The sequence below is a fragment of the Homo sapiens genome, chromosome 3, assembly GCF_000001405.40.
Source record: "Homo sapiens chromosome 3, GRCh38.p14 Primary Assembly".
Lineage (NCBI taxonomy): Eukaryota > Metazoa > Chordata > Mammalia > Primates > Hominidae > Homo > Homo sapiens.
In genome coordinates this window covers 101,921,021-102,065,199 of record NC_000003.12, presented here as the reverse complement: position 1 = coordinate 102,065,199, position 144,179 = coordinate 101,921,021, and the positions used below count along the sequence as shown (strand labels likewise).

Genomic DNA, 144,179 nt, shown 5'->3' with positions numbered 1-144,179 from the left:
CTAATTATAAATTTTTTTCACAAACAGAAGTTGTGAGAGATTACAATTATAAATGTGAAACACGTTTTTTATTGTTCCATTACAGAAATGTATAATAAAGATTTTTTTAATCACCTATAGTCCCATCATTCATTGTGTTGTGTAAAAAGGGTAGATACTTTTATCTATCAAAATTTCTCTAAAGTATTATACATGAGGAAGTAAAATATTTGATAAATCTTAAGGTAAAAGATAAAACACTGAGAGATCCTGAACCGAGCAGACTTATTCTGTGTGGGGCAGTGAAAATAAATTTTCTGTTGCCCAGAGTAATGAGTGAAGTTTTTAAGAATAGGATGGGTGTGAAGCCAGTAACGGTGGTAGAGGGGGTGTGTTTGAAAATGGGACCTTTTCCCCATGAGTCTCTCGGGTCACTTTAATAAAATTACTAAATTCATGAAATGTTTGGGTACAAGAATTGATGCGCATTTTGAATTTCTTGGCATTGAACATGAGTGAGGTAGCACATCAAAAGGTAGAAATATGAAGGCAGGGAGGAGCAAAAGGAAATTAATCCCAAGAGTTAGCAAATGTTTTGAGAAAGCATCTGACTCTTTCAAGGCCAAGATATTTGATTTCAGATTAGGTTTAATCACACTATTGCGGAGCAGGAGATCTGCAGTGTCACAGCCTTCCAAAGCGGGTGTGTAGGTATGTATATAAAACATGTATGTTAGGCAGCACCTGGATGCAGTTCCAACTACTGAGAAGGCTGAGACAGGGGGATTGCTTGAGCCCAAGAGTTTGAATCCAGCCTGGGCATCATAGAAAGATCCCTGTCTCAAAACAAAAGTATGCATATACATCCACTTTTTACGAAAGAGGAATAATTCTACATATGTTGCTTTGTTGTCTCCTTTGCCATTTTTTGTGTCAGAAAGCACAGGTCTCTGTATGAATAAATAGTGCATGGTATGCTCAAACAATGAAGTATTTACAGGTATCCATATCAATAAGGATGAATCTTTAAAACATGGATGGGTGTCTCCATGCCCAGGGCAGTTGGATGCAGAGGAGGAACATCCAGGCTGGAGGCAACTCAGAACCACTGGTGGTGTGTTTGGTGAGGGTAGGAGGGTGGGGCAGGCAAGCAGTGTGGCCAGAAATAAGGACAAGGCAGGGTAGAGGACATGGTGCAAAAAGGGAGGCATCTCTGAGGAGGTGCCATTTCAGCTGAAACCTGAGTGGAAGAGTGCCATGCAGAGAGAACAGCAGGGACCAAGGCACATAGGCACACTGGAAGGGACAGGTGGCAAGTGAGGTGAGCAAGGCTGCTTGTAGGCCGGGGCTAGGAAGGTGGGGGACATGGAGGATGGGCGGTCTATGGTGCCCAGGCTTCATCCCAGCGGCCGTGAAAGGTCCAGGCAGGGAGGCACTGTCAGAGCCTTCTGGCAAAGGCAGGGAGACGGTGGTGTGGGCGTAGAGGCCCCAGTCCAGGCAGGAGGCTGCTGCAGTAAAATCCAGCACTGAGAGGGAGAAGGCCTGCCGGGTTTGCTCACCTCTGTGTTTCAGGTGTCCCCACTGTGCAGTCGTGGCCCCATGGTTATATGTGGAAGAAACAAAGGTATTCTCAGCCTGAGATGGTATCTGAATGAGATGATGGAGGCAAGGAAGAGGGAAGGGAATAGTTCCAAGCCAATATTGAAGGAAGAACAAACATGACTTGGAGATAGATTAGACGTCAGGGCTTGGAAAGACAGGAAAGCATCCAGGACGAAGCTTGGTGATCCGGGATGGACAGTGCAGACCTGGTCTGCAAGTCATTGCTGTTTTATCTTTGTACATGATTTTTCTAGCCAGTGGATGATGATACCCTTCACTTGCTCAGTCCCTCTGGCTCCATCCAGCGGAGTCAAGTGTGCCCTATTTGACACCCCTGGACAGGGCCAGAGGTACTGATACTCTGGGATAAGGGGTATCTGAGGGGTGGAGGGAAAAAAGACAGCCCAGGAGGAGGGCCTGCCTTCTGAGTCCCCTCCAATGAGGCACCCACATGTTCCTGCAGATGGAGACTGACCACTCAATCAGTCTGGGTTGGGGTACTCGTTTTTGGATTTAGATTTGACGTGATAGGAATTTAGAAGTGAAATTCCCTGCGCTATTGTCACATCTCCTGCTGTGGCCAAACATGAAGGAGTTAAGTGGAACAGGAGGGAAGCCCCAGTGTCCCTGCTGCAGGGAAGAGAACCCAGAGTTTGGGGTTAAGGAGGGATGGGTGGCCTTGGTGGCAGGCAAGCAGCATTATGGGGGTCTCTGAAGAGACAGTAGCAGTACCTCATAGCCCGATCATCAGAAAGGATGCCACTCATCCCAGGACCAATCACCAACATGCTTCTGAAGGGCTCGCAGCACAGGGCCTGTGCCCTCACCTTAGCCCAGTGACCCTACCATGGCAAAAGCAGTATAGGGGACAGAAAACCAGCTGGGCTGACAGCGCCCCCACAAACACCCTTTTTCTTAATGCTCTAAAATAATTTAATATGGCATGCATATTAAACTTTAGCACATTATACTAAATCTAAAAGTATAAACTATTTAGACAAAAACATGGATGAATCTCAAAAAGTCTCAGAATACATTACAGCCTGATTTCTTTTTACAAGTTTAATACCAGTAAAAACTAAGCAAAATCCAATGTAGAGATATCATTGCTAACAATATAAAGAAAAACAAGACATAAAAGCAAAATTAAAGGGAGTGATTACCTCTTAAGAGAAACAAATCAAATATAATTGTAGTAAGACACAAAAGTTTGGTTAATGTTCTATTTGTCAAGGTGAGTAGTAGTAACATGACTGGAATTTCTTTTATTATTTTTTAAACATTATATATATATGTTATTTTCACCCTTCTGTGCCCATTTTTGCACACATTTTAGAAGTAAAAATATATGAGAAGATAGATATACACCAAGGATTGAAAAAGTTGGCCAAAATCTAGATACTGTGGTGGTCTAGATGGTATTTTAAAAGTTTAGACTAAAGGGCCCACATTTTTAAATGTGGAAAGATTATGTAAAAGGCCTTATCTTGAAAACTGAAGGGTGTAGGGCAATACACTGAGCTGAGATAGCACAGCCTGTGGGCTTCAAGTTCTCATAATGCCCCACCACTTTCTAGTCTTCCTTAAATCTGGACCCCAGAGGCATTCAATTTTCTAACTCCCAATGCCATGTTCAATGGCCATGTAACAAAGCAATTCTACCATAAGCCATCTAATCATAAAACCTGTGTAAAATTTTACAGTTACATTGTTGGAAATACCTTAGAAGTACAATATGAGGGTCAAAGGATATTCCCATTTAAAACTTAAATAGATATTTCCTTTAAATAAGTTGCACCAATTGAAATTCTCACAAACATGTATGAGAACGCCTATAGTCTTTATAGCCAACAATGACTAAGAGTAATTAATATTTCCCACTCTAAAAGATAAAAACTAGTAGCTAATTGCTTTTAATTTGCATTTATGTAACCACAAATAAGTTTTGCTTTTTTTCATGTCTATGGCCAATTCAAATTTTTGTGTCTATTAATATCTCTGGACCTTTTTTCATTATATTCTTTGTGATTTATAAATTATTTTATGTATTTTAAATAATAATTGATAGTCCCAGTTTGTCATCAATCTTTAAACATTGTTTATTGGGTTGGGGAAGGTTGTCACAGAGATTTTTAATTTTATGTGATCTGATCTATTAATATTTATAAGGGTCAATTTAGGAAAAATAAAAATATTGACTCGGTGCATTTTTTTCAAACAGGACAAATTTACCTTTCATTGTAAAAATAATGCACTCATTTTTAAAAAATCAAACAGTACAGTAATATTTAAAGGAGAAAGTAAAATTCTACCAGCTGTGATGGTCTATATTTTAAATATTATCCCCTGCCCCCCAAAAAACTTACTTTACACATTCATTGAGCCCCTTGGAGGAAAAAAAGTATATTCTTATATGTCACTATCTTTACTAAACAGAGGAATTTAACTCATTAAACTTGGCACCACTTTTCCACAATGTAAATATATAAGTTTGCTTACAAAGAAGGCACACAAAGGTGGCTTTCTAATCTTTCATTCTGAAATCCAGTGGTAGGGCTGTTCATAGAGCTGACAGAGCTGCACATGGCCTTTGGGACAGAGATGAGTCATCAGTGACCAAGTACACAGCAACCTGGGAATATTCCCTCCTATTCTGGTGGGCTTTCAAGGCTAATAATCAAGGGCTCTCGCCTTATCTGCTTCTTCCTTAGTCTTCTCAGCACATAGTGAATAGGCCATATTAATGAGGAAGATGAGGCATAGGTGCCTTTTTTCTGATATTTAAAATATGAATCACCATAGATGGTAAGATTCATGGTTAGTTGTACTTTCTCTTTTAAGTGTTCCTGTACTCTTTGAATTAAAATAATAATAATACATTATTTTCATAATAAAAGGTAAACTTGTTCTATTTGAAAAGTAATAAAGATAAATACACTTTACTGAAGAGTACTAACAGTCTAAGTAGTGTATAAGGACGGAGAGTCAGCAGCCTTATTCTGCACTGAAGCTGCCTACCTCCCCCATCTCCTCTGAAGACTTTATTTTTTATATTTATGTTTACAATCTAATCACTTTACATAAAACAACCCGTGAGTTTAAGCTCAATTTTTATTTCTCCAAATTCATTTATAAACTCTATTTCTCTAAATCCATCTGCCAGTGAGTACACATATTTGAGATAATAGGTATAATTATACAAACATTCAATTTTTTGTTTTACATTATTCACCTAAATAATCTCATGTACTTTTTTTTTTTTTTTTTTGAGATGAAGTCTGGCTCTGTTACCAGGGTGGAGTGCAGTGGCGTGATCTCCGCTCACTGCAACCTACACCTCCCAGTTCAAGCGATTCTCCTGCCTCAGCCTCCTGAGTAGCTGGGACTACAGGCATGTGCCACCACGTCCAGCTAATTTTTGTATTTTTAGTAGAGACGGGTTTCACCGTGTTGGCCAGGATGGTCTCGATCTCTTGACCTCATGATCCACTCGCCTCGGCCTCCCAAAGTGCTGGGATTACAGGCGTGAGTCACCGTGCCCGGCCCTCTTAGGTACTTTTCATTTCACCAAAAGAACCCCCAGAGATTTTATTTCTAATGTCTCTGTGGCATTCCATCTTCTTATTTTATATATATATTTTTTTGTGATTTGTTTAGCTATTACTTTCTTCTTGAACACTTGGATCATTTTAGGTTATAAATTCTCAGTGTTAAATTTGAAACATGTCTGTGCAATTACTTCTTTGGTTGTTTATTTGGGGCTTATTTTATTGAAGCCTCAGCTCCAGGTTAAAGGTTATGAACAGCTTTACAGCTCAAGTTAGTGGCACTTTCGGTGAAACAGCTGTGGTCTCGTCATGTGATTTCCTTTCACAGAGTGAGTTTCATTAGTACTAATGAAGGAATAAAGTAGAATTTCTCTAGTGGGAACCACCCAGCTGTGGTCTGCTGCCCATGACATTTTGCTCAAATTCCCTCAGACATGAGCACCACAGAAATTTTTTAAAAACGAGTCTGACCCATTCACTCAGGAAGAAAGAACTCCTCCGTGGGCAGTTGTCCCCTTTACTAGCTAGCCTCAACAAGTTGCTCCAATCACAGGGGGGTCTTAGTCCATTTGTTTTGCTATAGAGGAATACCTGAGGCTGGATAATTTATAAAGAAAACCGGTTTACTTGGCTCACAATTCTGTAAACTGTACAAGAAGCATGGAGCCAGCGTCTGCACCTGGTGAGGGCCTCAAGCTGCCTCTACTCATGGCAGAAAGGGAAAGGGAGCTGGCACAGGCAGAATACATGGTAAGAGGAAGCAAGAGAGAGAGAAGAGGAGGTGCCAGACTCTTTTTAATAATCAGCTCTCCAGAGAACTACTAGAGTGAGAAGGGAACTCACTCATTACGGAGAGGACAGCACCAAACCATTCGTAAGGGATCCACCTCCATGACCCAAACATGTCTCATTAGGCCCCACTTCCAACACTGGGGATCAGATTTCAACCTGCAGCTTGGAGGGCCAAATATCCGAACTGTAGCACAGGACCTCTGAGGGACTGACTGCCTCAACCCCAAAGCAGACAGCAGGTACCGCCCCACAGGTCCCAAGCCCATACCAGACATCATGTTGTACTCTTTCTAGAGCATGGCCTTATTACCAGAGTTACCCATGAACAGCTTGCCCATGGGCATGGCATCTTTGGAATCTGTGTAGTCCATATTGTGCAGGCTGTCAACCCTGCCCACCCTTCATACAACTCTCAACTCCAAACATCATGAACTCCACTCCCATTAACAAATAAATATCTTTTTAGGATTTCCTTCAGAACTTTGCCCCCAAACTCTATGCTCAACACAGTGGCCAGAGTGACCCATATAAATGTAGGCCAGATCCTGCCTTTCTTTTGTTCTACCCTCTCCCCTCCCTAAAGGCTTCCCAAACCAAAGGTCTTTCAATGGCTGAAAGACCCTGTGCAGTCTGACTCCCTGTTAGGTACCTGACCTTTTCTCCTCCCTCCCATCCACTCTATACTGAACACACTTGTCTTCTTTCTGTTCTCCAATGCATCAGACACACTCCCACCTCAGGATTTTGGCACTGCTGTTCTCTCAACCAAGAACACTTTTGCCCTAGAAGCCATCAGTGTGCCTCACTCCCTTGCTTCCTTTGGGTCTTTGGCCAAATGCCACAACTCAGTGAGCCTTCCTTAAATCTTTTTGAAATTGCAACCATCCCTCTCCTGCCACTTACTACTCTTCTTTTCTGCTTTTTTTCATAGTATTCATCAGCTATTTCATATACACCTTGTATTTATAATAGGTCTCTACCACTATACTCTAAGGTCCTTAAGAACAGAGATTTTTGTTTATTTTGTTCACTGCCATATCCCCAGTGACTCCCAGGATGAGTGACTTGTACATAGCAGGCACCAAACATGTATTTATTGAATGTGTTTCTCTGAACCCTGCACAATGCCAGGAGAGATTTACAGGAACAACCCCTGTCCTCCAGAAACTCTTAGTGTAGTTGGGGAGTTTGACAATTGCTAATACTTTATAAAGTCAGATCTCTAAGGTTAACACCCTAACACCTTCTTAGTTCCTCTTAGATACTGTGACTGCACCTAAGGGAAGGTGCCTTTAGGAGGAAGGTAGTTCATAGGTTGTGGTTTTGTGGTGGAACCTCCTGGTTTCAAGTAAGCATTGCTGACTTGGACAAAGATCTGAGCTTATTTTTTCTAATCAACTGTGCTTTCTCTATGAACATTGATGTTTTTATTAAAATAGCAAAGGATAATAAATGCCTCTCTTGTATTATATTTAACCCTTGAGGCAGAGAGGTCCAAAACACAAAAAAACCTATCTGATATTTTAGGCAGAGTTTCTCTTGACTCAAAACCACTTCTAGCACATTCATTAGGAAGGTTACTATCAAAAATAAATAAATAAATAAATAAATAAAACAAGTGTTGGAAAGGATGTAGAGGAAATGGAACCTTTGTGTACTGTTGGTACTAATGTAAAAATGGTGCTGCCACTGTGGAAAACATTAAGATAATTTCTCAAAAATTAAAAATAAGGCCAGGCACAGTGGCTCATCCCTGTAATCCCAGCACTTTGGAAGGCTAAGGCAAGTGGATCACCTGAGGTCACAAGTTCAAGACAAGCTTGGCCAACATGATGAAACCCCATCTCAACTAAAAATACAAAAATTAACTGGGCATGGTGGTGGGCCCCTGTAATCCCAGCTACTTGGGAGGCTGAGACAGGAGACTCGCTTGAACCAGGGAGGCAGAGGTTGCAGTGAGCCAAGATTGAGCCATTGCACTCCAGCCTGGGTGACAAGAGCAAAACTCCATCTCAAAAAAATAATTAAAAATAGAATTACCATATGATCCAGCCATTCCACTTCTGGGTATATATCTGTTATGGTTTGGATCTGTGTCCCTCCCAAATCTCATGTCAAATTGTAACCTCCAGCGTTGGAGGAGAGGCCTAGTGGGAGGTGACAGGATCATGGGGGTGGAGTTCTCATGAATAGTTTAGAACCCTCCCTTTGGTGCTATTCTCATGATAGAGTTCTTATGAGATCTGGTTGTTTAAAAGTGTGTGGCACCTTCCCCATTCTCCCTTTCTCCTGCTCTGGCCATTTGAAGATGCCTGCTCCAGCTTTGCCTTCTATCACAACTGTAAGTTTCCTGAGGTCTTCCCAGAAGCAGATGCTGCCATGCTTCCTGAACAGCCTACGGAACCATGAATCAGTTAAACCCCTTTTCTTTATAAATTATCCAGTATCAGGTATTTCTTCATAGCAATGTGAGAAGAGATGAATACAATATTCAAAAGAATTGAAAGCATAGACATGAAAAGATATTGGTACACTCATGTTCATAGCAACATTGTTCACAAGAGCTAAAAGGAAGAAACAACCCAAGTGTCTATTGGGATGAATGGATAAACAAAATGTGGTACACACACACACACACACACAAATATTATTCAGCCTTGAAAAGGAAGGAAATGCTACAACATGAATACATGTTGAGAATGTTGAAGTATGATTCTGTTTGTATAATGTATCTAGAATCATCAGACTCATAGAACTAGAAAGAAGAATGATGGTTGGCAGGGCCTAGGGGGAGGAAAGAATGGAGAGTTGTTTAGTGGGTATAGTGGGTTGTTGTTTAGTGGGTATATTCAGTTTTGCAAGATGAAAAAGTTCTGGAAATTAGTTGCACAACAATGTGAATATATTTAACACCACTGAACTGCACACTTAAAATTCAGATAAGTTTTATGTGTATTTTACCACAATAAACACTTTCAATTAAAAAATACAATACACCTATAATATAAGAGAAATCTCTCTATTGGACATTTGAATATGTGGGCACTAACTCCTTTTGTGTAAGCACATTGGTCTCAATATATCAAAAAGATTTTTTAATAAAAAAGGAAGGAAAAATCAATGGGCATTAGATCGTCTATAATGGGAATACTACAGTAACTTAAAATTCCTCTATATTCTATTCTTCCTCAATTTCTTGAAAAGTTTTTTGGTGATATCAGCAGTCCCTGGGTGATGAGTGAGGGCAGGACACTTTTCATACCTGGGATTCACCCTCTAGTGATTTGACATATCCACCCAGGGTTACTGGCTCACAAGGGTGGGTGCGTCTAACCATCTCTCCAGGAGACAAAATGGTTAAACAAGAGTAAAGGGCAGGTTTCTGGACCTTGAAGCTTTCTTTAAGATTGACCAGTGAACAAGATTTCTTCTCACTCCAGGCAGCAGATCCAGCATAAGGAAAGTTAGAGAGGCATGAGGAAAATACAGTTCAATCCCGACATCGATGAAGACTTCAGTGCTTTAGGTGCATGTGGCTGCTTAGGAGAGATCAGTGGCAGATAAGAATATGCTATTCATTATTTGGGGGGAAATTATTTAATCTCTCTAAGCTCAGCTTTTTTATTGTAAAAAATGGAGATAAAACTACTGACTTCACAGGATTCTTGTGAAGGTTAAATGGGGTTCATTGAAATGTCCTATCATATTGACTCACACATAAAGAGACACATAGTAATAGTTCATTACCAGTCTTAGCTGTAAATCATGAAAGATCTCATGATCTAAAGCAAAGAGTTTGAATTAGTCCTATAAAATATATTTTTTAATCTTTAAAGTTTTTTAAGAGTGATATGATCACATGTATATTTTAGAAAAGAACATTCAGTAATAACATGTTAGAAGTAGACAAGATTGGAGAGCAATAAAGGAAGGAAGAGTAGTTTCAAGGTTAGTGCAAGATTACAGATGACAAAAGAGGAGTGTGTAAGTAGTTACATTGCAATTAGCCAAAACAACCAAATAGTCCCTGTTTATTCTTAGTCAACAGAAATGGAAATGTTCATGTAAGCATGGAAAAGCCTTTTTATTTTCATTCTCTCTGTGTCTCCGAAAAGGAAAGAGGTAACAGTGAAAATAATAAATAAAGCTTTTTTACCCTGGGCCCTACAAACAACCAAAGATTTTTAATGTTATGGGGAGAGCAAGCATTATAAGGAAGAGAGGAAGTTTTCTGCCAGGCCTTTTGATATTATACTCCCCAGAGCTGGAACATACTGGTATCGTAAATGAGTACGATACCAGGTTCTCGAATCATGTTTTTATTCAACACACTTTTGTTATAATATTTATGAGAAAAAGCAAAATCAATTCCTGGCAGGGATCACTGTCTGTGTGGAGTTTGCATGTTCTCGCCAGGCCTGCTTGGGTTTTCTCCAGGTTCTCCGGCTTCCTCCTACATCCCAAAGATGTTAGGTTTATCGGTATATCTAAATTGTCCTAGACTGAGTGAGTGTGGGTGTGGGTATGAGTGTGCCCCGTGATGGGATGGCGTGCGGTCCAGGGCTGGTTCCCACCTTGCCTCCTGAGCTGCCCCATGATAGTCTCCCAGGCCACCTACGACTCTGAACTGGAATAAGTGGGTTGCAAAATAAATAAATGAACACAAGTTATTGCCAAATACAAATTTGTAATGAAATAAAACAATTTTTAAAATTCATAAAATCTATGATAATCATCCAAATGCATGACAATAAATGATGTGGTATGAATATTTGTAATTGTGTTTGAACTGCGTGGTGGGAGGAGGTGCTCTCTACCATTTTTACTTTGCAGACACTTATTCTTTGATTTAACCCACCACCACGAAGACTGCCATCACTCACTGATTCACCAAAAACTGGGTAAATAATTATCTGACTCGTTCTTATTAATCTTTCTTAAATATATGTATATAGCTCACACTTATTTCAATGTTTGATATTAGAAGTGTTTTGGGTCAGAAGTTTGGTAATGTTTTTGTTACCAGAAACATACCATAGGAACTTAACTCTTGTTTAAATCAATTAGCCTCTGATAAAATTTGTTTCATGATGTGTTGTTTCATTTAAAGTCACAATTTTCAAGAACCTATCAACAAGGTCAAGTGAGGACTTACTGTACTTGAAGGATTTCATCAAAAGTTAGAAAATTCTGGATGAATTGTTTACTCATAGCTAAAAGTAGGAGCTGATTGCAGTTAAGTAGTGATAGCATACAAGTGAAACCAATTCCCAAATGGATCTGGGTGTTTGAAAAATCATTTGTGTAATCCTATTTAGATACAACAAATTTTCAAAGTATTTTTCTTAGCAATATTCTTTATTTAAATTAGATTATATACAGCTCCACAATATATTTAAAAAACATAAAAGGCTGAGCTGTTTTGACTAAATATGCGCATGATGAATATATGAATCTGGCATGAGTAAGATGAGTGAGAAGGAGAGAAATCCTGGCCTAACAGCATCCTCTATGCTCCTTCTGGAAGCCAGTTCAAAAAGCACTTACACAAGGACAAATACAACTTCTCCCTTTGCATAGGAGGCAGTTTGGGGTTTGAATGATGCCAAATGAGAGTACACATGTAGTAGAATGAAATTCGCATATATTAACTAGGTACTTCCCACCTATTCTTTGTCTTCTGGCCTTTACCGATGAGTCAGATAACATTCATGCCTCAGGGTCAGCGCCAAAACATTACACAGCCAGAGAACAAAGAATTTTAGTTGCATAAGTTTTAAGGCTCAAACATATACTAAGGCTCAAAGTAGACTTTCATAAATCCATGTCTAGATCTGTGAAGAATGTAATTGGTGGTTTGATAGAAACAGCATTGAATCTGTAAATTGCTTTGGGCAGTGTGGCCATTTTAATTACATTAATTCTTTCTACCCATGAGCATGGGATGTTTTTTCATTTGTTTGTGTCATCTCTGATTTCTCTGAGCAGTTATTTTGTAATTCTCATTGTAGAGATCTTTCACCTCCCTTGTTAGCTGTGTTCCTAGGTGTTTTATTTTATTTTATTTTATTTTACTTTATTTTGTTTTATCTTTTGTGACAGTTGTGAATGGGATTGCATTCCTCATTTGGCCTTTGGCTTGGCTGTTGTCGGTGTATAAAATGTTAGTGTTTTTGTACATTGATTTTATATCCTGAAATTTGGCTGAAATTGTTTATCAACTGAAGGAGCTTTTGGGCCAAGACTATGGGGTTTTCTAGATAAAGAATCATATCACCTGCAAACAGGGATAGTTTGAATTCCTCTCTTCCTATTTAGATGTCCTTTATTTCCTTCTCTTGCCTGATTGCTCTGGCCAGGACTTCCAGTACTGTGTTGAATAGGAGTGATGAAAGACAGCATACTTGTCTTGTCATGGTTTTCAAGGGGAATACTTCCAGCTTTTGCCCATTCAGTATGATGTTGGCTGTGGGTTTGTGTATTAGTCTGTTTTCACACTGCTGATAAAGACATACCTGAGATTGGGAAGAAAATGAGGTTTAATGGACTTACAGTTCCACATGTCTGGGGAGGCCTCACAATCATGGTGGAAGGCAAGGCGGAGCAAGTCACATCTTTACATGGATAGCGGCACTCAAAGAGAGTTTACCCAGGGAAACTCCCCTTGTCGAAACCATCAGATCTCATAAGACTTATTCACTATCATGAGAACAGCATGAGAAAGACCTGCCCCAATGATTCAATTACCTCCTAACAGGTCCCTCCCACAACATGTGGGAATTCAAGATGATATTTGGGTGGGGACACAGCCAAACCATATCATTCTGCCCCTGGCCCCTCCCAAATCTCATGTCCTCACATTTCAAAACCAATCATGACTTCTCAACAGTCCCCCAAAGTCTTAACTTATTTCAGCATTAACTTAAAAGTCCACAGTCCAAAGTCTCATCTGAGACAAGGCAAGTCCCTTCTGCATAGAAGCCTATATAATCAAAATCAAGTTAAATATTTCCTAGATACAATGGGGGTACAGGCATTGGGTAAATACAGCCATTCCAAATGGGAGAAAGTGGCCAAAATGAAGGGGCTACAGGACCCATGCAAGTCCAAAATCCAGCTGGGCAGTCAAATCTTAAAGCTCCAAAATGATCTCCTTTTAATCCATGTCTCACATCTGGGTCATGCTGATACAAGAGGTGGGTTCCCATGGTCTTTGGCAGCTCCGCCCCTGCGGCTCTGCAGGGTATAGCCTCCCTGCCAGCTGCTTTAATGGGCTGGTGTTGAGTGTCTGTGGCTTTTCCAGGTACACGGTGCAAGCTGTCAGTGGATCTACCATTCTGGGGTCTGGAGGAAGGTGGCCCTGTTCTCACAGCTCCACTAGGCCATGCCCCAGACTCTGTGTGGGGGTTTCAACCTCACATTTCCCTTCCACGCTGCCCTAGCAAAGGTTCTCCATGAAAGCACTACCCCTGCAGCAAACTTCTTCCTGGACATTCAGGCATTTCCATACATCCTCTGAAATCTAGGCAGAGGTTCCCAAACCCCAATTTTTGGCTGCTGTGCACTGGCAGGCTCAACACCACGTAGAAGCTGCCAAGGCTTGAGGCTTGCACCCTCTGAAGCCACGGCCTGAGCTCTATGTTGGCCCCTTTCAGCCACTGCTGGAGCAGCTGGGATGCACGGTACCAAGTCCCTAGGGAGTACACAGCACGCAGACCCTGGGCCCAGCCCACAAAACAACTTTTTCCTCCTAGGCCTCTGGACCTGTGATGGGAGGGGCTGCCATGAAGACTTCTGACATTCCCTAGAGACATTTTCCCCATTGTCTTGGGGATTAACATTTGGCTCCTCATTACTTATGCAAATTTCTGCATCCAGCTTGAATTTCTCCTCAGAAAATAGGATTTTCTTTTCTATCTCATTGTCAGGCTGCAAATTTTCCAAACTTGTATGCTCTGTTTCCCTTTTAAAACTGGATGCCTTTAACAACACCCAAGTCACCTCTTAAGTGCTTTGCTGCTTAAAAATGTCTTCCACCAGATACCCTAAATCATCTCTCTCAAGTTCAAAGTTCCACAAGTCTCTAGGGCAGGGGCAAAATATCACCAGTCTCTTTGCTAAAACATAGTAAGAGTCAGCTTTTCTCCAGTTCCCAACAAGTTCCTCATCTCCATCTGAGACCACCTCAGCGTGGATTTCATTGTCTATATTATTATCAGCATTTTGGTCAAAGACATACAACAAGTCTCTAAGAAGTTCCAAATTTTCCCACATTTTTCTGTCTTCTTCTGAGCCCTTCAAATTTTTCAAATCTCTGCCTGTTACTCAGTTCCAAAGTCACTTCCACATTTTCGGGTATCTTTTCAGCTGCGCCCCACTCCACTGGTACTCATTTACTGCATTAGTCTGTTTTCATGCTGCTGATAAAGACGTACCTGAGACTGGGCAATTTACAAAAGAAAGAGGCTTAATGGACTTACAGTTCCATGTGGCTAGGGAGGCCTCACAATCATGGTGAAAGGGGAAAGGCACTTCTTACATGGCAGCAGCAAGAGAGAGAATGAGAGCCAAGTGAAAGGGGTTTCACCTTATAAAACCATCAGATCTCGTGAGGCTTATTCACTACCATGAGAACAGTATGGGAGAAACCGCCCCCACGATTCAATTATCTCCCACCAGGTCCTTCCCACAACACATGGGAATTATGGGAATATAATTCAAGATGAGATTTGGGTGGGGACACAGGGCCAAACCATATTAGTTTGTATTCATATGGAACAAAAAAAAAGCCCAAATAGCCCAGGCAATCCTAAGCAAAAAGAACAAAGTTAGAGGCATCACGTTACCCGACTTCAACCTATACTACAGGGCAACAGTAACCAAAACAGCATGGTACTGGTACAAAAACACACAGGTTAATGGAGCAGAATAGACAGTGCAGAAATAAGGCCACATACCTATGACCATCTCATCTTCAGCAAAGCTGACAAAAACAAACAATGGGGAAATGACTCCCTATTCAATAAATGGTGCTGGGATAACTGGCTAACCATATGCAGAAGATTAAAACTGGACCCCTTGTTCACACCATATACAAAAATTAACTCAAGATGGATTAAAGACTTAAATGTAAAACCCAAAGCTATAAAGACCCTGGAAGACAACCTAGCCAATACCATCCTGGAATAGGAATGGGCAAAGATTTAATGACAAAGACACCAAAAGCAATTGCAACAAAAGCAAAAATTGACAAATGAGATCTAATTAAACTAAAGAGCTTCTGCACAGTAAAAGAAACTGTCATCAGAATAAACAGACAACTTACAGAATGGGAGAAAATATTTGCAAACTATGCATCTGACAAGGGTCTAATTAATATCCAGCATCTATAAAGAACTTAAACAAATTTACAAGAGAAAAACAAACATTATAAAGTGGGCAAAGGATATGAACAGACACTTTTCAAAAAAAGACTGCATTAGACAATTCTCACACTGCCAATAAAGACATACCTGAGACTCAGTAATTTATAAAGGAAAAAGATTTAGTTCACTCACAGTTCACGTGGCTGGGGAGGCCTCAGGAAACTTACAATCCTGGTGAAAGGGGAAGCAAACATGTCCTTCTTCACATGGCAGCAGAAGGAGAAGTGCTAAGCAGAAGGGGAAAATATACCCTTATAAAACCATCAGATCTCGTGAGAACTTACTATCACAAGAACAGCATGAAAGTAACTGCCCCCATTATTCAATTACCTCCCACTGGGTCCCTCCTATGACATGTGCAGATTATGGGAACTACAATTCAAGATGAGATTTGGGTGGGGAAACAGCCAAACCATATCAAAGACATGCATGCAGCCAACAAGCATATGAAAAAAAGCTCAGTATCACTGATCATTAGAGAAATGCAAATCAAAAACCACATTGAGATACCATCTCATACCAGTCAGAGTGGCGATTATTAAAAAGTCAAAAAATAGATGCCAGAAAGGTTGCAGAGAAAAGGGAACACTTACACAATGTTGGTGGGAATGTAAATTATTAATAGTTCAACCATCGTGGAAGCAGTACAGCAATTTCTCAAAGAGCTAAAAGTTGAACTACCATTCAACTCAGCAATCCCATTACTGAGTATATACCCAGAGGAATAAAAATTATTCTACCATAAAGACACATGCACTTGAACGTTCATTGCAGCACTATTCACAATAGCAAAGACAGGAATCAACCTAAATGCCCATCAGTGACAGAGTGAATAAAGCAAATGTGGTATATATACACCATGGAATACTATGCAGCCATAAAAAAGAACAAGATCACATCTTTTGCAGAAACATGCATGGAGCTGGAGGCTATTATCCTCAGCAAACTGATTCAGGAACAGAAAGCCAAATACCGTATGTTCTCACTTATAAGTGAGGGCTAAATGATGAGAACTCATGAACACAAAGTAGGAAACAACAAACACTGGGGTCCACTTGAGGGTGAAGGGCGTCAGAGAAGGGAGAGGAAAAGAGAAGATAACTATTGGGTACTGGGCTTAATTCCTAGGTGATAAAATAATCTGTACAACAAACCCCAGTAACATGAGTTTACTTAGGTAACAAACCTTCACATGTACCTCTGAACCTAAAATAAAAGTTTTTTTAAAAAAGAAAATGTGGTATATACACACCATGGAATACTATTCAGCCATACAAAAGAATGAGATCATGTCTTTTGAAGAAATGTGGAAGGACCTGGAGGCTATTAACCTTAGTAAACTAACGCAGGAACAGAAAACCAAATACCACATGTTCTTACTTATAAGTGGGAGCTAAATGATGAGAACTCATGAACAAAAAGAAGCGAACAACAGACACTAGGGCCTATGTGAGGGTGAAGAGTGGGAGGAGGCAGAGGAGCAGGAAAAATAACTAATGGGTACTAGGCTTAATACCTGGGTGATGAAATAATCTGTACCACAGACCCCCATGACACAAGTGTACCTATGTAACAAACCTGCACATGTATTCCTGAACCTAAAACAAAAGTTAAAAAATAAATAAATAAATAAATCTATGCTATATACAGAATGACATGTGAAATGTGACTTTTAAAATATCAAAAAAAACAAAGTTATCAGCATTAAAAAAAGTTTAGAAGAACCCTTGCCTAGTCACTTGAAGAGGAGAATAAAAGCTAGTTGATTAATTAAGGATTTTTCTGGAATCAGAGAGAAATGGGCATTCCAAGCCCTTGGCTCCACTCCTACCCCTTGGGTGTGGGTAGGGAAGAATGATCACGGTTTCAGCTCTGGGAGATTCTGAAAGTTGGGCCTCATTTCCTGAGGCACAGATCAAGGAGACAAAGAGCCAAGTGTAGGTTTGACACCTTACCCTACAACAGTATGGTCTAACAACAGTAGAGTTAAAACTGTGTAGGCAGAAAAAAAAAATGGCAGGACTTTGGGTCCCAAAGCACTGTAGAGAAGCATCTGAAAGCTTCTGTTTCTCCAACAGAAGAGGCAGAACAAGGGCCATAAAATTGGAGCAGGAACTTCAAGCTTATTTCCCTGAACTGACTTAGTTAAAACATTAAATGACTGAGTAATCACTAATGTAGCTGATTTTACCTGAACTTTTCTGCCATCAGATGAAGATGGGGTTTGAGGTAAAAGCTAAGTTCAGTTAAAGACAAATAAAGCATTTTTGTGCATGTGAGTTTATGACTTGTAAAAACTTATACCCAAATCACTGATAAGAAATATTTTCATCATCAAAAAATTCAATCTAATGCCAGAAGTCAGTTTATTAAAGCAGATTCAAGTAGATCATAACATTTCTTTTTTTTAATTATACTTTAAGTTCTAGGGTACATGTGCACATCAAAACAGAGATATACTGTGATTTCTCCATAAGGACAGTAACAAAGCACCAATCTCATTACCAAAATCCCTGAAGGTAGATGAGTTTCTAAAATCCCTGGGAGTAGATGAGCTTCTGAACTCAGAATGTTTCAGATTTTAGACAGATAAAACTGTATGTTATAGCCCGGAAGGGTCTAGGGTATCACCCACAATCAAATATAACATGAATATACACACTACATGGGATAAAAATCACAGACAAAAATGATAAATAAAGCCAAATCAGTTCAGGTTTTTTCTCCAAATTTGTTCAAGTCAGACCAGGTTTTTCTAATGAATAATAAAAGCTTTCCATTTTCAGAACTTTCTGGGTTTCAGAAATGAAGATAAGGATTGTGAATCTTTCAGAAGCTTAACATGGTTCAGAGAAGGTACCAAAAAATGTGAAACTTGAGTTGCACCTTGAAGTCGGGGTAGGACTTGAATGGCAGGGAAGAAAGACATTTAGACGGAAGCCATGATATGACTAAAAGATGTCCAAAAATATAGGTCTAGGAAGTGGCAAGTAAATCAATTTGGGAGGATTGTGGTAAGACCCAAGATTTAAAAGGTAGGATGGGATAAGATTTTGGAAGGTCAAGCTAAAATTTCACAACTTCTGTTGAAAGTACCCAGAGATTGCAGGTGACTTTAATAAAAAGAATAAGTGTCAGCTCTCAGTACTCAATCATGTACACCAACAATTGATGATCGAATGCCAAACGCACCCCATTTTTCATGATCATTGGTGTACATGATTGAGTAGCCAAGAGTTGGCACTTATTCAGGACAAGAAAGGGAGGCAAGGGGAAGAACAGGACACCAGCACTGGTCCTGCCATTTGGAACAGTACCCACTAAGATTCTGACAGACAGGACAGGTACAGTATTAAAGAGTTTGGTCATCTCCAGCCTCAGTTCAGACACACACTCAGGGTCAGGACTTCAAGATAAAATAGCAGGATATCTCCACTGCCATTTAACAAGGAACCAGGTGTCCTCTCCAACACAAAATACCACTGGAGGAGGAGAAGGAAATTCAGATTTGATTAGTTTAATACATTTACAAGTTACCTAACCCTTGGTATGTGTTGTTTAACTGCTATATTAGTTAAGAGAAGGTGGGTTGGGTGGAGAACACATTAATTCTCAAATCTTGAAAAGTTCGTTTCTTACTCAAGTTCCTCATCCAGCCCTGGTCAGTAGAACACTATCTTGCACATAGTGTCCCAGGAACCCAGGCTGACAGAGTCCCACCATCTTGTGCTTGCGCCATCTAGAATATGTCCCCTCCCAGTTTGCCTTGGCCCAAAAGAAACAAACATTTCTTCCACTTATTTTTTTTTATTATACTTTAAGTTTTAGGGTACATGTGCACAATGTGCAGCTTTGTTACATATGTATACATGTGCCATGTTGGTGTGCTGCACCCATTAACTCGTCATTTACATTAGGTATATCTCCTAATGCTATCCTTCCCCCTCCTCCCACACCACAACAGGCCCCAGTGTGTGATGTTCCCCTTCCTGTGTCCAAGTGTTCTCATTGTTCAATTCCCACCTATGAGTGAGAACATGTGGTATTTGGTTTTTTGTCCTTGCGATAGTTTGCAGAGAATGATGGTTTCCAGCTTCATCCATGTCCCTACAAAGGACATGAACTCGTCATTTTTTATGGCTGCGTAGTATTCCATGGTGTATATGTGCCACATTTGCTTAATCCAGTCTATCATTGTTGGACATTTGGGTTGGTTCCAAGTCTTTGCTATTGTGAATAGTGCCACAATAAACATACCTGTGCATGTGTCTTTATAGCAGCATGATTTATAATATTTTGGGCATATACCCAGTAATAGGATGGCTAGGTCAAATGGTATTTCTAGTTCTAGATACTTGAGGAATCGCCACACTGACTTCCACAATGGTTGAACTAGTTTACAGTCCCACCAACAATGTAAAAGTGTTCCTGTTTCTCCACATCCTCTCCAGCACCTGTTGTTTCCTGACTTTTTAATGATTGCCATTCTAACTGGTGTGAGATGGTATCTCATTGTGGTTTTGATTTACATTTCTCTGATGGCCAGTGATGATGAGCATTTTTTCATGTGTCCTTTGGCTGCATAAATGTCTTCTTTTGAGAAGTGTCTGTTCATATCCTTCACCCACTTATTGATGGGGTTGTTTGTTTTTTTCTTGTAAATTTGTTTGAGTTCTTTGTAGATTCTGGATATTAGCCCTTTGTCAGATGAGTAGATTGCAAAAATTTTCTCCCACTCTGTAGGTTGCCTGTTCATTCTGACGGTAGTTTCTTTTGCTGTGCAGAAGTTCTTTAATTAGATCCCATTTGTCAATTTTGTCTTTTGTTGTCATTGCTTTTGGTGTTTTAGACATGAAGTCCTTGCCCATGCCTATGTCCTGAATGGTATTGCCTAGGTTTTCTTCTAGGGTTTTTATGGATTTAGGTCTAACATTTAATTCTTTAATCCATCTTGAATTAATTTTTGTATAAGGTGTAAGGAAGGGATCCAATTTCAGCTTTCTACTTTGGCTAGGCAGTTTTCCCAGCACCATTTATTAAATAGGGAATCCTTTCCCCATTGCTTGTTTTTCTCAGGTTTGTCAAAGATCAGATAATTGTAGATGTGTGGCACTATTTCTGAGGGCTCTATTCTGCTCCATTGGTCTATGTCTCTGTTTTGGTACAAGTACCATGCTGTTTTGCTTACTGTAGCGTTGTAGTATAGTTTAAAGTCAGGTAGCATGATGCCTCCAGCTTTGTTCTTTTGGCTAAGAATTGACTTGGCAATGTGGGCTCTTTTTTGATTCCATATGAACTTTAAAGTAGTTTTTTCCAATTCTGTGAAGAAAGTCATTGGTAGCTTGATGGTGATGGCATTGAATCTATAAATTACCTTGGGCAGTATGGCCATTTTCACGATATTGATTCTTCCTACCCACGAGCATGGAATATTCTTCATTTGTTTGTATCCTCTTTTATTTCATTGAGCAGTGGTTTGTAGTTCTCCTTGAACTACACATCCCTTGTAAGTTGGATTCCTAGGTATTTTATTCTCTTTGAAGCAACTGTGAATGGGAGTTCACTCATGATTTGGCTCTCTGTCTGTTATTGGTGTATAAGAATGCTTGTGATTTTTGCACATTGATTTTGTATCCTGAGACTTTGCTGAAGTTGCTTATCAGCTTAAGGAGATTTTGGGCTGAGACAATAGGGTTTTCTAGATATACAATCATGTCATCTGCAAACAGGGACAATTTGACTTCCTCTTTTCCTAACTGAATACACTTTATTTCTTTCTCCTGCCTGATTGCTCTGGCCAGAACTTCCAACACTATGTTGAATAGGAGTGGTGAGAGAGGGCATCCCTGTCTTGTGCCAGTTTTCAAAGGGAATGCTTCCGGTTTTTGCCCGTTCAGTATGATATTGGCTGTGGGTTTGTCATAAATAGCTCTTATTATTTTGAGATACATCCCATCAATACCTAATTTTTTGAGAGTTTTTAGCATGAAGGGCTGTTGAATTTTGTCAAAGGCCTTTTCGGCAACTATTGAGATAATCATGTGGTTTTGGTCTTTGGTTCATTTATATGCTGGATTACATTTATTGATTTGCGTATGTTGAACCAGCCTTGCATCCCAGGGATGAAGCCCACTTGATCATGGTGGATAAGCTTTTTGATGTGTTGCTGGATTCGGTTTGCCAGTATTTTATTGAGGATTTTTGCATCAATGTTCATCAGGGATATTGGTCTACAATTCTCTTTTTTTGTTGTGTCTCTGCCAGGCTTTGTTATCAGGATGATGCTGGCCTCATAAAATGAGTTAGGGAGGATTCCCTCTTTTTCTATTGATTGGAATAGTTTCAGAAGGAATGGTACCAGCTCCTTCTTGTACCTCTGGTAGAATTTGACTGTGAATCCGTCTGGTCCTGGACTTTTTTTGGTTGGTAAGCTATTAATTATTGCCTCAATTTCAGAGCCTCTTATTGGTCTATTCAGAGATTCAACTTCTTCCTGGTTTAGTCTTGGGAGGTTGTATGTGTCGAGGAATTTATCCATTTCTTCTAGATTTTCTAGTTTATTTGCATAGAGGGGTTTATAGTATTCTCTGATGGTAGTTTGTATTTCTGTGGGATCGGTGGTGATACACCCTTTATCGTTTTTTATTGCATCTATTTGATTCTTCTCCCTTTTCTTCTTTATTAGTCTTGCTAGCGGTCTATCAATTTTGCTCATCTTTTCAAAAAACCAGCTCCTGGATTCATTGATTTTTTGAAGGGTTTTTTGTGTCTCTGTGTCCTTCAGTTCTGCTCTGATCTTGGTAATTTCTTGCCTTCTGCTAGCTTTTGAATGTGTTTGCTCTTGCTTCTCTAGTTCTTTTAATTGTGATGTTAGGGTGTCAATTTTAGATCTTTCCTGCTTTCTCTTGTGGGCATTTAGTGCTATAAATTTCCCTCTACACACTGCTTTGAATGCGTCCCAGAGATTCTGGTATGTTGTGTCTTTGTTCTCATTGGTTTCAAAGAACATCTTTATTTCTGCCTTCATTTCATTATGTACCCAGTGGTCATTCCGGAGCAGGTTGTTCAGTTTCCATGTAGTCGAGTGGTTTTGAGTGAGATTCTTAATCCTGAGTTCTAGTTTGATTGCACTGTGGTCTGAGAGATAGTTTGTTATAATTTCTGTTCTTTTACATTTGCTGAGGAGAGCTTTACTTCCAACTATGTGGTCAATTTTGGAATAAGTGCGGTGTGGTGCTGAGAAGAATGTGTATTCTTTTGATTTGGGGTAGAGAGTTCTGTAGATGTCTATTAGGTCCGCTTGGTGCAGAGCTGAGTTCAATTCCTGGATATCCTTGTTAACTTTCTGTCTCTTTGATCTGTCTAATGTTGACAGCGGGGTGTTAAAGTCTCCCATTATTATTGTGTGGGAGTCTAAGTCTCTTTGTAGGTCACTAAGGACTTGCTTTATGAATCTGGGTGCTCCTATATTGGGTGCATACATATTTAGGATAGTTAGCTCTTCTTGTTGAATTGATCCCTTTTCCATTATGTAATGGCCTTCTTTGTCTCTTTTGATCTTTGTTGGTTTAAAGTCTGTTTTATCAGAGACTAGGATTGCAACACCTGCCTTTTTTTGTTTTCCATTTGCTTGGTAGATCTTCCTCCATCCCTTTATTTTGAGCCTACGTGGGTCTCTGCATGTGAGATGGGTTTCCTGGATACAGCGCACTGATGGGTCTTGACTTTTTAACCAATTTGCCAGTCTGTGTCTTTTAATTGGAGCATTTAGCCCATTTACATTTAAGGTTAATATTGTTATGTGTGAATTTGATCCTGTCATTATGATGTTAGCTGGTTATTTTGCTCATTAGTTGATGCAGTTTCTTCCTAGCCTTGATGGTCTTTACAATTTGGCATGTTTTTGCAGTGGCTTTTGCTGGTTGTTCCTTTCCATGTTTAGTGCTTCCTTCAGGAGCTCTTTTAGGGCAAGCCTGGTGGTGACAAAATCTCTCAGCATTTGCTTGTCTGTAAAGGATTTTATTTCTCCTTCACTTATGAAGCTTAGTTTGGCTGGATATGAAATTCTGGCTTCAAAATTCTTTCCTTTAAGAATGTTGAATATTGGCCCCCACTCTCTTCTGGCTTGTAGAGTTTCTGCTAAGAGATCAGCTGTTAGTCTGATGGGCTTCCCTTTGTGGGTAACCTGACCTTTCTCTCTGGCTGCACTTAACATTTTTTCCTTCATTTCAACCTTGGTGAATCTGACAATTATGTGTCTTGGAGTTGCTCTTCTCAAGGAGTATCTTTGTGGCATTCTCTGTATTTCCTAAATTTGAATGTTGGCCTGCCTTGCTAGATTGGGGAAGTTCTCCTGGATAATATCCTGCAGACTGTTTTCCAACTTTGTTCCATTCTCCCTGTCACTTTCACGTACACCAATCTGACGTAGATTTGCTCTTTTCACATAGTCCCATATTTCTTGGAGGCTTTGTTGATTTCTTTTTATTCTTTTTTCTCTAAACTTCTCTTCTTGCTTCATTTCATTCATTTCATCTTCCATCACTGATATCCTTTCTTCCAGTTGATCGAATCGGCTACTGAGGCTTGTGCATTCATCATGTATTTCTCGTGCCATGGTTTTCAGCTCCATCAGGACCTTTAAGGAATTATCTGCATTGGTTATTCTAGTTAGCCATTCGTCTAATTTTTTTTCAAGGTTTTTAACTTCTTTGCAATGAGTTCGAACTTCCTCCTTTAGCTCAGAGTAGTTTGATCATCTAAAGCCTTCTTCTCTCAACTCGTCAAAGTCACTCTCCATCCAGCTTTGTTCCATTGCTGGTGAGGAGCTGCGTTCCTTTGGAGGAGGAGAGGTGCTCTGATTTTTACAATTTTCAGTTTTTCTGCTCTGTTTTTTCCCCATCTTTGTGGTTTTATCTACCTTTGGTCTTTGATGATGGTGATGTACAGATGGGGTTTTGGTGTGGATGTCCTCTCTGTTGGTTAGTTTTCCTTCTAACAGTCAGAAACCTCAGTTGCAGGTCCATTGGAGTTTGCTAGAGGTCCACTCCAGACCCTGTTTGCCTGGGTATCAGCAGTGGAGGCTGCAGATCAGTGAATATTGGTGAACAGCAAATGTTGCTGGCTGATCGTTCCTCTGGAAGTTTTGTCTCAGAGAGGTACCCAGCCATGTGAGGTGTCAGTCTGCCCCTACTGGGGAGTGCCTCCCAGTTAGGCTACTCAGGAGTCAGGGACCCACTTGAGGAGGCAGTCTGTCCATTCTCAGATCTCAAGCTGCATGCTGGGAGAACCACTACTGTCTTCCAAGCTGTCAGACAGGGACATTTAAGTCTGCAGAGGTTTCTGCTGCCTTTTGTTTGGCTATGCCCTGCCCCCAGAGGTGGAGTCTGCAGAGGCAAGCAGGCCTCCTTGAGCTGCGGTGGGCTCCACCCAGTTCAAGCTTCCTGGCCACTTTGTTTACCTGCTCAAGCCTCAGCAATGGCGTGTTCCCCTCCCCCAGCCTCACTGCCGCCTTGTAGTTTGATCTCAGACTGCTGTGCTAGCAACAAGCGAGGCTTCGTGGCCATAGGACCCTCCAAGCTAGGTGCGGGATATAATCTCCTGGTGTGCCATTTGCTAAGACCATCGGAAAAGTGCAGTATATGGGTGGGAGTGACCTGATTTTCCAGGTGCCGTCTGTCACCCCTTTTCTTGGCTAGGAAAGGGAATTCCCTGACCCCTTGTGCTTCCCGGGTGAGGCAATGCCTCACACTGCTTCGGCTCACACTTGGTGCACTGCACCCACTGTCCTGCACCCACTGTCTGACAATCCCCAGTGAGATGAACCTGGTACCTCAGTTGGAAATGCAGAAATCATCTGTCTTCTGCATTGCTCGTGCTGGGAGCTGTAGACTGGAACTGTTCCTACTTGGCCATCTTGGAACCGCCCCCTCTTCCACTTATTATTCACTGGCCAGAACTAGGCATGTGGCCCCAACTGAAAGGCAAAAGAGGCTAGAAAATAAATGGAAACACATACAATGTTTGGTGAGCACTAGCTCTTTATGTCACAAGTGAATAGACTACATACTATAATAATTTTAATTTTTAAAAAATGGTTATCTCAGGATAACTTTATGGAATGTTGAAAATACAAGTTTACCTAACATCTGTTGTTCAGTTGTACATATAATCTACATTGTGTTTATACTGTGATTCCTCTGTGCCAGACTGAAAACATGAAGTAGACAATAGTAAAATAATTTCAACAAATGTCAACTGAACAAAATTTGAGATTACCTGGTAAATTGAGTATTAGTTTGGATATCCCTCTCCCGAAGATGTATTATAATGGCAATTGCTTTCTTTGCCAAGGAGTAATATTTATCTGTAAGGCTTTTTCCAATTAAGAAAATATTCAATGATGATAAAGTAGAAATATGATTTTTTTTCCTTCACTCTTCCAGATAGAAAGCAAATTCTGCCTGGTGTGGTGGCTCAAGACTATAATCTCAGCACTTTGAGAGGCCAAGGCAGACAGATCACTTGAAGTCAAGAGTTCAGGACCAATCTAGCCAACATGGTGAAACCCCCATCTCTATTAAAAATACAAAAATTAGCCAGGCATGGTGGCATGCACCTGTAGTCCCAGCTACTTGAGAGGCTGAGGTGGGAGAATCACTTGAACCTGGCAGGCAGAGGTTGCAGTGAGCTGAGATCACACCACTGCACTCCAGCCTAGGCAAAGAAGCAAGACTCCAAGAAAGAAAGAAAAGACAGGGAGGAAGGGAGGAAGGAAGGAAGGAAGGAAGGAAGGAAAGAAGGAAAGAAGGAAGGAAGGAAGGAAATTCTATCTTGGGCAGGAGTTGTAGATACATCATTATCCTGACAATCAGAACCATGATTTGGAAAGATTAATCTGATGGAAATATGCAAATAGGTTAAAAACTATTGTCAAAGAAAGCAGTTAAGCAGCTCATACCAAAGTTCAGCTGTGAAGTAAATGATGACTGTGTGCCGTTTCACACAAGAAGTACTTCATGAATAGGAACCTTCTTTCAGACTGAAACCAGAAACAATCTTAGTTGCTAAACTTCATTAGGAGAGAAGTTACCATGCATAAATGATATGTCTTATGACCACCGGATCTTCCAGATTCCCCTTCCAGTATGTTGGTGCCTTCAAGTGAGAGAGATAAAGTTCTCTCAGCTTCTTCTCTTGTGGCTGAGTTTGCCACAACCAGCAGCCCTGACACACACTATTGGTAAACAAAGCAGAAGTAATGTCACAAGGCATGGGCTTGCCGAGAAGGGTGCCCAAAATAGCAAACCTCATAGCTTAATTTAGAAGAATCTTTACAATGTCAAGCTTACAAAGGTTAAAAAAAAAAAAAAAAAAAGAAACAAAGAAAGAAAAAAGAAATGTGGGGCTAAGCATGGTGGTTCATGCCTGTAATCCCAACACTTTGGGAGGCTGAGGGCTGAGGTGAGGATATCTTGGGGCCAAGAGTTTAAGACCAGTCTGGGCACCATAGTGAGACACTCTCTCTAGAAAAAAAAAAAACTTAAAAATTAGCCCAGTGTGCTAGTTTGGGCCTGTAGTCCTAGCTACTCTGGAGGCCGATGAAGAAATCTCATGAGCCTAGGAGTTCAAGGCTGCAGTGAGCTATGGTCATACCACTGCACTCCAGTCTGGGCCACAGAGCAGGACCTTGTCCAAAAAAAAAGGGAATGTGGTAGCATTTTCAACAAGTATAAACTATGTGGTCTTGTCTATTCACAGATCATTTAAAGATGAAAGCTTTAATTGGGGGGAAAGCCATATCAGCCAATGGCACTGTGAATTTTTGGCAGAGGCATCATCAATTCTAATAACTTTTATCAAAACCAATGGTTTTAAGCATTCAAGCTTTTATTTACCCCTCTGTGGTCTGAAATAACCATTGGCGTTTGGAGCTGTTTTTGTTTATTTAATTTGGTTTTGTTTTAATTGGTCTTGAAGTCAACATACTCAGGATTTGCAATGTAGAAATGAGTTCTATGAAGGCAGCAGATTCTTGATTTCTTTCGGTCTATAAGTCTTCCCCATTAAAAGCCTATACTCTGGCCAATAAGAACTAGAAGTAGAAAATAAAGTTAAAAGCAAGCTCAACATAGTGAGGTTCTAACTCCATATGTTGCGTTTATGGAGGCTTGTTTCTCTAACTCTTTCCTGGTCCTCAGACACCATGGGAGAATAAAAGTAAGCCACTGGTACCTTCTTCTGCCGTAAACTTTTCTCCAACATAAACACATATTTATGTTGACATGAACATAAACACACAGTCACACACACTCATTGCTTTGGAAATGGTAATTCCCATTAGAAACATGCAAGTTTAAATTTAATGTTCTTTGTACTTAGTGGTAATTCACTTATACTTATTTTCTTTGAGAGAGTGAGACAGGAAAGAATCTCAAGAATCTTTAAAGAAATGCAGAGAAGGCTAGCTGTGCCAGGTAACTGACGAAAAGCAAATTAAGGTCTCCGTTTTCAAAAGAAGAATGAAGTTAGATTTCACAAACTCAAATAATGAAAATATTATCAAAGGCAGGCTGAGCACAATGTCTCATGCCTGTAATCCCACCACTTTGAGAGGCCATGGTGGGCAGATCAGTTGAGTCCAGGAGTTCAAGACCAGCCTGAACAACACAGTGAGACCTTGTGTCTAGAAAAAAAGAAAAAGAAATAAAATATTATCCACGACATTAATAAACAGATAGCTTGTGAACTTAAGAAGGGGAAATGATAGGTCACTAGAAGACATCGTGGATGCACTAAGAACACATTATATGAGGCTGAGTTCATTTCCATTTTTGAGAATTCAACTAAGTATAAGAGCAGAACTCCATAACTATTGTGTATTTAGAGTTTATAATACATTTCATCTTTCATAATCTCCATGAATACCAGTGAAGAAGTAGAGGCTAAATGCTAGTGGCGTTCAGTGGTTTAACGTAGAGTTGAATGACTAAACTCCCCAGGCTCAGAATCTGTGCCCACCTGAGTTAGTTGCCCAGTGGCTTGACACAGGGCTCATTCTTATCTCTTTGCTACTTAACCCATTTATCAAGAACTTCCATAGCTTCCATAGGGACCTAGATATCATGGATATCAAATGTGATAACCTAAAATTATAAGACTTGTTGATAATTAGCTCCAAAAATATCTCAGCAAGATGAAGTAATGGTCTTGATTTTCAGTTCACTAACCACGTTTCAGGTACAGTTTACTGAGATGGAAATAAGTGTGCTTCCTTATCTGGTACAATAAAACAGAGCTCTATTTTAAAATAAATGCTTAATTATTATACAGAACACATATTTCAAAGGTGATTTCTGGCTAGCAATTTAAAAGAAAAAAAGAATATTAAAATGCAATACTTGGTAACTTTTTCATTAATACTTAACTTATAGTGTCAACACCAAATCTTAATAACTTCTCAAATTCAACACATTTAAGTCCTTTCTTTGGAATTATGACCAAATCAAGGATCTAGAGATTCAGGCTCTCTTAGCATCTTTTTGATACTTGCTCTTCTCATCAATTTCTAGTTTCCCTTCTCTAGTTAACTGAAGGATAGGGTTTAACTTCCCTTTTTCCCCCACTCTTTCTTCTACAGTCACAGAAGCACAACTCCCCACATCCGTGCACTAGGTACAGCTTAGTGACCAACACCTTCGGTACTGCTAAGGATCCCTACAGAAGTTCTGCCTCTACTGTCAACTAGCAGAGCTATGAGGCCTTGGCCCAGACCCATCACCTCTCTGGGATTCAATGCCCTCATCTCTAGAACTATGTGGCCTCCAGAGTCTGTTTGCTCTCAGAATCTTTGACGTCATGATTCCTTACCATAACAAGTATCATTTATAAATGAAGGTAAAAATGGTCAACTTTAAAATTAATAATAATAATAGTATGAGAAAATAAATTCAGTAAAACTAGGCCTCTTAGACAGACAATCAAAATGCAACAGAAATCCCTGAAAGATTCAATTGCTTCAGTTTCTTAGAACCCAGTGAGTAAATAGATCATCTTGTAGGGGGTCTTTAATGAATCACTTTTCCTCTCTCAAGTCAATGTTTGATTGGTGTGTGTGTCTGTGTGCACTGTCCCTCTAGTTAGAGTTCCTCTAGAAACAAGAATAGATTCTTTTCCATCTCAATGTCTATCACATAATAATCCATCACAAACACTTGAAGACTGATAACTGGCTTAAATCTTTTATTGACAAAATTATATAAATCCTATTTGTCTGCACTGTAAAAAATATATATGAAATGCATTAATCAGTTAGAATTTTATTTGCTATATGGAGGGATAGTGTTCATTGTTTACTATTTCATTGGAAAAGCTATCAAATAACTTTATCTTTTTATAGCACCTATGCCAAATCACATGTACCTGTGAATTCCACAGTTTGTTTGTGCATCATACACCACATAATCTTTTAATGGTTCCATGTTTCAAGACATTGTTATCTGGTGACATAAAGTAGACTTTACAACCTAATAAAAATGTATGGAGTTTAAAATGTCATACTTTAAAAATTACTCAAACCATAAATCTAAGCCTCTTTTAAATAGAAAGGGGTAGTGCCTTTACTAATCCTCAAGACTTATTACATTTCTGCATCTAATTTCTCCATCCTTGTTCCTAGGCTGCATAGAGTTGCTGGAAAAAAAATTATAGAATGTGCTCAAAGCACCCTGGAATAAGAGAACAAAGGACATACATATATAAAGAGTGACAGCCTACAATTCAAACATTGATGGGTAACATATGTGCTTAAAGGTAAAGCCAACATCAACATTAATATCTATTCAAAAATTTCATTCTCCTTACTTTGGTATGTCTGGGTTTCAGTTGCTATTACTAAAAGTTCTGATTTCTCATGAACATCAAAGACAGTAGCCACACTCCACAAAGCGCTTAAGAAAACCTTGTTTTCAGTTTGACTCTTGTCTATACTGCACAGATACTTTAAAGGGAGAAGCAAAGACAAAATATGAGAGTGCTGGACTCATCTATGCTCTTCACCAACCAGACACTTGTTTTGAGTTCCTCATTGTTATTGCTGTTGTCGCTTGTTACTATCTTTTCCTCTTCTGGATTCAACAGTGACTTACTCTGTTATTCTTGCCAACCCATTTAACACGTCTGGCAGTCTCTGTAGAATCTTTCCTGTCACTCCTCAAACTAACAGGTATGCTGTAAAAAATGGGAGACTTTGAAGACTTGAGGAATATTAATTGAAGAGGGTATTTAATGGTGACATAGTAGGGGTGCTGTAAACCAGAGGTCAGAGATAGATATGAGTACATGGACTCCCAGTAGACACCAGATGTGTAGGCCAAAACCCAACATTGTGGCCTGTAGAATCCAACTGACTGTGAACAAGCTTACCTACATCCTCAAGCTCCTCTTGGATTATTCTTCCCCTCACATTGACTTGACAGTAGGTCAAAACTCCCCAGTGTTGTCTACTCCTGCCACTCCTAAGAATTATTATTACTTAGGAGGCAATATACTCTTATCTCTTCCCAGCCACTTCCATACCACCATTCTACCATGAGCTCTCAGCAATGCCTGGCCTTTTGAAACATACTTCCCTAGGCCCTTGCTCCCTCCTTGTTGCTGTTTTCAATCCATGTCTGGGCCCTTCAGTGTCTTCTTTGATAGTTTTGCCTTTGGCTTAAAATCTCCCAACTCATTCCATGGCAACATCTTGTTAATCTCAATATCCATACAGATGGCCCCTTCATGCTCCAACTCAACTTTCTTACACCACCTCTGCACCCCTCACTTATGTACCCATCCAAAATTTGCCCTTGCATCTGACACTGCAGAATTACTTCCTTATGAGATTTTTAACTCTAAATTTTCCTTCTTTGACCATAACGTATCCTTCTTCTCTCACATCTACTGGAATTGCTGCTAAGTCATAGCCTTCAACCTGTTCATCCCTCGATTTCCTTAATTACCTCACTTCCTCCTTGACATGCTTCCTTACCCACTCTTGGTTCTAACAGTGAACAACTTGAAGATTATTCCCATTAGTACCCAGAATATGCTGCTGAATATTACCAAAGAAAATCTTGAACCTGGGTCACTTATTTTCATTCCAAAATCATCCTTCTCTAGCCTCAGGAGGGCTCTCACTGCTGTTCACAATTTTAGAACTTATCTCTGGATGAGCCTCTATCACTTTTGCCATAGCAAAGTGTTATCAGTAACCTCAAAGTCTACCCTCTCCGTTGTCTTCCAGTTTCCTAATAATGTTCTACATGATGCAAATTTAATTATCTTTTCTTTTCTGTACTTTTAGCACATGCAGTCCATTCTTTACTTTACTACTTTTCAGAAGAGGGCATTTCTGTCCTGCTACTACATTGTCCACTGTCGTCCCAACTCTTCCAAGAATGTGTTCCATCAGTCATCACATTCATCTCTTCCTCTCTGGAATTATTTCTCAGCCTGCAATTACATTCAGATTTCCTACACTCATACCAAGTTTCCTTAACCATTCTACTTCCATGAGGTACCACCTTTCCTGTATCTTTTGCAACCATCAAACTTCTTGAAAGTGTCTATACTTGATGCCTCCACTTCAACTTTCATTTATTCCTCACTTATGTGGCATTTGACTAACAAAGTCAGCCTCTCCAAAGTCACCAATGACCAATTAGTCATCTAGCTTTTTTAATTAACAATCATTTTCACCAAGAACATTTAAGGACATGGGGAAATCCCTATGATGCACTGTTAAATTTTAAAAAGTAACAAAAAGTATAGAGTACAGTGCCAATTAAAATGTTGATATGCCGGTGTGTGTCTGTTCAGGAAGTGAGTGGGGGAAAAAATCACAAAAACAGTAAAGGTTAGACAGTAAAGATTAAGGGTTATTAAGAGTATAAAATTACAGATATTTTAATACATTTTTATATTTTCTACATTTTCTATAATGAATATTACATCCATAATCAGAGGAGCAAAAAGGATTTAAGTGTTTACATTTTTTTCCTTCTTCTTTTTTCTCAATCCCTCTGACATATTTCACCCCATTGATTGCTGCTTCCCAAAATTCTTCCCAGGACCAGCTTCACAGATGTGCAATCTATGCAATAACCCAGGGCCCCAGGCTTAGAAAAACTTTGTGTTTGGTTTAAGCCTCTCCTGTTTCCATTTTGAAATTCCTAATAAATTTTTAACAAGCCCCACAATGTTATTTTGCTCGAGGCCCTGCACATTATATAGTTTGTCCTAACTCTGCCCTCAGCCTCTGACACCACAATGTCTTTTTCCTACCTAACCTCTCCTTTTCTATTTCATCATTCCACTCACTAAACTCAGAAGTTCATTAGAGTGGTTACCATCACCCACCTTACCTCTATCTCCTTTGCCATCTCACTCATGGCTTCAGTTCTCACTTCATTAAATACTGCCCATATCTATTACCTGAATCTTGAGCTTCAGATCCGCATTTCCACCCATAACCTGGATATTTCCACAAAGATGTTCAGTAAGCACTTCACATTTAACATGTTCGAAATGGAATTTAGCATCTGCTTATGTATTCTTCCATGTCCTCCTTCTTTCTCTCAACTTTATATTTTGGAGATTTATTCATGTTGATGCATGTAGCTGTAATTCATGTATTTTTGCTGCTCTGTAGTATTTCCTTATATGAATATACTTCAATCGACTTATCCATGTATGGGTTTTTGTAATTTTTTATGTCTGAGTACACACATGCAAGAAGAGTTTCCAGTGAAATTGCTATATCAAAGAGCACACACAAGTTCAGTTTTACCAGGCATACCAAACTGTTTTCAAAGTGACTGTGTCAGTTCATACTCCCACTTGCAGTATATTAAAGTTGTTTTTACTCCATATCCTCACCAACACTTGAGTAAAATCTTTGTCAACTTCGTCATGTCTCATTATGATTTTGATCCACATTCCCTTGATTATTAAGGAGAATGAGCATCTTTCATATGTTAATTATATATAAAAAGTGTCTTCTTCATGTAGTGCCTTTATAATGAGAAAACATTTTTTTAATTAAGATCTATACCACAGATTAAGATCTATGTTGTGATGGGCAAGTTTTTCAGTCAATCCTGAAGAACACTAAAGATTTACAGTCCTACCCTCACTGAGATGGTAAACTTGACCAGTTACAAACAATTATACTTTGGGATTTTATTGATTAAGTAATATGCTCTCAAAGTGATAATGTTGTGTGATAAAACTAGCTGTGGAGGAGAAACCAAGTGTGGCTGTTAAACCTTTCTATGGCCTATCATGCAACCAGCATGGAGTTACTTAGTGCCATGTGAGAGACAAATTTCAGAGTAGGCACAATGTGGAAGAAATAATTTTCATTCCACACAGCAGTACCCAACTCCTACCCCCAGCAAGAACGAAAACTAGAGAAGAAGATACAAATATCTATTGGCTGATGAAGAGTCTACTCCACTCAGGAAAGAACATGTGGAAACCATGAGAAATGAAAGTACCCCGCCAAACCCAGCCAAATCCAACCTCACCTCTCCTAGACACTTCCCCCTACAGTTTCTGGAGTTTCCCAGGTATGTTCTTTGCATAAGTCACTGTTTCATGTCTATCATTACCTAAATATTTTACATCAGGGAAGAATAAGTGTCTTGAGGCAAGGAATCTCCAAAATTGTTTTGAGGTTAATTAACTGCATAGCACATGTGGCCATGAATTTCAGGTTCCTGGATTAGAAAGACAGAGATGACTATTAATTCTGTTCAATCTGACCGATATTTGCTAAGCAGCTACTGTGTCCAAGAAGAATATGATAGAACCCTTGCCACTCAGTAAGCAAACTTTATATACCAAGAACAAGAAAGAATTTCACAGCTCCTACCCTAAAATAGAAAGAGTATTATCAAGCCACACTCTTATTGCAACATATTTTTGTGCAATATATTTAATAAAATTCTAAATTTGATATCTGTTCCTCATTTTTTTCCCATATCTACTGTGAGGAAATTCGACTTGACATTTCTTTCAAAAGACTATTGGTAATTCACAATTACTGCTCTAGCACTTCCCCCTCTGAACTAAAAAATAATAACAGCTGGACTTTATTTAATGCTTACTCTGTGTCAGGAATTTTAGCAAGTGTTATATGCATAATAGCTCATTTAAGCTTCATAACAACCTTTGTTGTAAAGGTATGTATGCTTTGTCATTGTTTTTGTTTTAGGTATAATTCACATAAAATAAATTCACATATTTTAAGTATACAATTTGATAAGTTTTGATGATGTATATTCCTATAAAACCATCACACAATCAAGACAATGAGCATATCCATCACCCCCAAAATGTTTCCTCATGATCTTCTGTAATCCTTCCCTTCCACTCTTTCCTGTTCTCTCACCCTTCCCCATTTCTAAGCAAATACTGATCTGTCACTGCAGTTTACATTTTCCAGAATTTTTAAAAGTGGAATTATACTGTACTCTTTTCTCCAGCTTCTTTAAACAGTGTAATAATTCTGAGTAATCCACGTTGTTGTGTCTATCAATAATTCATTCTTTTTATTGCTTGGTAATATCCCATTGTATGAATATATCATGATTTCTTTAACCACTCACCTGTGACATTTGGCTAGTTTCCAGGTTTTGGCAGTTACACCAATGAAGCTGCTGCAAACATTCACATATAAGCTTTGAATAGGCATATGCTTTCATTTTTCTAACCTAAATATCTGGGAGTAGAGGCACTAGGATACTTGTAGATGTATATTGAACAGTTTAAGAATCTGCCAGTCCTAATATTGCTGTGACAAATTGCCACAAACTGAGCAGCTTTAAACAACACCAATTTGTCTCTTACAGCTCTAGAGGTCAAAAGTCTAAAATCAAGATGTCACCCAGGCTATGTTCTTTCTGGAGGCTTCAGGGGCAAATTCTTTTGCTTTCCTTAACTTCCAACCTGCCTGCATTCCTTAGATCATGGCCCATTCCTCAGGACATTCTAACCTCATACTTCTGTGTTCACATCTCCAGCTACTGGCTCTGATTCTCCTATCTCCCTCTTCTAAGGACCCTTGTGATTGCATTGATGTCACCTGAGTAATTCACGATAATCTCTTTAATTTTCAAAATTTTTCATGTAATCACATCTGCAAATTTCCTTTTACCACATAACAGATTCACAGACTCCAGGGATTAGGATATAAGCCTCTTTGAGGGCCACTATTCAGCTTAGCCCACACTGTCTTCCATAGAGGTTACATCATTTTACATACCCATCAGCAGCATAAGAGAGTTATAGTTCCTCCATATCCTCACCAACATTTGTTATGGTCAGTTACTTTAATTTGCATTTCTCAATAACAAATGATGTTGAACATCTTTTCATATACTTATTTGCTCTCTATAGATCTTCTTAGGTGAAGTGTCATTTGAAATCTTCTTTCCAATTTTCATTGGGTGTTTTTTGATTGTTGGATTTTTAGAGATCTTTAACTATTCTTGATACAAGTCTGTTATCAGCTATGACTTGCAAATATTTTCTGCCAGGCTGTGGCTTGTTTATTTGTTCTCTTACCAGTGTCTTTCAAGAAAGGCTTATAATTTTGATTGTCTGATATATAAATGTATTTTTATAGATTGAGCTTTGAGTGCCATATCTTAAAAATCTCTGCCTAATCTAGGTTTAAAAAGATTTTCTCTATGTTTTTCTAAAAGTTTTATAATTTCAGTTCTTTCATTTAGATCTATAGCCCATTTTGAATCAAGTTTTACATATAGTGTAAGATATAAATCAAAGCTCTTGTTTTGCTTATGAATATCCAACTGTTCCACCACCATTTGTTGAGAAGTCCATCCTTTCTCCACTGAATTGCTTTGGCATCTTTTAAAAAAAAAAATCAGTTATCTCTAAATATGTCTAATTTTGGACTCTTTATTATATTCATCCATTTGTCCATTTGTCCATTCATTTGTCCATACCAATATCACACTGTCTTAGTTAATGTCATTTATAATGTCTATATGTAATTTATAAAGCTGTCTTGGTTATTTTAGATCTTTTGCATTTTCTATTTGAATTTTAAAATTAGCTGGCAATTCACATATAAAAGCCTGTGAGAATTTTTATTGGGATTGCATTAAATCTTTAGATCAATTTGGGGAGAAATGACCTTATAGCAACATTGATTCTTCTGACATATGAACATTGTATATCTCTCCATTGTTGAGTTTTTCCCAGTAATATTTTTTAGATTTCAGTAAACAGATCTTGCTCACCTTTTATCAAATACAGCGGTATTTTCATACTTTTGAAGCTATTTTAAATGATTTTTTTCAATTTCTCATGTTCATTGTTAGTATGTACAAATACAACTGATGTTTGCATACTAATGTATCCTGCCATCTGGCTAACTCAGTTCTTATAGCTTTTTGTAGATTCCATTGGATTCTCTGCATGGAAGATTATATTGTCTATGAATAAAGATGGTTTCCTTTCTTCCTTTCCAAACTGAATGTTTTTAATTTCTTTGCTTAGTGCTTTAAATTTTTTATAATTTCTGATTTATCAGCATCCCACCGATTTCATATGTTGTAATTTCATTTTCATTCAGTTCATAGTACTTTCTTATTTCCCTTTTGAGCTCTCTTTTTTTACATTTTTTCCTACTGACTCATCAAGCTTGATCCCTTTTGATCGTTTCTTTGACCCAATGGGCAATTTAGAAGTGTCTTATTTAGTTTCCAAATATTTGAGGATTTGCCAGAAAATCATTCTGTTATTGATTTCTAATTTAATTTCATTGTAGCCAGAGAACAGACTTTGTAAAACTTTAATTCTTTTTAAATTTATTGAGATACGTTTTGTGGCCCAGAATATGATCTTTGTAAATATTCTATATACACTTGAAAGTAAATATCTATGCTGCTTTTTCGGGTGAAGTTCTGTATAAATACTTCTTAATATGAATTAAGTCATTTGATTGTTTTGTCCAAGTTTCTTATATTTTTACTGATTTTCTGTCTCTTTGTTCTATCAATTGTGGAGAGAATGATCCTGAAATATCTGATTATAACTGTGGATATGTCTATTTGTTCTTGCAGTTCTATCGGTTTTTGATTCCAGTATTTTGATGCTCTGTTATTGAGCGTATGAACATTCAGGAATGTTCTTTTCTTCTGGTAAATTGACATCATTATCAGTATAAAGTACCTTACTTTATCTCAGGATAAAATCTGAAATCTACTTTGTCTATTATTAATATAGCCACCCTAGCTTCCTTTTGACTATTGTCAATATATTTTTTTCTATCCTTTTAGTTTTGACCTTCTTGTGTCTTTACACTTAAGGTGCATTTCTCTTAACCAGCATATATATATAATGTGAAAATATCTGCCTTTTAATTGGGGTGTTTAGTCCATTTACAACTAGTGTTAACTATGGATATGGTTAGATTTAAACTTATCTTGATACTTTTTTCTATTTTTCACATATGATCTATGCTCTCTTGTTTATTTTCTGCCTTATTCTGAATTAACTGAATATTTTTATGATTCCATCTTGTCTCCTTTATTGGCAGTATTAACAATAATAATTTATTATTTTAGTATTTGCTTTACAGTTTATAGTGTACGTCTTTAACATATCACAGATTACCTTCAAGTGATAATATACAACTTACATATACCGTAAGATTGCTTAAACAGTGTAGTTTTATTTTGCCCATTTCAGCCTCTGTGTTATTTTTGTCATACATTTTACTTCTACATATGTCTATTATTTGTCTATTTATGTCAGTTTTCTCTTTGGTTTTCTGCATAATAAATTACCATAAACTTAGAGACTTAATATAACACCCATTTATTATCTCAGACTTCTGTAAGTCTGGAATGACCTCGCTGGATTTTCTGTTCAGGTTCTCACAATGTCGAAATCAAGATATCAGCCAGCTGTATTCTCATCTCGAGTGTGGGTCTTGCTGCAAGCTCATTTCTGTTATTAACAGACTATAGTTCCTTATGGTTTTAGAAATCAAGTTCCCATTTCCTAGCTGACTGTTGACCAGGGTTTACTTTCAGGTCATTGCAGCCACTCTCTGGTCCTTGCACTTGAACCTTTTTATCTACAAACAAATCAATGCACCCAGTCTTTCTTGCGGTATTCAATATTGAGGTATTCAATACCTCTGCCTTCCCCTTCTGATAACAAATGGAGGAAACTCTGTTTAAATGGACTCATATAGTTAGTCAGGTCCACCTGGGTAACCTCCCTATCTTAAACTCAGCTGTGCTGTAGAATACAACATAATCACAGGAATGATATTATCATCAGATTCAATGGTTCTGGGGATTAGGGAATGGAATCTTGGGAAACATTTCTAGAATTCTGCCTACCACCATATGTTTAATACAAACCATACACTACATTGTCATTGTTTTCTTTTAATATTTAATTTTCTTTTAAAATATTTAAATAATAAGAAAAATATCTTATGTATTTACTCATGTAGTTACCATTTCATGTTCTTCATTTCTTGTGTAGATCAATATTTCTATCTGATGTCTTTTTCCTTCTGATTGCACAAATTCCTTTCACATTTCTTGTAGTGTGACTCTGCTAATGATGAATAATTCAGACTTTTGTATGTCTAAAAATGTCCTTATTTTATCCTGTTTCTCAAGGATATTTTCACTGGGTATATAATTCTATGTGACAGTTTTTCTTTTTGGCACTTGAAGATGTTGAGTCACTGTCTCCTCACTTGCGTTGTTTCTGGTGAAAAGTCTCCTCTCATCTTTATATTTGTTCCTCTGTACATAATGTGTCTTCTTTCTCTTCATGCCTGTAAGACTTTCTCTTCATCAATATTTTTATACAGTTTAATAATCTGCTTTATGCAGTTTTCTTCAAATTGCTTGGTTTGGGGTTTCATTGTACTTCTTGGATCTGTGGGTTTATAATTCACTAAATTTGGGAAGCTTACAACATCTTTTTAAAAATACTTTTCTGTATTTTTTAAGGAACTACAGTTACAGCTATATTAAGCTACTTGAAGTTGTTCCACAGCTCACTGATTACACTATTTATTTTTTTGTTCCTTTTTCTCTGTGTTTACTTTTGAATTGTTTCTATTGCTATATCTTCAAGTTCATTATTTTTTTCTGCAATGTCCAATCTGCCATTAATCCCACCCAGTGTCGTCTCAGACATTGTGATTTTCATCTGCATTGGTTTTTGTTTTAGAGATGGAATCTTGCTTTGTCACCCAGGCTGGAGTGCCGTGGCACAATCATCGCTCTCCACTGCCTCAAACTCCTGAGCTCAAGGGACCCTCCCGCCTCAACCTCCCAAAGCACTGGGATTACAGGCATGAGCCACGGCACCTGGCCAGTTTCCATCTCTATAAGTTGGTTTGGGTCTTTTTATGTCTTCCATGTCCCTACTTATCTTATTGAACATACAACATAGTTATAATAACTGTTTAAATGACATAAGTGCTAATTCTCACATCTATACCAGTTCTGGATTGGTTTCAATTGATTGATTTTTTTTTTCATTACAGGTCATAAGTTCCTACTTCTTTGCATACCTGATAATTTTTGATGGGATGTCAGATGTTGTGATTTTACCTGTTGAATGCAGAATATTTTTGAACCTCAAAAAGATTCTTGAGCTTTGTTCTCAGATGCAATTAAAATACTTCAAAACAGTTCGATCCTTTTAGGTCTTGCTTTTAAAATTTGTTAGGCAGGATCAGAGCCATGTTTCATTTAGGGCATTATTGTTCACTGTAAAGGCAAGAACCTTTAAATAGTCTACCCAGCGTCCTGTAAATTATAACATTTTCCAGTCTAGCTAGTGGGATCAGATACTAATCCTGGCCCTGTGTGAATGCTGTGCATTATTCCATCTGTTCCTTTTGAGTGGTTATTTTTCCAGCTCTGGATAATTTCCTCAAATGTAAGTGCTGGTCAAAACTGAAATGAATACTTGACTGGGTCCCTCTGCAACTCTTCAGAGTTCAAATATATGACTTTCATTCTAAGAATTTTCTTGCCCCTGTCTAATACTTTAGCCCTATATAGTTACTAAGCCCTGAAAGCACCTACAGCAGTGTGTACAATAATTGAAACACTAGAGTGCTCTCTCTAAATAGGTGCTATATCACCTTTGCTGTGCTAAAAATGGTTATAGAACTTAAGGGTTTTTTTTAATCTTATACAACATTTTCATATAGCATTATACAGTAAAAATGAACACTACAGATGCATAATTAATTTTCTTGAAGACAGCATGCATTCAGAACTTTCTACAGTGATGATTCATCTTCATGCTGCCTTCTAGCCCACTCAGGTGATCCAAATGACTTTTCTGATGGGGCTTTCCCAGCAGGCACAAAATGAGTAGCTGGGCACATTCAGGGTCCCAGGTATTTTATATTAAATAGAACAGAAGGGTGATTTAGCTTCCTTTTTGGTAAAGTAAATAAATATGAATTAAAAATTTTGGTAAAGTGGTAAATATGAATAAAAAATTCATATTTTAAATGTGAACTTTAAATCACAAAATATAAATGTCCCTTTTAGCTCTGTAGTTTTGGTTTGTTTTATCTTAATTTCTGGTGATATTTTATCAGCATTGGATTGGAATACTACAGCTTTTAGTTCTTCACACTATTGAGCATTTAATGATCTGTGAAGAAACCCTTGAGAAATTAACCTTTATCTGAACAATTCTTTTGTAATCCTTAATATGGTGAGTTATTTCATCTTCTAATTTATCTGTTTACAATTAATATCTCAAAATACTACTATTAAGTGTTTTGTTTAATAATGTAAAAGGGAAAGACTTGCTGTGATGATTATTTTTTGTGTGTTCTGGTGTAGACAGCCTTAGAAATCTTTATGAGAGAGCCCTCTGAAGATCAGTCTTCAGCTGACTCTTGTCTCTTGCATCTTCACCTTCAGCTAAGCCTGTCAATAGTCTCTTCCTTCTCAAAACAAAACAAACACACACAAAAAGGTGAGGGGATCTTCCTCCTTTCTTGAAATGTTGTCCTGGGTCTCTTTACCCTTATCACTACCTTACTGAGTCTCCCCTTACCATCAAATTTTCCAAATACTTTGCAGCCTCCACTCCTTTATTCCCCACACATTCTTAAATCCTTGTAATCTGGTGTTTGCCTTCTACTAATTTACTGAAGCTAGACTATCAGAAGTCATTATCGGATTATGTAGTAACAAGCCAAATTCCCTTTCACCTTTACAGCTCTGCAACATTTAATGTAACAGATGACCCTTTCTTGAAAATCTCCTCTTCTGTTGACATTTATAACACAACACTCTCTTGGTGTTCCTCCTCCATCTACAACCTGATTGCTGCCTACTTATCAGGCTCCCCTTTCTGCTCCTGACCCCCTAAGTTCAGGCTTTCCTAGGGGATAAGCCTTTGGAACCCTTCCCTATTCTTGTTTATACTCTCTCCCTTGACACTCTCATTCAATATCAAGACTTCAACTATGACTTTTAGAAACATGGTTCCCAACCCCTCTATCTCCAGCCCTCCAGTCTCTGCCACATTTTTTATTGCTATGGGAGACATGTTCACCTAGGTTTCCCTATAATGCTTCACCCTCACTCTGTCAATGACTGAATGTAAGACTTTGCCTTACAAATGTATTTTATTCTGTATTCTGCAGTTTATTTTATAACAAATCATATACAGTCGCTCAGGATTAAAGTCTGACTCTGATGCCCAATTCAGCTGATCAGATCTGGATTTTCTATTTAAAACTATCCTCTCCTCTTAATTCCCACTCCCACTATCCTGTTCTCATTACTTCTGTATAGACTGGAGCAATCCACTCCTCCTTTGGTACCTCTCTTTCTCTAAAGCATATTCTCACTTACGCTAATCTAATCTGAAGGTACAGCTCTGATCAAACATGACTTCATAACTTCCTTCTCAAATGCCTTTGACTGCAGAAAAAAGTCACAACTTCTTATTGTATAATATATCCCAGATCTTTTTTCTACCTTTATTTCCTAAAACACTCCATCAAATATCCAAGACCTAAACCAAATTGAACCACTCTCTCGCTCTCTGTTCCCAGAAATTCTAGCACTTCCGTACTCCAGACCCACGGTTGGTTTAAGTGTTTCTTTTTCCTGGAATGCTCTTCTCCATGTCTTTATCCTGTTCTTCATTGAAAACCAGCAAAAATAACACCTCTTTAATTAAACTTTCCTGTTATCCCCAAACCTGGAATCAGCACTCTTAACCCTGTAATGTTTTATATGGGTCATTATTTTTTTAACGATTTACTTTGTACTGCAGCAACTTTTATGTGTCCTGTCTCCCTTGGTAGACTATAATCATTATTCAAATTACTTTTGCATTCTTCATGATGCCTGCATGTTACATGGTAAAAATAATAAATACTTGATGCCGAATTTATCAATCAGTTAATTCATCAAATTTAAATGCTTCTGAAGGGGAAAAATGATATGTGAGATAGATTCCTTAGTTTCTGAAATAACTACAGTACAAGGGAGCCCATAATCAATGCTATGTGGTAGAAGAGATAACAAGTACTCTAAGACAGCCTTACTTAAAATAAGGATGACTGGGGGTAAGAGGTCTTCTAGAAGAATTTTGGTATTTAACATAGGTAGAATATTATAAGCAGAAATGCAAAGGACTACATTCCAAGTTCAATGTGAACAGAGGCACAGAGAGGAACGCGAGTTAAGGTGTACAGAAAACAATGAGTAGAACAGTTGGACCAAAGGAGAGGGTTCATGTCGGGGATACCGAAGGATAAAGCTGGAAGGGCTAGTTGGAGGGAGATCATGTGCTCTCTAGCCCATTGATGGATGGAGCTAGTGGCAACTGCCAGGAAACAATGAACCCTGGGCCCTGATCATCAGCATGATCAGGCTCTCACTTGGCCATGAGGACTATGAGAGCTTTCCTACTGTCACTGTGGGGAAGCACACTATCTTATAATGGTCCGTTCCAGGTATTTTTGTTTCCAGTTTATTTATCCATTTATTTATTCAAACATTCATTAACACCTACTGTATTCCAAACATGGTGCAAGACCCTGATGATTTCAAAATGAATAGCTATGCTTCTGACCCCTGGAGATGCACATGTCAGTAAAATTGCCAGCTTTTAGTTTTTTCCTGACTAAACTCTTATGGAGATGACATGAAATTTTATTTGGAGTACAATCTAAATACTTCTTATGATTCTTCTATGTTTGGTTTTGCTTTAGTTGCTTGTTGGATTTGTCAGCTAAATATATTGTTTTATAAAAGAGAAGGAAGCTAGGCACTTCTATTTTTACTTTAACAAAAGTACATCAAGAAAACTTTCTCCCCACAGAAACAGTAACAGATCTTTGTGATTCAGATATTTAGTTACTATCTTCTCTCTGAAAGAAAATACCAGAATTGTTTTACCTATAGGTATATTCTTCAATTTGTCACTGGTGAAATGCCCTGAAATATTTAGGCCTTGTTTAACCTAGAAATTCTAGCAGTTTTGGAGACAGCAACGCTGTTAAGAATTTTTTTCCTGAACGCAGTTACAGTAAATGATAACTGAAATTTCTTCCCCTATATCCTAACCTAACCCAGAAACTATGAAGTAATCTTCCTGAATTATTTTGTGTCCATCCGAGGAAGAGGAAGAAAAATGGATAAGGGATTTTTCTCTTTTGGATTCTTTGTGTGATCTCAAGGGCTTAAAACATTAATTATACTACTCTCAAATGAAACTGCTGACACCATTCTTTTGATGCCCATCAACTTCCTCTCTCTCTTCATCATTTCCTCTTTAAATGTTGTTTTCTACTAATATCATACTTTCTTTTATATAATAGTTATATTTTTAAAAGGCAGCAGATGAGGCTGCCCAAAGAGCTGACATAGATATCAAGTGGAAAATCAAATGTAGCAGCAATGTAGCAATAGCAAGTTCCGTATTCAATATCCTCTTTCTCCTTAAAAGAACTGATGAAGAATCTTTGAAAAACAACTTCATTGGTTTTAATGACTACTGAAAGGGAGGTGTGTAATAGGGGAATTATACAGAGAGAGGGTAAGGCAATGCCATCTGGATCCTATTGGATGGTTCAGATAGGACAAGGTGATTCTTTGAGAAATAGAGCCAGCAAAAATCCAGGAATTACTGGAGTAAGATTTCTTTCAATTTGGCACACACTCCTAGAGTATTTCTAGAGCACTGTGGTGCTAAGAACTGGAAATCCTGCCTCTTCCTCATCTGAGCCCATAGTGAGAACCTTGTATTTGGGAAAAGATCACAATGGATATGCCTAGTTTGGGTCATGCCAAACAATGGTTGCTCTTCCAGAGTCCCCAAGTAATAAGCTTTTGGCCACTGATACCAAGCTCACTGCCCACTGAGACACAAATGCCTATAGTAACCTACAAGTGCCAATATTAGATTTTCTCCAAGGTACCACATTGCCAGAACTTGAAATTACATGGTGATCTCTGAACAAAATGAACCAAAACAGTGAAAAATTGATATTGTAGTTCATTCTGTTCTAATGAAGATAGTGTCGGTCATGCTATTTCAAGTTCTTAAAAGAAAACTAGGATCAGTTAGGTATAGAACATAAATACTATAGTTCCATAGGACAATAAAAAAGAACAAGGAAAGGACAACATCATCCCTGATATCAATGGAGCTGTAAAAGATGGAAAGTGGATAAAGATGCAGTAACTAACTTAGTGTATGCTAAAGGTATTTAGATTGCATCTTCCTCTAGTGAGTTGAGCAAAGAGACACAGAGGTAGCAGACATAAAAAATAGAAGTGTAAAGCTCGGGCATGAATGAAAGAGTTGGTTTAAAGTATATAGACTATTTAAATGCCATATTCTTTTATCAAACTGAAGAATCTAGGCAATTACCTCCTCTTCATCTCACAGAGTTGAGGAATTTTTGCTGAAAATTTTAACCTGAGAGATCTAGACTTATAACACAGAAGATAAGAAGATCAAGAGCTAACAAAAATATGCATAGTAAACAGTGGGGGTAACCAGCTCCCATTTCACCTTTATGCCAAGAGCCAGGTCTCACCTCTCAGACCAAAGAGTTGATAATTCTTCTCTAGAGAGACTGACCACTTACAAGAGGATCTTACAGACACTGGATCTTGGAATCTCCCAAAAGAAAAGCTGTTCATACCTGATCACCCTTCAGAGGGAGTCACCAGAGTTCCCTTCTCCAATGGAAAATATTCCAATGAGCTTTTTATTGCTTGACTTAAATACGAGTGGGCAACAAGGATCACTAGACACTTAAGCAAAACCTTCATTATGAAGAAACTAAAACAAGCAGAAAAGAAAGAAACATAGGTAAGACAGACAATACAGAAGGCAGAAAAAGATTTTAGAATAAGCATATTAATTTCTCAGAGAGATATAAAAGAAATGAACTCATGATATATGAAAAGTATACTATAAAAGGAACAGTCAGGAAACAAGAAAGAACTTTCTGAAATTACACATTTTAAATTGATATAAATTCAGTAGAATAATTGAACAAGTCAATCAAGAAGCTCTTGAAGGAACAAAAAAGAGATGAACAATAAAAAAGAAAACATAAGAAAATTAGAGAATTAATCTACAAAAAGTAATATCCAATGAAAAGAAATCTAGAAGGAGAAGACAATATTTTAAAATAAGTAATACAGGAAATTTTCTCCAAATTCAATGACATCAAATGCCATATTAAAGCACCACTTCAGCTTAAAATGTAGACACTTCAGCTTAGAATGTAGAAAATCCAAAATGATGTCACTCTCATTCTAACAATAAGAAATGGATAACTTACAAATGATAAAAGAAAAACTTCAACCAAATTAAATTTAAAGGAGTTTAATTGAGCAATGAATGATTCGCAAATCGGGCAGCCCCCAGAATCACAGCCGATTCACAGAGACTCCAGCATAGCCATGTGATGGAAGAAGATTTTTAGACATAAAAAGGGAAATGACATACAGAAGTCGGCAGTGAGGTACGGAAACAGCTGGATAGGTTACAGGTTGGCATTTCCCTTATTTGAACACAGTGTGAACACTTAGCATTCTGTGAGTGGCTGAAGTCTGGCCGCTGAGATTGGCCAAGACTCAGTTATTGTTACAGGCGCATACTCCTGAGTTAGGTTTTCAATCTTGTCTGGCTATTAAGCTAGGTTACAGTTCATCCACAAGGACTCAAATATAGAAGTATGGAGTCTATCTCAGGCAATATTTAGTTTGCTTTAACATAAATGATAGTATTTTTTAAGCCATCAAACAGCTGAGAATGAAAAGGAAGAACCACCACCATCACCACAATGAACTAAGGACTCCAGAACAAGCCCCTCTGGAAATTAAAGCAGCTGAACTGTGATTCATTTACTTCCTTTACCAGGGAGATGCTGCTATAATAGAAAACATTAAAGAAGGTGGGTAATCTAGTCTAATCCTGGTTGACAAAGTAACTAGAATTCCAAGTGAATAGGCTAATTATATTTTATAGGAGAAGGGTCCTTCTCTGTGGAATATTCTTGACATAAGAATATTCTTATCACTAGTTAAGGATTATTACTGACCCATAATATATGGATTTATGAGTCATAGCTCCTTAGAAAATGGCACATAAACCACGGTATAAAATGGAGATGTATCATGATTAAACACTCTCACTATATGAGATAATAACTCAATATTTTACTTAGAGATCCTGTCTACTCTGAACCAAGCACATGTCTCTGATGTAGAGAGGATCTGAGAGCTACCCTCAGCATCTCTGATCTCTTGTGCTTTGTCTGAGCCTCTTTATTACCTGACCTGCATACTTGAAATTAGAAGTAAAACTCAATAGTGGTTACTGTCTCCGATTCTTCAGAACCTGATTAGACAATTTGCTTTATCTCACCCTCCTGGGAAAAAAAAAAGAAAAGAAAGAAACCTGTGGCTGCTTTCATCCTTGCTTGAGCAGAAGGAGAAGCAAGAAGCTACCATTGACATGGGTAAAACACAATAGTTTATTTAACAACTTTTAATAAACTTTTAAGGCTGATGGTTCAGCATCCCTAAGCTTCTCAAAAACAGAGTCTACACCCACCTCCCAGCTTTTATCCATAGGCCTTCCCCATGTGCTTACAAGAAGACTGGGGACAGACCACAGTTTCTGAGATAAAATCCCCTGAGACCCAGGCATAATGGACCCACTGGTATCTGAAGGAAGAATGGAAAATCTACGAGAAATCCTCCAGGCACCCTAGGCCCTCAGGAAGTATGAAGAAGTGGTCACCTGTAGCTGGAATAGGAGCAAAAGAGGTGACAGAGACCCCCATGAGATGCAAGCATGTGAGGCCCACTGAAGTCTGAGGACAGAATGGAAAGACTGAAGGAAACATTCCAGAAACTCTAAACCCTACCCTGAGCACAAGGAGGTAGCAGTCTATAGCTGAGGAAGGAGAGGAGAGCTGAGACAAACCCCCTTGAAAGTTCTGATATGAGGGGTCTGATAGAGTCTGATGCCAGGGCTGGAGATCTGGGAGAGACACTCTGGGCACTCTGAGCCTTACACTGAGTACAAAGGCAGCAGCCAACTGTGGTTGAGGAAAGCAGGATACCTGAGAGAGGCTCCGTGAGGCATGGGCATGTGGGGCCTGCTGAATGCTTAGGGCAAGGTAATATCCAGGCATTTAGAACACAAGTCTGCTAGAGGGAAGAGCCTTATACCATCTTCAATTAATTTGAACCCAGAGGTAAACCGAATACAACTAACACAACCACTAAGTCCAAACCCAGCTCAACTACAAACTAGATTAACACAGTCCCCTAGTGAAACAAAATAAGAGAAATGCATTTTATGGGCAAAAATGTTATGCACTTCAAGATTTACTATTCTTTTACACACACAGTGCAGTATTTAATAAAAAATTATGAGATACACAAAGAAGCAAGGTAATGTGACCTCTCCTTGGGAGAATGTTATGGACTTAATTGTGTCTCCCAAAACTCATATGTTGAGGCCCTAACCACCAGTGTGACTGCACTTGAAGATAGGATTTTTAAGAATGTAATTAAGATTAAATGAGGTCATGAGAATGGGGCCCTAATCTGATAGGATTTGTGTCCCTCTAAGAAGAGGAAGAGATACCAGAGACCTTTCTCTTTCTCTCTCTTTCTTCCTCTCTCTCTCTGCACTTGCACCGAAAAAGTGCCATGTGAGGGCACAGCAAGAAGGTGGCCATCTGCAAGCCAGGAAGAGATGCTTCACCAAAACCCAACCCTGCTAGTACCTTGATCTTAGACTTCCAGCCTCCAGAACTGTGAGAAAATTAATGACTGTTGTTCAAGCCACCCAATCTGTAGTATCTTGTTATAGCAGCCAACATAACTAATACAGAAGATGAAACATCCAATAAAATCAGACTGATATAATTATAATTATAATTATAATCCAGAGGTTACAATTAAACAGGGATTTTTAAATACCTGTAATAAAAAACTGTATTAAAGGAGCTAATGTAAATGATGAACAACATGTATGAAAGATGGGAAATTTCAATATGGAGATGGAAACTATATTTTTAAAGGTTAATGAAAATGCTAGAAATTAAAAGCCCCATTAGCATGTAGGTAGCAGATAAATATATATGTACCAAACAACAAAGCTACTGAATAAAAGAAGCAAAGCTACTGAATAAAAGAAACAAAACTTGGCAGAACTAAAGAGAAAAATTGGGCAAATCTACAAATATAATTAGAGAATTTAACATCCTTGTGTTGACATAGCAAAGCTAGATATGTTTCATAGAATGCCCTTTTGTGTGGTTTTAACTCACTTTTGGTCACAAGAAAAACTGAAGTAAGATTTAGAGAGCAAAAGTGAAGCAGCAGCCATTACACTCTGAATGTTGATGTAGAACACCAAGTGCTGTTGTAACTCACACATATTGTTACTGAGCTGTTGCTTCATCTGGCACACATGGATCCTACAGCAACTCAATCTCCCATTGGATCTGCTCTCTTAACTTCTCTTGAGTCCTGAGCAATGCACATATGCACGTCTATGGTGAAGGGTGACCATTCCTTCTGTAGGTCACTCGTTTCATGAAAAGAATTAAAAGGCTTTTTTCTTCACCTCCTTCTCTGCCTCTTTTCTTAAATTTAGTATTTTTAGTATTCCATTTTACCTCTGGATTTACTTTTTAGTTATGCTTCTTTATGTTAATTAAAAGGAATTAAAGATTCATGTTCTGGTCTATCCTGATGGAGTCCACTTTTTCCTTACAAATTTCAATTTGTAATTTCCTTTCTCTGCTTCAATCTAATTTTTATTTCTTACTACCAGCTCCACTAATCCATATCAAGTTTAGAGCTAGCACCAGGAAGAGAGGAAACAACAGTTCATAGGTTTCTTCACCAGCTCTTAAAATTGCATAAAGTCTCAAAACTGCTCTAAAAAATAAGGTCTGTTTTATAATTGCATAAGGTCTAGTTTTCTTTTTCCATATCACTTACTGTTTCTACTTTTCAGACTGAATCCTAATCAATACAAATTTTCTCTCAATAATTGAAAGAACAAGTAATCAAAAAATCAGCAAAGATACTGGAGAATTTTAAAGACAGTATCAACCACCTTTATGTAACTGACATTGAAAGAACAGTCTACTTAACAACAGCAGACTACATATTCTTCTCAAGTGCTCATGGAACACTCACTAAGCTTGACCATATGCTAGACAGTAAAGCAAAGTCTCAATAAACGTGAAGAGATTAAAATCTAACAGTATGTTCTCTGCCCACATCAGTGTTAAATAAGAAATCAAATATAATAAATGCTTTAAAATCTAAATCTGTTGAAAATTAAGAAAATGCTTCTAAATAAATAATGAGTAAAATAAGAAACGCTAAGAGAAATTTTAAAACATTTGAATTAAATAATAAAAAAACAACATACGTGGGATGTAAATAGTCCGTATGGTGAAACATATTGCTTTCAGCACCTATTTAGAAAAAAAGGAATATATAAAGTCTGTTTCCACCATAAGAAATTAGTTTTTTAAAAGAGCAAATAAAACTCAAAGTGAATAGAAGAAATAAAAATAGAAATACAAATCAATAAAGTTAAAATTTTCAAAATAATGAAAAAGTCAAGGGTTTCTGTTTTTAAGAGTAATAAAATTGATAAATCTTTAGCAAGAGATTAACAAAAAATAAAGAAGAATCTCCAAAAATCAAAAAAAAGAAAGCACATTACTACAGAGTCTATAGATATTAAAAATAATAATAATGGGATGTTTTGACCAACTTTTAACAATAAATTTGACAACTAAGATGAATGCACAAATTTCTTGAAAAACATAACTACAAAACTGACAAAACAAATAATAAAACAAGACAAAGACTTTTTATTTTTTTTATTTTTTATTTTATTATTATTATACTTTAAGTTTAAGGGTACATGTGCACAATGTGCAGGTTTGTTACATATGTATACATGTGCAATGTTGGTGTGCTGCACCCATTAACTCATCATTTAGCATTAGGTATATCTCCTAATGCTATCCCTCCCCTCTCCCCCCACCCCACAACAGTCCCCAGAGTGTGATGTTCCCCTTCCTGTGTCCATGTGTTCTCATTGTTCAATTCCCACCTGTGAGTGGGAACATGCGGTGTTTGGTTTTTTGTCCTTGCGATAGTTTGCTGAGAATGATGGTTTCCAGTTTCATCCATGTCCCTACAAAGGACATGAACTCATCATTTTTTGTGGCTGCATAGTATTCCATGGTGTATATGTGCCACATTTTCTTAATCCAGTCTATCATTGTTGGACATTTGGGTTGGTTCCAAGTCTTTGCTATTGTGAATATTGCTGCAATAAACATACGTGTGCATGTGTCTTTATAGCAGCATGATTTATAGTCCTTTGGGTATATACCCAGTAATGGGATGGCTGGGTCAAATGGTATTTCTAGTTCTAGATCCCTGAGGAATCGCCACACTGACTTCCACAATGGTTGAACTAGTTTACAGTCCCACCAACAGTGTAAAAGTGTTCCTGTTTTTCCACATCCTCTCCAGCACCTGTTGTTTCCTGACTTTTTAATGATTGCCATTCTAACTGGTGTGAGATGGTATCTCATTGTGGTTTCGATTTGCATTTCTCTCATGGTCAGTGATGATAAGCATTTTTTCATGTGTCTTTTGGCTGCATAAATGTCTTCTTTTGAGAAGTGTCTGTTCATATCCTTTTCCCACTTTTTGATGGGGTTGTTTGTTTTTTTCTTGTTGGAAAAAACAAGAATTTGTTGGAGTTCATTGTAGATTCTGGATATTAGCCCTTTGTCAGAGGAGTAGATTGCAAAAATTTTCTCCCACTCTGTAGGTTGCCTGTTCACTCTGATGGTAGTTTCTTTTGCTGTGCAGAAGCTCTGTAGTTTAATGAGATCTCATTTGTCAATTTTATCTTTTGTTGCCATTGCTTTTGGTGTTTTAGACATGAAGTCCTTGCCCATGCCTACATCCTGAATGGTATTGCCTAGGTTTTCTTCTAGGGTTTTTATGGTTTTCGGTCTAACATGTAAGTCTTTAATCCATCTTGAATTGATTTTTGTATAAGGTGTAAGGAAGGGATCCAGTTTCAGCTTTCTACATATGGCTAGCCAGTTTTCCCAGCACCATTTATTAAATAGGGAATCCTTTCCCCATTGCTTGTTTTTCTCAGGTTTGTCAAAGATCAGATAATTGTAGATGTGTGGCACTATTTCTGAGGGCTCTATTCTGCTCCATTGGTCTATATCTCTGTTTTGGTACAAGTACCATGCTGTTTTGCTTACTGTAGCCTTGTAGTATAGTTTAAAGTCAGGTAGCGTGATGCCTCCAGCTTTGTTCTTTTGGCTTAGGATTGACTTGATGATGCGGGCTCTTTTTTGGTTCCATATGAACTTTAAAGTAGTTTTTTCCACTTCTGTGAAGAAAGTCATTGGTAGCCTGATGGGGATGGCATTGAATCTATAAATTACCTTGGGCAGTATGGCCATTTTCACACTATTGACTCTTCCTACCCATGAGCATGGAATGTCCTTCCATTTCTTTGTATCCTCTTTTATTTCATTGAGCAGTGGTTTGTAGTTCTCCTTGAAGAGGTCCTTCACATCCTTTGTAAGTTGGACTCCTAGATATTTTATTCTCTTTGAAACAATTGTGAATGGGAGTTCACTCATGATTTGGCTCTCTGTTTGTCTGTTATTGGTGTATAAGAATGCTTGTGATTTTTGTACATTGATTTTGTATCCTGAGACTTTGCTGAAGTTGCTTATCAGCTTAAGGAGATTTTGGGCTGAGATGATGGGGTTTTCTAGATACACAATCATGTCATCTGCAAACAGGGACAATTTGACTTCCTCTTTTCCTAATTGAATACCTTTTATTTCCTTCTGCTGCCTGATTGCCCTGGCCAGAACTTCTAACACTATGTTGAATAGCAGTGGTGAGAGAGGCATCCCTGTCTTGTGCCAGTTTTCAAAGGGAATGCTTCCGGTTTTTGCCCGTTCAGTATGATATTGGCTGTGGGTTTGTCATAGACAGTTCTTATTATTTTGAGATATGTCCCATCAATACCTAATTTATTGAGAGTTTTTAGCATGAAGGGTTGTTGAATTTGGTCAATGGCCTTTTCTGCATGTATTGAGATAATCATGTGTTTTTTGTCTCTGGTTCTGTTTATATGCTGGATTACATTTATTGATTTGTGTATGTTGAACCAGCCTTGCATCCCAAGGATGAAACCCACTTACCCATGGTGGATAAGTTTTTGATGTGCTCCCGGATTCAGTCTGCCAGTATTTTATTGAGGATTTTTGCATCGATGTTCATCAAGGATATTGGTCTTAAATTCTCTTTTTTGGTTTTGTCTCTGCCAGGCTTTGGTATCAGGATGATGCTGGCCTCATAAAATGAGTTAGGGAGGATTCCCTCTTTTTCTATTGATAGGAATAGTTTCAGAAGGAATGGTACCAGCTCCTCTTTGTACCTCCGGTAGAATTCGGCTGTGAATCCGTCTGGTCCTGGACTTTTTTTGATTGGCAAGCTATTGATTATTGCCTCAACTTCAGAGCCTGTTATTGGTCTATTCAGAGATTCAGCTTCTTCCTGATTTAGTCTTGGGAGGGTGTATGTGTCGAGGAATTTATCCATTTCTTCTAGATTTTCTAGTTTATTTGCATAGAGGTGTTTATAGTATTCTCTGGTGGTAGTTTGTATTTCTGTGGGATCGGTGGTGATATCCCCTTTATCATTTTTTATTGCGTCTATTTGATTCTTCTCTCTTTTTTTCTTTATTAGTCTTACTAGTGGTCTATCAATTTTGTTGATCCAGCTCCTGGATTCAATGATTTTTTGAAGGGTTTTTTGTGTCTCTATTTCCTTCAGTTCTGCTCTGATCTTGGTTATTTCTTGCCTTCTGCTAGCTTTTGAATGTGTTTGCTCTTGCTTTTCTAGTTCTTTTAATTGTGATGTTAGGGTGTCAATTTTAGATCTTTCCTGCTTTCTCTTGTGGGCATTTAGTGCTATAAATTTCCCTCTACACACTGCTTTGAATATGTCCCAGAGATTCTGGTATGTTTTGTCTTTCTCCTTGTTGGTTTCAAAGAACATCTTTATTTCTGCCTTCATTTCATTATGTACCCAGTAGTCAAGATTGCTCATTCAGGAGCAGGTTGTTCAGTTTCCATGTAGTTGAGCGGTTTTGAGTGAGTTTCTTAATCCCGAGTTCTAGTTTGATTGCACTGTGGTCTGAGAAACAGTTTGTTATAATTTCTGTTTTTTACATTTGCTGAGGAGTGCTTTACTTCCAACTATGTGGTCAATTTTGGAATAGGTGTGGTGTGGTGCTGAAAAGAATGTATATTCTGTTGATTTGGGGTGGAGAGTTCTGCAGATGTCTATTAGGTCCACTTGGTGCAGAACCAAGTTCAATTCCTGGATATCCTTGCTAACTTTCTGTCTTGTTGATCTGTCTAATGTTGACAGTGGGGTGTTAAAGTCTCCCATTATTATTTTGTGGGAGTCTAAGTCTCTTTGTAGGTCAGTCAGGACTTGCTTTATGAATCTGGGTCCTCCTGTATTGGGTACGTATATATTTAGGATAGTTAGCTCTTTTTGTTGAATTGATCCCTTTACCATTATGTAATGGCCTTCTTTGTCTCTTTTGATCTTTGTTGGTTTAAAATCTGTTTTCTCAGAGACTAGGATTGCAACCCCTGCCTTTTTTTGTTTTCCATTTGCTTGGTAGATCTTCCTCCATCCCTTTATTTTGAGCCTACGTGGGTCTCTGCATGTGAGATGGGTTTCCTGGATACAGCACACTGATGGGTCTTGACTTTTTAACCAATTTGCCAGTCTGTGTCTTTTAATTGGAGCATTTAGTCCATTTACATTTAAAGTTAATATTGTTATGTGTGAATTTGATCCTGTCATTATGATGTTAGCTGGTTATTTTGCTCATTAGTTCATGTAGTTTCTTCCTAGCCTTGATGGTCTTTACAATTTGACATGTTTTTGCAGTGGCTGGTACCGGTTGTTCCTCTCCATGTTTAGTGCTTCCTTCAGGAGCTCTTTTAGGGCAGGCCTGGTGGTGACAAAATCTCTCAGCATTTGCTTGTCTGTAGAGGATTTTATTTCCCCTTCACTTATGAAGCTTAGTTTGGCTGGATATGAAATTCTGGGTTGAAAATTCTTTTCTTTAAGAATGTTGAATATTGGCCCCCACTCTCTTCTGGCTTGTAGAGTTTCTGCCAAGAGATCCACTGTTAGTCTGATGGGCTTCCCTTGGTGGGTAACCTGACCTTTCTCTCTGGCTGTCCTTAACATTTTTTCCTTCATTTCAACTTTGGTGAATCTGACAATTATGTGTCTTGGAGTTGCTCTCCTCGAGGAGTATCTTTGCGGTGTTCTCTGTATTTCCTGAATTTGAATGTTGGCCTGCCTTGCTAGATTGGGGAAGTTCTCCTGGATAATATCCTGCAGACTGTTTTCCAACTTGGTTCCATTCTCCCCGTCACTTTCAGGTACACCAATCAGACACAGATTTGGTCTTTTCACATAGTCCCATATTTCTTGGAGGCTTTGTTCGTTTCTTTTTATTCTTTTTTCTCTAAACTTCTCTTCTCGCTTCATTTCATTCATTTCCTCTTCCATCACGGATACCCTTTCTTCCAGTTGATCGCATCAGCTACTGAGGCTTCTGCATTTGTCACGTAGCTCTCATGCCTTGGTTTTCAGCTCCATCAGGTCCTTAAGGACTTCTCTGCATTGGTTATTCTAGTTATCCATTCATCTATTTTTTTTAAAGTTTTTAATTTCTTTGCCATTGATTCAAACTTCCTCCTGTAGCTCGTAGTAGTTTGATCGTCTGAAGTCTTCTCTCAACTCGTCAAAGTCATTCTCCATCCAGCTTTGTTCCATTGCTGGTGAGGAGCTGCGTTCCTTTGAAGGAGGAGAGGCACTCTGATTTTTAGAGTTTCCAGCTTTTCTGCTCTATTTTTTCCCCATCTTTGTGGTTTTATCTACCTTTGGTCTTTGACAATGGTGATGTGCAGAAGGGTTTTTGGTGTGGATGTCCTTCCTGTTTGTTAGTTTTCCTTCTAACAGACAGGACCCTCAGCTGCAAGTCTGTTGGAGTTTGCTAGAGGTCCACTCCAGACCCTGTTTGCCTGGGTATCAGCAGCAGTGGCTGCAGAACAGCAGATATTGGTGAACCACAAATGCTGCTGCCTGATCGTTCCTCTGGAAGTTTTGTCTCAGAGGAGTACCTGGCCGTGTGAGGTGTCAGTCCGCCCCTACTGGGGGGTGCCTCCCAGTTAGGCTACTTGGGGGTCAGGGACCTGCTTGAGGAGGCAGTCTACCCGTTCTCAGATCTCAAGCTGTGTTCTGGGAGAACCACTACTCTCTTCAAAGCTGTCAGATAGGGACACTTAAGTCTGCAGAGGTTACTGCTGTCTTTTTGTTTGTCTGTGCCCTGCCCCCAGAAGTGGAGCCTACAAAGGCAGGCAGACCTTCTTGAGCTGTGGTGGGCTCCACCCAGTTCGAGTTTCCAGGCCACTTTGTTTACCTAATCAAGTCTCGGCAATGGCAGGCGCCCCTGCCCCAGCCTCGCTGCTGCCTTGCAGTTTGATCTCAGACTGCTGTGCTAGCAATGAGCGAGACTCCGTGGGCGGAGGACCCTCTGAGCCATGTGCGGGATATAATCTCCCGGTGTGCTGTTTTTTAAGCCCATTGGGAAAGCGCAGTATTAGGGTGGGAGTGACCCGATTTTCCAGGTGCCATCTGTCACCCCTTTCTTTGACTAGGAAAGGGAATTCCCTGACCCCTTGCGCTTTCTGGGTGAGGCGATGCCTCACCCTGCTTCAGCTCATGCACAGTGCGCTGCACCCACTGTCCTGCACCCACTGTCTGGCACACCCCAGTGAGATGAACCTGGCACCTCAGTTGGAAATGCAGAAATCACCCGTCTTCTGTGTCGCTCACGTTGGGAGCTGTAGACCAGAGCTGTTCCTATTCAGCCATCTTGGCTCCTCCCAGCAACAAAGACTTTTTAAAGAGGAAAAAGACACTGGCTAACTTATCTAGATTTTAAAAAACTTAAACATTAGTAAATCAATTAAAGCATTACATTTTTTAAAATGCATCATGATTAAAGGATTTATTCCAAAAAATCAAGTTTGGCTTAACATTATCAGAATGTCCAGACAGGGCACGGTGGCTCACGGCTGTAATCTCAGCACTTTGGGAGGCTGAGGCAGGCGGATCACGAGGTCAGGGGTTCAAGACCAGCCTGGTCTTGAAACCCTGTCTCTACTAAAAATACAAAAATTAGCCAGGTGTGATGGCATGCGCCTGTAATCCCAGCTACTCAGGAGGCTGAGGCAGGAGAATCGCTTGAACCTGGGAGGTGGAGGTTGCAGTGAGCAGTGATCACACCACTGCATTCCAGCCTGGGCGACAGAGTGAGACTCTGTCTCAAAAAAAAAAAAGAATGTCCAATGTATCGCACTAAATTATAGATTAAAGGAGAAAAATTATATTATCAAGAAAAAGCAAAATATTAACCAAACACAAAAATCTGTTCATGATTGAAAAGAAGGAAAAAACCTTTCCACAAACTAGGAATAGAATGGACATTCTACAATCTAATAAAGACATCTATGCCTTTATTAGGCATAATGCATAATTAGGCATTAAGAAAACAAAAAGCTTGTGTTTTCTTAATGGCAAAATATTAAATGTTTTCTCCCTAAAATTGGGAACAGGGTAAAAATGTCTGCTTTTATTGTTTTTATTCAACATTATGTTTGGGTTTCAGCTTCCTTGAGCAGGGAGCTTGCTCTTGAGAGAAGTGACTTCAGCTGAGGCATTTCCCGCAGTGTGGACTGAAAGCTGAGGGTTATTTGCTGGCAGTACTCCCAGAACTTGGTAAGAGCTTCACTCCTGAGGGAGAATTTAAGTGCCTCATTACTGTGTCCATTACATATTTTGTTTCTGAATCCTCTACATGACCTGTTAAACACAATTATAAAATGAAAAAAATACCCAGAAACAGTGCTAAGAAAGCCCCTCAATAGAAACTGTGGGCAAATGTCCTTTGTAGCTCATGAAGAAGGTTGTCCCCATCAGAGGGAAAAAAATATGGCTGCTGAGTTTTAGAACATTTATTTAAAGATAGAGTTTTGTCTATTTACTTCTATCAGAAATTATCAGTGTGTCTATGACTCAAACTTCCTCTAAGTTTTTATGTTCATATATTCATATTCTTTGAGTCATTTGTTCAACAGTAAAATCATCTATAAAGTTAGTCTAATCCCAGCAAAATTTCCACCACAGCTTTCTTTTTTGGAACTTTTCAAACTAATCTCAAAGTGTTTGTGGAATAAAAAATTTGCAAAAATAACCAAAAACCTTTTTTAGAAAGAAATATATAAATGGTGTGGGGAAACATGCCTTACCAGGTATCAAAGCATAAAATAATGTTACAGGAATTCAAGAAGTATATATCTGCCCTAAATTTAGCAAAAAGATGAGTGGACCAATATAGAAATTACAAATAAGACTTATGAATATAAGAATTAACATTTTTGACAAGTAGTAAAATGAAGGAATGTTCCATAAATGTTACTAAAATATATCTAATAAATGCATTATTTTCCGACTCTATCAAAATTAAAAGTTCACAAACACTTCACATTTACCTAGAATGGATAACAGTGGATATTGACTATATACATTTACCGGATCACCTAGGCATCCATCAGAGCAACAGAGGGTAGAGGATAAATCCTACAAATATTCAGGGGCCTGTCACATCAATAAATTTTTTAGGGGGCTAGTGGCCTGAAGTATGCCATGATGTTACCTCCGAAGTAGAGGACAGATTCTTGTACTTTGCACCTCCCACCAAGAAGGAATACAACCCTTAATAGACTTGTTCAAGTTCTGGAGATAGTGTATTGCATATCTAAGATATTGGTTCTACCCATTCACTAGGATACATGAAAGGCTTCCAGCTTTGAGTAGGACCTCGAGCAGAGAAAAGCTATGAAATAGGACTAGATTCTGGTACAAGTGGCCCTGCTTTTTAAATTATATAACCAGTAGTCATTATTGCATTAGAGACATCATTAGTGGGGAAAGATGTTGTGCAAAGTTTATGACAAACACTAATGAGAGAGCAAGATTATGCTCCCTGCAGTGGAGAATTACTCAGCTTACAAATGACAGATTCTGCTGTTCCACTGAACTCTAGTAGAGATGAATAGCTTGTTCGTGGGACATTAAGTGGACAAGTGGCCAGAACTACTGATCATGAGCTGTCAGATCCACAAAATCATAAGGTCAGATGGAACCAGAAGCAGGCCATTAAAATGTGCAAGTGCCACATCTGGGATTTAGCATGAACAAAGCCAGAGAGTTCAAAAAGGACACATGAGCAGCTAGCCTAGATCTGCATGTCATTGTCATCCACCACTACTGCACCAACTCATATATGTGGTCACATAGCAATTACCATGTGACTAGCTCACTATGATCATTTTATGTGTCAACTTGACTGGGCCATGGGATGCACAGATATTTGGTCAAAGAGCATTCTGAGTCTTTTCATAAGGATGTTTTGGGATGAGATTGATATTTAAATCAATAGATTAAGTAAAGCAGATGATCCTCCACAATGTAAGTGAGCCTCATCCAATCAGCTGACAGCCTCAGTAGAAAAAGACTGACCTCTTCCAAGAAAGAATTCTCCTGCCTGACAGCCTTCTAACTGAGACATGAGCTCTGCAGATTTTGGACTTGCCAGTCTTCAAAATCGTCAGTTGATTCCTTATAACCAATATCTTAAGATAAATATAAATCTTTTAGGAAATAGGTAAATAGATTAGATAGGTAGATAGATAGATAGATGATAGATAGATAGATAGATAGATAGATAGATAGATAGATAGATAGAAAATAGATAATAGATAGATAGAGATAATTAATTCAGCTTCTCTGCAGAATGCTGACTAGTAACAGATTTTGGTTCTGAAAGTGGTTCCAGAGGAACAGAATCTGCAGGATGAATTTTCTGAATTGGTTCTAGAGTTTCTGAAATTGGCTCTCTAATCTGGCTAGTTTTAAAGATACGAGTGACTCTATTTCCAGTAGTAAAAATAGCATTGGTAGTCCCTAGCGTGATCTGGACTATCACGAATAATAGAGGTACACAAAATATTACCACTGAATACTCCCAACCAAACACTTATAAGAAGCAAGCATCTAGTGACCATGTATATAATATTTTTGAGCATTGTTGTCAAACTAACAAGTATAATGAGATTGCCTGGTTGTTCCTTGTCACTGAACAAAATGGAGAAAGAAAAGGATGAGCTCAAGCATTAAAGTTTTTTGCATAAAAATGACATGAAAACTTCTATATCTGCCCTAAGACATTTATCTCCTGTAGCTGCAGAACTGACGTAACTGAAACCATACCCAAGCTCTGTATCCTGTGACTGAATTACAATGCAAATTACTTTCCCAGCCTATCATGTATTGTTTTCCTTCTTGATAGGAAGTACATAGTACAATAATCTGCCCTTTATTTTGGAAGTAATGTCCTGGCATGCTCCAGGCCACTAAACTCCTAAACATTTTATTGATGTGATAGGACGCTGAATATTTGTAGGATTTGTCTCCTATTCTCTGATGTTCTGAGGAATGTCCAGGTGATGAAGGTAAATATATATAATCAATATCCACTGTTATCCATTCTAGGTAAAGATGAAGTATTTGTGATTCTTCATTTTGCTACTCATTAAAAGTATTACTCATTCATATATGCATGAGTCTGATGTGGAATCTCTATTTTGGTCCACTCATCTATTTGCTTATCTGGAAGCCATAGACATACTTGTTTTGGGTGTTTTGTTTTTTTTGGTTTTTTTGTTTTGTTTTTTAAGAGACATGTTCTTTTTATGTTAACCAGACTGGACTCAAACATCTGGCCTCAAGTGATCCTCCTGCTTTGGCCTCCTAAAGTGTTGAGATTACAGACATGAATCACCGCACTCAGCCTGAGACATACTTCTTTAATTCCTGTAACATTATTTTATGCTTTGATACCTGGTAAGCCATATTTGTCAACACCATTTATATATCTCTTTTTTAAAAAGTTTATTTGGTTATTCTGTCCACTGATAGAATGAAGGTATCGATTAGGAAAGAACGGGATCCTGAATTTGCAATGGGAATATGTGGGAAGAACCTAATGGAGCGAGGGACAAAAATCCTCCAAATTCTGATGAGTCTTCTTTGCCAGTAGAAGCATCCTCTCCACCCTCATCTATAGGGATTAACCCTGCATTGTCTGAGGAAAAGGTAATGGCCTCCTCTGAGTCCATTGCCTAACAAGGCAATGCCGATTCTCCTCAGGACTTATCCCCAAAACCCCTTTGAATTTTAGACTTACACCTAGACTCAAGTCTCAGCAGGACCCTAATGGTGAGGTACAAAGTGTGACCCTTGAGGTGTGCTACACTCCAAAATAACTACTTGAGTTTTCTAATTTGTACAAACAGAAATCTGGGGAATATATGTGGGAATGGATATTAAGGGTGTGGTATAATGGTGGAAGGAACATAAAGTTGGATGAGGCTAAATTTATTGATATGAGCCCACTAAGCAGAGATTCTGCACTTAATGTTGCAGCTCAGGGAAATAGAAAGGGCTCTAACAGTTTGTGTGGTTGGCTAAAACATGGACCAAAAGGTGGCCCACAGTGTGTTAGAAATGCTGGACTTGCCTTGGTTTAATGTAGAGAAAGGGATTCAAAGGCCCAGAAAGATTGGAATTTTGGAGTAAATTTGTCATTTAAGGTCTACTCACCCACCCTGGCAGGGTCCAGAAGACATAACTTTCACCACAACTGTGAGAAATACATTTTTGAGAGGAGCTCTAACATTTGAAGAGCTGTACAATCACTCTTCTCTGTAGACCAGATCCTGCAATGGGAACTGCAGCCCCTGAATTGGGAAATCTAAATACAACAGTAGTAATTGGATCCCAGGGTGGCAGAAGCCAAGCGGCAGCCCTCAGTAACCACCAAAGGCAAGGTGAGTGTGGTCACCATGATGAAGAGCAGAGTCAAAGCAGTAATCATCCTGTGTGATTGACTAAATGATCATGGTGTTCCTACAAGCTAAAGAGATAAGAAGCCTACTAAATTCTTACTTCATCTATGTAAGCAGAAAAGATCTAGGTCAAGTGAACCGAATTCTAAAGTGAATCAAAAAAACAAAGGAGGCACAGGCCCTCAATTAACCTTCTGATGAGCCAATTTACAGATCAAGGCCCCCTTGAATAAAGGGGAAGCTGGTTCCCCTTGAGGAAGGACATAGCACACTGCCAAATATTTAGACTGTTAATCTTTCTCCCAAAGAGATCTATAGTCTTTTACAAAGGTAAGTATGTACTGAGGGGAGGGGGAAATCAGACCTTTCAGGGACTACTGGACACTGGCTCTGAACTGACACTAATTCCAGGACACTTCAAACATCACTGTGTTTCATCAGTCAGAGAAGGGGCTTATGGCGGTCTGCTAATCAATGGAGTTTTAACTCATGTCTATATCACAGTGGCCTGGTATGCCCCTGAACCTATCCTGTAGTTATTTTCCCAGTTCCAGAATGTATAATTGGAGTAGATATACTCATCAGGTGACAGCCTCCCCACATTGGTTCATTGACCTATGGTGTAAGGGCTACTACAGTAGAAAGGGACAGATGGAAGCAACTAAAACTGCCTCTATCTAAGAAAATAGTAACCAAAAGCAATACCACATTCCTGGAGGGATTGCAGAGATCAGTCCACCATTAAGGACTTGAAAGATTCAGGGGTGGTGATTCCCACCATATCCTCATTCAACTCACCTATTTGGCCTTTGTAAAAGACAGATGAATGACAGATCATTGTGAGATTAGTACAGTGACTCTAACTACAGCTGCTATACCAGGTGTGGTTTCATAACTTGAACACACCAACACATCCCCTGACACCTTGTATTTTCCTGGTATTTCTTGATACCCATTAGTAAAGACCACCAGAAGCAGTATGCTTTCAGCTGGCAGAGCCTGCAGTACATCTTCACTGTCCCACCTCACGGATATATCAACTCTTCTTCCCTATATCATAATTTCATTTGCAGGAATCTTTTTTTTTTTTTCCTTTTCAGACCAGAGTCTCACCCTGTCACCCAGGCTGGAGTACAGTGGTGCAACCTTGGCTCACTGCAACCTCCACTTCCCAGGTTCAAGCAATTGTTGTGCCTCAGCCTCCCAAGTAGCTGGGATTACAGATGTGCACCACCACACCCAGCTAATTTCCTGTATTTTTAGTAGAGGCAGGTTTTCACTGTATTGGCCAGGCTGATCTTGAACTCCTGGCCTCAAGTGATCAGCCCGCCTTGGCCTCCCAAAATGCTGTGATTACAGGCATGAATGACCATGCCCAGCTGTTTGCAAGATTCTTAATCACTCTTCTCTTCCACTCTTCCCTTCCCTTTTATTTCACTGACCAAACACATTGATGACTTTATGCTAATGGGGTCTAGCGACCAAGAAGTAGCTACAACTCTAGATATCTTGGTAAGACATTTGAGTGTCAGAGGGAGGGAAATAAATCCAAGAAAAATTCAGGTATCTACCTCAGTGAAGTTTCTAGGGTTCCAGTGGTGTGTGGCAAGTTGAGATAGCCCTTCTAAGGTGAAGGGTATGTTGTTGCAACTGGACCCTTGTATGACCGGAAAGGTGACAAAACAACTAGTGAGCCTCTTTGAATTCGAAGGCAACATATTTTTCTTTTGACTGTGTTACTCTGGCTCATTTGCTGAGTGACCCAAAAAAGCAGCCAGTTTGAAAAGGGCTCAGAACAAGAGAAAGCTCTACAACAGGTCCAGGCTGCCATGCAAGCTGCTCTGGCACTTTAACCATAAGATCCAGCAGATCAAATTGTGCTTGAAGTGTCAGTGACAGATAGGAATGCTGTTTAAAGCCTTTTGCAAGCACCTGCAGCACAAGCCCTTAGGATTTTGGAGCAAAGACCTGCCCATCCCCTGTGGATGACTACTCCTCTTTTGAGAAACAGCTCCTAGCCTGCTACTGGGCCTTGGTGGAGACAGGATGCTTATGAGCCACCAACTTACCATGCAATCTGAGCTCCCCATTACAAACTAGATATTATCTCGCCTACCAAGCCATAAAGTTGGGTGTGCACAGCAGTACTCCATCATCAAATGGAAGTAATATAAGTGATGGAGCCCAAGAAGACCCTGAAGGCATAAGTAAATTACATAAAGAAGTGACCCAAATGCCCGTGGCTCCCACTTCTGCTATGCTAACTTCTCTCTCCCAGACTGCACCTAGGGCCTCATGGGGAGTTCCCTATGATCAACTGACAGAAGACCAGAAGACTTGGGCCTGGTTTGCAGATGGTTCTACATGACATGCAGGCACTACTCGAAAGTGGATGGCTACAGTACAACAGGCCCTCTTTGGAACATTCCTGGAGGAAAGTAGTGAAAGGAAATTTTCCCAGGGGGCAGAAATCTGAGCAGTGCACCTGACTGTTCATTGCTTGGAAGGAGAAATAGCCAAATAGTTGATTATATACCAGTTCAAGGGCTGTGACCTATGGTTTGGCTAGATGGCCAGGAACCTAGAAGTAATGTGATTGGAAAATTGTCTTCCCACATAAGCTACCATGATCCCGTAAAGAATCATGCTTGCTTTTGCACCAATGATTCCCCCAACAACCGAAGTAATATCTGATGCATGTTCGGTACTCAAAGAAATATGTGTGAACATCATGAATCAGTTAATGGACAAACCCACTCTAATCTGGCTTCCTTCCAAATCATGCACATGAAACTGTTGCATGTTTCCAAATCCAATAGACACATTTCTCTATACATGTTATTCCATTTCCCAATTAGTCCACAATTCACTCTTTGAAACTCTCCTCTTTTGGCTTTCATGAGACCACTCTTTCCAGATTTTTCCCTGGTTCCACTGTGTTTTCTTTTATTAGATACTCTTTATAGGCTCCTCATTGTCTCGATATGATTACATTTTGAGTGGCCCAGAGATGGATCCTGGGCATTCACTCTCCTTAGGCAACCCATGCAATCTATGCCAGGCTTGACATGTTGCTTCAGTATAGAAACTGCCATGAACAAATCAGTTAGAGGGTGGGGACGATTTCTGACTTTTCCATTTCAAATGAAATTTCTGGTTAGATACTTGAGACTTCAGAATAGATGAAATGATTTATTCATGTGCAAGGTGGAATACTGGGAAACCCCATATCAAGTTCATAGTCTTGCCTTAGGGGCTTTGTGATATTCTCAAGCTGTAGTTGCCTGCCCTCCTAGCCTGAATATTGTACTTTTTCTCTGCCCAGTCTTGCCACCTAGTCTTCCTCTGATCTGTCACTTGCCCACTCCCAGTGCCTTTGTTCTCACACTACACCCTCTTTGTACCTCCTATCTGCAAAATCTATTATGTACTTTCTGCAGGCACACACAGGCAGTGTACAGCAACAAGGTAATCATGCGTGAGAAACAGAAGCGCAATTAACATCTGCACATTTTATCATATGGCCACAAATCACCTCCCTGAATGGACTCAACTCGCATTTTTTCTGTCATTCATTCACCACTTCTGCATGCTCCCCTGCAGTAGCCACAGTGCCCTTTATTCAGAGGTTAGCCAAAGAAACCAGACTTGCCTCTGTGATGTACCATGACAGCAATGAAAAAGGAAGACCAACAGAAAACAAATGAGCTATAGTACATCCATTTCTCACACTCTCTTTCTGGCCAATTTAAACACTGCTGGATCTATAAATCAGGACCACATTTTGTAAAGTATATCATCTTAAAACACAGGGAAAAAAATTAAAGGCCAACCCTCCAGACAAAAATATTCAACTAGATGTTTACAGGCAGAGGATTCCACAGGTTTAAGACTCCCAGACATTTTTTCTTGGTAACAGATGTATTTTTCCCTATGCCTAATACCATCTCTCTATTAGTATAGTTAACAAGTGAAGGCAGGAAGAAATAAAAAGACTCTTGAGTAATTAATCTAGTTATTCTTTGTCTAGGTACCTGCCTGAGTAGATGTATCTCTCATAATTAGGAAGCTGATGACTTGGTGAGATGTGCCTTCGCCAATTTAATCAGCTAACACCCTTAGGATTTACAATCTAGAAAATAATGGGTAGTAATTTTTAAATGACCTAAATTATTATTTTATTTACTGCACCATTCCTGTTCATGTTTGTTGCAACTTATTCTGAACCACCTCAGCAGAAAGAAATGTAAATTATTTGCAAGTTCTGCTTGTGTCTAGCTCAGCTCCTGAAAACAAGGATATATAGCTCAGGGAGCTGACTTATGCCCTTCCTCCTACTTTAGCACTTAGTACAGAGAAGGACTGTTTTATGATCTGTTTTTCCAGATGGATAATGCAGGGCCAAGCTGCACCATGTTCCTAAGAGAAAGCCAAGAACATAAGTCACACAAGCCCTCAGGAAGAGAAGGAAAGAATGAGTGACAGTAGACCGCAGATGTGAGCAAATTCATGGAGGATGGAAACTGAATGAGGGAATGGTGGCTGGCTTAACTTAACAGAGGAAAGTGCATTCTAAATACCTATCATAAAAGCAACAAAGAGAATAAGCCTATCCACTCCACACTTTGGAACTGCCTGTTTAAAAGTTGATCCCCGGACCCCACCAAGTCTACAAGCTCCACCTCAAGGACAGAATGGAAACTGTATTCATCGAGGGGCTTTTAATTGACAAATAAAAATTGTATATATTTATCCATGTATAATATGAAGGTTTGAAATATGTATACACTGGGGAATGGCTAAATCAAGCTAACTAACATCTGCATTACCTCACATACTTATTTTTTGTGGTGAGAACACTTAAAATCTACTCTCTTAGTAATTTTCAAGAGTACAATATATTGTTATTAACTATAGTCACAATGTTGTCTAGCAGACCCTTCTCAGAATCTAACAAAATGTTTGGCTAGTAATAGGGGCTCAAAAAGTATTTGTGAGTGAAAAGAGTGAATATATTAATTAATTTGTTAATGTATTCACTGGCAGGTGTATTTACCTAATTCAGTCTTTAAAATAATGTTCTATATTCCAAGTTTTCCTTAGGGAGTTAACCCAATATTATAGCTTGATTGTTTACACAAGACCCATAAAACAAACTATAATAGCAATAGTCAACAAAGAGATGATATTGGCATAATATAATGCTATATTGGTTTTATTGTGCTGCCATAACAAATTACCAAAAATTTAGTATCTTAAAACAACACAAAGTTATTGTCTTATGGTTCTATAATTCTATATAATTCTATAATGTCTTATGGTTCTATAATATAAGGTCAGAAATTCAAATATGAGTCTCACTGCACTAAAGTTAAGATGTCAGTAGGAAGCCAGATGTGGTGGCACATGCCTATAATCCCAGCACTTTGGGAAGCCAAGGCGGGAGGAGTGCTTGAGCTCAAGAGTTCAAGACCAGCCTGTGCAACATAGTGAGACCTCAATGCTACTAAAAATAAAAAATAAAAACAAAGATGTCAACAGGGCTGAGCTCCTTTCTGGAGGCTCTGGAGAGAATGTTCCCTTGCTTTTTCCACCTTCCAAAAGCCACCCACCTTCCTTGGCTCCTGGCCCTTCCCTCCATCTTCAAAGTCAAAAACAACTGGTCAAGCCCTTCTTACAGTGCATCTCCCTGAGCCTGTTTTCATCATCACATCTCTCTCTGACCCAGCTAAAAAAGGTTCTTCTCCTTTAAGGACTCATGTGATTAGCTTGGACCCAACCAGATAATCCAAGGTAATCTCCTCATTCCAAGGTCCTTAACCTCAATCACATTTTCAAAGTTCTTTTGATGTGTAAGATGACATATTCACAGATTCCAGGGATTAGGACCTGGACATCTTTTGGGAACTTCATCAATGGGACTAGACTTCCAGTCCAGAACCATTGTGTTGTACCAGGTAAATGTCCTTGTCACCTCTTGGAAAGGTCCGGTTCCCCTGTAGCAATTTCAGTGTCAGTCACGCTGATCTTGGGAGGGAAATTCTCCCACAGCTAAATCATCAAATATCACCTCAGGGTAAGCCCCCAAATATTCCCCTCATAACAAGGCTTAATCTGTCTTCAATCATAATCACCTAACGGATTCTTTCATCCAGATGTGTCAAGCTGACCCATTTTTCTCAAAGAGGTAAAGAAACTAACCATGTAGAACAATACACCTGCTAAAACACACTGAAAATGAAAAAAAAAAAAAGAAAAATGTAAATTAGCTTTCAGAAGAAATCCTTTCAATTCATGCTTCATTGGAATGGTATCTTTCCACTACTAAAGGTCATTTATCAATCCAGTTTTTTTATAAAGGTTTTCTTTTCAGTTTGGTGATGGTTATTTTTCTCACTTCTGCCCTTGGCTTTTCTCTTATCCCACCATGCAGAAGGAGCTGGTGGGCTTTTATTGTTCTGTCTTCCACCATTATTGGAGAATATTACTCTCAATCCCAACATTCCTGGGAGTAAATTCGTCTTCCCTCACAACCTGGTCTTCCTTGCCTTCTATATCTCCACAGCTCCTGCTGCTGTAGGATTGTATTCAGACAAGCCCTGGTTGGTTGAGTTATTGTTACTGTTCCAACATCATGACACCTGCAGTCAAAAGAGGGCCCAAGACATTTATTAATGTGCACCTCTGAAGAAATAGCACCAGAGTGTTTTTCAAATGCCTATAAGCTTTACTTGAGAATTGACTGTTTATTCCAAACTAAGGTTCTTTCTTTGATTCTTCAAGGTTTGAGAGATCATGTTAGAGCTCACGTTAGATTGCTCCATGACACATTGTTCTTATCTAGGATATGCTGCTGCTCAACCTTCTATGAAACTGAGTTTTGAGCAGCTGTAAACAATTAAGGGGACATTTCCAGGGAGAAGGGGGATGTGTAATTCCAGAATAAAACTTAAATCACTCTATTTGTTATACTAATTTTCCCAGGTAAACAGTATTATGAAATACTGCCAGTTGGAAATTTTCATTTCCCAGCATTGAGAAACATTCAAAATATGGGAGAAATCCTCCTACTAGGAAGTTTATTAACAAAGTTTTATTAAGATGTTTAAATAAAATTCCAAATTATCACATAAGTCAAACATTAAGTGACGGTTTACAAGTAGATGTTAAAATTTCCTGGGTAACCTTAGTGCTAAAACTAGTGACTCATTCTTCCTTTCTCTGACAGACACACAAGATCTGGGTCCTCTCAGCTTTCCCGAGACATTGCTGCAAATTATATATTCGGTCCTCTCCCACACTCAGCCACATTCTTCACTGGGTAGCTGTCCCATTCTTTCCATAGAACACCCTCTGGCACTCCATATACTAGACCTTGGAAGTGGCCAGGAAAACCTCCCTCGAGCCCCTCAGCTGCACACTAACTTTCCTCTCCACTAACAGTGACTCTGGCTTCAGTTGCATAGGTTTTGATCTTTTCCCTTCCCAGATACTAGAAGGGCATGGGTCACCTACTGATTTTTGCTTACCATGCTTCCTTTCCACTGGAGGCCCTCATCACCTACATTCCTTTCATTGTAACCATCAGAAAGGCAATTTATTCATAATTTCTTTCACTGGTGGTCACAGTTTTGTTTCTCCTCCTCCACCATCCTGCCCAATAATATGTAATTCTATGCTTTCATCAGTGACTTTCTATCCTGTTTCAATATTTTTTTGATCCACAGTCTCATTTTCCTATTACACCTCCTACATTCATGGCTGTGAGCTTACGCAGGTATTATGGTAGCATCACATAGCAAATAATGATAGGCACAAAATCCATGCTGAAAAATAGAAAGTTTTAGTTGCTGTAATTGCTGCTGGTTATGCAGAAGGGTAGGCACACAGAAGACTATTTACCTTTACTTCTAAGCAACAACTAGAGCATCTCTAGAGTCAATCAATGTCTTATCTTACTCTTAACTGGCTTGCAATAACAAGACAATATTTCAAATAGTGAATAAGGCAGCTCCTTTTTAGGTCCACTGAAATATGGATCTAAAAAGCTATAAAGCTCATTAATTAATCACAATTATCTTCACCTTTTCTATTCATGCAGCGATTCCTTGTTTGAAGGCTTTATCATGTGTCATAAAACCAAAGCCAATTTAAAAATAAAAGCACGTTGTTCATTACTATATAATTTCTAGGAAATACGTGATTGATAACCTATAGTACTTACCACTGTGCCTAACACAGAGTGAGCTTCTCAATAAATGGCTATTGAATGGATGGATGAGTTAATGTGGGAAGAAGGTAATAAAACTTATTTCCATATACTGCACATGACAGTTCATCCATTACTTCAAAGTCAGAACATATATGCTGTTTCTTGAATGAATGCCCAGCATTTTGAAAAGAAGTAGATAACTGAATGTAGATCAAGGTAAAATCCAGCAGTGATGACACACCTCCATGCCATTTGGCTCCATTTTTCGTCTGCCTGTCACAGCTCCCAACCATCGTGTCAGAACTCATTCTGTCTTCCTTATTGAAACTATTATTCATAGTCAAGGTATCTGCAACAAAAAACAAACAGGGAAATCAAATGTTTTGCATTCATTCCTCTTGGAGACAGCTCACAAGTCAATCTTTCTACTTTCACCTCCGCAAACTCTTTACCAATCAGCACCTCTCCCACTGTGCCTTAGAAAATCTTTTCCCACCCTGATTTGGAGAAATACAAATCTCAATGTTGAATGGAATACCAAAGGGCAAAATAAATACAGCTCTGATTCTGTATGGGGTGGCATCGTACTTTTTTTGGCTTCATAAATTCTCTCAACTGCAGAGAAGAAGCAGAACCAAAGCTGAGATTCACAGACTTGAAATTCTCTGTCTTAACTCAGGTATTGACCCTGTTTTAGAGAGGAAAGTCCAGAAGCTTTGGTCAATTTGTCATCATTTGCATTCTTGGGAGAATGGGGGAATCCATTTGGCATAGGCATCCAGGGACTTGAACCTTCTCTGTGGAAATGTGGTGGGTATAGTTTGGGCCAGAATCCCAGGTTCAAACAAGTAAGTCTTACTTTTAGATTCGAAATCTTCCTGTTTATAACAGTAATAAGAAATGATAGGGATGAGTGACAATATCATATTATATGACCCCCCTCCTTACTTGAAACTGTGTCTGGGTTAGACCTAATCTAGATTTTTAGATGCCTGCAATAGGTTATGCGGAGCCGGTTTTTATAACATTGATTCCACAATGCTAATTGCTTCACCAAGCATCATAAGGATAAGGCCACTTGCTTGCTTCTTTCTCAATCAACAACATGCAACAAGAATGCCCCTGTCCTGTCCTCCAACTAAACTATGTACTCTAATAATGTAAGAAAGATACATAAACATCTCCTAAAAAAGGTCAGATGAGATAAAGACAGTTTGTTTCAGTTTAGCTAGAGTCACCATCAGTTTTAACTCATCTAAGGACTAAAAACCAGAATGCTTTTACAGCCTTTCATCAACAGCAAAGAACAATTTAGTCTGAAGAGACACAATTTACAGATTGTTAACTGCAGTTTCACATAATCTTTTTGAAAATTTGCAAGATTGTAGCGGAAAAAAAGTAAATAGCCCTATGATTAAAGTTACATTGCCAGTGTTTGATTCTAAAGGGACCAATGTTCAAAAGCTGCTATGGATCCCATGCTGGAAGGTGAGGTACTCAATGTACAAAGCACTTGCCTCTCCCCTCATCTCACCACCATCACTAACATACCCAGGATTATGGGTTGGCCTCTGTGGCTATGAGCAAGCCACCAGCCCAACTGCTGCCATGTTCTCTTCTGCAAAGGAACTATCCACAGAGACTAGCACTCAGTGTACTTCAAAAATGAAAGGATAAACTTAGCCTTAGGACGCCTATCCACATGCCAGGCTGGGAACACCCACATGTAAATCATGCTTCCAAATCAGCATTTCACTCCAGTGCCTGCATGCCCTTTAATTGTTCCTGACTTCTATCCTTCAAATCTGGTGCAGCCTCCTATGCCTGTGGGTGGTAGAGTTTTTCTGTCTCTGCCACAGCCAGAGCCTCTCAGAACATTAGACCAAATCTGGCCAGTGGGTTATTGTTCATGGAAAACAACTATGCGTCTCTGAAGACAAAAACCACAAGCTATTTTCTAATCACTGAATAAATTGAGGAAAAGTAACAGCCTCTCCTAGATAAATGCAATTCATCTCCCTAACAGCTCTGGGAAATGCTCCATCTCTGTGCAGAACTCAGTCTTTACATGCCACACAGTATGTGATAACCATAGGGAAAATGTAAAAAAAAAAAAAAAAAAAAAAAAAAATGACCACATTCCTCTGGGTTGCTAGTGCCTCCCTCAAAATTCTCTTTCACCTGCTACTCCTAGGTCTCTATGGTCAGCTAATAGTTTTTTAATCCCACTCTTGAATGGCAAACATACAGCTCCCAGCCTTACTTTATGAACTTATATTTACAGATATATTTTGTCTTTCATTGATTTTCTACACACAAGATTCTCAGAAATAAATGCAGTCAAAGAGGTACTGTAACTTACCTACCGCTCAAAATTAGTCAGTTTTTAATAATGGGGAAATCTACTTCTAAACTCTTCTCTTAAAGTCTACTTCAGAAGAAGCCCTCTGTATTAGTCCTTTCTCACACTGCTATAAAGAACTGCCCAAGAATGGGTAATTTATAAAAGAAAGAGGTTTAATTGCCTCATAGTTCTGCAGGGCTGGGGAGACCTCAGGAAACTTACAATCATGGCTGAAGGGGGAGCAAACACATCCTTCTTCACATGGCTGGAGAATACACTGAGTGCAAGCAGGGGAAATGCCAGACACTTATAAAACCATCAGATCTTGTGAGACTCACTCACTGTCACAAGAACAGCACAGGGGAAACCACCCCCATGATCCAATTACCTCCACCTGATCCCACCCTTGACATGTGGGGATTATGGGGATTATAATTCCAGATGAGATTTTGTATGGGGACATAGCCAAACCGTATCACCCTCTCTGTCACCAAACCTTCCCTTCTTCATGTACCAACTGGCACACCACCAGGAATTTGAAAAAATACATAGAGTGAGCGAGGGCTGATCCTTGCTGAGAATGAAGATCATAGATCCAGAAGAGAGATTAAATATGCAAACCCAAATTTCCAAGATCATTGGGGTTTCTGCCACAGTATTCTAAAGACGGCACAGGAGGAGCCAGGAAGCTGGGTCCCCTGAAGCTCTAGTTTCTTACTTCCCAAGGATGTCTACTAACTAATTAGAAGTAAAGAGGATAAGGCAGGAGATTGGAGCAGAGAGTCATAGCCAGGAATAGCCAAGGTAGGGCCACCAGAGTGTTTCTAGATATCTCAAGCAATGGTTCCAGAAGTAACTGCTGTGTACGTTACCAGAGGCAGGGTCACACCCTGGTGATCACAAAGAATTTTACATTGTTTTGATGCATTTACTCCCATTGTACTCTCTAATTCTAAAGAAACAGAGCATCCAAGGAATATTAAGCACTTTTACCCAAGATATTTCATTTTATTAATACTAGCCCTTTAGAATTTTAATCAGTACTAACACAATTATTTTTACATAAACCAGCCTGGTTTTCTGTAGCATGTTTCTGACAATGGTATAGAGATTTAGCAATAATGTATTTGACCTGGTAGTTTAGGACCCTGGTTTCTCTCAACCCAGACCCTCCCATAGTTATTTGGTTAGCTATCTGGCAGGCAAGTAATAAACAAACCACTCCTTTTATATCTTCACCCATACAGTGGGGTGGTTAGATTAGAATAGTCTAAATTCCAGCTAATTCTAAGGTTCTTCCATCATTTGGTACATTTATTGAGCTCTCTAAGTACCTAGCATTATTGGAGGCATGGTGGAAACACACACAAACACACACACACACACACACAAATATATTTTTAAATGCCTCCACCTTCAAGGAGTTTAAAACTTAATTAGTTAATACTCTGGATCAAACTAGACTATGATTTCCTTAAGGGCTTGTATTGGGCCTAATTTATTTCTGTCTCCCACAGTGTTTAGAGGAGTGTGTATTAAATAATTAAATAATGCATGAATGAGCAAAAATGCACATGCCTAAAGCCAACACCTGTGGGAGTATAACACTGAAAGTAAGAGAAGATCAAGTTCAGAAAAGGTGTGATTAGCATCAGAAGAAGGCAGTGAAAAGCAATGCACACCAGCCTCTGAGGATGTGATAATTCCAAAGACAAATGATACAAAAAGCAAGAGTCTCCAGGATGCTGAGAGACTTGTGATTACTGTGCCCTGGGATGTTTTCAGGTTTCCCGCTTTCCATCAGGTAAAGCTTCCCAGTAATAATGCAGCCTGACCAGAACCCAAAATAGGATGGAATTTGGATAGCTGAGGAGAAAGTAGAAAATTCTACAAGGAATTCTTTAGAAAAGAAATAAATTTAACATGTTTGAGGGTAGAAGTGATCAGACTTACCAATAAATAAATAAGATGTCATGCTAGAGAGTGTATCCATTCATTTGTTCAACAAATATTTATAAATATTTACATAAATATTGAGCATATGCCTTGTGCCAGTTATGGTTCTGGGAACTGGGGAGACAGCAGTGAACAAAACAGACAAAATTCCTGCCTTGATGGAGCTTTCATTCTACTTGGGGGGAGACAAAACAAAAGAAAAATATAGAATGTGTCAGGTAGGAATAACTGGTATGGAGAAAAATAAATCAAGGAAGGGAGAAATGCCTGTCAGGAAAGGCCTTAGTGTGGGTTTAAGGAATGGAAAAACTAACTTATACATGTTCTCACAGCCCTGTATCTCTTCAGCTGTCTCTCCTTTGTCTAATTCAAATCCACCCTGCAGTGGCATAATCCCATTTTTACTCCTCACCTTCCCATTTCATGTGTGATAAGTACAACAGAGACCACGTATTTATCCGAAATTTGTACCAGGCTGCTTAACCCAGGTCTCTGACTGGGTTGCACCAAGTCTCTAAATTTGCACCAGGTCTCTGACTTCAATCATTGCCTCCAACTTTGATGGAGCACTGAGCCAGCTCAATATGAAACTTGAGAAATCCATATGTGTGTGGTGACAGACGCCTTTATAACACGCTCCATCTCCTTCTTATCGAGCCTACCTCTCTGTAGGCCACTCAGGATCCATGGTCTCCCCTTTAGGCTATGGAAAGCAATAAATGGTTTCATAGTAGAAATAATGTTTGGAGAGTCTCTATCTAGCAGTAGGAAGATAAGGTAAGAGGTTATTACTTGAGAATGTGAGGTTTTAAAGGTGACAGTAAAAAGGGGAAGGAAGATAAAACAAAGTAAGTAAAGAACTATTTCAAGGAAATTGTATAGGATGAGGTAATGAATGTTTTTAGGGACTTAAACTATTTCAGTATTACACAGATAAAACTGGGAGAAACTTAGGGAGGTTTTAAAGGAAGATAAATTCAGGCTTGGACACAATGATTTCTGAATGAGTTCATAATAATGAAGGCATCTAAGAAGGCAGCTAAAAATAGTGTTTGAACGCAGGTGAAAATTGGGGGCTGGAGAAATAGAGGCAAGCATTATCTACAGAGAAGTAGGAGTTGGGATCATAAACTAAACCTATTCTCCAGGGAAAAAAGAAAGCATAGAAAGATAGTAACATAATACTTAGGGCCAGCTTAAGAAGCTCCTTCAGAGGCTGCATGACCTTGTAGCAATATTTTAAGCAGCACTCAAAGCTTCTAGCATAGGCATCTTGGTATGGTGAAAGGAGCCAACTCATAGCACGTACTTTCTCCTGTGTGCAGAAATTTAAAAACTAAATAAGTTTTCATGTCTTGTTCTGTTTTCATCCATATGTTTATTGTACTTCACGCTTCCCTGCTGAGGTGATTTTTTATTTTTCTGTTTGGCCCTCCTCCATCACTTCAAACTACAATGCTCCCCCATTTCTGAAACTCCCACAACCCTGTTTAGCCTTCCACCTATGACAATGGTCAGTCTCCCACAGGCCTTTGGTTGATTTCTCTCTCTCACCTTTTTTTTTTTTTTTTTTTTTTGTAGTCAGTCTCACTATGTTACCCAGTATGGTCTCAAACTCCTAAGCTCAGGCAATCATCCCACCTTGGCCTCCCAAAGCACTGGGATTACAGGCATGAGCGACCACACCCAGCCAACTTTGGTTGATTTCTAAATGCCCTTCCTGGCTCACATTTTCCTGTGATGAAACTGAAACTTGTTATTACTGATGACAAGCAACTGACTCTTTACCAATGAATACAGCCAAAAAGCTGTGAGACACTATCTCTGGGTCAGGCTTGATCTCTGCAAGCGCAGTTGTCGGGGCTGGGAGAAAATACTATCTCCTCAGAAGCATCAACATCACCACTTCAACACTAGAGACAAAAAGGGTACCACTATGAGAACACCACCCTTTGAAAAATGACCCACCTTGGCACCTGTGCTCAACTAGGAGTCAAAACCAGACTCTTACTTTAGTCGCTAGCCAGACAACACTCTAAGTCTCTAGAAACTACAGCATCATGTACAATAAATTACCTTTTTCCTTATGGGACCCATTTCTGTGTTTCTGGGTATGTGTGTGTGTGTGTGTGCGTGCACATGTGTGTGTGTTTAACTTAAGGATTCTTTAATTTTTCTCAACTCAGAGGCTGTGTAGATATACTATCTCATCTAGTTTATAGTTTATTGCTGCCTATCTATCTCAACATATAAAATATGTTCATGCTGTGTTTTAGAACATTAATTATTTTCTCCTCTAGGGAAGCAAACAGTCTTGAACACAGGGAACTTCAACAAACATTCAAGCATTCAATAACTGGCCAGTGTATAAAGTACTTAAAATTTTTAAAATATTCAAAAATATTTTTAAATGTTAACTGAGAAATTTTTTAATTAAACTAACTGAGCACACACTTCTGCATTTCAAGTCCAGAATGAATATATGGCTTGTTCAGCCCACTTCTGCCTTCTCATGAACAGCAAAATCTAGACAAAAGTCATGACTAAATGACTCTTCTGTGGTTACTCTGGCTTCACAGCCAGAAGAAAAGTCAATTGCTATGTAACCACAGGGCTTATCTGTTTGTTCATTAAAAGTGCTGTAAATAACAGTTTCTGTGATAGTAGTTTTAATTAACAAAAATTAACAAATTAATTTTAATTTTAATTTGCTGTGGCTCACTCCTGTAATCCCAGCACTTTGGGAAGCTGAGGTGAGCAGATCACTTGAGGTCAGGAGTCCAAGACCAGCCTGACCAACATGGTGAGAAACCTCGTTCCTACTAAAAATACAAAAATTAGCCAGGCGTGGTGGCACATGCTTGTAATCCCAGCTACTTGGGAGGCTGAGGCAAGAGAATTGCTTGAACCCAAGAGGCGGAGTTTGCAGTGAACCGAGGTTGTGCCACTGCACTCCAGCCTGGGCAACAGAGCGAGACTCTGTCTCAAAAAAAAAATTAATTAAAAAAATTCACAGCATTTAGTTAACAAAATCCAAATTGAATAGACCATGTAAATATCTGATCAGTCTTTTGGCAATTTGCATATAATACACAAACTAATCATGAAACGAGAAATTCTGCAGTTGCCCTAGATTTCGTACTGATGGAGAGCAGAAGACCTAGACACAGCCAGGCCCAGCAAGAAACAATATGATGCCACCTGACCTCAGGAGAGTACACTGAAGTTCTCCTCCCCATCCACCCCTCAACTTTATCTTCCTCTTACTCACCTCTAGTGAATTACCTTGATTCCTAGTTCACCAAGGTAGTTAAAGCCATGTTAAGATTCTCCATCTGCCATTTCATTTCTCTAGCTTGGCCCTATACTCATCCTACTAGTCTTTCTGCCTGCAGTTCTCCCAACTTCATAGCACTCCAATTTTCTATTCCCACCTGATCTACCTTCCTAAATCCCACTTTCCATCATGTCACTCCTCTGCTCAAAGGCCTTCAAAGAATCTACATGGCCCTCAGTATGGCCCTCCAAAACTTGACGCTGGCTACCTCCAACATAAATGTTTTCAGCCCAGATCATTCCTTTCTATATTCTACACTCTGCATAGACTGTCCTTTCTTCCTCCTTATTCCAAGACCTCTAGAAAACGGAAACTGGAGCAAAGATTACAGGGTATTCCTTTATTTGGGGAAGTACAATCCTGGGACAACAAGAGTGGAGGAGAAGGACAATGAGACAGAGAAAGACATCAAGCAATGTGAGATAATGCATAACAATGGCCTCTTCTTCACAATGAGCTGGAAGAGTCTCAGCCACTCCCTTGGAGGTCACCTGCTCAGCTACCCAGCATGTCTCTAGACAGACTGATCAGAGAAGCTGTGTCTCACATTAGTCTATTAGAGGAAGGAAGGGAAAGAGTGTGGTTGGTCCTCCATATCCTTGAGTTCTTCATCTGTGAATTCAACCAACTGTAGATCAAAAATATTTTTTTTTCTTTTTTTCTTTTTCTTTTTTTTTTGTTTTATTACACTTTAAGTTTTAGGGTACATGTGCACATTGTGCAGGTTAGTTACATATGTATACATGTGCCATGCTGGTGCGCTGCACCCACTCAAAAATATTTTTTAATTGCATCTGTACTGAACATGTACACTTTTTCTTGTCATTATTCTCTAAACAACACAGTATGACAACTATTTACTTAGCATTTATATCATATTAAGTACTGTAAGCAACCAGAGAGATTTAAAGTATGTGGGAAGATGTGTACAGGTTATATGCTAATATTATGCCATTTTATACTGGGGCATTGAGCATTCATGGATTTTGGTATCCAAGGGAGGTCCAGGAACAAATCCCCCATGGATACCAAGGGATGACAATACTTATCTGCCCAAATTTTTCTAGCTCCTGTTTTTCTCTGTCAAAAGTCAACTTTCCCACACTTCTAGATTGTATTCTCTGGACTCTTTGGGAAGCTGCTTCGGAAGCCACAGCTCATGCGTAGCCTGTGTGATACAATATACAAATCTCAAAGTGGTGGAAGAAGCCGGAGACTCCAGGCAAGAAACTGGTCTGTCTCAGGTGCTAGACACTCATGGACCTGTCATGAGGTTGTGTCATGAGGCGCAGCAGCAGCAGCTAAGGCAGAGCAAATGGGTGGAAGAGGTTAAGGTTCTAGAGACAGATCAGCCAAGAGAATCTGCAGAACTGTATATGTTCAATATGCCTTCTACTCTTCTAGCCAAACAGCCCAGCCATAATGTTTGCCCACTGGAGCTTTCGGTTCTTGAATTATATTGTGATTGTGAAGGTTAATTAAGTATGTGTGTGTGTGTGTGTGTGTGTGTGTGTGTGTGTGTGTGTGTTGTCTCCCCAATTAAATTATAAGCTCATTAATAGCAGGTACCAAGCCTACATTCCCACGTATACCCATCTCTCAACTAGCATAGTATGAATGCATAAATGTCATCCCATCAGTAGTTGTTTGGTGAGGGAAAGACTGGAATATCCTAGAGAACAGTGGATCTAAGAGTCACTTTAGCCCAAGTGTACACAAGAATGGCCCCTTTTGGCTCCACAAAAGTATAGTTTGCACTTTGGAAAAAATCCTAAAGGACACCTAAATCATTCCCTCATCTCATCCTGTGTTTTCATTTCCTGAACAGTGAAAAATTAAAATGATATAGGTTCCAAAACTACTCAGAATAAATTGGCTCTTGTTTTTTTAAAAAGAGAGAAAATGAACTCTTTTTCTATCCAAGAGGAAATTAATAAGAATTAGGTGTTTGTTCATCATTCAAATTTTACCTTTTTCTGTAAACAAATATATATTTCGATTCAAAACCATGCAACATGATAAAACGGTTAAGACCACAGACTCTGGAGATAGTCTCTGGTTCAAATCTCAGCTCAGCCACTTACCAGCTGTTAAGAGTAACTTAACTTCTCTGTGCTGTCATTTACTCACAGATAAAATGAAGGTAACAGCACCTACCACAAAGGGTTATTATGAACATAAAATGAATAGGCATATGTAATGCCTGAAACATGGCAAGCCGTATATTAAATGTTTGCTTAATAAATAAACGAGGTAATGGGACTTGAAAAGGAAAGACAGAAACAAGCAAAATTATATACTGTTAAGAACTAGAAGGGTTTTTGGAAGGCAGCTATTCTAACTTTCTTTTGTATTCCTTACTTGATATCTCTCTGTCTTTAAGGATTATTACTAATTCCTTCCCCTACAATATTGCAGCACTTGACTTGTATATAAATCTCCTTGTTCTGGTTGGTTTAATATGTGATTGCAAATTCTTTGAGACCAGAGACTCTAATAGTAAATAGCACATTCCTGATCATATATAAGTGTGGAAATTCTAGTGAATAAATAAAGCAAAAGGTATGAAGAGGTGGAGTTAAGAAGCTCAGCTTAAGTTTAAAAAGTAAGTTACTAACTAGATAATATCTAGCCTGCACTCCAAGAAAAGCATTTTATTGACTCATTGAAAAATATGTGCGTCCCACCCAACAGGCTGATCTTTTTATTTCCCCATTCTTCTGTCACCACAGCAGGTGTGGCTTATCATTCTGGACTCATCTTGACTGTTCTATTTGCCCGGTTACCTCTGCTTCTTTCTCTCTGTCTCTTAGAACTCACCTCACTGGGTCCTTACCACCTGGCTCTATTTCCTAGCTTTACGGCTGCTCTAGAGAGATCACAGAATGGCCCAGGGCAAACCCCAAACCAAACACGTTCCAGCTTTTATTGCAACTAACATTTTGCTATCCCTAACCAAAGACCTGGAAGTGTCTCTTCCAAAGGAGGAGATGTACCTTGGGGGTCACATACTGGCCCCATTACTACTTTCTGCAGTTCCTTCCATGGTATTCCTCATCACCACAACCCCTACCCAGTTAACCACTTAAGGATCCAAATATAAAATTATAAATGTAATATGAGGATGTTTCAATACACCACCTTTATAAAGAGATCACTTACTCAATTCCATTTGGGTTGACCTAATATCTGTAGCCATTGGGCCACATCAGCCTTAGAAAGAAATCATGGTGCCATGTTTCATACAGAGGCATTTTATTTCAAACCCACCCCCAAGTTTGCCTGGAACTTAAATCCTATCAGATTCTGTATCTTCTCTAGAGTTCTGGGTTTCAACATTCTATTGTGTATGGATTTGTACCATGGGTTGGAAGAAGAGGGAAACCTTTTCTCATCCACTGTGATATTTGCTATATCAAAGGAAGCTAATAGGAGGACGTCTTCCAGAGAAGAGCTTTGAACTAAGCCTCTGAGATATGCATTTATCATGACTTTCTGGAAGAATATGATGAGCAACTTTCTCAAAGCAAAGTGCACATCTTACTAGAGAACATGGGATTAGGGAAGATGAATTTCTACTCTCTTGTTCACTATACCCTGTGTCCGTAGGATTTCCTGCTAAAATATTTGTGATAACTTAACCTCAATGCACAGGTTAGGCAATTGGACCACTAGGTCCTTTGAGAATATAAAATATAATAAAATTTTAGAGGGACCTTAAGATGGTGGATTCTAATTTTTGGACTTAAAGTAAGGAAACATGACCAAGAAAGGTAAAATTAGATGGTCACAAAGCTCATTAAAATCAGAATTTAGGATTTGAATCCAGACCTCCTAATTATATTGACACTGGGTTCTAGTGCAATGATACATAGTAATAAAAGTAACCTGAGAAATTATAACATTTTATAAACTATTAACACAACCAATCAATGCTTAATAGCAACAATGTTTATTATTTTATTACAAATTATTCTCTGTGTAACTCTAGTGTGTTAAACTCTTTGGACAATCAGACAAGGCTCAGGTGTGTCTGAGCTAACAGGAACAATTAACAGTTTGTTTATTCTTTCCTTCCCATGAGTTGCATTTTATAAACTTATAACAAGGTTAATCATACTACAGAGAAGAGGTGAGTTTGTATCTTGCCTTCCCTGGGCAATATAACAAACCTTATAAGTGGGGAGCTAAATGATAAGAACTCATCGACATAAAGAAGGAAACAATAGACACTGGGGTTTACTTGAGGGTGGAAGGTGGGAGGAGGGAGAGAAGCACAAAAAATAACTATTGGGAACTAGGTTTAATACCTGGGTGATGAAATAACCTGTACAGCAAACCCCTGTGACACGAATTTACCTATATAACAAACCTTCATGTGTACTCCTGAACCTAAAATAAGAATTTTTTTAAACTGCATCAGTGACACATAAAGATAGAAAACCAATTAAAATGCTGGCATACTTTTACATACATTGGATGATTATAGGTAGCCACAGAGATGAGATTCCCAGGTATAAAGGGACATGTTGTTTAAGTGGGAATGTTCCTGGCATTTTTCCTGCCTTTTCCCATTTACATGGGGTCCTGGCTTCTGCCAACCCTGCGCTCGGAGAATCTCTCTGCCATAGCCAGACTCACCCTGTCTTTTGTAATACAGAATCAGAAGGAAATGGTGAGGGAGATTCAACACAAAGGACGCAGGAAAAGTTCTCCAGCGTTGGAAAAGAGAAGCACCACAAGGTGCAAAAGAAGAGGATGAGAAATGAAAGAGAACAGTAAGAGGGGTGGCTCTGAGCGGTGTATCTTCTTCCAGAACTTAAGAAATACAAATTCAGTATTTGTATTTAAGTAATTCTAAAGTATTTTAGAATTAGTTCTTGCTTGCTGGACTATGTTTTATTAATCAAGCATCACTCTGAAGTAAAGCCATGTGGGCAATTATGAGAAATATAGTTTAAGTTATCTTCAGTTTTAAATTCTCTTAAATTTATATTCTATTTTTATTGTTCCTGCCTTTGCTTTTTGAGAAAATGGTCCTTTTATTAACACATAAAAGTTCTAGATCTTATTGTATAATAGCTTGTAGAAATCATTCTCGTAATACATAGTCTTTCACATGCACGTGAATGTTCATTGCAGCACTGTTCACAATAGCAAAGACATGGAATCAACCTAAATGCTCATCAGTGACAGATTGGATAAAGGAAATGTGGTATATATACACCATGGAATACTATGCAGCCAAAAAAAAGAATGAGATCATGTCTTTGCAGGAACATGGATGGACTGGAGGATATCATCCTTAGAAAACTGACACAGGAACAGAAAACCAAATACTGCATGTTCTCACTTATAAGTGGGAGCTGAATGATGAGAACTCATGAACACAAAGGAGGGAGCAATGGACACTGGGGTCTACTTGAGGGTGGAGGGTGGAGGGTGGAGGGTGGGAGGAGGGAGAGGAACAGAATAAATAACTGTAGGGTACTAGGTTTAATACCTGGGCGATGAAATAACCTGTACAACAAACCCCTGTTTACCTATATAACAAACCTACATATGTACTCTTGAACCCAAAATAAAAGTTAATAAAAAAACTGCATCAGTGGACATAAAGATAGAAAACCAGTAAAAAGGTGGCACACTTTTACATGTATTGGATGATTATAAAACACATAAATACTGCAATAAATGTGAAACTTTACCTTTAAAAATAAAATAAACCATTAGACTATTAAAATATATATAATAAATATATATTTAAAATATATATAATATATGTTTATAATAATATATAATGTGTAAATATTTATACAAATATAATGATTTATAAATTTAATTTATATTTAATTTATAGTAATTATATTAATATAAAATACATAATACTTGTAATATTGTATATTAATATATATTTTTTTGAGACGGAGTCTCACCCTGTTGCCAGGCTGGAGTGCAGTGGCACAATCTCGGCTCACTGCAACCTCTGCCTCCCAGGTTCAAGCGATTCTCCTGCCTCAGCCTCCTGAGTAGCTGGGACTACAGGCACGCAGAACCACACCCAGCTAATTTTTGTACTTTTAGTAGAGATGGGGTTTTGACATGTTGGCCAGGATGGTCTCAATCTCTTGACCTCGTGGTCCACCCACCTCAGCCTTCCAAAGTGCTGGGATTACAGGCGTGAGCTGCCTCACCCAGCCTAATATAATTTTTGTATATAGTCTTCAAACTATTCAGTCTCAATTGATAAAATAATCACACTTTTAAGATTTCCTAGGAAATTAAATATTATTAATTATGTAAAAACCTTTAATTCATTTAGAGGTTTATATCAGAATTATTTATAATAGCATAAAAGCAGGAAACAATTTAATACTGAATAATAGTGGAATAAAAAATTACACAAGCATTAAACATTATATAATAAATGCTTATTAAAAATGTAATAGCACTGGGAAAGCTTAAAATATAGGGTTATATACAAAAGAAAGGATTCAGAACACGGGCACATCAATCCTGTCCAGCAGATTCAGTGGGCTTGATGTAGAGTCCAATATCTATTTTTATATAAGCTCCAAGGTGCAACTCTGCAGATCAGCATAGAAGCTGTGTAGGGAAAACCTTCAGACACAAATTATGAGCTTCCACCAACACTTCTATCCTCTCCAAGACACAATAAGAAAGAAGTTCCCACACATCTCACCCCCTCTGAAGAACCAGAAAAGGACAGAAAGAATGAAGAAGGAAAGAAAGGACGAAGGAAGAAAAGAGGGAGGAGAAAGGGAGAGACGTGGAAGGAGAGAGAGAGAAGATGACAAGATAAGTTCAAATATGTTAGAAATCACAATAAATTTGAAGGCACTAAATTTACCTATTAAGGTGCTCAAGTTAGGAAGAAAGCACGAAACCATGCTAGTTTTAGATGTAAAAGAAAATGACAAAATGTTAAAAAATACAGATGTGAAAAGATACAGTGTGCAAATCCTAAGCGAAAGAAAGCAAATGTGGCAATGTTAATAGCCAATGTCTAATCAAGACAAAGGAAAAAAATCTATTTAGAAAGTTTTGTGTTCTTTACATAGTTTTGAAATATATCAATCAAAATTCACAAGAATTATAAGAAAATTACAAATCGGTAAACAATGGGAGACTTTTTACACTTTTCTCAGAATGTACATATCTTAGAAAATTTAATTAAAATAGAGCATAGAAAAGTCTGTTCCTTTCTGCTATGAACTATAGCGAGTTGAAAAATATCCAAAGAAAGATTCTCTTCACAGCAGTAATGAAACTATAAAATGCCTAGGAATAAAATTAATAAGAAACGTGTAAGACCTAAATAAAGAAAAGAAACTTAAAGATGAGCAAAATCACCACATAACCGGATAGGAGGACACAGAGTACACTAATATAAATTTTCTCCAGTGAAATTAAATGAAAATCAGATAAATTCTGGTGTAGCTATACTATGGAACAATTTGCTATTCGTTTGTTTAAAACAAAATAAAAGAAGTAAAATTCTTACCTGCTAAGAGGCATTAAAGAGTTAGGCATTTAAAAGAAATTAAAAACATTAGAAAGAATTATGGGAGGATATAATTACAATATTAGAGTAGTAAAGTTCTTCATAAAACCTAAAATTCATTTTTAATTGACTAATTATACAACTATGTAAAAATTTAAACCTTCTGCATTATTTTTTTTAAAAAACACCAAAAACAAAAACAAGATAAGCAACCAACCAACAAACTGGAAGAAAATATTAGCGATACAGATAAATCAAAAGAAAAAACGCTTAATAACCAGAATATAAAACAGGGTATGTGAATTAACAAGACACCGACCATTCTTATATCAAAGGATACAAATTGGTGATTCACAGAAGAGGAAATACAAATAATTATATCAACAAAAAGAGTAACATTTAGTGAGCACTTAATATAAACCAGAAACCTTTCTAAGAACTTTGCAATTGTTATCTCATAAAGTCTTCATAACATCCCTTGAGGCACAGAGAGGTTAAGTAACCTGCCCACCAGTAATTGTTTTGACGGAAGTCGCCAAGTGGCAGTTGGAGTCTGCAACCAAACACTATTACTCCAGAAGCTTTGCTCTTACTGACTACCTTTTTCAAGAAATGAATACATGAAAATACACTTGACATCACTAGTATCAGGGAAATGAAAATTAAAACAGGAGTTAAGTTTTTAACTATCAGAGTGGCAAAAATTAAGTAAACTGATAATTTTGGAAACAGATACCCTTTATGCTTTGTCTGGGACATGATCTGCTGCAGCCTATTCATGGAGCAATTTGACATTATCTATCAAAGTATAATGTGCTCATAACTTTTGAAACAAGTTTTCCACTTTTGTGCATTTTCTAAAAAGATGTTTGCAAACTTGCACAAGACTGTTCAGTTCTTGGAAACACATGCCCTTTGGAAAAATACCTAAAGAGATGTTTGAAAATTTGCACAAGAACGTTCAGTGCAGCTCTGTTTGTAAAACTGAAAAACTGGAAATAAGTTAAATGTCCATCAATAAGGAGAATGCTTAAATAAACAACGGTGTAGCCATTCTGTGGAAGACCAAGAAGGTGTGAAAAAGAAGAACACAATTTCTATGCACTGTCATGGGAAGACAAGTTGCTCCCATACATTGCTGGAGGGAAGTAAATTGATACAGCCTCCATACCTCCATGCAGGGCAATTTGGCAATATCTGTTGTAGGGATGGCAAAATTTAACCTCCATCCTCTTAGTGTCCCTGCTGGGCCCGGTAATTAAATTTACATAAGATAGATTAACAGAAGAAAAGCACACAGATTTATTTATTTAAGTTTGACATGGCATGGGGAGCCCTCCCTCAGAAGGAAATGAAGACCCAAAGAAGTAGTTAGTCAGTTGCTTATATATTAAATTAGGCAAAAAACAGTAATTTGTAAAGAAGGAATTAAATTGTGTTGGTAGGCTTAAAAGATGAGTTAAGCCTTGTTAAAAAAAAAAAAAGGTTGTACAGAATTCTCTTGGTCTCAACTTCTCAGCTTTTGAGGATCTTTTTCATGGGAAATTTCATCTGTTGCTTTTAAGAAACAGCAGAGTATTCTTTTTGCCCCTACTGTTTTTCAAGTGCCTTTAACCTAAATAGTCAATATACCAGAGTGACATATTTTTAATTGTTTCACTGTCAAGATTATAAATGCACACAATTGATCCAGAAATGCCACTTCCAGAAATTTATTCTATAAATGTTCTCTAGTATGCATGAAATGCCCTATATACAAAGCTCTTTATTGCCACAATTTTTCAATAGGAAAATATTGAAAACAAACTAAATCAGTAGGTGACAGGTTAAATAAAGGATGAGAAATTCACAAAATGCAATACTACACAATGCTATTTATAAAATGCCTTAGTATCAACTGTCTGACATACTATACTACTACAGCTATTAAAAGAAAAAGAGGAAGCTTTTTATCTGCTAGTATGGGATAATCATCAAGACACATTAAGTTTAAAAAGAACAAGGTGCAAATAAATATGTAGAGTATGCTACAGTTTGTTTTTTGAAAGCAGGGGTTTACAGACTTGTATATGCAAAGAATAACTGTAGGCAGTCACACAAGAAACTGGTAACACTGGTTGACTCCAAGGAAAACTACATGATTGAGACACTGAAGTAGTAAGTGAGAGACTTTTCACTTCTTTTCAATCTTTTGGATTTATACATATATAGCATGTAATTATTTAATGTGTACATAAAATATGCGTATAAAATATTTAATATGCAATATTTACATGTATTAAATATGTGATATGTATATAAAATACACATTTTTAAGATAAAGCAAGCTGCAGAACAATACATGCAATGTGAGCTCTAGTAATATTAAAAACTATATTTTATTATTTTGTTATGTATGTATTCATGTACATATGTGTACAGAAAAGGTTCCAACAGTATCCCTGTGGGGGAGTGGAAAGGCAGAAAGAGGATTTTAATCTTTTTACCATTTATGGCTTAATATTGTAAAAATTTTTGTAAAGAAAACACACACATATATATACATATCACATATATATGTATGTATATATGTATGTATGTATGTAGTCTCATAAAAGAAGTTAAAAAAAAAACTTCCAAAAACATGAATGGGAATAAGAAATCCTTAGTTCTCATTCCTGGTCTAGGAATGGACCTTGGGCAAATCACTTAACCCCCTGCAGCCTCAATTCCCTCATGTATAAAGTGAAAGAGTTGGACTAAGTGATACTTGAAGCCATTCCTGCTTGATAGTCCAAGAATTGAATCTATTAATTCATAACACAATACAATGGTAAATGAATTATTAGCCAGCCTTGAAATTTTAAGCAAGAGCATGATGTGCTACCAATTTAAAGAGGAACTATGTTTTAGTAGAAAACTCTCGAAAAATTTTTTAGAATCAGGAGAATGAAACTAATAGTAGGGTTTCAGGGGTAGAGAAGGTTTTCTTTAGAAACCCTTTCTGAAGTCCCTCCATCACAGACACCTAATTTTAAAGCTGGTCTTGGCTACACTCCAGTCATGATAGTGTTACATGACCACATAAGGTCATGGCTTTCACAAAGGCCTTCACAGCTCTGAACACATTAATCAAATTGTCCCATCAGCTTTCCAGAATATTGTGTAATACTAACCTCCTTTTCTAGCTTATCTTTCAACTAATTTTTACTCTTTTTTGTTGACCAGAGCTGTTACTCATTTTTCTCCCTAAAGTCAGGAGATAAATACAATTTTAGATCTTTCAACCACAGATTTTAAACTCTGCCCTATATGAAAACTAGTTTAGCTCATCCTATAGTTATATTGCTGTTGAAATATGGAAAGAATATGTACCAGCATGATTTCAAAAGTTAGCTAAGCAGGACTTTTCTCGTTTTGTTTTATTTTATTTATAATGTTGTTTTATTTTAGATTCAGGGGTACATGTACAGGTTTATTAAAAGGGCATTTTGCGTGATGCTGAGGTTTTGGTCATGATTGATCCCATCACCCAAGTAGTAAGCATAGTACCCAATAGTTAGTTTTTCAACACTTGCCCCATTCCCTCTCTCCCCACTATTAGAAATCTCCCATGTTTGTTGTTCCCACTTTTATGTCCATGAGCATCCAATGTTTACCTCCCATTTGTAAGTGAGAATATGTGATATTTGGTTTTCTGTTTCTGTATTAATTCACTTAGGATAATGGCCTCCAGCTGCATGCATGTTGCTGCAAAGGACATATTTTCACTTTTTTGTGGCTGTGTAGTATTTCTATTTTTTGTGGCTAGTGTATATGTACCACATTTTATTTATTCAGTCCACTATTGATGGATATTTTGGTTGGTTCCATGTCTTTGCTATTGTGAATGGTGCTGCAATGAACATGCAAGTGTATGTGTCTTTTTGGTAGAACAATTTATTTTCTTTTCGATATATACCCAGTCATGGGATTGCTAAGTGGAATGGTAGTTCTAAGTTCTTTGAGAAATCTCCAAATGGCTTTCTACAGTGGCTGAACTAATTTACATTCCCTCCGGCAGTATATAAGCATTCTCATTTCTCCACAGCTTAACTAATATTTGTTGTTTTTTGAATTTTTATTAATAGCCATTCTGACTGGTGTGAGATGGTATCTCACTGTGGTTTTAATTTGCATTTCTCTAATGATTAGTGATGCTGAGCATTTTTTCATGTTTGCTGGCCATATGTATGTCTTGGTTTGAGAAGTATCTGTTTATGTTCTTTCCCCATTTTTTCTTAATTTTTAGTTCTAGGGTACATGTGCAGGATGTGCAGGTTTGTTACATAGGTAAACATGTACCATAGTGGTTTACTGTACCTGTTAACCCATCACCTAGGTGTAAAGCCCAGCATGCATTAGCTATTTTTTCTAATACTGTCCCTCCCCCACCCAACCCCCAACAGGCCACAGTGTATGTTGTTCCCCTCCCTGGGTCCATGTGATCTTATTGTTCAGCTCCCACTTATAAGTGAGAACATGGAGAACATGCAGTGTTTGGTTTTCTGTTCCTGTGTTAGTTTGCCGGGGATAATGGCTTCCAGCTTCATCCATGTCCCTGCAAAGGACATGAACTCATTCCTTTTTATGGCTGTATAGTGTTCCATGGTATATATATGCACCACATTTTCTTTATCCACTCTATCAGTGATGGGCATTTGAGTTGAGCCCGTGTCTCTTCTATTGTGAATAGTGCTGCAATGAACATACGTGTGCAGGTATCTTTGTAACAGAATGATTTATATTCCTTTGGGTATATACTCAGTAATGGGATTGCTGGGTCAAATGGTGTTTCTGGTTCTAGATCTTTGAGGAATCACCACACTGTCTCCCGCAATGGTTGAACTAATTTACATTCCCACCAACAGTGTAAAAGCGTTCCTGTTTCTCCACAACCTCACCAGCATCTGTTGTTTCTTGACTTTTTAATAATGTCCATTCTGACTGGCGTGAGATGGTATCTCATTGTGATTTTGATTTGCATTTCTCTAATGATCAGTGATGTTGAGCTTTTTTTCATGTTTGTTGGCTATGTGAATGTCTTCTTTTGAGAAGTGTCTGTTTATGTAGCAGGACTTTTTTAATATCAAGTAGTTCATGGGTCAGAATTGAAGAGTAGAAAAGAAAAGAAGGGGTCACATCAAAGGGAGACTTAGAAATCTTTCTGGCTCACAGTCTCAAAACATCTTTTTCTGGCATCACCACTATTATAAATTTTGTGAATGCCTGTTCTAGGTCAGAAAAGAAACTATAATAAACCTTGACCCTAAAAGTTGTGTAAGATTTTTTTGAGGTTCTGGTCCTACAGGAGCCGACTCTCCTATGCATAAATGTCGAAGCCTATCTAGAAGGATTGTAGATAAAAGAGCACTAGTTTCAATGTTAAAAGTCCTCCATTCAAGTTCTGGGTCTCATTCACTAGCCATGTGACCTTAGGCCAGGCACTTATTCTCTTACGGCCACAGCTTTGTTTTGTTTCATCCTCCAGGATATCAGCTCACATTTCTCTGCACTCCTTACAGGGCATACAGTATTAAGCAGGGACTCAGCAAGTATTCACTCATGAGTCTAACCCCATGGACCTAGCATATTCTCATGGCTAGGACTTCTATGCAGAGATTTAACAGATCCAGATGAATTCTGGGTTACAATCCAACTCTGTTCCTACCATGGGTCAGGATAGGAGTTAAAATTCAGTCCCTGGAGTTAGAAACCCCTGGGTTCTAATTCTGGCTTGTCATTTTTTAGTTCTCTGACCTTAGACAAGTTATTGCTTTCCCTCTCTGAGCCACCAGTAATACTGGTACCTACTTTGTATATGGTTATTATGAGAATTAAATAACACGATGCTTGTAACATATACAAAATACAGCACATGGGCTGGGCCCGGTGGCTCACACCTGTAATCCCAGCACTTTGGGAGGCCGAGGTGGGCAGATCACTTGAGGTCAGGAGTTCGAAACCAGCCTGCCCAACATGGTGAAACCACATCTCTACTAAAAATACAAAAATTAGCTGGGTGTGGTGGCACACACCTGTAATCCCAGCTACTCAAGAGGCTGAGGCAGGAGAATTGCTTGAACCCAGGTGGCAGAGGTTGCAGTGAGCCAAGATCGTCCACCGCATTCCAACCTGGGCTACAAAGCGAGACTCCGTATCAAAAAAAAAAAAAAGAAAAAAAAAAAGTACAGCACATGGTAAATGCTTGAAAAAGTTTAATTACCAATATTGTTGCTGCCCTTGAAATAAACATAATGGTCATATCCATCTTTTCTCTGGCTACAGGCAAAGCACTTCTTGCAATTAGCCTCCTCGGCAATGGCATGTTATGGAAACAGTATCTGAGTTAAGTTCTAAACTTTCTCTGGTGAGCTTTTCAGTATGAAAGCCAAGTTCCAACTTGTACCTATCTATCTGTCATCTTCTAGAAGCATTTGTCATACAATTTTTGTTACACCAAATGCAATAAATAGTGCTTGAATAGAAGCATAATAAGTAAAAGCATATCAGCAAATTTTTTATTCTAATTGCTGTTTTTCTTTCAAGCCCAATTTAGATGCCACTCTCTTCTGTGAATCCTACTTCCATCTCCCTGCCTTTCATGCCCCATGCCCTGAAGTTACTCACTCATTTTCTCTTTTCTGTACCTTTGGCATGTTTTCATTGTAGTAAGTAGGATTGTGTGTTGTCAAATATTGATGCCTGTTTCCTCTTCTAGATTGTACATGCCTCAGGGGCAGGTTCTAGGTCTGATTCATCTTTCATCTCCTACTACCACAATGCCTAGAACACACTTTTAAAAGTGTTTGTGGAATAGATTAGAAATAAATTGAATTTTGAGGTTCAATACGAGAAATATCTGGAAAAATTATCCCCAAAATGGCTAGAAAACAGCCTACAGAGAAATCCAGAGGAAAAAAAGTACAGAAACAAGATTGGGGGATTGGTGTAGATATAATATAGCAAGTAGAACATTCTGGGTTTGTAAATCAATCCCTGCTCTATTTTGGTTTCCTCTTCTGTGATCACATGTCTGCTTGTGAATAAGTCAAAGTGGAAACGACCTTAGACTATGAATTTAGAGACCTGGGTTTAGTCCCAGCTCTGCTATCAACTGCCAATGTCACTTCCTGTCTCTAAGTCTGTGTCAGACATAATGGATCCTAAGGTCTCTTCAAACTTCTCTTCACACAAGCACAATATCTGGATCCATTGCCATTAACCTCATTCTACAGCTAGGACAATTGAGACACAAAGACCACAACCAACTCATTCAAGAATTTTACAGCAACTGGCACCTATAGCTAGTGATTGAAGATGGATGGAAAGACTCCCTGTCTGGAGCCCAGCCCTGCAGAGTCACCCTACACCTGGTGGGACAAGGGAGTTATAGGAAAAAGCAAAGCTTCTCTGACCTCCACCAAGAACAGGAAGTTCCCACATCTGTGGGAGCCAACTAATTGCATAGTATCAGCTTTCAGTACAATCGCAGCTCCTGGATTCCTGGTAGACATGCAAGAATGTCTTAATTAATGTCCCTGTGCAGGGATGTCTTAATCAATGTTAAGCAATTGGCAGAAATTGCTCAAGCCCCACCTATCAAAACAGGAGTCTTGTCTAGGTCTTCCTATTTTCCCCAGTCACTGGAGCTTCACTGGTGTCTGACAACTAGATCCAGGACCAAGTCCAAAGTTGAGAACCTGATTGGCCACTTGACTTAAACACCCCATTCAAACAGAATACTTGAAAACCTTGAAAAAGAATAATCTGAGGCAGAGGTGGGCGGATCACCTGAGGTCAGGAGTGTGAGACCATCCTGGCCAACATGGCAAAACCCCATCTCTACTAAAAATACAAAAATTAGGCCAGGCGTGGTGGTTCACACCTGTAATCCCAGCACTTCGGGAGGCCAAGGTGGGCAGATGACAAGGTCAGGAATTCAAGACCAGCTTGGCCAACATGGTGAAACCCCATCTCCTCTAAAAATACAAAAATTAGCTGGGTATGGTGGTGCACACCTGTAATGCCAGCTACTCAGGAGGCTGAGGCAGGAGAATTGATTGAACTGGGACCTGCAAGGCAGAGGTTGCAGTGAGCCGAGATTCCACCACTGCACTCCAGCCTGGCAACAGAGCGAGACTCTGTCTCAAAAAAGTAAATAAATAAAAATAGCAAAATAGCCGAATAGGAACACCTCTGGTCTACAGCTCCCAGCAAGATTGACGCAGAAGACTGGTGATTTCTGCATTTCCAACTGAGGTACCTGGTTCATCTCACTGGGACTGGTTGGACAGTGGGTGCAGCTCACAGAGGGCAAGATGAAGCAGGGCAGGGCGTCACTTCACCCGGGAGGCACAAGGGGTTGGGGGTTTTCCCTTTCCTAACCAAGGGAAGCCGTGAGTGACTGTACCTGGAGGAACAGTACACTCCTGCCCAAATACTGCGCTTTTGCCATGGTCTTCGCAACTGGTAGACCAGGAGATTCCCTCCCATGCCTAGCTCAGTGGGTCCCACGGCCACAGAGCCTTGTTCGCTGCTAGCACAGCAGTCTGACATCAATCTGGGATGCTGGAGCTTGGCAGGGGGAGGGGCATCCACTATTGCTGAGGCCTGAGGCGGTTCTATGCTCACAGTGTACACAAAGCGGCAGAGAAGCTTGAACTGGGTGGAGCCCACCACAGCTCAGCAAAGCCTACTGCCTCTCTAGATTCCACCTCTGGGGGCAGGGCATATCTGAACAAAAGGCAGCACAGCTTCTGCAGACTTAAATGTCCCTGCCTGACAGCTCTGAAGAGAGAAGTGGTTCTCCCAGCATGGTGTTCGAGCTCTGATAACAGACAGACTGCCTCCTCAAGTGGGTCCCTGAACCCCGTGTAGCCTGACTGGGAGACAACTCCCAGTAGGGACCAACAGACACCTCATACAGGTGGGTGCCCCTCTGGGACAAAGCTTCCAGAGGAAGGATCAGGCAGCAATATTTGCTGTTCTGCAGCGTCCGCTGGTGATACACAGGCAAACAGGATCTGGAGTGGACCTCCAGCAAACTCCAATAGATCTGCAGCTGAGGTGCCTGCCTGTTGGAAGGAAAACTAACAAACAGAAAGGAATAGCATCAACATCAGCAAAAAAGACATCCACACCAAAACCCCATCCATAGGTCACCAACATCAAAGACCAAAGGTAGATAAAACCATGAAGATGGGGAGAAACCAGAGCAGAAAGGCTGAAAATTCAAAAACCAGAACGCCTCTTCTCCTCCAAAGAAACACAACTCCTTGCCAGCAAGGGAACAACATGGACTGAGAATGAGTTTGATGAGTTGACAGAAATAGGTTTCAGAAGGTCGGTAATAACAAACTTCGTCAAGCTAAAGAAGCATGTTCTCACCTATCACAGGAAGCTAAAAACATTGAAAAATGGTTAGACGAATGGCTAACTAGAATAACCAATGTTGAGAAAAGCTTAAATGACCTGATAGAGCTAAAAACCACAGTATGAGAACTTTGTGAAGCACACACAAGCTTTAATAGCCAATTCCAACAAGAGGAAGAAAGGATGTCAGTGGTTGAAGGTCAAGTTACTGAAATAAACAGAGAAGACAAGATTAGAGAAAAAAAGAGTGAAAAGAAACAAACGAAGCCTCCAAGAAATATGGGACTCTGTGAAAAGACCAAATCTACGTTTGATTGGTGTACCTGAAAGTGATGGGGAGAATGGAACCAAGTTAGAAGACACTCTTCAGGATATTATCCAGGAGAATTTCCCCAACCTAGCCAGGCAGGCCAACATTCAAATTCAGGAAATATAGAGAACACCACAAAGATACTCCTCAAGAAGAGCAACCCCAAGAGACATAATTGTCAGATTCACCAAGGTTGAAATGAAGGAAAAAATGTTAAGGGCAGCCAGAGAGAAAAGTCGGGTTACCCACAAAGGGAAGCCCATCAGACTAACAGCAGATCTCTCTGCAGAAACCCTAAAAGCCAGAAAAGAGTGGGGGCGAACATCCAACATTCTTAAAGGATTTTCACCACAAAATTTCATATCCATCCAAACTAAGTTTCATAAATGAAGGAGAAATAAAATCCTTTACAGACAAGCAAATGCTGAGAGATTTTGTCACCACCAGGCCTGCCTTACAAGAGCTCCTGAAGGAAGTACTGAACATGGAAAGGACAAGCAGTACCAGCCACTGAAAACACATGCCAAATTGTAAAGACCATTGACACTATGAAGAAACTGCATCAATTAACAGGCAAAATAACCAGCTAACATCATAATGACAGGATCAAATTCACACATAACAATATTAACCTTAAATGTAAATGGGCTGAATGCCTCCAATTAAAAGAAACAGACTGGCAAATTGGATAAAGAGTCAAGACCCATTGGTGTGTTGCATTCAGGAGACCCATCTCACATGCAAAGACACACATAGGCTCAAAATAAAAGGGTGGAGGAAGATCTACCAAGCAAATGGAAAGCAAAAAAAAAAAAAAAAAAAAAAAGCAGAGGTTGCAATCCTGGTCTCTGATAAAACAGACTTTAAACCAACAAAGATCAAAAGAAACAAAGAAGGGTATTACATAATGGTAAAGGGGTCAATTCAACAAAAAGAGCTAACTATCCTAAATATATATGCATCCATTACAGGAGCACCCAGATTCATAAAGCAAGTTCTTAGAGACCTACAAAGAGACTTAGAGTCCTACACAATAATAATGGGAGACTTTAACACCCCACTGTCAATATAAACAGATCAATGAGACAAACAATTAACAAGGATATCCAGGACTTGAACTCAGCTCTGGACCAAGCAGACCTAATAGACATCTACAGAACTCTCCACCCCAAATCAACAGAAAATACATTCTTCTCAGCACCACATTGCACTTATTCTAAAATTGACCAAATAATTGGAAGTAAAACACTCCTCAGCAAATGTAAAAGAACAGAAATTATAACAAAGTGTGTCTCAGACCGCAGTGCAATCAAATTAGAAATCAGGATTAAGAAACTCACTCAAAACCACACAACTACATGGAAACAGACCAACCTGCTCCTGAATGACTACTGAGTAAATAACGAAATGAAGGCAGAAATAAAGATGTTCTTTGAAACCAATGAGAACAAAGACACAATGTACCAGAATCTCTGGGATACATTTAAAGCAGTGTGTAGTGGGAAATTTATAGCACTAAATGTCCACAAGAGAAAGCAGGAAAGATCTAATATTGACACCCTAACATCACAATTAAAAGAACTAGAGAAGCAAGAGCAAACAAATTCAAAAGCTAGCAGAAGACATGAAATAACTAAGATCAGAGCAGAACTGAAGGAGATAGAGACACAAAAACCCTTCAAAAAATCAATGAATCCAGGAGCTGGTTTTTTGAAAAGATCAACAAAATTGATAGACCGCTAGCAAGACTAATAAAGAAGAAAAGAGAGAAGAATCAAATAGACACAATACAAAATGATAAGAGGATATCACCACTGATCCCACAGAAATACAAACTACCATCAGAGAATACTATAAACATCTCTATGCAAATAAACTAGAAAATCTAAAAGAAATGGATAAATTCCTCGACACATACACCCTCCCAAGACTAAACCAGGAAGAAGTTGAATATCTGAACAGACCAATAACAGGTTCTGAAATTGAGGCAGTAATTAATAGCCTACCAACCAAAAAAATCCAGGACCAGACGGATTCACAGCCAAATTCTATCAGAGGTACAAAGAGGAGCTGGCACCATTCCTTCTGAAACTATTCCAATCAATAGAAAAAGAGGGAATCCTCCCTAACTCATTTTATGAAGCCAGCATCATCATGATACCAAAGCCTGGCAAAGGCAAAACAAAAAAAAAGGGAAGTTTAGGCCAATATCCCTGATGAACATCGATGTAAAAGTCCTCAATAAAATACAGGCAAACCAAACCCAGCAGCACATCCAAAAGCTTATCCACCACAAACAAGTCGGCTTCATCCCTGGGATGCAAGGCTGGTTCAACATATGTAAATCAATAAACATAATCTATCACATAAACAGAACCAAAGACAAAAACCGCATGATTATCTCAATAGATACAGAAAAGGCCTTTGACAAAATTCAACAGCCTTTCATGCTAAAAACTCTCAATAAACTAGGTATTCATGGAATGTATCTCAAAATAATAAGAGCTATTTATGACAAATCCACAGCCAATATCATACTGAATGGGCAAGAACTGGAAGCATTCCCTTTGAAAACCAGCACAAGACAAGGATGCCCTCTCTCATCACTCCTATTCAACATAGTATTGGAAGTTCTGGCCAGGGCAATCAAGCAAGAGAAAGAAATAAAGGGATCCAACCAAAATGCCCATCAATGATAGGCTGGATAAAGAATATGTGGCACATATACACCCTGGAATACTATGCAGCCATAAAAAAGGATGAGTTCATGTCCTTTGCAGAGACATGGATGAAGCTGGAAACCATCATTCTCAGCAAAATATCACAAGGACAGAAAACCAAACACCACGTTTTCACTCATAAGTGGGAGCTGAGCAATGAGAACACATGGACACAAGGAGGGGAACATCATACACCAGGGCCTGTCGTAGGGTGGGGGGCTGGGGGAGGGATAGCATTAGGAGAAATACCTAATGTAAATGACGAGTTGATGGGTGCAGCAAACCAACTTGGCACATGTATACCTATGTAACAAAGCTGCACATTGTGCACATGTACCCTAGAACCTAAAGTATAATAAAAAATAAAAATAAAAACAAATTACTCGGGCATGGTGGACGTGCCTGTAATCCCAGCTACCCAGGGGGCTAAGGCAGGAGAATCACTTGAACCCAGGAGGCAGAGGTTGCAGTAAGCCAAGATCACGCCACTGCACTCCAGCCTGGGCAACAGAGCAAGACTCCATCTCCAAAAAATAAAAAAGAAATAATCTGGAAGTGTGAGCTGTGTGCACCCATTTTAGAGTAAGAAAGCCATTCGACCTCTAGAAGTAAGGTAAAAGCCTAGAGATGAATCATAATTTAGTTTAGCTTAAACATTTGTAATGTAAGAAGTTTTATCTAACTCAAGTTTTTGAGTTCTTAAAGAGAGCCTGGAAGCCTAATACACTGTATATATATTTATTATATTTACTCTTTTAAACTATACTTACTCAGTGGTTTTTAGTATATTCAAAGAGTTGTGCAATCATTACTACTATCTAATTTCAGAACATTTTCATTACCCGAAAAAGAAACCCCACCCTCATTAAGTCACTTCCCTATTCTGGAAATTTCATATAAATGGAATCATACCATATTGGCTTTTTGTATCTGGCTTTTTTTCTAGGGTACTTTCTAGCTCTACAACTCTGGACAACAGGATCTAATAAAAAAGGAGAAGCCCATCTTGAAGACATCATTCTTCTTTTTCAGAAGTTCCTAAAAATACACTGTGAAATATTAAGAATGTAGAACTCATGGACTAAGATCTGGTCTAGGCTATAGACTCCCTAGCCCATTGGGAGGGATATTCCTCAAATTCCCCAGACTGATTACCATGTGGCCTAAGTCTGAAGATCACCCTAAAGACAGAGCATGGTATCATGGGAAATTCAAGAGCATCAGAGCTTCACAAACCCAAACCCTGGCACAGCCACTCACTAGCTTCAGGGTGACCTTGAGCAATCTTTTTTTTTTTTTTTCTAAGACAGGAAAAAGAATAATCTGAGGCAGAGGTGGGCAGATCACCTGAGGTCAGGAGTGTGAGACCAGCCCGGCCGACATGGCAAAACCCCATCTTTACTAAAAATACAAAAATTAAGCCAGGCGTGGTGTTGCACAGGCTGGAGTACAGTGGTGCAATCTCAATTCACTGCAACGTCCACCTCCCGGGTTCAAGCAATTCTCCTGCCTCAGCCTCTTGAGTAGCTGAGATTACAGGCATGCGCCACCATGCCTGGCTAATTTTTGTATTTTCAGTAGAGATGGGGTTTCACCATGTTGGCCAGGCTGGTCTTGAACTCCTGACCTCAGGTGATCCTCCCACCTCGGCCTCCCAAAGTGCTGGGATTACAGGTGTGAGCCACTGCGTCCGGACAACCTTGAGCAATCTATTTAACCTCTTTCATTTTTCACTTTCCTCTTCTGCAAAATGAGGATGACAGCAATACCTTCTTTGCTTGGTTGTTATGAAGACTGGAAAAAAAGATACACAAAGTACCTAATGCCTGGCAGAGACAGGGCCCTCAATAAATTATTATTATTATTATTATTATTATTACAATTACACAACTATTATTATTCTTCTTCTCTTAAGTGCTTTTACTTATCACCCATGACAAGTGAACAAAGAACTGTTCACCTGAACAAATAATTATGTTGGTCATGGTCTTTGCCTTCTCGGAAATGACAGACTATGGTAAATATAAAATATACCTCTTTTCGCAATCTAAGATTACCTGTCCCTGTTGTACTTTAATCTCACCACTTAATGTTGGAGAGGAATATAATGAAGAGTATGCTGTGTTCTTTGTGCACATGTTTAATCTACAATACTGGACTGGAAACTTGTGTCAGCTCAACTCTTCTACGAACAAGATGCCAAGACAAAATTAGTCATGCAGGAGATTTCTTGGGAGAAACGCCTGTGAAGGATTTGGGGAGGGGCAACCAGCATGGGCAGGGAGGGCCTTCAGAATAGGAGGGAAGGAGGAGGACTGGGTAGTAGGAGTCAGACGGCATTGCAGCACTGAGTCTGAGCCAGGCCGACCAGGAGGCCTCAAGCAAAGACTCCTCATTAGAGGAGTCCCATGCCAGCCAGAAATAGCCTGACCATGGTACCATACAACTACCACATTCAGTTACTAGCTAGAAGAATCCCCAGAAGTCTGTGACTTGTCAGCGTGAATGCAGGGGCAGAGCCAGAGGGGCCGCAGCTGGAAACTGTCAGCTAACTACCCTCCTCATGAGCTTCTCACGCAAGTGGATTTGAGCAGTGCACGCCCGCAGCCTCTAGAGAACTCCCTGAAGACAATAATTGTGTTGGTATTATTGCTTGTACCTAGTAAGTTCTCAACAATTGTTTGTCGAAAACTGAATACGTGATGGTTTTTAGCAACCAGCAGGAAGAACAACCCATTTGCTAAATCCAGGTGGATTAGGTCTCATAATTCCTGAAGAAAGAAAATGTCTTCCATCATTTGAAGTAAATGACAAGGCTCAGAAAATACTCCTGTGGCATAGCAGATCCCAGCCTCCAAACAATAAGTGGGTTGGGGGTGCTGAGGTGATGAGCTGACAGCAAAAGAAAGAAGTGTCAGGCAAAAGTGGCCTGAATTAAACCCACCATTGACTTCATTATGCACTTAATTTCACTTGTATAGACATAGCCACAGGATGAAGTAACCAACAGTGGGTATGGCCTCAAAGGTAAAAGCAAGGTGGTACAAAAACTGCTTCTGAAACAGATGACAGAGTGGAGAGAGCCTCAGGAGCTCGGGGTGGAGGGAAGATTTCAATCGTGGAGGTACACTTGCCCAAAGCAAGCACCCAGCAACTGGAAATCAGGTCACCGCAGCACTCACTGGAGGCTTGAAAAGGATAACTAACTCCAGTTTTCAAAGAATTAAAATAGCTATGGGTGAGGCAAGAGGAAGAAATGACTCACAAATCTGGAGGTAAAATGAGATCTCTGAGCTAATGATGACAAATAAAGGAGGGCAGAGAGAAGAAGCAGTGTTCTTGTCAAGTTCATTTCTCATTTTCATAATAGACAGCTATCTACTTCAATTAAAAATGATTTATTGAACACCTGCTATGCACAAAATGAAAGAAGCAAGGTTTCAAAAACATTCCCATGTCCAAGCAGCATGACTGAGCTCCTCCCAATGCCAGGTATATATGGTGGAGTCTGCAGAAATGAAGAAAATCATTCCCAGTGACTACCCTAAATCCCACCAAGGAGACAAATCCAAAAAACAATTAAAATACAATAACATAGTACATTGTGAATCATGCAGTGATAGAGGCAGGTCTAAGTGTTATGAAAACACTCTAAGTAGGGCAATCATTTAACTCATCATTAAACCAGAATGCTTTGAAAGTAGAAGGGGGCATTATCAATAATTATACTGTGACAATGGGCATAAACTGGGATTGTTCCTGGACAAACCAGGATGAATATCATCCTAGTTGTAAGGAAAAAAACTGGGGAGAGGCCAGGCATGGTAGCTAATGCCTGTAATCCCAGCACTTTAGAAGGCCAGGGTTGGGGGACTGCTTGAGCCCAGGAGTTTGAGACTAGCCTGGGCAACACGGTGAGACCCTGTCTCTATTATTTAAAAGAAATAATGTTTTTCTAAAGTGGGAAGAAAAGGATAAAGAGGAGAATTAAGGAGGAAGAAAACTGGAATTAAGAGGTCAAGTTGTTAAAGAGGAAAGGGATTAGATGGGCATGGCAGAGTAAGAAAAAGAAATAGCCCAAAGGAGTGACTAGAATTTGAAAGCTGAATCTCAAAAATAAAATCATTTGATTTTACTACTCTGAGGCTCAAGGTAGTTAAATGACAAAGCTGAGATTTGAACCCCTGCTTGTGAACTCCAAAGTCTGTATTATATAATTAGTAGCACAAGCACAATTAGTACTTAGAATGTCTAATTTCTAAGTCAGTGCTACTTTTACTGCACTCTACAGAGTAAGTGAGCTTGTACTGGGTTGAAGAGCATCCCCCAAAATTTATGTCCACATGGAACCTCAGAATGTGACCTTGTTTGGTAATAAGATCTTGAAGATGTAATCAAGTTAGGATGAGGTCATGCTGGATTAGGGTGGGCCCCAATCCAGTAACTGGTATTCTTATAAGAAGAAGAAAATGAGAACACAGACACACAATGAGAATGCCATGTGAGGAGACATAGAGACGCACAGGGAAGAATGCCCTATAAAGATGAGGGCAAAGATTGGAATAACATGTCTACAAGCCAAGATATGGCAAGGATTGCTGGCAACCACCAGAAGAAGCTAGGAAGATAGGAAGAGGCAAGAAAATATTCTGCCATTGAATCTTAGGAGGAAATATGGCCCTGCCACCTTTATTTCAGAATTCTAGCCTCCAGCTCTGTGAGACAATAAATTTCTGTTGTTTAAGACACCAAGCTTACGGTACTTCATTCCAGCAGCCCTAGTAAACTACCATAGAGCTAGAGAAAAAAAGAGCAGGAGACAGAGCAGGAAGGGTGAGACAGAAGGGAGGTTTTAGGGAGGCCAGGAGCAAAGAAAAAGGTGATGTCACCAAGACCCCAAAAACCAAAAACTGTTTCTTTGATTCCATGATGACACCTCCCCTTATCTCCAACCTTACCATTCTCACCACTACTCTCTCTTTTAAGGATCCCATAACATTGTTGGTCAGTTATACCCAAGTAAAAAGAAAACTGTAGTGAAAGCAAAGAAAGAGTTGACATGAGCTGCTGATAGGAATTAAACCCACACCACTGTGGATGTCAGCTATGAACAATGACTCACAGCTTTAACTAGGAAAGTTGATTTTGATAAATTGAGGATAGCTATGGTAATCTCTAATCACTAAAATAGTAAGACGGTGTGTAAGTATCAAGCTGATAGGAGGAGAAGTTGAATAATGAAAACATTAGATGAATATAAAACCAAAAGTTAAGAAAGAACAAAAGGGGAGCGAAGAAAACAAAGATTATCAGTGATTGCATCAAATAGAAATGAAATAAATGATTCAATTAAAAGAGAAATTATTGTATTATTAAAAAAAAAACAAAACATGCTATATACTTACTAGAGACATGTCTAAAATAAGAGGATATAGAAAGGTTGGAAATAAAAAGATAGAAAAAGATATGTCAAGCAAACACTAAAACATAAAACTATCTGTGATTCTCTCTGATACAGACCTCAGACAAATATTTAGGAACACATAGTGTATTCATTCATTTTCTGTTGCTTATAATGAAATACTTGAAACTTGATAATTTATCAAGAAAAGGAATTTATTTCTTGCAGTTCTTGAGACTGGGAAGCCCAAGGCCAAGGGGACATATCTGGTAAAAGCCTTCTTGTTGGTGAAGACTTTCTACACAATCCCAAGGTAGTGCAGAGCATCACACAGACAGGGGGCTGAGCATACTAAGATGCTAGCTCAGGTCTCTCTCTTATAAACCACAAGTTCCCCTCCAATGATAACCCATTAATCCATTAACTCATTAATTCATTAATCAATTAATCCATGAATGAATTAATCCATTCATGAGGGGAGAGTCCTCATGATCCAATCACATCTTAAAGGCTGCACCACTCAATATTCCTACATTAGGGATTAAATTGAGCATGAGTTTTGGAGGTGACAAATATTCAAACCATAGCACATAGTTCATTTGGAAAGTGATCACAAGAAGCTCTAATAGGAGAACTGGGAAGGGGAAAGGGTGATAAAAGGAAGAGAAAGAAGCCAATGCCAGGTATTAGTGAGCAGGTTACCACAAAGGACACCTGGGAGTCAGCCCTGCTGAGGACCTCTGAGAGATAATACAGAATATCCCTCACAGTGGTCCCACCCAATAGATGACGAAGCTGAGTTATTTATCCTCCAGTTTCCATCTGTCACTGGATGAGGACTGCTACTGGTGTTTCAACTTCCCAGAACCTTTAGCCTCCCTTCCCTGCACACGAACCAAGCTTACCAGAGAAAGCTCTCAAATGGAGTACTGGTGATGGCAGTAGGAAAACCATCAGTGTGCACAGCAATGGCAAGTGACAGGAAAATATGAGCAGAATATTAAGAGGGTCTGCTACATAGTTAAAATAGATTTTAAGGGGAAAATCATTACTAGTGGTAAAGAGGGATATTTTACTTTTTAATTTATATAAATGTATGGGGTGCAAGTGCAATTTTATTGCATGCAGAGATTGCATAATGGTCAAGTCAGAGCTTTTAGGGCATCCATCACTCAAATAATGTACTTTGTACCCATTAAGTAATTTCTCATCCTCCACCTCTCTGTCATTCCTTTGCTCTTCTTAGTCTCCATTGTCTATCTCCCATTTTGCAGGTTGTCTGTTCACTCTGTTTCTTATTTTCTTTGCTCTGCAGAAGAGTTTTAGTTTCATTAAGTCCCGTTTGTCTATTTTTGTTTACTGTGCTTTTGAAGTCTTAGTCAGAAATTCTTTTTCTAGGCCAATGTCCAGAACAGTTTTCCCTAGATTTTCTTCTAGTATTTTTACAGTTTCAAGTCTTACAGTTAAGTCTTTAATCTTGAATCGCTTTTGTGTATTGTGAGAAATAGGCATCCAGTTTCATTCTTCTGTCTGTGGCAATCAGATTTTCCCCATGCCATTTACTGAAAAGGGTGCAAGAGGGATACTTTAAAAACATAAAAGTTTCAGTCCATAGACATATATAACAAATATAATTCATATACCCTTAGTAACATAGCATCAAAATATATAAGGCAAAAAAATGACCAAACTAAAAGAGAAAATGGACAAATCCACCATCTTAGTAGAATCTTAGCAATATCTTACTAAAGATATTGAAGATCTGAACAGCACAACAAATAATTTGATTTAACTGACACACAGAGGACACCTAAGAACTTCAGAATACACATTCTTTTCAAGTATAAACAGATATTTACAAAAATTGAAAGCCATAAGCAAGTCTTACACATTTCTAAGTTTAATAGTATTCATAAAAATGTTTTCTAACCACAGTTCAAGTAAGGTAGAATTAATAACTAACAGATAAGTGAAAATCTCACCCACCTGGAAGTTTAAAATATACTTCAAAATAACCTACAGATTAGTGAAAAAAACATAATGGAAATTAGAAAGCATTTTGAACTAATGATAATGAAAATATGACACATTAAATTTATTATGTGTAATTAAAGTTGTGCTTAAAGAGAAATTTATAACCATAAATTAATATTAGAAAAGGATTCAGACTTGACTACTTGCCAGCTGTGTCATCTTGAGTAAAATCGTATCTTCTGCTGAACTTCGTTTCCTTACTAACACAGCAGAGGTGCCAATAACTACTTCAGAGAGATTTTTTTGTGAAGATAGGATGATTTCGAATGTAAAGCTTTTAACCCAGTAGAAGATCTATTAACCATTTGATAAATGTGACTATTCCCAGCCAGGGGTCCCTTCCAGGTTTAAGCAAGCTGTTGCATAGGAAGTCCAGAAGTTCCCAAGTTCTGCATTCAGTGACCTCTAGGATGAGAAAGTCAACACAATAAGCCTTCAGCCTCTGGATTTGAGCTCTTTACACTGTTGATTTGCAGATCAGGCTGTTGTGGGTATGCTGTGACATAGTGAAGAAACAGGGAAGAAAAGGAGGATGCCTCTCAGTAAGACCCGAGGCATTTCCGTCCACACCACTTAAACACACTCCATACCAGCACAAACACCAACATAAAGTAATAAGATTGTTTTGGTTACTTTGCAATGTTACTCTCCCCCCGACCTTCCCCATGTCCTTCCACACATTCCCTTAAGCTTTGAGGCCTTTTATAAGAATTTGGTGTCCTATGTTGCTTTCCTCTGCCCTCATTGTTCTATTGCTTTGTCCATCTTACTTGATTTTTTCTGATGAAAGAGTAGGGAGTTTAAAGGGCCCTCAAGGATAATTTATCCCACCCATTCCTTTGACTTTTGTGTTTTGTCTTGTTTGTTTTTGAGTCGGAGTCTTACTCTGTCACCCAGGCTGGAGTGCACTGGCATGATCATGGCTCACTGCAGCCTCAAACCCCTAGGCCCAAGCAATCCTCCTGCCTCAACTTCCCAAACAGCTGGGCTTACAGGTGTGAGCTACTGTGCCTGGCCCATTCCTTTGATTTTTATATATGTGGGAAATGAATATCAGAAAGGTCAACTTGGCTCAAAGTCTTTGACAGAATGTAGTCTAGAATCCAGTTCCAAGTTCATTACCATTTCCTCAACTGCATGTTGCCTCTCCAGTAGCTCTCTGGTCTCTGAATTATCTTCTACAGAGAATAGAATTCCTACTTAATAGACATCTTTGACCCATGGTGTATTAGATTCCTATGGCTGCTCTAACAAACTGCTAATAGATTGGTGGCTTAAAACAGCACAAATATATTTTCTTATAGTTCTGGAGTCCAGAACTCTAAAATCAGTTTCACTGGAGTGAAATTAAGATGTAGGTAGAGCTCCCTGAAGTCTCAAGGAAAGAATCCCTTGCATTGCCTTTTCCTGTTTCTAGTAGCCACCTGCATTCTTTGGCTCTGGCCCTTTCCTCCATCCTCAAAGCCAGCAGCATAGCATGTTCTCTCTGTGACTCTGTTTCCTTCTGCTTCTGTCACATGGCCTTCTGTCTTCTGTCTTCTGTATTAAATCTCTCTTCACTTCCTTCTCTTTATTTATTTTATTTTATTTTATTTTATTTTATTTTATTTTATTTTATTTTGAGACAGAGTCTCGCTGGCTGGAATACAGTGGCATGATCTCAGCTCACTGCAACCTCCACCTCCCGGGTTCAAGCAATTCTCCTGCCTCAGCCTCCCAAGTAGCTAAGATTACAGACACCCACCACCACACCAGGCTAATTTGTGTATTTTTAGTAGAGACGGGTTTTCATCATGTTGGCCAGACTGGTCTCGAACTCCTGACCTCAGGTGATCTGCCCACCTCAACCTCCCAAAATGCTGGGATTACAGGCATGAGCCACCACACCCAACCTCCACTTCCTTCTTATAAGGACACATGTAAGTGCATTTAATGTTCACTCATATAATCCAGGATAATCTCCCCATCTCAAGATTTTTGACTTAATCACATCTACAAAATCTCTCTTGCCATGTAGGTTAACAGTCACAGGTTCCAGGGATTAGGACCTGGATATCATGGGGAAGAGAGGGGAGAGGCCATTATTCAGCCTACTATACATGGTAACTGATTTAATGAAATGGATAGAAATGGCTTCCAAAATTATGACCTGCATAAAAGCACTCCAATACAAACTGAAAAGGTGGGGTTAAAGAAGTTGTCAGAGAAAACCTAATATCTGGAGTATAATGAAATGCTTAGAAAATATTTTTGATTTTGTTTGAATCCTAGCTCAACAAATCAACTATACAAATATATTTTTAAGACAAGCAGGGACATTTAAATGTAGACTGGATATACTAGAGGTTACCCAAGAATCACTGTTAATATTGTTAGATGTGATAACTATGGTTATGTAAGAAAATGTTTCTTTTTAAGAGGTGCATAATGAAGCATGTAGAGGTGTAATGACATGAGGTCATGAGAAAATTTGCTTTAAAATACTTCAGCAAAAAGTGAAATAAACCAGGCACAGAAAGACAAATACTATGTGATCTCATTTTTGTGTGGAATCTAACAAGTATTGAACTCATACAAGTAGAGAGTAGAATGGTGGTTACCAGAGAGTGGCTGGGAGAGGCAATAGGGAGCTGTTGATCAAAGGGTATAAAGTGTCAGACAGACAGGAGGAATAGGTTTTAAGATCTATTGCAGAGCAGGGTGACTATAGTCAACAATAATATGTATTTCAAAATAACAGAGTAAACTTCAAATGTCTCACCATAAAAAATGATACATAATTGAGGTGATGGATATGTTAATTTACTTGATTTAATCATTTCACATTTTATACATATATCAAAATACCACATTGTACCTCATAAATAGTTATAATTATGATTTGTCAATCAAAATAATATGAATAAAAAAGACCAGCAAAAATGTAGATTTAGTAATAAAGCAAGTATGGCAAAATATTACTAATTATTGAACATGGGTGACAGGAATCGCAAAGTTCCTTTCTCTGCTATTTTAATATTAAATTAAATATTTAATTATTTTAAATTATTGATTTTATTTTAATAATTTTTTATCTCTATTGTTCTGTACATTTGAAACTTTTCAAGGGAAAATTAAAAGTATTAAAGCCTCCATTTTAGAATATAAATTGCCTGTCCCAATCCCCAACACTCAGCATCTGACCAGTTGCTCTATAGGAAAGATAAATTGGAAGTTAGGAAACCTGCCTGCCAGAATCAAAGAGGAGTGATGAGCCTATGTGTTTAATGTCTGATGGGCTGAGTGCTTGGTAAACATTGCAAAAGAAATCTCAGGGTTTTGACAATAGATCCCCATAGGAACATGTTTGTATGTGAGTATTGATTACGTTTCTCTTTCTCAAACCCCTTTCTCCCTGTTTCTTTATGGGATTATAATATCCAACATAAGGCTCCTTTCCCCAGTGAGGTTGGAATATGAAGGGAATATGAAGGGAAATCAATATAATCCTGTCTTCTCACTGGCTTCCCAATCTATGACATATAATATCTGCACATCTTGACCAGACACACAAGACCCTTTGTGATCTGGACCCTCCCAAAGATGAAGATCGATTTGCTCCAAGAAGAAAATTAAGCTCCAGGAAATGGAAGATAAATACAAAGGAATGTGTGTTTAAACACCAGTCCAACGAAGAATTATATAACAAATAGGAATTTGGAGTCAGGCTTTGGATAATAGGATAGCAACTCTGTTTACAGTTCTTAACACTCCCAGAGCCACTTCAAGGAACTACCCAGAATTTAATTGCAAATTCATACTCTGAATTGAAAGATAATTGATTAGGTGATTGGCATGGCATTAAGATAGATAGACAGACAGACAGATAGATAATCTAGATATATAGGGAAACCTTCTTTTCTAAACCAAACATCATGGTCTCTTCTTTTACAACAGGACATAATATCTCAAGTGGTAAGTGCCATAGAAACTTCAGGACACATGGATGTCATCGCAAATATTTTCCTCTCATCAATGGAACAAAACTATACAAATAGATATTTTAGTATAAAGTAAGGGGCCTCCCAGATTGCAAAACTGATTTTCTTGCTTGCAAAAATTGCTTTACTTCTCACTCCCATTCACCATCAATCCATCACCTTACAACAAGCTTTTGCCTATTCTTAAAAGCATAATTGGATTTGGGAGATAAAAGTTTATGCAATAAATAAATATATATACAAGATCCTATGTACATCCAAATTGTTTATTTGGATTATCCAACTGTCACTTATTCCAAGTGCTTGGCTTATTCCCAGAACTCCTCTTTAGTTGGGCAAGCACTATGTCTTCCGTACTTGCACTTTATTTCTTCTTGCTCATAGTAAACTGATGTAAAGTTAAGATTTTATTAAGGTACTTGGATTGTTTTCCCTCTTCTCTGAACAACTATATATTCATTATCTACTACTTTCAACTAGAAATTATTATACATTGACCTCAATTATTCTCTATTTCCCTTGAGATTTTTCTCTTTTTTTAAATAATTTCAACTTTTATTTTAGATTCAGGGTGTACACGTGCATATTTGTTACCTGGGTATATTGTGTCATGCTGAGGTTTGGGGTACTATTGATTCAGTCACCCAAATACCAAGCACAATACTCAGTTTTTCAGCCCTTGCCCTCCTCCTTTACTCCCCCAAGACGTTTTTCAATTTTTTTTTTAAGACTAGTCAAGTGCAGCAGTGAGAAGCCAGGAAATAGCAGAACAAGGAGTTTGATCTGTAACTGACTGTGAACAGTGTAGATAACTTACTCCCTTTGGACCAGCTCCAAGACTTTTCTTTACAAAATAAACAAACAAAAAGTATGTTTCTGAAGGATGTTGAATTTGGCGATGATTTCTTGGATACTATACCAAAAATACAGACAACAAAAGAAGAAATAGATAAATTGGACTCCATCAAAATTAAAAACTTTCATGCATCAAGGCATACTATCAAGAGATTAAAAAGACAACCCACAGGATGGGAGAAAACATTCGTAAGTCATATATCTGACTACAGATTAATATCCAGAATATATAAAGAACTCCTACAACTCTGCAATGAAAATAAAAACAATCCAATTCAGGAAGGAACAAAGGATTTGAATAAACATTTCTCCAAAGAAGACACACAAATGGCCAACAAGCACATAAAAAGATGTCAATATCCGTAGTCATTAGGGAAATGCAAGTCAAAACCACAATGAGATATTACTTTACATCCATTAGGATGGTGATTTTTTATGGAAAATACTGCAAGAAGTGCGTTTACTAAAATACAAGCTGTGTTGGCAAGGATGTGTAGAAACTGGAACTCATGCGCGTCACTGGTGGGAAAGTAAAATGGCACAGCCACTATGGAAAATGTACGACGTTTCCTCAAAAAGTTAAAAATAAAATTACCATATGATCCAGCAATTCCACTTGCAGGTTTATGCCCAAAAAAATTGAAAGCAGGGACTCAGATACTTGTATACCCATATTCATAGCAGCACTATTCACAATAGACAAAAGTTAGAAAAAACCTAAGTGTCTATCATCAGATAAATGGATAAACAAATGTGGCAAACACATACAATAGTATACTAGCCTTAAAAAGGAAGGAAATTCTGGCCTGGTGCAGTGAAATCCCAGCAATTTGGGAGGCCGAGGCGGGCAGATCGCTTGAGCTCAGGAGTTCGAGCAGCCTGGGCAAGATGGTGAAACCCCATCTCTACCAAAAATACAAAAAATTAGCCAGGCATGGTGGCACATGCCTGTAGTCCCAGCTACTCAGGAGGCTGAGGTGGGAGGATCACCTGAGCTTGGGAAGTTGAGGCTGCAGTGAGCCAAGATCATGTCACTGCACTCCAGCCTGAGTGACAGAGTAAGACCCCATCTCAACAAAAAGGAAATTCTGATACATGCTGCAACATGGATAAACTTTAAAAACATTATGCTAAGTGAAATAAGCCATACACAAAGAAACAAATATTGTATTATTCCACTAATAAGAAATACCCAGAACAGGCAAATTCATGGAGACAGAAAGCGTTACCAGGTGCTAAGAGAAGAATGAAGACATTATGTAATGGGTACAGAGTTTCTGTTTGTGATAATAAAAAATTTCTGGAAATGGATAGTGATGGTTGCACAACACTGTAAATGTACTTAATGCCACTGAACTGTACAATTAAATCATTTAAATAATCATTTCTGTGTTATGTAAATTTTACCATGATTTAAAAAATAATTTTTAAAAGTATATTTCTTAAGGACTTGGCTAGCCAGCAACAACTCTAGTATTCTACACAAAGCCTAGGAATGACAGGCACACAGTGGGTATTTTAAATATATTTGCTCAATAATTGATCAGCTGGTATGTTTCTTGGTTGCCAGGATCATTATTTACATGAACAGGGAAGGGAATGGAAGACAAGCAAAGAAAAGAATATTAGTATCTACTATGTCCCAAACACTGTTAGAGGCTTAAGATACTCTAATTCACTTAATCCTTAAAGACATAAAATTCAAAAAGAACTTCACATCATGATCAGGACTTCAACTGGGTATCCTGCTTTGTTCACTTACTGTCAGTATTTTTACATGTCGTGTCATCTTCATGTTTATCAAGAAGTCAACATGTGATATGATTTTGAGTAGATGTGGGTCAGATAGATGTCAGGTAGCTTCTGTAGGGCAAGCTGAAGCCCGTTGGTGACTACAACCACCGGGTTGACCCTGAGGTCCCATGAGACAGCTCTACAACACTGGACTTGGGACTCTCTTCAAAGATGCCCTACTGGCGCTAGACAGGTGAGCAATGGGGGAGATTCCTCATCAGTGCAGCCCCAAGTACGTTTAATTGTTCACTTTTATAGTCAAGATTTCTCCCTGGCCTCCAGCCCTTCTTTTGGAGGTTGGGGTCTAGGGGGAAGAAGGAACAATGAGGACTTATCAAAGGTAGACGCTTGGTTGGGAAAAACTGCTGCTGAGCCTATATTTATATTAGATTTGGAAATATGAAAATAAATGCCCACATTTTTTGGGTTTTGTTTGTCTAGCATAATGGGAAAAACCCAAACTGCCTTTCGGCTGTTCTTCTGACTGTATGATTCCAGTTTCTGTGACTTTTACCTATAAGTCAACTTGAAATGAAAACAAAGGCATTGGAAAGAGGCCCAAAGGACTTGGGGTCAAATCCCAGCTCCACGACTTACCAGGTATATGATCTTAGCAAGTTATTTAAGGTTTTTTTTGTTGTTGTTATTGTTGTTGTTGTTTTGAGACACAGTCTCGCTCTGTCACCAGGCTGGAGTGCAGTGGCGCAATCTCTGCTCACTGCAACCTCTGACTCCCTGGTTCAAGCGATTCTCCTGCCTCAGCCTCTCGAGTAGCTGGGACTACAGGCATGCGCCACCATGACAAGCTAATTTTTGGACTTTCAGTAGAGATGGCGTTTCACCATGTTGGCCAGGATGGTCTTGATCTCCTGACCTTGTGATCCGCCTGCACTGGCCTCCCAAAGTGCTGGGATTACAGGCATAAGCCACCGCGCCTGGCCGTTATTTCATGCCTTTAGATACCAATTTTATCATCTATAAAATGGCAGCTTGCCATCATGTAGCGCCATGTAGCACAGTCCTAGAAGCAGCCTGCCTAGATACAAATCCTGGCTCTCCCACCTACCAGCTGTGAGATCTTGATCAACCTTCTTACTCTTTCTAGGCCTTAGTTTCCTAAGCTAAAAAATGAGGATAATAAAAATATTTAACTAATGTGTTTAATGAGGATTAAATGAGTTAATGCTTGTGAAGCCCTTAGAATGAAATCTGGTACCTAAGAGGAGCTGAATAAAAATTAACTTTTAATATTATCATATCAGTGTTTAACTTTCTCTTTTAAAAAAGATAGCCCCAGAGATTTAAAAACATTCGAGAAATATGACCTTCCATAAAGCTTGCTTCCAGTCCAGTGACTGCATGTTTTAAACACAAGCAATACACCACAGTTTTGCTTTAGATGGTTGGAGCTATATAATAGAAAATGTAAAAATTTACTGTAAATTCTTTAGTAGAAACTTTAAAGGAGGAATCATTTTCTATGGTGCTGATTATCCAGAAATCCTTGGAGCACTCCTGCTGCCAAATAGAACAAAAAATAAGCTTTGAAAACACACAGCTTAAATGCCTTAATTCTTTGGAAAGTTTCTCTTTATTTAATTCCCAAGCTCCAATAATAAAGAAATATTGCTTCAGGAAAGAATAGAGAAGCCACATGGTTATGATCTGTTGACATGTTTGTCATAGGATGCAATGTCTGAAATACAGCACTGCAGGTCTGACTGGTTCTATTGTCTGGAATTAAATGGCAAGGAATGGGAGCCAATGCCACAGGATATCAGGGATTGAGCAATGAAGGGAAGCTCTATCTTCAATCCTAGGTTTTTCTTCCTTTCTCCCTGCTCCACTCCCCTACCCCTGCCCCACTCCCCTACCCTGCCCCGCTCCCCTACCCCTGCCCTGCTCCTGCCCTGGTTTCCAAAACTACAATTTTAATAAAATCCCAGGTGAAATGAAAGAAAGAGCTAAAGTAGCATGTGGATTAGATAAGTTGGTCTTGGTTCTTGATATGTTCCTTCAGTTGACAAATTACAACAGCTGAATTGAGTCCACTAATAGATTCAGAGGTTTCTATGTGTGGCTTCAAAGAAAACATAATTGGTAAATCCACCAGTTTGGTCAGTTTGGTTAGGCTGCTTTGGGTACATATCTACCATAAGACATATGTACAAAGTCCAGAAATTACACTTAGGGAAAATCTCCCAAGATTACTACTTTATTGACAGATTATTATTGGATCCCCTGAGCATTAACTCAGAACTGTTTCCAACTTAAAATATTGAAGCCCCATCTTGAAATGATAAGTTCAGGTCTAAATTTAAAGGAATATGGGTTCAATCTCTCCATTCACCTCTGTGTTCTCACTTCAATTGGCACTTTCATTTACCCATGACGCATTCCACCCTCACCAGATCTTTTTCTTCAGCACAACTCAGACAAAACCACTTATTAACAGAGTAGAAGCAGTCAGAGCCAACAAGGCAGGAAGAAGTGGTTCAGGGCTAGGAGCAGATGATTCATCGACATAAGTGGACACACTTAAGTCCTTGTTAAATTTTCTCATGATTTCTCCCATGCAGAGTTACAAGGAACCAGTGAAAATACTTTTGTCAAACTGAAAATGTAAGTTACTGAGAAGGTCATTTGATCTTGTGGCTTATGAAAGGAAAGACTTGGGAGTGTGGAGGCACGTCAATGGTAGCTGACGCTACCATTGGCAAAATCAGCTCATCTCCAACTGACTCAGATTGGGCCAAGAAGATTTGACAATTGTATCATATAGGAATTTATAAAAAGTTGGTTAATGGGTTTAAAATGCTAAGTTGACTAAGGTGTCCTCAGACACACTGAGCCTTCCTGCAATGCCCTCTTAATATAAAGTTTTCCGGATACCCGCTCTGATTATCCCAGCTAAATTGCTTTCTAATCAGAACTCACAATACTTTATTAAAACAACTAATGTTTCTCTTATCTATTTATTTTCTAGTTATTTGTTTCTTTTCCTTGAGGGCAGGAGCCATATCTTACTTTTCTTTAATTTTTCATAGATTTTTATGTAGAGTAGGCACCCAAAATATTGAGTGAATGGCTTTAATTTTCCTGTCATGTCCTATTATATTGAAAGATCTCTAATCATTTTTAATGCTGAGGAAGTATTGGCAAGAATCCAAATTTCTCTTAAATTTTATTTTTAGTGCATTTGCATTCCCACTTACATTGTAATTAGGCTAATTATCAAAAGCTTGATTTCAACAGGGCAGGATGGCTCAGACCTGTAATCCTAACACTTTAGGAGGCTGAGGTAGGTGGATCACTTGAACCTAGGAGTTTGAGACCAGCCTGGGCAACATGGCAAAACACTGTCTCTACAAAAAGTACAAAAATTAGCCAGGCTTTATGGCACAGGCCTGTAGTCCCAGCTACTCCCGAGGCTGAGGTGGGAGGATCTGTTGAGTCCAGGAGGTTGAGGCTGCAGTGGGCCCTGGTGGCACCACTACACTCCAGCCTGGGTGACAGAGCAAGACTCTGTCTCAGGTTAAAAAAAAAAAATGATTTCCCAGAGTATACAACTGTCAAAAGGAGGAAGATAGACCAGAAGAATGCTGCATGAGTGGCAAGAATAAATAATTTTGGAATTAAAACTCTTCCCTAGCTATATTAGGTCATGTTCCCCAGAAAAGAGACTATGGTGGGGATTTGCATGAGGATTTTATTGGAGAGTGATCTCAGGAGTATCTGTAAGGGGCTGAAGAAAAAAAGGATTGAGCAGAAGGAGAGACTGAACCATTATGTAGAAACAACAGTGGTCTCAGCTGATGTCAGGGTGGGCTGGAATAGCCCTTCAGAGTTGTTCCAAATGGAGGCAAAGGAGCCTGGAACATTTTGCGTATCACATAGTCATGGGTGCAGGCTGCTTCTGAGCAAGGAGCATAGGTGTATTCATCTGTTTTCACACTGTTTATAAAGACATACCTGAGACTAGGCAATTTACAAAAGAAAGAGATTTAGTGGACTCACAGTTCCACGTGGCTGGGGAGGCCTCACAATCATGGCTGAAGGTGATACGCATGTCTCACATGGTGGCAGACAAGAGAAGAGTACTTGTGTAGGGAAACTCCCCTTTATAAAACCATCAGATCTCATGAGACTTATTCACTACCACGAGAATAGCACGGGAAAGACCTGCCCACACGATTCAATTACGTCCCACTGGGTCCCTCCCACAACAGGTGGGAATTGTGGGAGCTAAAATTCAAGATGAGATTTGGGTGTGGACACAGCTAAACCATACCAATAGTCTTGGGCAAGGAAGCTGAGGACAATCCCTAGAGTGGGACTTGGGTAAAAGCTATCGGCAACAGGTAACACTCTAAAGGTGCTGAAAGAATGAGTACCTCAGTATTGAAGTGGAGGACCTGGGTGGCACACCATAGTATCCCCTCCACAATCTAATCTAAAAAGTAAATAATCCACACATATGGCCAATGAAGTGAATATATATATAAATAAGTCAACAATGCTATTTAACCAAGAAAGTCAAGTCACTAAGTCTTGAATATTTTTTAAATTACTTGGGGAAGTTATTGGGAAAATTATGTATCTAAAATACAATTTCTATCATTTATTCTGCCTAGCTATATTGGATAAATCACTCAACATATTGATTTAAATAAAACTAAGAAGGCTTGGATCCATTGCTTTCCCCTAGGAGGCTGATAGAAACATACTCAGCCTCATGATAACACTAGCTGCCTCTCTAGTATTGCTAATACTAGAATGAGGTAAAATAGTGCTACAGTTAACAGTATTATAGTTAACAGGTCCTAGCTGTGCCTGACACACACTAAATTCCCTTTAATGACAGTATGGAATTTTAACATTAATATAAAGACCCAGTAACACTGATTGGTTTACAGCCGTTCTTAAGTACAAACGCCTATACCTCAAAAAATGCCATTATCTGGGCCTGATATGGAGTTACTACTTACACAAAAGATTTCACATATTTATCCCATGAAGAATGAGTTTGTTTGAATGCACTGATGAGAAACTAGTGGGACTTCCCAAAATTAGATACCCAAACATGCTTGAATGAGTTCAAGTTCGTGTAGCAACCATGATTCTAAAAGTCAGAGTGGCCCACCATAAGAACTGTTAGCATAAGTCCCAAGATGATAAAAATAATGGTTCTATAATATGAAGACTATCTTACAAATGGAAATACTATTAGTCGGAAGTTAGGCAGAAGTAATACCACGGAGGCGCTATATGCTGCTATAAAGACACATGCACACGTATGTTTATTGCGGCATTATTCACAATAGCAAAGACTTGCAACCAACCCAAATGTCCAACAATGATAGACTGGATTAAGAAAATGTGGCACATATACACCATGGAATACTATGCAGCCATAAAAAATGATGAGTTCATGTCCTTTGTAGGGACATGGATGAAACTGGAAATCATCATTCTCAGTAAACTATCGCAAGAACAAAAAACCAAACACCGCATATTCTCACTCATAGGTGGGAATTGAACAATGAGATCACATGGACACAGGAAGGGGAATATCACACTCTGGGAACTGTTGTGGGGTTGGGGGAGGGATAGCATCGGGAGATACACCTAATGCTAGATGACGAGTTAGTGGGTGCAGCGCACCAGCATGGCACATGTATACATATGTAACTAACCTGCACAATGTGCACATGTACCCTAAAACTTAAAGTATAATAAAAAAAAAAAAAGTAGTTAACAGGAACCCTTAAGTCAGACTCTCCAGAAAAAAAAAAAAAAACCCCACTACCACATTTTTGCTATGTACACTCTTAGGACAAGTCAATTAACTTTCCTGAGCCTCAGTTTTCTCATTTGCAATTAGTAATAGTACCAGCCTCATTCAGATTGTGCTGCTATTACACAGGATTGTACATGGAAAGTGCTTAGCAGAATGTTTTCTATATTTATATACACAAGCAACCAGTAAATACCAAAGAGTAGTAATGAATATATACGAAAATATTGTAAATTCTGAAAAAAAAAAAAAGTTCAAGCAAGATAGTTCGGAACTATATTCAGTGAAGTATGTTCTTTTGGAAGAGATCCATAAGAAAACCATCTTTTGAAAGTTTAAGTTATAAAACTTCCCACGGCCCCATAGTATTGTGAAACAATGGTCAGGCTCAATTGTTCTAGTTCAGCATATTCTTGTATCATGATTTTAAACTTTTGGCCCATAATCCCTCTAAAAGATTTTTTAAAAACCAATGTAACTCTTTGCATATTTAAGTTACTTTTTTATTATAGGATTTTTTACTTTATTTCTTATTATTAGGAAAGAGGAATGTATACATTTCATGAAATGAATGTGGTCTAATGGGAATAAATCATCATAATATAATTTGATGAGGCCAGGCACGGTGGCTCACACCTGTAATCCCAGCACTGTGGGAGGCTGAGGCGGGCAGATCACCTGAGGTAAGGAGTTCAAGACCAGCCTGGCCAACATGGTGAAACCCCGTCTCTACAAAAATGCAAAAAAAAATTAGCCAGGCATGATGGTGGGTGTCTGTAATCCCAGCTACTTGGGAGGCTGAGGCAGGAGAATCGCTTGAACCCAGGAGGCGGAGGTTGCAGTGAGCTGAGATTGCTGCATTGCACTCCAGCCTGGGTGACAGAGCAAGACTTCATATAAAAAAAAAAATGATGAAATAGGTTTTAACTATCTTATTAAGTAATGTGTAACTACTAATCTTTAAACACATCTCAGAAACAGCCATTGCCGTTTTAAGAAGTTAGTTGGAAATTTAGTATTATACATTTGACTAGTTCTTCACAGTTTTCAAAGAAAACTTTATACTCTTATCTCTTCTGATAAGCTTGATCTCTGAACTATCTTAGGCAGGCATACTACTACTCTTGAATCTTGGTGGCCTTTATAGAGACATGGAAGGGAAGATGGCAAAAATTCAGCCAAAATTAAGTTGTCCTGAAGCTGACTCTCATTTCTCATGAGAACAACTCTAGGAAGTTGTAGGAAAAGGCTTCAATATTTTCCCATATGTTTTGACTTTCTGTATTTAACTCAGCCAACCACTGAGAGAGCTCTTTTCTTTGAGGGAACTTCTTTCAGTTCTTAAGAAAGTAGAAGGATGATAATTTCCCACATGGTTGATGAACTGAAAATACTATCAGTGCATTTATAGCTTTCTTCAACAGGAGAGAGAGAAAAGGGCAGAGAGAGACAAAGATAACTGCTAAAAAGGAAAAGGGCAATTTTTATTTTCCATAAGATCATTGGTTCTTGGGTTGTAGGGGAAATATTGACAGAATCTGAAACCTAATTGATTGTTATCAAAAGATTGTGCAGATGGCTCAAAAACTGTTAGGCAACATTCACACCCACCTATTTTCCTGAACTAATATCCTGGAAAAAGCTGAAATTTACCTCTTCAAAATCAATGAAGGGAAAAGATCACAGAATTATTTAGCTAGAAACATTTATTAAATATCTAGTTCATTATTTTATTTTTAGATGCCTAGGAAATGTGAAAACATAAGAATTATCTTTAAACATATCTTTTAAAATCTATTTATTATCATTGTGAATAAATAAAAACAAGTGATATATAACGCAGAAAGTAAATGGGAAATAAAAAGAGTCTCCTCTGATGCACTCTTCATACTAACGTACAAATTAAGGATATTTTTTCTACAGCCAGGTTGCAAAGTGTTGGTACAGCAGAAACTCATTGTTACAAAAATGTGAGGCACATTATTTACCATAAGAAGTTAACTCTGATGTGTTAGGATGTTGTCATCCAACTAAATGAAATTATGACATTCTAGAATGTCTATGTGTAGTTTAATTACTTCAGAGCCCAAGTTAATGAAACCAAAGCCTTGGTTCCATAAATTTAAACCCCATATTGTTCCGTTATTTGAGCCCTGTTCTGTTATATGGCTAAAGCCTGCTCCCCTGATCTTGACCATGCTTTTTAAAGATGTATATAAGGGTTACAGAAATAATCCAGTAAGAAAGTACAGGTCATCCTACAGAAACTCATTCACCACAGCCAGAAAATCACCTCAAAGTACATATGCTGCTAATGGAAGGACATACTAAAGGATAAGATCACAAAATAGTAGGCTTAGGAGGGATCTTTGAGATCATCTAGTAGGAGACTTCAGTTTACACATAAAAAAAAGCTTAGAATTTCAGAAATTATATAATCTGTCCAAGGTAAGTGGGTGGCAGAGCTTGAAATAAAACTTGATTATTCTGAGCAACATATTCAACTGTAAAATTAATATAACATTCCTTGGCCTACTCATCTCATAGGGTGGTTGTGAAGTTTAAAATGAAGTGATATCCATGAATATAATATTTTAAAGCCATCTAAACATTGCAATTAAACATAAGCCAGTATTATTTAGGAAGCAGTATGGTATATTGTAAAGAAAACCTGAATTTAAGTCCTAGTTTAACCACGTATAGGATGACTTGGCCAAGTCACAAAATATCTCTGAGCCTGAGTGTCTTTATCTTCAAAAAAGAGAAAATAATGTACTATTTCACCAACCTTACGTGGTTGTAAAGATCAATGAGGCACATAATACATGGTAAAAGTCATAATAAGCTGAAAAGTGCTATGGCAATGAAACCCAAACATAACTAATGCTTCATGTGGCTCAATTACACAGAGTGTTATTAAAGAAAAAGAAAAAAAAAAGCAGTCCAGAAAAAAAAAAAAAAAACATGCATGCTGACACACATTGTTATTGTCTGGTGTTTGATTTTTTTCTGTTTTAGCCATCCTAATGGATGAGAGTGTTATAGTGGTTTTGATTTGCATTTCCTTAATGTCTAACAATGTTAAGTGTCTTTTCATGTCCTGAGTCACCATTCGTAACTCTTTGGAGAAACGTCTATGCAATTTATCTCCCAATTTTAAATTGAATTATTTGTCTTTTATTGTTAATTGTAAAAGTTCTTTATATATTCTGAATACAAATTCCTTATTAGAGATATGCTTTCTAAATATTTTCTCTCATTCCATTTGTTGTCTTTTTACATTCTTGATGTTATTTGAAGCACAAAACTTTAAATTTTGATGACATCCCACTTACCTTTTTTTCTTCTGTAGAAGAAAAAATTTTGTGCTCATTCAAATATATATGCCCAATACAGAGAAGTTTAAAGTTAGTCCAGGAACAAGAGGCTACCTGCCCTAAAGCTGTCCTAGCCAAACTGAATCTTGACTGGACATAAAGTACAGATCAGAACCCTGCCCTACAGGAATTCATTGATTTCTATGCTTTTCCACCATCCCACCCCTCCACTCCCACCAAACTCCATCCCTAGTTTTTGTCAAAGTTTCTTTTGGAAGATTCCAGTATTATCTCAACTGAACTAAAAGTAAGCAAGGCTCCAACTCTGCCAAGGTAGGTTGGAAAATCAGTATGCAGTATGCTGTCAATAATCAGATGTCTTTGTGGTATACCTTCAATTAAAAAGCTCAGAAAGTCCAGTATAGAAAGTATGGACCCAGAATGGGCAGAACTGGAGAGACTCATGACTATTCTTCACCTCTTGGATAAACACCAAAATGGCAACAAGAAGTGAGAGCTAAAAGTTCCAAGTCAGAAAAGCACAAAAAGTAGATACAAGAACCCAAAAAGACATAGTAGTCAGTGCATATTTTGCAAAGGAGCAGATTTTTCTGCATGTCTCAGAGGGTATTAAAGGAGTGTTATCCACCAATATTTCTTTTCTAAAGTAGCTGCAGGTTAGCATCATATCCAGCTACAGTGAGATTAGGGACATCTTAGCATTCTGACTACCATAAAATGTAACTAGACTAAACTAGAAGGTTTTAGTTCCAATTCCCTAATTATAGAAGAGTATCTGATTGATCCAGGCCAATCAAGTTATCACCTCTGCTCCAATCACAGTGGACCACATCATATAGTATAAACATGACTCTTACAGTAAGAAAACCTGAAAACATATCTACGAGAATAGGTTATGGTAATATCACTACCTGGCAGGAAGAGTGCTAGTCTATCAGGTTACATAATCTCTGGGCAATTCCACAGAGACTTTACAGTTGGGTTTCTTTTAATGAGTCTGTCTCATCTGTCTCATTAAGATCAATGGTGTAGTTATTAATAAAAACATGGCCATGGCCACACCTGTAGTCCCTGCTACTCAGGAGAAAGGCAGGATTGTTTAAGCCCAGGAGTTCGAGGCCAGCCTGGGCAACAGAGACAGACCACATCTAAAATAAATAAATAAATAAATAAATAAAATAAAAAAGTTGGGATTTTATCTGTTAATGTAAAAATAAAATACAATTTAAAAAAAAAACAGTGAGTTTTTTTTAAACTTTTGCATGGACACACACCCAATTCCCACAGATCAGTTAAATTATCACTGCAGTTTATGAGACCAGATACTTTTTGTTACAAATACATACTTATGCTTAATTCTCTAAACACAGTGAATTCTTCCATAACACAAAATAAGCCCAAATTCTGAGGTTTTTTTAATGTTGTAAAGTTATACTGCATTTAACTTTTTTATGTGAATAGTTTCAAATTACATTTTCAACTGGGAGCATGGATCAGTGGTTAAAAACAGGAAGTTTGATGAGCAAACTTGAAACCAGTGAAAATACAGAAGATAATGAGGGAAATTCAGAAAAATCTGAAATCGGCGACAGATGTGACAGTTATGGAGCAGTTCCTAAGTTTTCCCACATGAACCTGGTAGTGGAAAGCAAGATTGCAATATCCTGCCAAACATGCCAAACAAGCAGTAAATCAGCAGAAGGCAATCATAGGCTGTTCTCACATGCTGATTGAAAGTGATTTTCTTAGTATTTTGGATATTTAATAAAAGTTTTGTGACTCTCGTTAATCCTGGAATAATAATTGTATGAGACCACGATGCTAGCAGAATTATTTAAAAACCAATCATGCAAATTTTAACAAAGAGCACCAGAATTCAATGAAAAGCCCAGTTTAAGAGGCCAAAAAGAAATTTCTTGAAGTTTTCCTCAAAGATAATTTCTGAATCTTCTTAGAAAGAGAAGCCTATATACTTGTAGAAACTAAAGTGAAATAGAGAAAGGAAAGCTTTAAAGGCATCATTTCAAATAATTCATTTTTAGAGTTCAAAAAGCATCAACAACTGTTTAGGAGAATAAAGTTAACCAGATTTTTTTTATCTTGCATTTAAATTAAAACATCAATATTAATTTAACCTTTTTCTTGGTCTTTGCTTGCTAAACTTATAATGGTGTATTTGATGATAAAATGATGAGTAAACAAATTTTCCCTGAGTTATGGGTATATATTCAATCTCAGACACACAAAGCTGTTGGAGGGATGACGATCACAGCCCAAGCCCTCACAAAACCTGAATGCCAAGCAACTTAAGCAGAATTCACCAAAACCACACCATCTCAGAGATTGCCTTCTGATTTTCAAAGTGTGTCTAATGGAGCAGTAAATGCTCTATGTTATGCTTAAAAATGTGTTTTGAATACTATTCTTTTTAGACAAGTTTATAATGAAATGAAACTTTGTCAACCATATAGATGTGTGCTGTCTTAACCAGAAGAAACGACTGGTCAGGGTTAAACTGCTATTTTTCATCTTAAAGAACTTTTTTAATCGGACTTAATTTGGCTACTCAAAGGCCTTCTTGGATGATATCCAAGTTCTTACTTATGATTTAAGTTTGTGAAATAAGTGGCTTATGTAAGGGTAAGATATGACTACAAACCGTCCAAGATTTGTGTTAGTTCGACTTAACAATGGTGTGAAAGCAACATGCGTTCAGTAGAAACCATACTTCAATGATTGCATACCTATGCAATCATTCTGTTTTTCACTTTCAGTGCAGTAGTCAATAAAGTACATGTAATATTCAATACTTTATTATAAAATAGGCTTTGTGTTAGATTATTTTGCCCAACTGTAGGCTAATGTAAGTGTTCAGAGCATGAGTAAGGTAGGCCAGGCTAATCGATAATGTTCAGTCAGTTAGGTGTATTAAATGCATTTTGAACTCATGGTATTTCAAGTTTGCTATGGGTTTATCGGGACTTAACTCCTTCATAAGTTGAGGCACATCTGTATTATTAAATCCTAGTCAAGCCAAGCCAACACCATCAGTCCCAGCAACACTGAGTGACCTGCCCCAGGCATTTTCTGAGGTGCTTACCTTACTCTTATATCCCACCTTGAAAGAATCAGACTCTGAGAAGTCTTGTCACAAACCTGTGGTCCATCAATTAACAAGCTTTTATTGAGCACCATTCTGTACTCAGCACTTACATTCACGAAACCTTAAACTCCTCTGTGTACTTAGTCTGTTTTATCTCTGCTTCTGTCAGAATGAGTGCCGTTACATGAGGGATCCCAGGATCCCACCAGCTTGCCTGACATATCGGGTTTCAGGGCGCCGCTGTGATGACTTACAGCCCAGTCTTTTCAGTACATTGTCATTTCCTCTCTTTACCACATCTCATTCTTTCCAGGGCATTTCCTCTATTTTCAAATACAGGGCAGTTTGCCAACATATCTTCTGTTTTGGAATAGTAATCATTACACTATGCCGAGAATTTAAAAAGCATTAGAATGGAGACTGCTTTTAAATCCCCCTCACTCTGTCAGCATAATCCTAGGTATTGCTGCTTCTCTTGGGACACGTACTTATTTCTATTTCTTACTTTTCTGACCGAATTCCAATAATTACCTCATAACCCAAGGAAGCTGCCCTTTTTTCTTATTATTCCTCTTATCTTTTCTCTTTCTCTTCTCATAAACAGTGGTTCTGTTGTCTATAAGACTTTCACTTTCAAGCATAGGTCTGTATATCAAAGTTAAACTATTTTAATTGAACCAAAAGGTTTTCAGGGCCTGCAAGACTAGCTACTTAAAAATATAGATATATTAATTAGACACAGGCTCAAAACCTTATTGTATCATGAAGGGAGGAATGGGTAAGTGTGAACAAGTAAATAAATAACCACTAAAATGAGAACTAAGGTGAACATGAGAGGTGCAAAGTCTTTTGGGGGCCAAAGCAGAGAGAAATCCCATATGTTTAAAGAATCAGGGAAAGCATCATGGTAGAAATAGATTTCAAAGATTGAGACTGCATCGTTGTCAATCCTAGACCCAGGAGGAAAGTTAATAGAATAGAAAAGTAAGGACATGTTGAAGGAACAGTGAATGGTACCACTTGGCCAAAATAGACCTCACATGTAAGAAAGTCATGGCACATATGTCTCTAAGATAACTTGGTCCACATGTTTTCCTACTTCATTTTCTTGGAAATGATGAATAAGTGAAGTCTTCTGAGCAGAAGGGTGTCCTAATCAGAGCACACATGAGGAAGAAAAACCAACCAGCAGTGAATGCGGTGAATCCAAATGTCTGAAGCAGGAGCAAGAGCCATGTCGGGAGCCGCAACAATTGTCCAGACAAGAAGCAACACAGTCCTGAACTGAGCAGGCCACAACGGAAGGAAGAAAGGAGAAAAAAAACGTGGAATGAGCATCTGCATTTCAGGAACTGCATGAGGTCCTTGATGCATATTATTCCATTTAATGGAAAAGAAAAGTGAGTATGAGAGGCATAACCACGATTAGGGAAAAGAATGAGATCAGTATTTATTTAGGACTCCACATAAAATGTGCAGCTCTCATCCAATCCTCTCAATTGGCTAGGTAGGGAATGTTATATTCCCTGCTTTATACATAAGGATATCAAGACTCTGGTGAGCTTAACTAACTGGCTCAAGACCAAAAGGGTAGTAAGTAGCAAAACCATGATCTGAACTCAGACTTATCTGACAGCAAAATAGATGCTCTTCCCACCCTGTGTACCACAAAGCCTATAGAATCTTCCTTACTCCATAATTTAGTAGGCACAGGGTGTGAGAAGTAAGGACGAATAAAAAATTACTTGTGAGTTGTGAAAGATGATTCATTAATAGTGGTGTCATTTATAAAAACAAAATAGAGACAATCAGTTGGAGTTTGGAGTTTGATGAACATAAGTTAATGGGCTTCATTTTAGATACACTGAGTTTAAAATCCTGGCTGGTTACCTAAGTAAGAAAGTCTTAACAGCAATTGGAAATTGCTAGATTTTAGAATCATCAGGAGAAAGATTTTGAGATGAAGGGAAAAAAGATTGAAGAAATTCATGTGTAAAGCAATGTGAGTAGATAAGAAGTCACATGAGGCAAAGAATGTGGAGAAGATTTTATTTTATTTATGGAGCAGTAGAAAGAAAAAGCAGCTAGTGAAGGAGGTGGAAGAGAAGTTTCCAGAAAGATAAAAGAACCAGCAGGCTATGGTATCACAGAGGCTATAGAAGGAGAACATTCAACAAACTGAAATTTCTGCAGAGACAACAGGGAGAATGAGGACTGAGACAAGTCCATTAGATTTGTTGGATATGAAACTAAACTCTCAGTGATTTTCCAGAAGGTGGTTTCATAGAGGGGTAAAGGTAGAAACCATATTACAAGGGGTTAAGAAGTGAATGTATAAGCAGGAAGTGAAAGCAGAATTTGTATTCTTTTAGAAGAAGTGTGGTAATAAACGGAAGAAAGATAAGGCAGTAACCTGCTACAGCAGCAGGGTCAGAGGGGGGTTATTTTAGGATACAGAGGGCTGGCCATATTTGTGGCAGAGGAGGAGAGATTGGAGATTGAAGATGGAAGAAAGATAGGGCTTAAAGGATGGAGCAAAACTGAGAGGAGGTGAGCAGTAATAGAATTAAGAGCAGTGTTCTTGGCAAGGAAAAAAGCAAGTTACCTTGTGCTGAGGTAGAAAAAAGGAAAAGAGGGTAACCCTTCAAGAGATATTGAGAGAATTCACGTGGACTGTCCTCATTCTCAGTAAAACATAAAATGAATAGCCAATATCAGGAAGAGAAAAAGATTTTCTCCAAAAGACTGGAGCTCATATTCTAAAGGGAAGAAAAATGTTTATGTTGGTCACAAATAGAAATTCAGTTTTGCAACATTATCAAACTTCAACAATTTCTCAGGGCTACTCTCTATAGCATGTATTTCCTTTCCCAGAATCAAAGCTGTTGTTCTCTAAAAGTACACGTATTTCCCTTGGACTGCATGGTTATAATTTGGACAAGGAAGATAGCCCTTTTGGTTGTCAGAAATAAAGCAACTCTCTGGACTCTTAACTGTGTTCTTTTGAGAAGAAAGTTCAAGATGTTCACTTAGTAATGTTTGCCAAAGCAAGCACTGTTCTCAATGTTTTTTATCAAAGCCTATCGATTATATGATTTTAATTTGTCTACAAGTAACCAATACCATCTTTTAGCAAAACATTCTATTTCATGTGGATTAGAAACAGAAATTTTAAAATAGCCTCAGTTACTGGAGCTGTTTTCCTAGTCCTTTCCATTGTCACCTTTAATCACTAAGATTATAATTATTATATAATTATCATTATCATTCATTGATCTGATACTCCTTGTGGGATATACAGTGTACATGAATATTATTTAATCTCATAACCTTATAGTGTAAATATAATTATTGTCATTCCCACTTTGCAAATAAATAAATAAGATTAGGTCACATAACTTCTCCAGGATCTCAGAGCTAGTAATGGTAGAACCAGTACCAGTCCTAGTCTGATTTAAAAGCCTGTGCCTCTAAAGACTAAGCTGTACCACCTCACAATTCAGTTGGATATTTTGTTACATACAGTTTTTTCTTGTTCTCTAATTTCTTTGGTTACTTAAGAAGTCTCCTTTCTGTCCCCCTCCTCACCATGACAGTATAAATTCTTTGAAATCAGATACAAAGTCTAGTATCCTTGAAACAGTCTAGAATATTGTACATACTCAAAAAATGTAAATGTAAATTGAAATAAGAGTAAAATCAACCCAGAATCTTGCGCCATTTTTCATCACATCTACTTTGTTTCCACTACACTTCCTATGCTCACCACCCCTCTCATTGGTTTCAAGAGAACATGCAAGTTTGAGAATGTAACTATATCGTGAAAAATAACACCATAAAGTGGCTTCTATAAATAAGACCGTTCTTGTCAACTGTGTAAATGCAGTGAAGATGAATATAGATTTTTCTCATCAACAATTACACAGGAAGATTGGAGCTGAAAATTCCCTGATTCCTTCCCCTTAGAGATGATGTTCCCTGGTTCACTCAACAGCTGTTCATTGAGTGTCTTCTACTTGCCTCACCCAGTTCCTGCCTTCTGAGTTCTCAGACAAGTAGGGGAGACAAACAGGTGTTATACAATTACAGAAGAGCCTGGTAATGCCGGAACAGAAGTAGTAAGGATGGCTGAACGACAGCCTGACACTTTTTCATCATTAATATATGTATTTCAACCTAACTTCCCAATATGGACTCATTTCCTTTTTGCATCAACATGAAGCCTCAAATGAAACCACACAGTGTATTTCATTTCAAAATGAAACTCATGACACAGCTAAGAAGTGAGTCATCCTCAGAGACCATGAAATTTCAATCCCAGTGGTTGAAAGACTGGCTGGGTCTTTTTCTTTCTTTCTTTTTTTTTTTTTTTTTTTTTGAGACAGAGTTTTGCTCTTGTTGCCCAGGCTGGAGTGCAATGACACGATCTTGGCTCACCGCAACCTCCACCTCCTGGGTTCAAGCAATTTTCCTGCCTCAGCCTCCTGAGTAGATGGGATTACAGGCAAGTGCCACCACGCCCAGCTAATTTTGTATTTTTAGTAGAGACAGGGTTTTTCCGTGTTGGTCAGGCTGGTCTCAAACTCCCGACCTCAGGTGATGCACCCGACTCGGCCTCCCAAAGTGCTGGGATTACAGGCGTGAGCCACCGTGCCCAGCCTGGCTGGGTCTTTTCTATCATTAAGCTGCATTATGTATTTCTCGGGCTGAACTGTTTTTAACCATTCATTTTAATTTAGCTGATAATTGTCAGAATGGCTCCTCTTTTTACTATAATGATAAAACCTGCAACTCTCCACAGTCACTAAAAACAGTTTGGAACAAAGGGCAAAGAAAGTGGAGAAATTATTTTCCTCACTGACCTAGATAACAGAGGAAATTAAGCGATTTGATCACAATTTTTCCACAGTGATTAGCCTCACAGCCTAACCTGTATTAATTACTATTTTACTCTATTGTGTGAGCTATAGAATTTTGTAAGTTAACAAAAGGCTACATCTTTTCACTTTGGAATGCAAAAAAAAAATAGAGCTAGGAAATCTTGGAGTGAAGCATAGATGCAGACCAATAACACATTTCAGTGTTTGTGAAGATGCCATAAAGGTAGCTTCCTCTGCCATGTGGGCTACATCTTTTCACTTTGGAATGCAAAAAAAAAATAGAGCTAGGAAATCTTGGAGTGAAGCATAGATGCAGACCAATAACACATTTCAGTGTTTGTGAAGATGCCATAAAGGTAGCTTCCTCTGCCATGTGGGTAATGCCATAGCTGCTTGTCTGTTTCCCGTCCTTCTCTTGAAAAAAAAAAAGCTTCAGTAATTTCTCTGGGTTAGAACACAAGTTAGTGTGAACCAATCACACAGTAAGCACCATTAGACTTCATCAGCCCCACCCTGACACATCAAAGCACACACACATAGCACAAAAGGAGAGAGAGAAATTATATCTCACTAATGCAGAAACAAATTCACCGTCACCTCAACTTTTAGCTAATTTTTTAAAAGCATTTCTGTGTGTTCCAACACACCAAATCTTTTATGTGATCTTGCATTATCTCAGCTTCCATACTCCTTCCCTTCACTGCTATTGTCACTTCTCAAAGTTGTGAAGACACATTTCTACTTCAGGCCTTCCAAGCTAAGGTTGTGTAAATAATGCACAGACCAGTGAGTCTGAATTTTTAAAACCTTCGCAGAGGCCAGCCCTGAGGCTGCAGATCACATGCAAACCACGTCATGGCTTCCAGTGGCACCAACATGCATCAAGACAAGAAATTTAGTTCATGTAGTGCTCACTGGAAAATCCTAATGAATCACCAACTATATGGCAAGCAAGGAAATTGACAGCCTGTACTCAACCTCTTTATTCTCTGTAACACAGAAGTGACGATAAGCCAGATAGAAGTGCTTAGATTTCGGCCGGGCGCGGTGGCTCACGCCTGTAATCCCAGCACTTTGGGAGGCCGAGGCGGGCGGATCACGAGGTCAGGAGATCGAGACCATCCCGGCTAAAACGGTGAAACCCCGTCTCTACTAAAAATACAAAAAATTAGCCGGGCGTAGTGGCGGGCGCCTGTAGTCCCAGCTACTTGGGAGGCTGAGGCAGGAGAATGGCGTGAACCCGGGAGGCGGAGCTTGCAGTGAGCCGAGATCCCGCCACTGCACTCCAGCCTGGGCGACAGAGCGAGACTCCGTCTCAAAAAAAAAAAAAAAAAAAAAAAAAAAAAGAAGTGCTTAGATTTCACAACTTCCGATAGTTTGGTTTTGGTCAAAATCAAGGTCCTTCCTAAATACTTATCAGTTGGGAAGATGGGTGGGACACATAACTACTTCTAGGGTGAACATCATATTTTCTTTTTTTTTTTTTTTGAGACGGAGTTTCACTCTTGTTGCCCAGGCTGGAACGCAGTGGCACAATCTTGGCTCTCCACAACCTCCACCTCCCAGGTTCAAGCGATTCTCCTGCCTCGGCCTCCCGATTAGCTGGGATTACAGGCATGTGTCGCCACGCCTGGCTAATTTTGTATTTTTAGTAGAGACAGGGTTTTTCCATGTTGGTCAGGCTGGTCTCGAACTCCTGACCTCAGGTGATCCACCCACCTCGGCCTCCCGAAGTGCTGGGATTACAGGCATAAACCACCACTCCTGGCCCGGTGAACATCATCTTCTCTCGACCTTACCAATTTTTTTTTCCTCCTTAACCTAAAATGAGAGACCCTACCAATTTGAGTGTACAACTAGAACAAATCTTAATCTTTCTTTCTCCCTTTGAAATGGAGTCATGTCTTACTCCAGGACTAGGTGGGTTAGCCCATAAAGTGAAAATTTTACGCAATTCAAATTACCCCTGAAAACCCCATAAGTCCCCCATAGAGTGCAATGTCTTCTGTTGGTGATCTTATCAGTTCCTCTAATAGTTCTCTAAGGCTTTTGATTAATTTTCAATTCCTACATTGAGCATGTCAACAAATCCTTCACCACCCACTTAACAAGTCCCTTGAAAATCTGTTTCACATCTTTATTGTTGACCAGGAAAACCCCTAACATCATTCATACAATCGTTCCATGGAATTTTTTTTTTTTTTTTTTTGAGCTGGAGTCTCGCTCTGTCGCCCAGGCTGGAGTGCAGTGGCATAATCTCAGCTCACTGCAACGTCTGCCTCCCGGGTTTGGGTGATTCTCCTGCCTCAGCCTCCCGAGTGGCTGGGATTACAGGTGCCCACCACCATGCCCAGCTAATTCTTGTGTTTTTAGTGGAGATGGGGTTTCACCATGTTGGCCAGGCTGGTCTCGAACTCCTGACCTCAAGTGATCCGCCTTCCTCGGCCTCCCAAAGTACTGGGATTACAGGCATGAGCCACCACGCCCAGCCCGTTCCATAGATTTTTACTTAAGACATGACCATTTGGGGCTTGACTAAATCTTTTGCCTGCTAGAATGAACAAATAATTACACCACTACTTCTCCTAACCACTGAGCCCATCTCTGTCTTTCCATCTCTACCACTGTCTCTCTGTCCCTGCCTCATTTCTTTCCTTCCCTTCTCTTTTTTTCTGCAAAGCTCAATTCCCATAAACTGCTCATAAAATTATCTGTATAGAGGGAATATTCTCAAAAAGCATTTATAAACCCATTTACCTGATTTTCTTTCATCATATTTGTCATTTTTTGTTGCTCTCACTTATTCATTCATTCATTCATCCATTCCACAAATAGTTGACACTAGCTACATACCAGACACCATTCCAGGCATTGGGGATATATCAGTATTCATTTTCAGTGGGGTAGACAGTAAAGAGATATACACCTGGTAAACAGTCAGATAAACAGTCAGACAGGAGTGAGTGTTAAGATGGGGATTGAGGACAGGGTGGTCAGGCCTCTGAAAAAGTGACATTTGAGCAAAGACCTAAGTAAGCCAGGAGATGAGCTATGTTAAACATCTGGGGAGCAGTGTTCATGACAGAGGGAGCAGCAAGTGTAGAGGCCTTCACAAGACAGTGGGATTCGAGCATTCCAGAAACAGCAAGGGAACTTTCAGTATCGATGAGCTGAGAGCCCAAAGGGGAATAACATGAGATGGGTTTGAGAGCTGGCCAGAGTCCAGGAGGACTTTTGGGTTTTATTCGTGAACATTAAGCAAAGCCCTGGGATCTGGGTTCTTTTGAATAGGGAGGTTGCATGATCTAACTGTGGCATTTTTAGAAGGATTTCTCCAGCTGTTGTGTGGGGAATAGTGTGGGAGTGTGCTGTAGAGAAGGAAAGATGGGAGACTGAGGAGCCTTCTCCAATCCTGTAGCATTGTCCAGTGTCTCAAATTAGTGTTTTCCAGAATTTCACTTTTCTGTCAGGGAAAGCAATTGAGAAAATATTTCTAGTTAAGTGATTTTGTTAACATGCCATACAGCTTTCACAGAGTCCTTCCTTCCCTCTCTGTAAGTCTGATTCTCTACCAGGAAACCAGCTCTGAAGCTGGTCCTGAAGGCGAGGCACCCTGGTGCCCAGACGCCACCTGGGCCCACGTGACTGCAGTGAATGCTGCCCTCTTTCCAGTGGAGGAGTCCAGCTGCTCCCTTTCTTTTTACATGGCAGAGCTTCTGGAAGCTTTATGAAAAAAATAACAATAGCTCAAAATCAAAGCTTCAATGTGTTCTTTGACCCCCCAAAAGAGCTAAATGTTTCTAATAAAGTAATGTGTATTTAAAATGGACAGTAAGTTTTCCACTGAAATATATTGAATATGCATACAATAATTCTCAAATACCAAGAGAAAAATATTACCTTTGAAAATTTACTTCTTGAGCTTGGAAGACCTTCAGAAAAATCAATTCTGAATAATCTACTGATGTTTAAGAATCTGAATGTTTTCACTATGACACACACCTGTGTGCACACACATACACACACACACACACAACCTTCCTTTCATAGTCTCATAATGAGGAAGGTGAGAAGCAAGCCTCCTTCTCTTGAGAAGCAATGACTTTTTGTAAGTGGGTATGTATTTACAACAAAGGGCCTGTTACTTCAGATTTGTAAAAACTAGTTCAATATTTCATTTTAATCCCTTTATTAAACACCAGTCTAGATAGAATTTTTAGTGCCCTGAAAAGTCTGTCAATGTAACAGACTGAGTTTCAAATCTGTAAGAAGTGATTTTTTAACTTTACCTTTAACTTATTAAAAATCAAATAATGAGGGTTTTTGTTTTGTTGTGCTTTGTTTTGAGATACAGACTTGCTGTGTCGCCTAGGCTGGAGTGCAATGGCATGATCATAGCTCACTGCAGCCTCGAGCTCCTGGTCTCAAGCGATCCTCCCACCTCAGCCTCCTGAGTAGCTGAGATTACAGGCATGTGCCACTATGCCTGACTAATTTTAGTATTTTTTCTAGAGACAGGGTTTTGTCATGTTGTCTGAGCTGGTGTCAAACTCCTAGCCTCAAGCAATCCTCCCGCCTCGGTCTCCCAAAGTGTTGGAATTAGAGGTGTGAGCCACTGTGCCCAGCCAAATAATGAGATTTGTTTTAATAAAAAAAAAAAGATAAAAGTACCTTTTGTAAAATATATAGTGCAAATTATCATCACTAAAATCCTCATTTCTTTTACATATGTATATGTGTGTGTACATGTATATATACATGTATGCACATTTTTATATAATTTTTTATCAAGTATGTCCAGAGTATTTTTGTTTAAACCTTCTGGCAACCCTATCGCTTAGCTCCACTCAATGCCACCACACCCCTATTCTAGTAATTGGTGCTGCTCAACTGCCTGAGTGCATCTACTGCCTGCTGGGGTCATGCCAAGAAAAGTAGATGTGATTCTTTAGGTCATCTGGATCCATTGAAGGTTTCAGAGAAGAAGAAGAATATAATTTTTCAATATTCACTTATTCAAGCATATGTTGTGCATGAACTATGCATTAGCACTGTGCTAAGCAATGGAGATACAACCACAAATAAGACAGAGCGCCTATGCCCTTATAGAGAAATGTACCTGCCACATGGAAAACAGGGAAGCTGTAGGTAGCCGAGTCCCAAGGCAAAAAGACTGTAGGAGCCTTTGTCATAGTCAAAGAAGAAGATATCATAAAGCTAAAGAAACCCCAGGGACATGGCAGAATTAACTGGATTTTGTCACCCATTTAACTGTCAAGGTTTCTTTCTTTGCCAAATCTCAGTTAATTCTCTCCAGAATTTTCCCTATAGAAGTTTATAACACTTTAGAACTCTGAGTAATCCAAGTTCAGAGACAGCTCTACAGAGTGCCCTGCTTTGTTTGCATATAAATAAATAGAATACATATTATTGATGAGTTTACTTAAGGATTTGAGTACCTGGATGTTATGGTACTAAAAAAGAGGAAACATGGGCCAGGCGCAGTGGCTCCCACCTGTAATCCCAGCACTTTGGGAGGCCAAGGCAGGTGGATCACCTGAGGTCGGAAGTTCGAGACCAGCCTGGCCAACATGGAGAAACCCCGTCTCTACTAAAAATACAAAAAAATTAGCCAGGTGTGGCGGCGCATGCCTGTAATCCCAGCTACTCAGGAGGCTGAGACGAGAATCGCTTGAACCCGGGAGGCGGAGGTTGTGGTGAACCAAGATTATGCCACTGCACTCCAGCCTGAGCAACAAGAGCGAAATTCTGTCTGAAAAAAAAAAAAATTTAAAAAAAGAGGAAACACTTCCAGAAAAGGCAAGAAAAATAAAGTTTTGTTTTATAAAGGCCACGAGGATAAAATATAAGTACTAAAGTCCACATTAAATAGATACCACTCATCACTCTCTATAAAATGTTACAATACTTGCTGGTATTTCAATAGAAACTGACAAAGCTAAAACTTTGGCACAATCTGAAATCTGGCAGGTATGATGTTTGGCCACTCTATAAGGTTGCCTTTGTCCTAGAACCTTCTCAAAAGAAAATGCAAGGCTAGGGGCTGTGGCTCACACCTGTAATCCCAGCATTTTGGGAGGCAAAGGTGGGAAGATCACTTGAGCCAGGAGTTTGAAACCAGCCTGGGCAACACAGTAAGACCCCATATCTACAAAAAATGTATAAAATAAAATTAGCTAGGTACAGTACACACACCTGTAGTCCCAGCTTCTTGGGTGGCTGAGGCAGGAGGATCATTTGAGCCCAGGTGTTTGAAGCTGCAGTGAGCCACAGTCACTACTGGACTCCAGCCTGGGCAACTGAGCAAGACCTTGTTTCTAAAATAATTAATTAATTTAATTACAATTAATAAGAACATACAGACTGCCTCAGAGCACATTTTAAAACAAATAGTCCGTGCCAAGGGAAAGAAGTCTTGAAGGGCTATTTGGTTTGCTTTTCAGAAGTAAATGAATAGAATAGAATTAGGCTGGAGCAAGTCTTTCCAGTTAAATGGGTGGCTGATACGTTCAGCCACAGAAAGAGGAAATCTAACTGTGAAGGATGAACCCATCTGTGGGGGGCAATAATCTTCCTCCAAGTGAAGAGCCTAGAGACACTTTGCTCTTTAAAACAATTTATCTGCTAAGTCTGGCATCTAGTTTACAAAGATCCTAAGCCAAGCTCAAGTCCAAGTGAGAGCAGTGGTGACTCTGTACGCATTTCTATGCCCATCAAATTTATTGAAATTTGCAGATATATATGGCTGTGACTACATGGAGAAACGGTGATAGTCAGTAAAGTCTCAATTGCCTGTGTGTAGGCATTATTATTTTGGTTATCTAACTGCATAACAAGCCGCCTGAAGCATAGTGGCATAAAACAATAAACATACTATTATGTTCCTTCATTCTAGTGGTCAGGAATTTTAACAGGACAGAGATAATTTGTCTCTGCCCAGTGACCTCTGGGGTCTCAGCTATGATGACTCTGAAGGCTGTGAAGTGACTCAAAGGGTATGTCTGGAATAGCAGGGACAGAAGAATGCACTCTCAATATTCACTTTTCTTACTCACACAGCTGGCACTTGGCCTGGGGTGGGTGAAGGGCAACTTCAGCTGAGGCTGTCACTCAGAGTGCCTACATGTGGCCTCAACAGCAGTCTCAGGGTAATCAGCTGTCTTCCATGATGGTTCCAGGTGCCAAGAACAAGCTTTCCAGTGAACAAGAAATATGCTTCATGGCCTCTTGTGACCCAGTGTCAGAGGTCACCTAGTGTTACTTCTACTGCACCCAACTGGTCCAAGCAATTACCAGCCCACTCAGATTCAAGCGGAGGAGAAATAGACCCCACCTCCTAATAGGAGAAATGGCAAATAATAAAAAGTAGGCCAGGCGCAGTGGCTCACACCTGTATTCCCAGCACTCTGGGAGGCCGAGGTGGTTAGATCACTTGAAGTTGGGAGATTGAGATCAGCCTGAGCAGCATGGTGAAACCCCGTCTCTACTAAAAATACAAAAAATTAGCCAGGTGTGGTGGTGCACACCTGTAGTCCCAGCTACTTGGGAGGCTGAGGCACGAAAATCACTTGAACCCAGGAGGCAGAGGCTGCAGTAAGCCGAGATCATGCCACTGCATTCCAGCCTGGGCAACAGAGCAAGACTCTGTCTCAAAAAAACTAAATAAACAAACACATTAACATTATATAATAGAGACACATAACAAAGCTGAAAATTATTTAATTAAAAAACTAATACAACTTTTACCAATCTATGGTAAAATGGATTTAAAAAAAGAAAAGTATAAATAAAATCAGGAATTCAAAAAGAAAAAACATTTGAAAACTTAGATAATACATTAAAATGTCTTGAAAAATATCACTTAACACAAATCCCTTCGAGTAAAACATGTTAATAGTTTTCTAACCATTAAAGATACTGGGTCTGCAGTCTAACCACTTGTATTGGCTTCTATGACATTTTCCACTCAAATAGTGCATATTTGGTTATTGAAGGCATATACTCGATTTTTTAAATATAATTACAATTTAACAGAAATTATTCCAATCTATAGAAAACAGAAAAAATACTCAATTCTGTTTCCGAGCTTTGTATAACCTTTATTTTAAAAACTGACAAAAGCAGTACAAAGAAGGAAAATAATAGGCCAGTTTCAATCATGAACATAGATGCTAAAAATTAAACATAGTATAAGCTAAACAAGTCACCCCAACTATTCTCTAATGTACTGAAATGTTCTAATTTCTTGACCCACTGGGTAGGTCATTGTTCCCACTGAGTGGGTACATTGAGTTTTGTAAACCATTATCTTTTAAGCTGAACAAACATATATTTGTTCAAATATATTTTGTGCACCCTTCCATTTATAGGATATATTTCATAATTTTGTTTTTTTGAGACGGAATCTCACTCTGTCGCCCAGGCTGGAGTGCAGTGGCACGATCTCGGCTCACTGCAACCTCTGCCTCCCGGGTTCAAGCAATTCTCTGTCTCAGCCTCCTGAGTAGCTGGGGTTACAGGCAACCACCACCATGCCAAACTAATTTTTGTATTTTTAGTAGAGACGGGGTTTCACCATGTTGGCCAGGCTGGTCTTGAACTCCTGACCTTGTGATCCACTCACCGCGGCCTCCCAAAGTGCTGGGATTACAGGCGTGAGCCACCACGCCCAGCCATATTTCATAATTAAAAAAAAAAAACACTATTCTCTAGAAACACCTGACACATTCATTCACTCTCATTAAACTTATTTGATGTCCATTGACCCTCTCAGAAGTCTGCACTTGGTGCTACACAAAGTGTGATTCAACACCTAGTAGCAGCAGCAGCAGCAACATCACATAGCAACTTGTTAAAAATGAATATTCTGGGCCCCACCACAGACCTACTAAATCCGAATTTCTGGACATCCAACTCAGGAATATGTGTTTCAACAAGCCCACCAGGTTATTTGAAGATTCACTCAAACTTGAGAAACACTGCTCTACATAACAGTGACAAGCAATAGAGGAGTTACAAGCAAGAGCCTGGGACTCGAGCCCAAGAGAACTTGAGCCAGAGGCAACTTTGCGTTCAAAATCACACCACGGCCTTACCTGCAGCACACATTGCACCATGTTGGGTTTTCCTTCTTTGAAGGACCAGCCTCGCCTTGACCAATCTTATTTCACAGTAAGGATGATAATTTTTCAATGACTCATACCTGAACATCTGTGTTAATTATATGGCTATTGTTCTTCAATTATATTACAAGATTTCTTCTCCACAATGGTCACTGTGGAAGCCACCCAGAATAAACTCGCTGCTGTATCTCTGAGTGAACAGGAAATGTGTTCATTCCAAATTATCCAGGAACAAGAACTCTCTTTAATTCACTGACTAATCAACCGTTTGTGGGAATACTCAAACATCCTCCTCCTTCCTGCCACCTCTCTTTTGTCATTTTCACTCCTCCCCAGAACCCTTGTAAATAAAGGAGAAACAATAGACAGTTACTTTCAAATAGGTTCCTCCGGATACCTGCAAATGACTGTGTGGGACTAGAGACCAGAACAGTTGGTCAGAACAAGACATCTTTTAATCATTGATTAAAATGCTCATTTTATAGATAGCTAAATTAAGCCTTAAGAAAGCTGAATAGTCATCAGTGATAGAATTAAAATAAAACATTTCTTTTTATTTTTATCAGATGTATACTTTCACATAATTTGAAAAGACATATCTTTTTTTTTTTTTTTTTTTTTTTTGAGACGGAGTCTCGCTCTGTCACCCAGGCTGGAGTGCAGTGGCATTATCTCCGCTCACTGCAAGCTCCGCCTTCCCGGGTTCACGCTATTCTCCTGCCTCAGCCTCCCGAGTAGCTGGGACTACAGGTGCCGGCAACCACGCCTGGCTAATTTTTTGTATTTTTAGTAGAGACGGGGTTTCACCGTGCTAGCCAGGATGTTCTCAATCTCCTGACCTCGTGATCCGCCCGCCTCCGCCTTCCAAAGTGCTGGGATTACAAGCGTGAGCCACCAAGCCCGGCCCGACATGTCATTTTTTTAAATATGAAAAACAGTAGCCCCCGATCTAGAGGAAACAATTTTCCACTCCTTCAGAGGATTCTTTGGAATTTATCACTATATCTCTAAATAATATGAGCATATTGTATTTCTTGATGTCTCGGTTTTAGTGATTGTCTACTGATTTTCTAGGAGGGAAGGTAAAGCTTTAGCTTTCTTTAACCCTCCCCTCACCCCACAGTAAACACATTCTTTCCGTTACTACCACCACCCCCCTCATTCACTTAATAGAGTTGCATTGAAATTTCAGCTAGATCAACATTCACTGTTTACATTATCATGACTATGTAAATGTCATTCACAGCTGAGACATGTAGTCAACTACAATTAATTCCATTTCCTGCACAAGCTTTTATTGACTGGGAATGGGAGAAAGAAGGACCCAGGTGAGAAGGAACTGCTGTTTGCTTGTTTTTTCTTATTTGCTCATAAGATGAGTAGTATATTTACTTATCATCAATTCAATTCCAAACTCTGTCACATATCTAAAACTCCCATAAACATTGTGAAACACAGTGTCAGATAGTCTGTTAACTTCATCTTCTTAAGAAAATATTTGGCTGGCAAGATGGCTGAATAGGAACAGCTCTGGTCTGTAGCTCCCAGCAAGATCAACACAGAAGGCAGATGATTTCTGCATTTCCAACTGAGGTACACAGCTCATCTCATTGGGACTGGTTAAAGAGTGGGTGCAGCCCACAGAGAGTGAGCTGAAGCAGGGTGGGGCATCACCTCACCCAGGAAGCACAAGGGGTCAGGGAACTCCCTCCCCTAGCCAAGGGAAGCCATGAGGGACTGCACCATGAGGAACAGTACCTTCTGGCCCAGATACTATGCTTTTCCCATAGTCTTCACAACCCGCAGACCAGGAGATTCCCTCAGGTGCCTACACCACCAGGGCCCTGGGTTTCAAGCACAAAACTGGGCAGCTGTTTGGGCAGACACCAAGCTAGCTGCAGTTTTTTTCATACCCCGGTGGTGCTTGGAATGCCAGCGAGACAGAACCATTCGCTCCCCTGGAAAGGGGTCTGAAGTCAGGAAGCCAGGCGGTCTAGCTCAGGGATCCCACCCCAATGGAGACCAGCAAGCTAAGATCCACTGGCTTGAAATTGTTACTGCCAGCACAGCAGTCTGAAGTCAACTTGGGACACTTGAGCTTGGTGTGGGGAGTGGTGTCCACCATTACTGAGGCTTCAGTAGGTAGTTTTCCCTTCACAGTGTACATGAAGACTCCAGGAAGTTCAAACTGGGCGGAGCCCACCACAGCTCAGCAAAGCTGCTGTATCCAGTCTGCCTCTCTAGATTCCTCCTCTCTGGGCAGGGCATCTCTGAAAGAAAGGCAGCAGCCCCAGTCAGGGACTTATAGATAAAACTCCCATCTCCCTGGGACAGAGCACCTGGGGGAAGGGACAGCTGTGGGTACAGCTTTAGCAGACTTAAACATTCCTGCCTGCTGACTCTGAAGAGAGCAGGGGATCTCCCAGCACAGTGCTCAAGCTCTGCTAAGGGACAGACAGCCTCCTCAAGTGGGTCCCTAACCCCCATGCCTACTGACTGGGAGATACCTCCCAGCAGGAGTCGACAGACACCTCATACCGGAGAGCTCTGGCTGGCATCTGGCGGGTGCCCCTCTGGGATGAAGCTTCCAGGGGAAGGAACAGGCAGCAATCTTTCCTGTTCTGCAGCCTCCACTGGTGATACCCAAACAGGGTCTGGAGTGGACCTCGAGCAAACTCCAGCAGACCTGCAGCAGAGGGGCCTGACTGTTAGAAGGAAAACTAACAAACAGAAAGAAATAGCATCAACATCAACAAAAAGGACATCCACACAGAAACCCTATCCGAAGGTCACCAACATCAAGACCAAAGGTAGATAAATCCACAAACATAAGGAAAAACCAGCACAAAAAAGCTGAAAATTCCAAAAACCAGAACACCTCTTCTCCTCCAAAGGATCACAACTCCTCATCAGCAATGGAACAAAACTGGACAGAGAATAAGTTTGATGAATTGACAGAAGTAGGCTTCAGAAGATGGGAAGTAACAAACTCCTCTGAGCTAAAGAAGCATGTTCTAACCCAAAGCAAGGAAGCTAAAAACCTTGAAAAGAGTTAGATGAATTGCTAACTAGAATAACCAGTTTAGAGAAGGACATAAATGACCTGATGGAGCTGAAAAACACAGCACAAGAACTTCATGAAGCATACACAAGTATGAATAGCCAAATCGATGGAGCAGAAGAAAGGATATCAGAGATTGAAGATCAACTTAATGAAATAAAGTGTAAAGACAAGATAGAGAAAAAAGAATGAAAAGGAACAAACAAAGCCTCCAAGAAATATGGGACTATGTGAAAAGACCAAACCTACGTTTGATTGGTGTACCTGAAAGTGACAGAGAGAATGGAACCAAGTTGGAAAACACTCTTCAGGATATTATCCAGGAGAATTCCCCAACCTACCAAGAAAGGCCAACATTCAAATTCAGGAAATACAGAGAACACCACAGAGATACTCCTCAAGAAGAGCAACCCCAAGACATATAATCGTCAGATTCACCAAGGTTGAAATGAAGGAAAAAATGTTAAGGGCAACCAGAGAGAAAGATCAGGTTACCCACAAAGGGAAGCCCATGAGACTAACAGCAGATCTCTCTGCAGAAACCCTACACACCAGAAGAGAGTGGGGGTGAATATCCAACATTCTTAAAGAATTTTCAACCCAAAATTTCATATCCAGCCAAACTAAGCTTCATAAGCAAAGGAGAAATAAAATCCTTTACAGACAAGCAAATGCTGAAAGATTTTGTCACCACCCGGCCTGCCTTACAAAAGTTCCTAAAGGAAGCATTAAATATGAAAAGGAAAAACCAGTACCAGCAACTGGAGAAATGTACCAAATTGTCAAGACCATTGACACTATGAAGAAACTGCATGAACTAACAGGCAAAATAACCAGTTAGCATCATAATGACAGCATCAAATTCACACATAACAATATTAACCTTAGATGTAACTGGGCTAAATGCTCCAAGTAAGAGATACAGACTGGCAAATTGGATAAAGAGTAAAGACCCATCAGTGTGCTGTATTCAGGAGACCCATCTCATGTACAAAGACACACATAGGCTCAAAATAAAGGGATGGAGGAATAATTACCAAGCAAATGGAAAGAAGAAAAAAAAAGCAGGGGTTGCAATACTAGTCTCTGATGAAACAAACTTTAAACCAACAAAGATCAAAAAAGACAAAGAAGTCCATTACACAATGGTAAAGGGATCAATTCAACAAGAAGAGCTAACTATCCTAAATATATATGCACCCAATACAGGAGCACCTAGATTCATAAAGCAAGTTCTTAGAGACCTACAAAGAGACTTAGGCCACCACACAATAATAAAGGGAGAATTTAATGCCCCATTGTCAATATTACACAGACCAATGAGACAGAAAATTATTAAGAATATTCAGGACTTGAACTCAGCTCTGGACCAAGCAGACCTAATAGACATCTACAGAACTCTCCACCCCAAATCAACAGAATATACATTCTTCTCAGCACCACATCGCACTTAACCTAAAATTGACCACATAATTGGAAGTAAAACACTCCTCAGCAAATGTAAAAGAACAGAAATCACAACAAACTGTCTCTCAGACCACAGTGCAATCAAATTACAACTCAGGATTAAGAAACTGACTCAAAACCACACAACTACTTGGAAACTGAACAACCCGCTCCTGAATGACTACTGGGTAAATAACGAAATGAAGGCAGAAAAAAACAAGCTCTTTGAAACCAATGAGAACAAAGACATAATGTACCAGAATCTCTGGGACACATTTAAAGCAGTGTGTAGAGGGAAATTTATAGCACTAAATACCCACAAGAGAAAGTAGGAAAGATCTAAAATCAACACTCTAATATCCCAATTAAAAGAACTAGAGAAGCAACAGCAAACAAATTCAAAAGCTAGCAGAAGACAAGAAATAACTAAGGTCAGAGTAGAACTGAAAGAGATAGAGACATGAAAAACCCTTCAAAAAAATCAATGAACCCAGGAGCTGGTTTTTTGTAAAGATTAAAAAATAGACTGCTAGCCAGATTAATAAAGAAGAAAAGAGAGAAGAATCAAATAGACACAATAAAAAATGATAAACGGAATATCACCACTGATCCCACAGAAATACAAACTACCATCAGAGAATACTATAAACACCTCTACACAAATAAGCTAGAAAATTTAGAAGAAATTGATAAATTCCTGGACACATACACCCTCCCAAGGCTAAACCAAGTCTGAATAGACCAATAACAAGTTCTGAAATTGAGGCAGTAATTAATAGCCTACCAACCAAAAAAAGCCCAGGACCAGATGGATTCACAGCCGAATTCTACCAGAGGTACAAAAAGGAACTGGTATTATTCCTTCTGAAACTATTCCAAACAATAGAAAAAGAGAGACTCCTCCCTAACTCATTTTATGAGGCCAGCATCATTCTGATACCAAAATCTGGAAGAGATACAAAAAAAAAAAAAAAAAGAAAATTTCAGGCCAATATCCCTGACGAACGTCGATGCAAAAATCCTCAATAAAATACTGGCAAAACGAATCCAGCAGCACATCAAAAAGCTTATCCACTACGATCAAGTTGGCTTCATCCGTGGGATGCAAGGCTGGTTCAACATATGCAAATCAATAAAAGTAATCAATCACATAAACAGAACCAATGACAAAAACCACATGATTAACTCAATAGAGGCAGAAAAGGCCTTCGATAAAATTCAACACCCTTTCATGCTAAAAACTCTCAATAAACTAAGTATTGATGGAATGTATCTCAAAATATTAAGAGCTATTTATGACAAACACACAGCCAATATCATACTAAATGGGCAAAAACTGGAAGCATTCCCTTTGAAAACTGGCACAAGACAAGAATGCCCTCTCTCACCACTCCTATTCAACATAGTGTTGTAAGTTGTGGCCAGGGCAATCAGGCAAGAGAGAGAAATAAAGGGTATTCAGACAGGAAAAG

At 38.9% G+C, this 144,179-nt stretch overlaps 1 long non-coding RNA gene across 1 annotated transcript, besides 3 other annotated features; it reads right to left on the bottom strand.

The window, feature by feature from the left end:
* Positions 1–67,273: 67,273 nt before the first annotated feature.
* RDUR (RIG-I dependent antiviral response regulator RNA) lies at positions 67,274–124,341 on the bottom strand. Its single transcript, NR_026934.1, has 4 exons — positions 124,175–124,341; positions 104,738–104,838; positions 70,303–70,639; positions 67,274–68,719 (listed from the first exon to the last, which is right to left on the bottom strand). It is a non-coding gene; the product is annotated as an RIG-I dependent antiviral response regulator RNA (long non-coding RNA).
* Positions 77,241–77,290: an enhancer, noted in NCBI's record as "active region_20187". NCBI's record gives its function as "activates an Ori minimal core promoter by ATAC-STARR-seq in GM12878 lymphoblastoid cells {active_cell/tissue: GM12878}" and the evidence as "EXISTENCE:reporter gene assay evidence [ECO:0000049][PMID:35858748]".
* Positions 114,488–114,688: a silencer, noted in NCBI's record as "peak4754 fragment used in MPRA reporter construct". NCBI's record gives its function as "represses an SCP1 promoter by STARR-seq MPRAs in K562 erythroleukemia cells {active_cell/tissue: K562}" and the evidence as "EXISTENCE:reporter gene assay evidence [ECO:0000049][PMID:32103011]".
* Positions 128,164–128,283: an enhancer, noted in NCBI's record as "active region_20186". NCBI's record gives its function as "activates an Ori minimal core promoter by ATAC-STARR-seq in GM12878 lymphoblastoid cells {active_cell/tissue: GM12878}" and the evidence as "EXISTENCE:reporter gene assay evidence [ECO:0000049][PMID:35858748]".